A 144,179-nucleotide genomic window follows, 5' to 3' on the forward strand; every position below is an offset into this window, starting at 1 on the left:
TGTATTCCTATGTATTTTATTCTCTTTGTAGCAATTATGAGTGGCAGTTCATTCTTGATTTGGCTTTCTTTAAGTCTGTTATTGGTGTATAGGAATGCTTGTGATTTTCACACATTGATTTTGTATGAAGTTGCTTATCAGTTTCAGAAAATTTTGGGCAGAGATTATAGGGTCTTCTAAATATCCAATCATGTAGCCTGCAAATAGAGACAATTTGACTTCCTTCTTTCCTAATTCAATACCCTTTATTCCCTTTTCTTTCCTGATTGCTCTGGTTAGAACTTCTAATACTATATTGAACAGGAGTGGTGAGAGAGGGCATCCTTGTCTAGTGCCAGATTTCAAAGGGAATGCTTCTAGTTTTTGCCCATTCAGTATGACATTGGCTGTGGGTTTGTCATAAATAGCTTTTATTATTTTGAGATAACGTTCTGTCGATACCTAGTTTAATGAGAGTTTTTAGCATAAACGGCTGTTGAATTTTGTCAAAGAACTTCTCTGCATCTATGGAGATAATCATGTGGTTTTTGTCTTTGGTTCTTGTTTATGTAGTGAATTATGTTTATAGACTTGCTTATGTTCAACCAGCCTTGCATACCCAGGATGAAGCCTACTTGATTGTGATGGATAGTCTTTTGGGCATGCTGTTATAATCGGTTTACCAGTATTTTATTGAAGAGTTTGCTTCTATGTTCATCATGGATATTGGCCTGAAGTTTTCTTTTCTTGTTGAGTCTTTGCCAGGTTTTGGTATCAGGATGATGTTGGTCTCATACAATGATTTGAGGAGGATTCCCTCTTTTTGGATTGTTTGGAATAGTTTCAGAAGGAGTCATACCAGCTCCTCTTTGTATGTCTGGTAGAATTCGGCTGTGAACCCATCTGGACTTGGGCTTTTTTTTGGGTGGTAAGCTATTAATTGCTGCCTCAACTTCAGCCCTTGTTATTGGTCTATTCAGGGTTTCGACTTCTTGGTTTAGGCTTGGGAGGGTGTATGTGTCCAGGAATTTATCCATTTCTTCCAGGTTTATTGGTTTATGTGCATAGCGTTGTTTGTAGTAATTTCTGATGATGGTTTGTATTTCTGTGGAGTCTGTGGTGATATCCCCTTTATCATTTTTTATTGCATCTCTTTAATTCTTCTCTCTTTTCTTTTTTATTAATCTGGCTAGTGATCTCTTTTGTTGATCTTTTCAAAAAACCAGCTCCTGGATTTATTGATTTTTTCGAAGGGTTTTTTGTGTCTCTATCTCTTTCAGTTCTGCTGTGATCTTAGTTATTTCTTGTCTTTTGCTTGCTTTTGAGTTTTTTTGATCTTGCCTCTCTAGCTCTTTCCTTCCCTGGACAGAGCACCTGGGAAAAAAAGGCAGTTATGAGTTCCACTGCAGCAGACTTAAACGTACCTGCCCAGCAGCTCTGAACAGAACAACGGAGCTCACAGCTCAACACTTGAGCTCCTATAAGGGACAGACTGTCTCCTCAAGCAGCTCCCTGACCCCTGTATAACCAAAGAGACACCTCATAAGGAGAGCTCAGGCTGACATCTCGCGGGTATCCTTCTGGGACAAAGATAACAGAAGAAGAAACTGGCAGCAACCCTTACTGTTCTGCAGTTGCTGCAGGTGATCCTCAGGCAAGCAGAGTCTGGAGTGGACCTCCAGCAGTCCTACAGCAGGGGGACCTGACTGTTAGAAGGACAACTAAGAAAGAAATAACTTCATCAGCAATAAAAAGGACGTCCACTCAGAGACCCCATCTGGAAGTTACCAACCACAAAAACCACAGGTAGATAAATCCACAAAGACGGGAAGAAACCAGTGCAAAAAGGATGAAAATACCCAAAACCAGAATGCCTCTCCTCCTCCAAGGGATCACAACTCCTCACCAGCAAGGGAACAAGGCTGGATGTAGAATTAGTCTGATGTATTGACAGAGACAGGCTTCGGAAGGTGGGTAATAACAAATTCCTCTGAGCTAAAAGGTCATGTTCTAACCCAATGCAAAGAAACTAAGAACCTTGAAAAAAGGTTCAACGAAATGCTAATGAGAATAAACAGCTTAAAGAGGAATATAAATGAATTGATGTAGCTGAAAAACACAACATGAGAACTTCGCAAAGCATTCACAAGTTTCAACAGCCAAATCGACCAAGCAGAAGAAAGGATATCAGAGATTGAAGATAAGCTCGATGAAATAAAACGAGAAGGCAAGATTAGAGAAAAAAGAGTAAAAAGAAATGAACAAAGCCTCCAAGAAATATGGGATTATGTGAAAAGACCTAATCTACGTTTAGTAGGTGTACCTGAATGTGATGGAGAGAATCAATCCAAGCTGGAAAACACTCTTCAGGATATTATCCAGGAGAACTTCCCCAACCTAGCAAGGCAGACCAACATTCAAGTCCAGGAAATACAGAGAACACCACAAAGATATTCCTCAAGAAGAGCAACCCCAAGGCACATAATCGTCAGATTCACCAGGGTTGAAATGAAGGGAAAAATGCTAAGGGTAGCTAGAGAGAAAGGTTGGGTAACCCACAAAGGGAAGCCCATCAGACTCACAGCAGATCTCTCACCAGAAACCCTCCAAGCCAGAAGAGAGTGGAGGCCAATATTCAATATCCTTAAAGAACTTTCAACCTAGAGTTTCATATCCAGCCAAGCTAGGCTTCATAAGCAAAGGAGAAATAAAATCCTTTATGAACAAGCAATTGCTGAGAGATTTCATCACCACCAGGCCTGCTTTTCAGGAGCTCCTGAAAGAAGCACTAAACATAGAAAGGAACAACCAATACCAGCCACTCCAAGAACGTACCAAATGGTAAAGAGCATCGACACAGTGAAGAAACTGCGTCAACTAATGGGCAAAACAACCATCTAGCATCAAAATGGCAGGGTCAAATTCACACATAACAATATTAGCCCTAAATATAGATGGGCTAAATGCCCCAGTCAAAAGACACAGACTGACGTATTAGATAAAAAGTCAAAACCCATCAGTGTGCTGTATCCAGGAAACCCATCTCACATGCAGGGCTTACATATAGGCTCAAAATAAAGGAATGGAGGAAGATCTGCCACGCAAAGGAGAGCAAAAAAAAGCAGGAGTTGCAATCCTAATCTCTGATAAAATAGACTTTAAACCAACAAAGATCAAAAGAGACAAAGAACGGCATTACATAATGGTAAAAGGATCAATGTAACAAGCAGAGCTAACGATCTTAAATATATACACCCCCAATACAGGAGCACCTAGATACATAAAGCAAGTTCTTAATGACCTACAAAGAGACTTAGACTCCCACACAATAATAGTGGGAGACTTTAACATACCACTGTCAATATTAGACAGATCAACGAGACAGAAAATTAACAAGGATATCCAGGACTTGAACTCAGACCTGGACCAAGCAAACCTAATAGACATTTACGGAACTCTCCACCCCAAATCCACAGAATATACATTCTTCTTAGCACCACATCACACCTACTCTAAAACTGACCACATAATTGGGAGTAAATCACTCCTCAGCAAATGCAAAAGAATGGAAATCATAACAAACAGTCTTCCAGACCACAGTGCAATCAAATTAGAAACTAACTCAGAACCACACAACTTCATGGAAACTGAACGACTGGCTCTTGAATGTTGACTGGATAAACAGTGAAATCAAGGCAGAAATAAAGATGTTCTTCAAAACCAACGGACAAAGACACAACGTACCAGAATCTCTAGGACACATTTAAAGCAGTGTCTGGAGGGAAATTTATATCAGTAAATGCCAACATGTGAAGCAAGGAAATATCTAACATTAACACCCTATCAACAGAATTTTTGTATTTTTAGTAGAGATGGGATTTCATCATGTTGATCAGGCTGGTCTCGAATTCCTGACCTCATGATATGCCTGCCTCAGCCTCCCAACCAGATGTTATTTTTAATCATGCCCATTATCTGTTATGATCTTTTGCCTCCAGCCCTTTGGGTCTACATAACTGTTCCCTAAGTTGCATATAATAATTCATATCCATTTTCAAAATGATTTCACAGATTATATCTCATTAAAATCATACTTCCTAATAAATGCCACCCAAAGCCAATTCACAGATAGTTATTTTCCTGGACAGCAAAAAGAGTTTTGTAAGATGCCATATTCCCTTTTGCTGCTGCGTGTTAATTGTTGTCTGCTCCACATGTCAGGGACTAGGGGAAAGGAGGAAACATTGGTAGAAGTTCGTGGGAGTTCTTCTGCGAGGAGATCATTTCCAAAGGAATGGCTCAGGATGGAGCAATGGCTAATAATGGGAGAGGATAGAGAGAAATCCCAGGAATCCCAGTCTCAAGAATGGAATCATTAGCCCATTGTCCTGTACTCTCTCTTTGTAGTTTCCTGTTAAAAACCTCTCAGCTCTGTAAGCTAAAGGAGCAACAATATATTGCTCTTGCCTTCTTACTTTCTGATTACTCAATGTACTCTCTCACAGAAAGCCTTTTGTTAGTGGCTAATTCACAACAGCCTCTTCATCCTAATTCTATTCATACCCAGAACCTATGTTTTAGGCACAGTGCTGAGCACTAGTGATAAAGCCATGAACAAGAGAGAAATGGTCCCTGCCCTGGTGGAAATTCTAATACCTAATGTGACAGTGTTATGTATTTGCAACAGTACTGTTTTCTTCTTTTAAAAAATTGTGAAAGGAATTTTTACTGCATTATTGGTACTATGCCTACCCTCAAGTGACTTATAATGCTGTTGGGTAGAAAGACAGGAGAAATACTAGTAGGATAAGCTAAGAGTAAAGTTGCTTGATAGCTCTTAAGTGCAGGAGGTGTCTAATGAAAGCAAATAGAACTGTATGCTGGAATCATTACGAAGACAAGGTCACAAGATTTTGTTGTAGCCCCTCTGTTTATTCCAAAACAGCAGCCAATGAGCTTTTAATATGAGTCATGTCATTGTACTTCTCAGCTTAAATCTTTCGGTGGCCTCCCCCCGACTCCATGTAAAGTAATGCTTGTAACAGTATAAAAGGCCCACGCAGTCTACACTCATTCCACCTCACCGTCATCTCTCTTATCTTCTGTAGTATTCCCTTTTTTATTCTTCAGGTAGATTGATCTCCGTGCTGTTCCTCAAAACACCTGGCACTTAGCTGCTTCAAGGGCCTCTTATTTGGAAATCCCATCTTTCCAGAACACTCTCTCCCAGATGTTTACATGGTACCTTCCTCATAGTAAGACTAGTGATGTCTTCCTAAAAAACACTATTCTGAATTGTATTCACCCTCACTTCCTTAGCACTCCTTATTCCCCTTCACTGAATTATTTTTCTCCCTTGTACTTTTTACCATCTGTTATATATACTTTTTTGTTTATTGCCTGTCTGTCCCAAGTAGAAACTCTAGAAGGTCAACGAATTCAGTCTTTTTTTTTTTTTTTTCATTGCTGTATCCCTAGTACCCAGAATAGTATTATATCTGGTAATATTAGGTACATACAAAAAGTATTTTTGAAGGAATTAATGTAAAAAACGAAAACAAAAATGAGAATGGCACTCAAGTAAGAATAAGCAAAGGTATGTAAAGAGAAATAGAATCAGTATTGATACGGGAGGAGATAAAAGAGGCCAACCTAACTGTAACAGATAAATGGTTTCTTGTTTGAGGAGAGTTAAAGAAAAAGATCAGAAAGGTGGTACCTAAGACATAAAAGAACCTTAAGACAACCAGCAGAGGAGTTTTGGTTTTGTATCACCTAATCAGTAGATTTATTTCAGATTCCTAAGAAGAGTGATTTAACAAATGTTTCGAAACATCCTTTGAGAATTGGTATGGAAGATAATTGAAAGGGAGAGAAACTGGATGCAAAAAACTGTATTATTGCAGTAATCTAAGCAAGAGGCTGAGAAAAAGAGAAGTGGTAAAGAGAAAAAAAGATGAAGACAGGTCACATCTATGAGAAAGCTTACAAAAGAATCAATTGTATTAAATGAAGAATAATGGAAAAGGAAGAATCAAGATAGCTGTAACATTTTAAGACTGGGACAAGGGAGTATATTAAAATAGGGAGCTAGTTGTACAATTCTAGGGTATGCAAGGGTTGCTAAAGTAAAAATCTTCAGTATTTCATCAACTCTTTATCATTCCCTAAGGAAATAATGCTGAAAACCTAGTGTCTTTCACTTCTACCTTGTCTTTAAAAACAGCAACGGAAGGTAGATTGACATGGTCACACTTTTGTTCACATATTAATACTGTATCCTTTGATAGAGTTCTAAAAAACACTATCAGATCTGGCTAGTTTGATGAGCCAGAAGTGAGAAATTATTCCTACATAGTTCATGTTGATTTGAAACTTTCTGTAGCACCAGATGATTTATTCAGGAATATATATAATGCAATTTTTAAAATAAGTTCATTTAAAAATTATGAATATTAAATTCTTTCATAGTAATATGTGGTTATAATTTGAGAAGGGATTGTCTACTTGGACCTAAAGTATAATGAAGGCACAGAATTAAAATGTTTTATGTAACTTTTTTTTTTTTTTTTTTGAGACAAGAGTCTCGCTCTGTCGCCAGGCTGGAGTGCAATGGCGCAATCTTGGCTCACTGCAACCTCTGCCTCCCGGGTTCAAGCGATTCTCCTGCCTCAGCCTCCCAGGATTACAGACGCGTGTCACCACGCCCAGCTAATTTTTGTATTTTTAGTAACGATGGGATTTCACTGTGTTGGCCAGGCTGGTCTCTGTCTTCTGACCTCGTGATCTATCCACCTCAGCCTCCCAAAGTGCTGGGATTACAGGTGTGAGCCACCATGCCCGGCCTTTTATTTAATTCTTGCTGGTAAAGTTTAAAATTATTTTTCATTCATTTTTATCTCCTTTATCTTCAGACATATTTATTTATTTGCTTTTTGAGATGGAGTTTCACTCTGTCACCCAGACTAGAGTGCAGTGGTGTGCTCAGCTCACTGCAACCTCTGCTTCCTGGATTCAAGTGATTCTTCTGCCTCAGCCACCTGAATAGCTGGGATTATAGGCGTCCCATCACCACACCCAGCTAATTTTTGTATTTTTTTTTATTTTTACTAGAGACAGGATTTCACCATGTTGGTCAGGCTGGTCTTGAACTCCTGACCCTGTGATCTGCCCACCTTGGCCTCCCAAAGTGCTAAAATTACAAGCATGAGCCACTGTACCCGGCCCAGAAATAATTTTTTAATTAATATTTCTTGTTTATTGTGACAGGAATAATCAGTAATCATGAAATAGTTCCCAGTTTCCACATATACAAATAATTTAAATTAATTCATGTACTCCTTTCCTTATAGGACCAGTACCTCAGACTTATACATATAATTCCAGGGCACTCCTAAACAGATTGAAAATGTTTATCTCACCTTTGAAATTTTGTTTTATTTCAGATTTGGTGTGAAGAAGAAACCAATTTACATTAATGTCATAAGAGATCCTATTGAGAGGCTAGTGTCTTATTATTACTTTCTGAGATTTGGAGATGATTATAGACCAGGCTTACGGAGACGAAAACAAGGAGACAAAAAGGTAATTTTTTAGTTTTAAGATTTTTATAAAGATAATTGTTTATGAAATGCAGTGAGCAATGTGCTTTTAAAATTTGTGTTAATTATAAATTTATTACTTGCTTATTGTGGAAATTTTGAAAACAACCCAAAATATAAAGAAGCAAAATGAAGACTATATATAGTTGGTATATTGTAAGATACATATTTTTGGTGATTTTTAAAAATGTTTCTTTTCCAGGGTGGAATCTTGTTTTATTATGGTTCTGTTAACAATTTTCTGTCCAGTTATTGTAATTATTCACTAATATGATATATTTTTGTATTTTTTTGATTCTCTTAGTCTTGATGATGGCAATTTATATTTGTGATCATCAGTTTAAGGACACTGTTTTGCTGAAGCGGCTATTTTCGTTCTTTTCTGGCAAGAAAAGAATAATGACTAAGTTCTTAACCGGTTCACATGCGGGTTGTCTTTCATTTCATTGCATTCTCTAGAGTATCACCAGAGTTATTTTTCTAATAAGTCAAACTGATTTGTCACTTTTCTGGTGGAAGACTTTTACTGGGACCTCACTGGTTACAGATTATCTAACGTGCAGGAGACACAACTGGACATGATCTCAGACTTAGCTCTCCTGTCTGATTTTCCTTTAGGTGCCCAGTGCTTTAGCCACTTGAAATGTCAGCATCCTCTAAACTTACTAAGTTACTAATGCATTACACATGTATTATTCCCTATATTAAGAATGCCTTTTCCTTTACTCTGGAAAACTCTTTATCCACCTTTAAGATCTAGCTCAAACATGACCTCTTCCATAAAGTCTTTTTTGATGCCTCCAGGCAGTTAGTCATATCTCTTTCAGAGCTCCCAGGGCACTTCATTCAAATCTCTTTCTTTTAAGCATTTATTTTGTGGTATTTGGATTATCAGTTTACATGTTGTCTTCTCCAAAATTCAGTGAATTTCCTGAAGCATATATTTAATTCATCTTTGTTTCCTCAATATTTAGCAACATACCTAGGTTACCTGTAAGTGCTTAACAAATGGTTGAATTTGTGAATTCTGTACATTTTAAACCTAAAGTATCACACAGTAGTGATGCCAGATACTTGGTATGTTATGATAATTAACATCCAACAATATTTTTTTCAAAGTTAGATATACTCTCTGTGTCACATGACGGGGCAGTGGTTTTTTTGTTTTGTTTTCCTTTTTAATGATTTCTAGAAATTGCTGTTTCTTCAGCCTCAAAGCTGTAGGCAGAAGGTTACTGATCCAAACGCAGATAACTAACCAAATCTGTTTTCTTCTAGAAATGTTTATTATGGACATTCTGTAAAATTTTATAAATTCTATTAATACAACTCTTATGACTTACTACTTTAGAATTTATCAATATTTATTTCTAAATTCACTTGTGCACTTTCTTTTTTAAAAAAATTTTAGCCCTGTTTATACTATTGACTCAGTAAATATTATCTATCTCCCTCTTTTGACTAAAGTACTATTAGTGTTGGAAAAAAGGAAAAGATTGCAGTCATGTAGGTCTCTATTTCCATCATTTGTTATTATCAGTCCTGGATAGCATGATTTTGTGGTTTCTGTCCCGTGTAGTTGAGGGGATTGGGTAATAATAAATAATAATTAACAGTAATAATGGCTCACATTTACTGTTTATCATGTACCGAGCAGTGTTTTAAGTTATTTTATATGTATTTTTTCAGGTAGCTTGCACAACAATTCTATGGGGTGGTTGCTGTTACTATCCTCATTTTACAGAAAAGGAAACTGTAAGGCACAGAAAGGGCTAAGTATTTTGTACAGTGTCATTGAGCTAGTAAATGGTAGAGCTGGTATTTAAAACCAAGCACTCTACTTCCAGAGCCCATAGTCTTAACTTCTCTTCCATCCTTTGAAAACGAGAGAAGAGGCCGGGTGCAGTGGCTTATGGCTGTAATCCCAGCACTTTGCGAGGCTGAGGCAGGTGGATCACAAGGTCAGGAGTTCAAGACAAGCCTGGCCAAGATGGTGAAACCCCGTCTCTACTAAAAATACAAAAATTAGTCAGTTGCAGTGGCAGGTGCCTGTAATCCCAGCTACTCAGGAGGCTGAGGGAGGAGAATCGCTTGAACCCAGAACCCAGGGGGCAGAGGTTGCGATAAGCTGAGGTCCGCAACAGCACTCCAGCCTAGGCAACAGAGTGAGACTATGTCCCCCCACCAAAAAAAAAAAAAAGAGGAGAGGAGAAATGCAACATGTCACTCGACATTTTTCTGTGAAATGTGTTCCACAGTTGCATATTCAATATTCACAAAAAAATTCAGGCAGACATTTTAACACCATCTTCTTGTAAGTTTTAGGTAGATAGGCCATCCTGGAGCTTTAACTGTTCTTCACCCTGACTATAATAAGGCCTGGGTTTTTGTTGTTGTTATTGTTTAATGTCATTATAAAATACACTATTATGCCTGTTTATTTAATTATAGTGTTGGTAACATCAGCAAAATACTATTGCATTGTCTTACCTCTTATGATGACAGGGCTATCTATAAATAATTGATTTATAAAAATAAGAGATTACTTTGTTTTACGATAGAATGTACCTTTTCAGTCTTGAAACATATTAGTAATTAGACATTTCTGGTAATTTGGCTTGTTTCTCCTGACATACATGTTGGTAACCCTAATGAGTAAAGTGGTGTTTATTGCCAATAACTCCTTCACATCTTTAACTGGCAAGAATTTTCATTAAACTCATACCTGTAAAGTTGGTAAGACTGCATGCATATAACATTTCTAAAGCTGGAAGGGTTTTAGAAAGATAATGGGGATTGGCCGGGCCCAGTGGCTCAGGCCTGTAATCCCAGCACTTTAGGCCAAGGTGGGCAGATCACGAGTCAAGAGATCGAGACCATTCTGGCCAACATGGTGAAACCCCGTCTCTACTAAAAATACAAAAAACAGCCGGGCATGGTGGCACATGCATGTGGTCCCAGCTACTCGGGAGGCTGAGGCAGAAGAATCGCTTGAACCCAGGAGGTGGAGGTTGCAGTGAGCTGAGATTGTGCCACTGCACTCCAGCCTAGCGACAGAGCAAGACTCCGTCTCCAAAAAAAAATAAAAATAAAAAAATAAAGGTAATGGGAATTAAAGGGTGGCCATGATTATGTTGGAAATACCTTGCAAAGGCACTTATTCTCAAAAAAAGTTTAGATAGCTTTCTTTCTATAAAATTGAAGATTATTTGCACCTCAAGTGATACTCTGAGATGTATTTAACAGTATTCAGTTCAGCACTTATGGCATCTATTGTGTTTTAAACTGAAATATTCCAGTAATCTGAACTGCTTTATGGTTATGCTTCAAACACAGTTTGTGCACCTAGAATAGCTTTCACTTGATCTTGTAAAGAACAAAAGACTTTTGAGTTGGGAGATTTCAAATTTGCACATTTTAAAACTAGAGTTTTACTTAATTTAATCTCTGCCCAATACCTGGAAAATAGGGATATTAAGTAATCCAAAGATGAGCATTGAATATCAGTTAAATCAGTAGTTCTCAAACTTTTTGATATAAGAACTGCTTTTATACTCTTAAAAATTAAGGATTCCCTAAAGAGCTTTTGTTTATAGCTTTTGCTTTGTTTTAGGTTATATCTATTGATATTTACCAATATCAGTAAATTTACTGAAAAAATTTTTTCTGCCATTTACTGAAAAAAATTTTAAAGTATTATGTTTTAACAGTAGTAAAGCCATCTTATGTTAACATAAATTGTATTTTTGTGAAAGTAACTCTCCCTCGACAAAAAAAATGAAAAGAGTGGCATCAGTTTACATTTCTGCAAATCGTTTTAGCATCTGGCCTACTATAGACAACCAATTTTTTTTCTTTTTCTTTTTTGTTTCGTTTTGCTTTGAACCTTGAGAAGCTAGACAGCTGATTTTCATATCTGCTCCTGAATTCAGTTTGTTCAAAATGTTCTTTTGGTTGAATTATATAGAGGAAATCCAGCTTTACACAGATAGGCAATTGAAAAAGGGAGGATTTTAATAGACTTTTCAAAAAATTGTGGCTATTCTCTAATACTACATTAAAACTTGACAAGTGGTAGTTTCAAAAGTTAGTTGCGATGTAGAATCTGAAACCATAGTAGTGAACTTTTTATACTTTGCTACTTTAAAATCTGTTAATATGTTTTACACTTTGAATGAGTCTTTTAACCAAGCATAATTTTGAAACATCATACATGGGTCATTTGGAACATGCAGGTTCACTGAGTTATGCAGACCTTTCAAATGGAACATATTTTGTTATACAGTGTTAAAAACTCTCATTTATTAATATCACCACTGATTTCATCAGAAAAGTCTTTAATAATTGGGAGACTGTCAAGCTTACGGTGGCAGATAAAAGTTTTATAAAAATTTTTTTTTGCTTGAAAGCTTAATTTTTATCATTGGCCTATCACAGGATTTCTCAACCTCAACACTGTTGTTTTCGACCAGATTATTCTTTGTTGTGAGGGGCTTCCTATACATTGTGGGGTGTTTACCAGCATCTCTTACTTCTGCCTGGTCGCATTCCCCACACCTCAGCTGTGAGAACCAAAATTGTCTTCAAACATTGCCAAATATCACCTGAGGGTTAGAATAGCTCCCATCTGAGAACCCCTGAGGTATCAACACTGTCAGATGTTCTTTCAAGTGACAGGCACAATTTATTCATTTTGAGAAAATATCACCAAATACTCAAATTTGAATAGCCATAGTTTGGGATATGGTTGATATATATAAAGTTTTTGTTTCTCATTTCTTTTTATGAGCTACAAAATTTGGCACAAATAATAAAACTACTTTTTAGAAAATGGCCTAGGCTAGCAAATCTAAGTCAGACCATCTAAAAAATTTCAGAAATAAAGTCAAATGCCTCATGAAAATATTTTATTTCCTCTGCCTTCATCTCCATTACAGCTATGCCTTTAATATCCCTGTAAATCCACAAAGTGCAGTCTTTTCAGCAGTCATTTACAAGTCCAAGTGGTTTATATAGCACTATTCTATATGCTCTAGAAGACACAAATGCTACTGCATGATCCCTTCAGGAAGTTTTCACTGTAGTTGGAAAGACAGAACATAATACATAACACATTTAAAAAGCACATGAAGCAAATTATATAGATAAAGGTATAGACAGACAGACAGATCAACCTATCCTAAGATTCTAAACCATATCCTCAGAGCTGCCTGTTACAAGGTAGTATGTGATTAATTTATATGACTCCAAAGAAAATAAGAGTGTCTCATCCCACCTACTCTCATTCATTTATTTAATAATTTACCACATTAGATATTTGATAGGTGAGACTTGGATTTGTGGCTTACCTGTGCTGCTTTGTCTTTGTTCTAGACCTTTGATGAATGTGTAGCAGAGGGTGGCTCAGACTGTGCTCCAGAGAAGCTCTGGCTTCAAATCCCATTCTTCTGTGGCCATAGCTCCGAATGCTGGTAGGGAGATAAAGTTGACTCAAATTTGATTATCGTCCTTATTATCTCTATAATCTGTGTTTCATTTCACAAGGGCTAGATTTAGGGAAATCGGTCAAAGACTAGACTCAAAATAACGTGTTATTGAGTAATATCTACTTTTGCAGTAACTTTTAAATGCATTTAAAAGATTCCTCATGTAGAGTAATATCCTAATATCCTCGCATTGTTTTCTCAGATGCTGGCTTTTAATATTTCTTGTTTTTGGTGTTATGTTTTGCTGTATTCCAGTGAAGCTCTTAATTAGAGACCAGAGGCATCATAAATCTAATTTTGTTCCAAGCTTACTGTTTTAGCTATTCGTGTTAAATTAAGAAGAGGCTTAGTGGGTTAAAATTCACCTGGTTTTCCTGTTAAACTGATTTTGACTTTAAGAGAAGCCAAAGTTATGGTTGTGGTTTAGTTTGCTAGTAAATACCAAGTGGAAAATAATGATACTTTAATAAAAAAATTTATTTCCTCAGAATGTGCTGTTTTCGTTTTTAAAAATATTTTTACATATTTATTTGTTCCATTCAATCATTTTAATAGGAAAAATAGGAGAAAGAAGGAACATAGTCAAAGTTTCTTCCTTAAACCATATTGAGAAATACAAGGAATTTCTTCATTATTTGAGGTTTATCATCAAATTGCTGTGGAGTTTAAGGTCCTACTCAATAGATTGCAACAAAGCCTCATAATAGTACAAGAATTGGAAGCCTGTAAAGAGTGCCTTCTCAATTTTTATTCATTTCTTTAGAACAGGGATTGGCAAACTATGGGTTGTAACCTGCAGACCCAATTTGACCCATCACCTGTTTTATTTTGTATTTTTTGAGACAGAGTCTTGCTCTATTGGCTAGGCTGGAGTGCAGGGGCGCTATCTCGGCTCACTGCAACCTCTGGCCTCCTGGATTCAAACTATCCTCCTGCCTCAGCCTCCCGAGCAGCTGGGACTGTGGGTGCCCGCCACCACACCTGGCTAATTTTTGTATTTTTAGTAGAGATAGGCTTTCACCATGCTGGCCAGGCTGGTCTCAAACTCCTGACCTCAAGTGATCCACCTGCCTCGGCCTACCAAAGTGCTGGAATTACAGGCGTGAGTCACCGTGCCCAGCTGCATCACCTGTTCTATAAAGTTTTATTGGAACACAACCACATACATTTTTTACTTATTGCTTGTGGCCATTTTCACACATCAACAGCAGAGTTGCGTAATTGTAACCTAAACCCTGTGTATTAGCTGTGCTTACATTACTATAAAGGACTACTGGAGTCTGGGTAATTTATGAAGAAAAGAGGTTTAATTTGCTCACTGTTCTCCAGGATGTATAAGCATGGCACCACCAAGGGCCTCAGGAAGCTTATAATCATGGCAGAAGGTAAAGCAGGAGCAGGCATATCACATGGTGGGAGCAAGAGAGTGGGCAGTAGGAGCAGATTGGGGGTGTGGTTCCCAGACTTTCAAACAACCAGATCTTGTGTGAACTGAGCGAGAACTTAGTTATCACCAAGGGGTTGGCACTAAACCATTCATGACAGATCTGCTCCCATGATCCAATCAGGGATCTAATCCTACCAGGCCCTACCTCCAGCATTGGGAATCACGTTTCAACATGAGATTTGGAGGGAACAAACATCCAAACCATATTCTGCCTCTAGCTCACCAAATCTTATGTCTTCTCATATTTCAAAATACATTTATCCCTTCGCATTAGTCCCAAAGTCTTATTCCAGCATTAACTCAAAAGTCCCAAGTCCAAAATGTCATCTGGAAATGAGTTGCTTCAACCCATAAGCCTGTAAGCCTGTGAGTTTAAAAAAAAAAAAAAGTTATTTATTCTGAAGATACAATGGTGGTAGGCATTGGATAAATATTCCCATTCCAAAAGGGAGAGATTGGCCAAAAGAAAGGTGCAGTAGGCCCCACACAAGTCTGAAATCCAGCAGGGCAGTCATTAAATCTTAAAACTCCAACATAATCTTTGACTTCATCTCCTGCATCCTGGTGCAGGGCGTGGGCTCCCAAGGCCTTGAGCAGCCCTCGCCCATGGTTTTGTAGGGTACAGCCCACTTGGCTGCTCTCATGAGTTGGAATTCAGCCAAGTTCTTTGCTAAGGTATAACAGGAACAACCTTTACTCCAGTTCCCAATAACTTCATTTCCCTCTGAGACCTCATCAGCCTGGACTTTACTGTCCATATTTCTGTCAGCATTTTTGTCACAATCATTAAACTTGTCTCTAAGAAATTTCAAAGTTTCCCTCTTCTGAGTCCTCCAACTCTTCCAACCTCTGCCCATTACCCAGTTCCAAAGCCACTTTTCCATTTTCAGCTATCTTTATAGCAATACCCCACTCCCTAGTAACAATTTCCTCTATTAGGCCATTCTTACATTACTATGAAGGAATACCTGAGGAAGGTACACCTTGGCTGATGGTTCTGCAGGCTGTATAAGCATGGCATCAACATCCATTTGGCTTCTGATGCAGGCCTCAGGAAACTTACAGTCATGGCAGAAGGTGAAGTGGGAGCAGGCATATCACATGGCAGGAATGGGAGCAAGAGAATGAAAGGAGAGGTCCCAGTCTTTTAAATAAATAGATACCTCATGAACTAACTGAGTCAAGAACTCAGCTATCTCCAAGGGAATGGTGCTAAACCATTTACAAGGGACCCACTCCCATGATCCACTTACCTCTCACCAGGCCCAACCTCCCACACTGAGAATCACATTTCAGAATGAGAGTTAGAGGGAACAAATATCCAAACCATATCACTATGTAGTTTGCAAAACCTAAAATATTTATCCTCTGGCTTTTTAATAGAAAAAGTTTGCCAATTCCTGTCTTAGAACAATAAAGACTATTGCTCTATTGGGCATTTTTTGAGGAGATGTTAATTGAATTTCTTTAGTGTGTTTCATAGACCAACAGAACTGGGAGGGTCCTTAGAAACCAATTAATCACATCTTCCCTCCCCCTTTTTAAAAATAGTTGGGGAAAACAAAATTGAGAAAGGTAAAGCCACCAGCTCAAGATCATACTACCACTTAAAGGCAGAACTAGAGTTTGGATTAAGGAATATTCATGCTAAAAAGAACCCTAAAATACAGTTTATTTTGGCCAAATTTGTGTTAATAGCATTAGCTAACAATGTAAATGAAAATAAAAATAAAAGATTCTTAGCGGAATGATTTCTTATCAATTTTCTGTTCCTCAGAAATTTCAGAAAATAGCTCACAAAAACTCTGAACTCACAAAATAAGCAGTAAACAAATTATTTACACCTTAATAGAGAGCTCTTAAATGAACAGAATTTAGAGTAGTTTAAAAAAGTTAAATACACACTAAATCATATGGTAGGGATATATGTTTTATATCTATATACATTTTTAAAGTGCCCTTAAACTAAATTCTTCAGGTTAAGAGTCCTCTGGCAAACTCTGAATTAGCACTGCATAGTTGAGCAGAAACGAGATGGAAGCAAAGGAAATTAGAAACAGGTGTGCCTCCCACAGGATGTAATAAAAGGGCATTGAGGCTTTGGATATACATGTGTTTATTTTCTCTGTAATATATGGTGTCAAAGGCACCAAAAATACTCAGCAGATTTCACAAGCAGGCTTTTAATTCCTTTTCTTTGGTTTCAGGAATGTGGGAAGCAGGTGGGCTATGGATCAAGCCAAGTATAACCTAATTAATGAATATTTTCTGGTGGGAGTTACTGAAGAGCTTGAAGATTTTATCATGTTATTGGAGGCAGCATTGCCCCGGTTTTTCAGGGGTGCTACTGAACTCTATCGCACAGGTATATAAAGGAAGGGTTTATTTTTAAAGCTTTTTTTGGTTTCTTTTTTTATTTGCAACTTGTAAAATATATATGACTTGAAGTTTCTTCAGTGAAACACAACAGATCGCTCTAGAAAGGGAGGTATCTTGTCTGTTTCTGCTCAGTATTTTCAATTGAATAACTGTGAATTAGGTGAAAATTAGAAGGCACTGTTGAAATAGTGGAATGATATGAACTACAGAACCAGCCTTAGAAATGTATAGTATTCAGTAATGCCAGATGTCAAACATTAGGCCTGTGATTTGGTCCTGCCTACCACCAGTTTGAAGTAGAAGTGGGATAGTGCAACTGAATCACACTGATACAGTCATCATGTGCAACATCTATTATAGTATGCCTAAGCCATGCTTTAGCATCCTGAGCTGTATTACATATCTGAAAGTGATAAGCTAATTGTGTTTGTTTGTTTGTTTGTTTTTGCTGTTTGATAAGATGCAGTCATAGGAACTCTTTTCCTTGAGTATGCATATGCCCAAGCTTCTAACACATAACTTTAGAGAATACAGGTTATGAGAAAGTAGAATTCAGTTTGGCAATAGATATTTTGTCAAAAATCAACTAGTCTCAGAGAAACAAGCACTTGACGATATAGTGTGTGAGGTGACAGCCTACACTTTACTGTGTGCCAATCCTTACATTTGCTATTTGACGTTTCATTAAGTCTTTAATAGGTTGAGGATTTACATTCTAAAGGACTAAATCATGGCTCTAGTATGATCAAAGCTCCATTTTTACCTTAATTATATAAGACAGTTTGTTACCTGTTCTTCAGCGTGTCATATTAACTTAAGCACCTCTGCAAATAAGGAGGAATTGATCTTTTGTGTGTTCTCCAAGAATTATTTACCTTTCCTTTTTTTGTTTTCCCCTTTGTAAGTAGGAAAGAAATCTCATCTTAGGAAAACCACAGAGAAGAAACTCCCCACTAAACAAACCATTGCAAAACTACAGCAATCTGATATTTGGAAAATGGAGAATGAGTTCTATGAATTTGCACTAGAGCAGTTCCAATTCATCAGAGCCCATGCTGTTCGAGAAAAAGATGGAGACCTCTACATCCTCGCACAAAACTTTTTCTATGAAAAGATTTACCCGAAGTCGAACTGAGTATAAGGTGTGACTATTGGATTCTTGAACTAAAATTTGACCCTGTCTTCACCTTTCTTCTCAGCTCCACAGTCCGGATTGCTGACAGTAGGTGTATATGACAATTTGTATCGAGCCAAATTAGGAAAAAGTAACGTCAAGGAAGTAGATACTGGCTGGTATGTCAGTGTTCTAAGTTTCAGGCATTTTTATTTTTCCTGGCTAAACTTCAGTGAAAGTTATAACCTCCTGCCTGGGGGAATATATACATCACCTAAAATGAACTCATGGCAGGTCTAATCAAAAGGCTAAATACAATTTCAGAAAAGGTTCTGATACTGTTGTTTTTGATAAACCATTTTTTCAACTAACCATGAATGAAGATGAGTCCATTTGCCTCTTCTGCCTTCACTGAGGGTTTGGGTTATACTTCTCTACTGAATAGTGTTAATAACTGCTTGGCAGTATGTACTTTGTTTTTGTGAGTCATGTCTCATGAAATTTATTGGAATGTTTAATCATATTTGCTAAGAAATGTTTCTGCTGTAGTTGAATTTGGCCATATTTATGTAGGTGGTTTTAATTTTTTAAATGATGATTAGTGTTAAAAATCAATTTAAATCATGACTAATATGGTAAAAAGATAAAGGGTCAAAGCAGTATTTCTCATTCCTGTCTCCTCAATAGCTAATATTGAGAAGATACTTCAGAGAATACTAAGATTGTCTGAAGTTTTAGTTAAGATTTCCACACATTAATATCAAAAAAGTAAGTTTAGTATTTGTTTCTCCACGGGTTATTTGTAAAGCTGTAAACTGAGATATTGGTGACTCCGTATTATGACTCCGTTAGTGAGCTGTGGTATGGGTAGGATTTTCCTACTTCTTCTGTACTTTTACCTGTAGACTATTTTTACTAAGGTGCTTTATAATGTGTTTTAAAGCATTGCATTTACAAAAAAGGAAAATGCTGTAAATATTGCATATTTTATGTATTTGGACCAAAAGATTACAAGTAATTAGACAAAAGTGGTTTTGCACCAATTTTATGTCAAGTAAAACCATCAGACCTACTGTTCTTATATTTCTCATTTAACTTTACTGTTAAGACATCACTGAAATGAACTTCAATAAGCTTTCAGTTTTGATACACAGTTCATTATTCATAACTTGAGGCAGTAATTACCGTGGAAAGAGTACTGGACAAGGAGTCAAAAAACGATTTCAGGTTCTAGCTCTACCACTTACCAGCTGTGTGATCTTGGGCAAGTCACTTAACCTCTCTTTGCCTCAATTTCCTCATCTTGAAATGAGGATAATAATACCTGCTGTACCTACCTCACAGGGCTGTTGTGAGGATTAAATGAGATGGCATGTGAAAGCACTTTGAAAATTGTAAAGCGCTATATAAATGTAAGGTGTTACTATAGAAACATCTTTAACATATAGTTTCATACCATTCATTTTTTAACAAAGAAAGGGAAAAGTCTGCTTGTAAGCTGGTTGAAAAGTTAATCTTGATATAAATTTGTGTTTGATAAATATCTTCTCAGTGTTTTATCTTCCATGTTTCAACAACTCTTGAAATATGAAACACCTGTGAACTCTTAAAGCTTCATGAACAGCTGCTTAAGTTCAGGAATTTCCCTGTTAGAAATAGGCTTTGTTAGCTGACTAGGGTCTGGGAAACTTTGCTCTTCAAATTTGAAAGATGTTTCTATTTTTATTTAACATTACTATTCAGAAATGGTAGCTGTTTTATACCTACGGTTTAAGTAAATATTTCTGAACAAGGCTTCACCAGACTGTAAGCATTTTAGGTAGATTGCCTTAAAAGTTATTAATTGTGTAGGACGGCATGAGGGAACACTTCTTATGAGAAAACATTTATTTAAAAAAACTAAAGAAAAACTAAAAGAATGACAGAATCATCTTAGCATCCTTTCCTCACAATGATATAAAAATTTTAAGAACATAGCCAGGCTTTTTAAATTTGGCTTTTTTCTTTCTTTTTTCAAATTGACTTTTATAGGTATTTCCTGAAAATGTATGTAAATTATTTCCTTGCCCAAAAGTAAAGCACCACTTCAAGGTGGGATTTGACATTACTTGCTAATGAACAAACCCCAGTGTGTAAGTTATTCTTGCACCACATACTCAAATCTTCTTGAGGTGCATTAACTCTCTTAGGTAACTAGAGCAGTACTTGGTGAACTAGATCAGGATGTCAGTAAACTTTTTCTGTGGAAGAGCCAGAGAGTAAATATTTTAGGCTTTGCAGGCCATAGGGTCTCTGTCACAGGTAGTCAACCCTGCCGGTGTACTGCAATAGCAGCCATAGACAGTATGTAAACAAATGAGCACGGTTATGTTCCAATAAAACTTTATTTACAAAAAGAGATGACATGCCAGATACAGACCATGGGCTACCAACCATTGCACTGGCTAAATCATTACTTACATATGGAGAAATCATCTTTGTATCTGTACTCTAGAGGCCTAAAAGAGTTTATATACTTCTAAAAGCTCCTAACTTATATCCAAAGAATTGCTTTCTGATTCATGTAGTCTCTCCCACAGATTCATAAACTTTTATGATTATATTGTTTCCAGGTGGGCATGTTTTCTTTCCCAGTTCAACAGTTCAGAATAGGGGCATTTATTTTATCATATTTTAGGGTGGGTTAGGAGTATCCTTTCTGGAGACTGAGAAAGGGGTGAATTTAATTCCATCAGGTCCAGCACAGTACTAGGAGTCATAATACTTTATAATCAATTAAATAAATAGAACCACTGAGATAATAATGTATTTTTTTAACGTGGCAAATGTGGTTTTCTTTTTTCAGCCTTTGCGCTTTTTCAGTATTTTGACCATAGGGAGATAATTTTTTTATAATATAAAAGTAAATTAACCACTTGGAATTTTAAAGATAATGCTATGTGTGTATGTGAAAAAAATATATATGTTTATTTCCTAAAAGAGGAAAAGATGCCTTTCTGTTCAACTTGTATCAACTCCTGTTTTCTAATTGCTGTGAAATGGCAACTGTTGATAAATTATTGTGATTGTTTTAAAATACAATGGGAAGTAAAATATATTTTGATTTTACCCAGCTTTAATCTGTAAAGTAGCACTTAAATATATCTGATAGCAACACTTAAGGTACTGCATGAGGATTACTTTTCTATCATCCATATGCATTTGTGCAACTTCAAACATATTGGGTGCTTCTGAATTCCTGATGATTGGATTTAAACTGTTGAAAATTAGACAATTTAAACTTACTGATTTTTATAATTTTATTTCTAATCTTAAAATTTGGTTAATGCCTATAATTTGAAGCCTGTTCCTTTTTCTCAATATATGTCCTATTGGAAATTCCTAAAATTGTTGGTGCGATCAGTGATTTACAAACAGTATTTTGATATTGCAGATGATTTGCTTACTGTATTTGCATAGTTAGAAAGAAAATAGTTTGTGGACAATGATTCTCTCTTTTTTAATAAAATCAGATAATTCTAAAAGCACTGGAGAATTCAACTAAAGGCTGGTTCCCAAATGCATAGCTGGCATTTTAATTTAAATTCAAATCTACATAGAGAGCATCTGTGTAAATCATCTAACTGGATTTTCCCATTGGTCATTCCCAAACACACCTATGGTCCTAGAGTCATTATGAGAAGCACCCTTTAACCTTTTATGAAGTTCGCCTTGAAGAGGCCCAGGTGCGTCTCCTTTATGATTTGAGTTGGACTCTTCATAAATTAACATTGTTTACTTTCAGAGAAAGCAGGGAAGTGGCTGTTAGGTTTTCGCATTCGTTTATCCTATGCAAAGTTGCTGTATGATGCCAACTAAACTGCTCTTTTGGCAGCCTTCTGAGGAGAAAAGCAACCCTGTTTCAAATTCACTGCCAATTCAGCTCCTCTGGAGTGGAGCTTACTTTCTGATTTCTTGGAGCAGGAATTTTAGAGATCAAAATGAGTGATCATTTAGTCAGATTTATCCTATAATTTCATGCAGCTTTGTAGCCTTTGCACTACTGTTTATAAGATGGACCCTGATGGTGATAAACTCTTGAAAATGTATTACTGGTAAGCCTGTGTTGAGATGTATTGATGCTGTCTGTATCATTTTTTAGACAGTTTTTGTAGCTTTCTATTCAGAGTCAGGTATGTGAGCATCTCTGAAGCAGTGTTCGGTGTAATTTTGGGAAACATGGATTGCGTATTTTGGCTTTTATTTTATATATACACAGATAGCTCAACAGTGCCTTTTTTTTCCCCTCATAGTCCTGTTGGAAGATTCTCACTACTTTCTTTCTTCTCTTTTCCTGCCCTCCCCAACCCCATTCAGTTGATTCATTTATGCAGTACTGTTTCCAACTTGAAACCATTTTGTCACATCTGTTGGAGAGATAATCACTCCTTTTCCTTAACATTCTGCCAGCTTTCTGTTGTTGAAGTGTTTCAGTTGACTACCTGATGCAAAAGCTATAAAATAAACACTTAGTGGGAAGGGGGAAAATGGTTTGGTGTCCTGTTTTAATATTTTCTTTTGTAGCCTTGACACTGATGGACATTTTCCAAGCTGACTCAGTGTTCAGTATCAGCCCTCAGTGTTGCCATCAGAAAAGCAGGCATCATCATTGGTTTCTAATGATTTTATGGCTTATTTGTGACAATATTTTATATGAACTGACATGCTTCTGCTGCTTTGTACTTCATTACTGGCAATAAAATTTCAGATACAAAACTTACAAAGTATATACTTAATTAGAAGCAAAAAATAGAGAAAGGGCTATTAGAATAAAAAATATTTGAAAGTAACTTAATCTAATATTTATGGCACAGTTTGGACATGTCCATAGTGTTTCTTTAAGAACACACATTTCTAAATTTTTTTCTCTTAAAGAAGAAAGTCTCAATTTGATTGATTTTCAATTTCTAGCCACTGACTCATTGTTTTGAGCAATGCTTGATTGATTGTATTTATATGATATGATATTGGGTTGATAAAATGCCAGTTCAGTGATGAATTTTCTTAACAGTATTTGGTTTGCACTTGCAGTGACAGAACAAAGAGCATGGGTGTGAGAGATGTGCATTTAGCACTGTGATGTCAGTAAATGGAGATAACAGAATTGTTGTAAAGGTCGGGCATGATGTATGCAAAGTACTGGCCAGGGTAGACTAATAACTGATGGCATTTATATGCTATGCTGGAATATTGTTACCAAGCTGATGTGCCCTTCTCACCCTGCAAAATACTAGTTTTGTCACTTCATAAATGATGTTTTTATAAATATTTTTAAATGACTGTACTTTTTACTGATTATCTTAATATTGCCTCATTTATGTACCTGTAGCATAGATGCTCCTGGTTCTGATTCTTGCTGCCCTTTCCACATACAGTCACTCATTTCTACAGATTAAAGGGGGGAAATGCTGACTGTTCTAAAGAAGATAGGACTTGCTTATTCCAGAAGTGACTTGAGTTTATATCTTAGTATATTTGAACAGTAAAGACTGCTAAATAGCACACATAAAAAACTCAGCATCCCGGGAGTGAAATGATTTGCAATCCTTGAACAGAAAGGAAGCTATCCATACTCTGTGAGCAAAGAGGATACTTGCTTTAGAGATATTAATTAGGTGATCATCTTAGAATTCCAGGATTTCAGGATATCTGAAAAATGAACTTAGTGTGCAAAGATTGTTGCCTACACCTGCATATACTTTTATGATCACCAGCTATTTTTAAAGCAGGAGTTGAACTTTCTGAATTTTCTTCCAGTAGTAACAAGTACAAAATTGCTAGTCCCAAATCTCTGTCCAGCTGTTCCCTTTGTCTGAAGGAATGTCCCCAACCCCTTACCTTACCTTGGCTTCCTTACTTTCTTTTTCTCCTTTGTTACTACAGAGCATAGATGTGGCAAGTTGCAACAAAACAAAAAATAACAAACAGCATCATAACAAAACTGATTCAAAATGCAAGGTTACTCCCTTTCTACTTCAGGAATAACCAGTTGAGCAAACAAGTAGAGATTTTATAAAGTCACTATCCTGTGTGGTTTGCTCTGTTTCTTCTAGTAGCATGGGACTAAACAGATTAGAAAGTGTTAAGATATTTCAGGGGCCTCTTTAACCTGTAATGGACTTCTAGATAATATATAGCACTTATGACTTATGAGGATAAACAACAGGAAAAACGTAAAATGATTTTTCTGTTCGTTTTTGCCTTTTACCTGTTTCATTCTCTAAGAAAGAGTCCCAAGATTACATTTTTGGGGGGTTGAAAACAATGGGAGATTCATGGAAAGATAATTTCTCAGAGTGGTCTAGTTGTTCTTTTCCTCTCACCTTTTGGCCCTGTGTTTATTCAAAACCAGATGACCAAGTTAGTGAGGTCACCATACCCTTTTTAAAAAAACTTTGGATAACTTTACATTTTTACCTTGAAAACTTAAGATCTCCAGTTTCATTCGAGCGCTCATATTCCCATAACATTCTCTCCTTGCTTCCTTTCTTTCCCTACAGCCCTTCACCTTATCCATATGATTTCTGGATGTTCTCGTAGCTGAGCAACTGAAATTGACTTTTGAAAGGTACAATTAAATGGTGCAGAGAGATCTCTGATTAGCCCTGAAAAAGGGGCAGTTTCGTACAATAGTTAGAACATGGGCTTCAGAGCATCACCACTTGTTACTGTGAACAAATTAACTCCCCTAAGACTGAGTTTCCTCATCTGAAAAGGAGGAATAACAATAATATCAACAGTTAGTTTGAGAAGTAAATGAAGTAATGGATGTGTAAAACTTAGTATGTTTCTATCACAGTGTTTCTATCACAAAGTAAGTGCTAACTTTATGATAGATATGAATGAAAAAGGGAAGTATATATCCACTCATTCATTCATTGACTTGTGCCAGGCATGAGGAATAAGAAAGATGAATAAACAAAGTATGGCCTCTATTTTTTGGGAAGAAACGGGTAAAGAGGAAACACAAAGCGGCATGCAAAAAATAGTTCTTACCTTACTGATAAACCACTTCCCTTTTTTGTTGTTGTTAAGGATTCCTGACCCCTCCTGGACCTTATAATGCACTTCACTTCGTCTTTTAGTTTTAACCTGGCAATAGCATACACATCAGCCTATCCCACATGATCAAGTTCTAGACATCTAGTACCAATTTCCTCTAAAATGTGGATTTCCATATTCCTCTATATGATAGCTTCATTTTGTGATAAATCTGTTCTCTCATTTCTCTAGACACCTAATGGGTTAATAGGCTAAAAGGATAAGGTTTTATCCTGACAGGTATTATTGCCATTCACACGCAATTTTTAATTCTATTTCAATTCTAAAGTCATTTAAACAATACATACAAATGAAGCAAGGCATTTAGTCTCAATCTCAGAAATGGGTTGTGTTCTCAGAATTCATTATAAACTGGTTGTGTGGAGTTCATGTGGAATCAGTATTATATGCCAACCCAACAAGTCATTTTATTATGGGTTGGCCAGGCAAGGTGGCTCATGCCTATAATCCCAGCCCTTTGGGAGGCTGAGGCAGGAGGATCAATTGAGGCCAGGAGTTTGAAACCAGCCTGGGCAACAGAGCAAGACCCCTGTCTCTAATAATATTTATGGGGTAATCCCTTCACTAGAGCAGAGGAAACTGTGTCCTTCCTGAGGCTTACTTGTGTTTTTCTTCCTTTTACCAAAGGCGCTTTTTTCAGAGCTTTGAATCCCAAGCTAAGAAGTTTGGGGTTTTTTATGATGGGTGATGGAGGTTTTAAGCAGAAGATGAAGTGGTCGTATCTGAGTTTTTGAAAAATAGCAGCAGTGTAAAGAATAGGCTCTCAAGCTAAAAACTGAGAACATGAAAACCTCTGAGAAGACTGCAGTTACCAAAAAAGTAGAGATAAGGTTGGGGAGAGGCAGACAGATCTCAGAGCCAGAAACGCCAACATTTGGTCACAGGTGGGATATAATCAGTAAATGGGAAATAATCAATAGGAAATGAAGGTAGTAACTTGAGTTGTAGCACAATGCATCTGTGCAAATTTTCAGCACCCCTTGCTTTTGCCTCAATTAGGCAATGATGATTACTTCCTGTGTCAAAGCTTATAAAACAGACTAGTGTTTTCCCAAAGAACCTAGAATCACAGAGAAGGAATTCACTATCTCCCTATCAGATGTTTGGCTTCCTTGCCTCTTTTGCTCTTCCAGATTTTGTGAATTGGGTTATAGTTTAGAAAGAACCCCCTAGAAACTTTTCTACTGTCCTCTAGTTTGATGACAAAGGCTACTAATGAAACACACCAACTCTAAGCTTCTGCCTCTACTTCTGTAAACCTGAAGTTTAGAAATGAAAGTCATGCCCAGAAATGTTTCACATCATTAGCACTGAGAGCATTTACAGGGAAACAGAAAACGTATTTAGATTAATTTTCTTTTAGGTCAAGGGTGTGGGCAACTAGGTGTCTAGAGCCTTCAGCCTGTCTGTCAGTGATGCTGGAAAAGGAAGACAGTGAGCTGTAAGGGCAGTAACTGACCCTGTCCAGGTTTTGTTGCTAAATACGCCGTCCATGAAACAGGCAACATAAGTATTTTGAACTGTAAGAATGTTAAGAAATTTCTCCCTGAGCAGCAGATCCAAGAGTGATTATTCTGGGATTCTAGAATCAGCTTATTCGTTTCTTTCTCCCTCTCCCTCCGTTCTCTTTTCTTTCCAATTTAAAATCACTCAGTCTCTTAGTAGAAACTTAACATCAAAGAACTGTCAGTTAAACTTGCTAATTTGTGATTTTTTTAAGCATGTGCCTTCTTAAAGTATCAAAGCTTTAACCTGTATCTAATTAAATATTAAAATCTGGCAAAGAGTAGACCTGTAGTCCCCAGGTGATCTGGCTTCCGAACTTTGTTTTGCTTTCACAAATGTGAACCAATTAGACCTAAATCTGGGTATTTCATGTAGCAGCTTGAGAGATGTATTTAAACTGCTTGTGGCAATAACATTTCATTTGTATCCATTTTATTGATTCTGGGTGCCCTCTTGATAAGAGGGCTGTTTAAACCTCTACATTGTTGTGCTGTTAAACAATGTAGAGGTGTCAGTCTTAAGTATTGGAAACTGTTGAATGTTCTTAAGCATCTCTCAAAATTGATTAGCTGAAATATACCTTTTCTGGGTAACTGAACTCACCAGTAATTCCGTTTGAAGTGGGCAGAGCCTTCCTGAAAATGGCTGACCAGAAATTAGTGACATTTTATTCAATCAAGAGTTACCAGAGACATATTTTTTCCCCTTAAAAGTAATTTAAAATTCACCAGAGGATTACTAATTAGGTCTCTTGGCATAGCATGGTTATCTGATCAGACTGTCACGCCCATAAACAGTGAAAATGCAGCATGTTGATCCATTCATGTCTGTTTTTAAAGGAGGCTATGGACTTTAAACTCCCTTCTCTTTCGCAGGCTCACTCTGTTTCACTGCCTTTGTTTCATGTGGGGGCTCTTTGAATAACACCTTATATGACAACAGTGTTTAAGAAGTAGGCCAGTTATATTTTGCTTTTCTATTTCTCCCATGCTAATGGCTCCCTACTTGATCGTTTAATCACTGATCCAAATCCAGATGGAATTAGATGCCCCTGCCTGCTGTGGTCCTGCAGTCAGACAGTCTGTAATGTTTGATACGGATCTTCTGAGTGGACAAGATGAGATTAGATTAGTCTCTCTGGGAGCCAGCCCTATTCATTTTCCAAGAAAGTTATACTGGAGGCCTGAGTACTGCCAAGAGCAAAGTGGAAACAGAGCCCAGTCTTTTCCTCTTATCAAGATCCACAGTGGTTCCACATTAAGTAGTGGAGATTTGAATAATAAATTGGATCAGAAGCCAGGAAGGAGGTCCTTGCCACCCACAACTGGAATACGAACTTCATGTGTTATAACTTTATTACCTTTTCTTATCTTAATATATGACAAAGACTGAAATCTCTGGCATGGAGTCAGTGGGAAATTTTAATTTTATGGTTTTTTCTTTTTACATTTAATATTTATTGAGCCCCCACTGTTTTCCAGGCACTGCACTACAGGTTCTCTCTGTACCATGAGCTTTCACTTTTCAATAATCCTCATATTATGCTTTACAATTGTTTAGAACTTCATACTTTACAAGGCGCTTTCATTTTACATTTATCCTCATTAGATTCTCACATGGAAGAGTAGATACTATTATCCTCATTTTACAGTTGAAACTGACAAAGCTAGTAGGTGGAAGATGGGCTCCCCAGCCCCCAAGATTCCTAGTCCGTCAAACCCGGATGGCCTTCCTGCTGTGTGCCTGTCTCAAAGTGAGCAAGGGCTCTAATACAGATTAAACGATTGCAGTGGTTCTTAGTTTATAATCCCATCTCTGGACCAATAGTGTCGGCATCCCCTAGGAACTTGTGGAAAGCCAAATTCTTAGGCCCCAGCCTTCTGAGTAGGACCTAGCAATATGTTTTCTAACAAGCTGTCCAGGTGGTTCTGATCCAAGCTAAAGTTAAGAACCATTGGACTAGAGCACAAGTTTACAGATAAGACAACTGAAGCTCTAGCTTCAGCATAGGCTCTGACAGCTGTGACAGGTAGTAGTTGGGGTTGTTTGAAAGTCTTGTCATACTAAACATACAAAAATTAGCCAGGCATGGTGGCACATGCCTGTAATTCCAGCTACTCGGGAGGCTGAGGCAGCAGAATCGCTTGAACCCAGGAGGTGGAGGCTACTGTGAGCCAAGATCATGCCACTGCACTCCAGCCTGGGTGACAGAGTGAGATTCCATCTTTAAAAAAAAAAGTCTTGCCATATGTCTTTTCTACCTCTTTCACACAGCCCCACGGGGCTTGGCAACAGGAAAAGCGTGACCTAGGGCTGTGGCAGTCACCCATGTGGGCTCCAGCTATGGCTGCAACTCAGTGTGGTCTCCAAGGAGGAGAACTGGGAGTTGGGGGGACAAATTTAGGCCATTTTGTTTTCTTGAAATGCTTCCTCTTAGTCCCTAAATTCATTCCCAGGTCAATAAATGGCAATTAGTGATTCATGATGGTGTTGATGTCTAAAGACTAACAGGATTCCCAAATTCAATGTTGGGAAAATCACCTTGAGTCCACTTTCCAATGTGCTGGGGGAGTGAGTACAGACCAAGTTCAAGTCATCAGTTCCCAGCGGTTCCGTCAGACTGTCTTGTGAATTCTGCCAGGGCTCTCCGGTTTTAGCAGGGTCTCCATGTGCGAACCTTGCCTTTTCACAGGCAGGAGGCTGCCCAAGCTGTTCTGGGGAGGTGAAAGGTGCCAAGCAGTTGATGCTTCCTCCTAAGTGCTGTATAGAGCAGCTTTGGCCCAGATGCAACATGGGCACCCAGCAAAAGCTGGTTGTCTCCCAGTGTCCCTGCAGCCCTCTCAGCCATCCCCTAACTTCCCTCTGTCGCATGCTGTTTGCAGCTTTCTCCCTCCACATGCCCAGGGGCCTTTCTGGAAAGCGGGGTTCAGAGATATCCATGACCAGCCAATCTAACCTTTTCAGAGTGGGAGGGCAGAACTGAAGTTTTACAGTAGACACAAGGCCTGAAGCCAAAGGAATAAAACCTCTGCCTCATGGGAGTCCAGGCATGCTCAGGCAGGAGGGGTGGCAGGTGAGTAGGAGAGCTTCCTGACCCCAGAAATCTTGCTTCATAAGTGGCACCTGCTCTGAGCTTTCCAGAGAACGCTGAATTTGGTTTTACCCTCTGTTCTTGCTTCTTCCTGTCTCCTCCTCAGTCCCTCACCACAACATTCCTTTTGTGTTTAGGGAAATTTCCTAGCCCCTCCCTGGCTAACAGATCAGATCCATCTGAGTCACACTCAGCCTCCCATTTAGTCACTTAGGACTCTGGAGTCCGGGTGGCCCAGGCTTCATGCCAAACCCACTACTGCTAATAGTAATGCTATTATAATGGCTTTTATACTTAAATCTTTCTTCTAGGAGCCCCAAGATCTTAACAAATGCAAGAATTACGCCATAGTCCAAAAAATAGAAACTGAAGAAAAATACATTCCTTATTCCAAGTCTACTCCTTCATGGCTTTACATAGTTGCTTTGAAGGATGGATCTCTAAAGATTCATAAACTTTGGTGGGTGAGTGGGATGGATAAAGGAAACAGGCTTTCTTGTTGCCTAAGGCCCCACCAGCTTTTACCATCTTACCTTTCATTGGTTTTGCAGCTCAAAGACCCTGAAACTGCATCTGGATGAGTCTAATAAACTTACGTCTTAGAAGAAGAGGTAAGGTTCAATATGAAGATATTTGGCTCTCATACCCCCAGAGATTATGGATCTAACAGGTGCTCACTGAGCTCAGCTGCTTGTGTGGCTTAGGACAGAACAAGGATGACCTACAACAGACACCTTGAAGGATGGAGTCCGCTTAAAAGGCAATCGTGAGGTTTGGCTGCACACCCCTGTCCTTAGCACCTGTGAAGATCTATGCAAAGAGAAATACAGAGCATGGCCTACTCCTCTGCACCTGGCACTGTTGGGTGCAGAGGAAGGAAAGAAGCACGAGAGGTGGGCTTGGCCACGACCTGCCCTCCTTTCAAGGGTCCAGCCACCTTGTTTAATGTAAGGGAAAGAGAATTCATCCTGAAGCCAGGCAACATAGCTTCCCGTTTGGACTGCACCTTTTCACACCTGGCATTCCCTCAGTGTCCACCAGGTTGCTTTCTTTCTGTTTGAGAAGAAAGTGCTGTCTAACTTTTAAGTTTTAAGATCCGATCTCCTGGCTCAAACTCATTCTTCACACTGGTGACAGAAAGAAGGTTTCTGTCTTCCAGAGAGAATGTTCGTGTTGCTTCTTCCCTCAGAAAGTCTCAGTGGCTTCCCATCCACTGTGGGAAGGGGTGTGGCTCCTTTAAGTTCGTATTCAAAACCTTCTATGCTGTGTCCCTAACTTTTCTTTCAGCCTTGTTTACCACCACAGCTCTCTGGTAGCCTGGACCAACCAGGTCACTTATGTGTACTTTCATACCTTTCTCCCTGTTCTCCCAGTTCTCTATGGAAATCTTCCTCACCATTCAAGACCTAGCTCAAACAGTGTCTCTCTGGGACAGGTTCTTTGATCCTGAAAGTCAGAATCTGTTCCTGTTACTACACTCACAAAGCCCATTGTTTGTGCCTATGTTCAATAATAGTGACTTGAGAAGCATATGCTTTTTGAATAAGACTGACTCTCTCACTTACCTGTCATGCACCTTTGGAAAATCACTAATCTCTAAGTTTCCTTGTTCTATCAAAAGTAAAATCAAAGCCAACTTCACCTTATATGCTGTAAGAATTGAATGAGGTAGCTCTAAAATCCTTGGGCGAGAACACTGTGGGTGAACTGAAGGCATCTGTGTTCCCTAATGCTGTGTTCTTGGTATTGTCCACCTGGCCTTCTTCCCTATAGGTGGTGAACTCCAAGTGAGGGCCTGTTCTGTCTCTTGACATTGTCCCCGCCCAACTCCAACACCATGTCTTGTGTATAGAGACATTCACTAAACATTTACAACACCGAAAGCCCTTAATTTCTCAGTTCCTCAGTTTCTCTATCTGGACAGTAGTGAAAAAGAATAACAGAAAAGAACATTCTGGGCTCTAAAGAAAAACTCTCAAAATGCCCCTCCCAGGACAGAGTCTATTGTTAATTGGAAAATAAATAGTTCTCAGCTAAGCATGTCTTTTCCTTTCATGGGGCCCCCTGCAATGCCGTTTGGGAGACAGTTACAGCTACTTTTGAGGATAATAATGACTGTCCCAAACTTCTTTGGAAGAAAATTGGGAAGATAAATGAGATAATCCACCTGACAGCTCTTTGAGCTCTTATGAAAAAGATACCCTTGAAATATAGGATACAGGTGTGCCTTGCTTTGGTATGTGAATTTTGGAGATTTTATGAAAATCTGAACCTACAAAACAGGCAAATTAAGGGGTGAAAATTAGCATCGCAAACAGCCTCTTGGCTTGACAAAAAGATTCACAGCAGGATCCCTTTAAATAGCCAGCTCCCCTGGTGCATCAGAAATATGACTCAATCTATAAAGAATCTGATTTACATATACCTAGTCAGGAACACTTCTACTACAGAGGACGAAGCACATATGTTTTTTATAATAAAAATTGATAACTTTGGGGTTTTAAAAATATAAAATATTTCTTTCTTCTCATCATCTTTAATCCTGCAGTTAACACCTCCAATGCTAGGAAGCAGCTCTGAAAAACAACTGCATGTTCTGCGGAGGCTGGGTCCTCACGAGCATAGCTCCAGGAGTGTGCGGATAGAAAATGGCTGTTCAGCTGATGATGCCCATCACTTCTAAATGCAACATGCTGTTCCTAATTGCGCTAAAGCTTTTTTTTTTTTTTTTTTTTGAGATGGACTCTTGCTCTATCACCCAGGCTGGAGTGCAGTGGTGCAAGCTGAGCTCACTGCAACCTCTGCCTCCTGGGTTCAAGCAATTCTGCCTCAGCCTCCCGACTAACTAGCCACCATGCCCAGCTAATTTTTTTGTATTTTTAGTAGAGACAGGGTTTTGCCATGTTGGCCAGGCTGGTCTCAAACTCCTGACCTCAGGTGATCCGCCTGCCTCGGCCTCCCAAAGTGGCTCACTGTGCCCTACTGGCTAAAGCGTTTCTGACTTAATATAAGATTGAAAGCAAGTTGTGGACCTCTGACGTCTGAAAAAGTAAAGGCCAGCCTTATTTAGAAGCAGAACCATATATGGCAGATGCAGGAGCCTCTAGAAATGAGTGAGCTCATTGTTCAACTTTCCTCTTTGGGAGTCTCTCGTGTGTGTGTGTGTGTGTGTGTGTGTGTGTGTGTGTGCGTGTGTACACGCATGCATGCATACCAGTGCTTGGAATGATCTCCCAAAGATGTCCACATCCTAATTCCCAAACCTTCACATATGCTATGTTACGTGGTAAGGGGAAATTAAGGTTGCAGATGGAATTGTTTGCTAATCAGCTGACTTTAAAATAGGAAGATTATCCTGGATTATCCAGGTGGGCCTGGATTATCTAGTGTAATCACAAAGGTACTTAAAAGAAGGAAGAGGAAGAAAAATCAGTATCAAGTAATGCCATGTGAAAGAGACTGCCTGTTCGGTGCTAGCTTTGAAGATGGAAATGAAACCAGCCTAGTGAGACCCATTTTGGACTTTTGATCTCAAGAACTGTAAGATTACACATTTGTTTTGCTGTGAGGCAATAAATTTCCAGTAGATTGTTATAGCAGCCACAGAAAACAAATCTGGTAGTGGGGAGGCGGGTGGTAGCAGTGGTTATTGCAGCTTCCCTACATATTTCATGCTGAGGAGGCCCGTGTAAAATCTCTGGTTGTTTTTGTAAACGTGGATGAAAACTCATATTCAATTGCTATAGGCCCCATGCGCCTAGAACCACATTCTAACCAACAGGCGAGATGCAGGGGAAAACAGAAACACTGTGGGCTGGGCCTTGAACCATCCTGTGTCCCACACAGGAGGAGACCTAGAATTTCCTCAAATGACAATGACTTCCTTCTTCTGATTAACTTCCCACTGCAGGTTAGCCCCACAGAGCCAATGGTACAGGTACGAACAATTTCAAGTTCCTCCCTTCCTCAAAGTGACTATGTCTGTAGGCCCCTCCTCTGGCCTCAGCAGCTCCATCTCCATGCGGAGCCCCAGTTCTAGCCATCTTGGAGCTCCTCTGTGACTCCCAGCCCTTCCCTTAGTCCCTCCAGAGCAAGAGGGTGTGGTGAGCTGGCTGGCCTGCCTGAACATATCCTAGAACACGGTTTCTGTTGGAGGAGCAATGGAACACTGCTCTGCCTTTGACATCTGCCTGACCCCTGAGGGTTCGGCACGCATGTCTCCCTCACCTGCCCCTGGAGGGTGGCCCTCCTGCCACTTCCATTGATGACTCCTTTGCTCCTCGAGCTGAAGTCTGCACCCCTTCTTCCTTCCTCCTCTCACAGCCTCAGCTCATCCCCTCATGGCCCAGATCAAGTTTCCTTAGGATGAAATGAGGTAGGGGCGAAGTTTTGTCTGCCTCTTAAGAGTTCAGGGAATATCCAAAACAATCTAAAAGTCATACTACCCTGATCAATTTTGTGATCTCATCCACATGAGGAGAAGGCAAGAATCCCAACAGCTGAAGTGTGCCAGAAACATTATGTTTTGTTTTAGTGAATCAGTGTAATTTCCATTTCGAGTCCCCGTTTTGCTTGCTGATTGACAATTTCAGTTACCGCTGGATAGTCTTTTTCTTGCTGGGGGTTGTCTCTCCATTAAAGGTGGCTTGTTACTATCACAGTAGTGTGTGTGTGTGTCCCTGCATGCACAGAGAGGCCCTCTTACCCAGGTTGTCTGTCCACACCAGCCTCCCAGGTCTGTATCACCCCATCCCACCCTTGATCACTGATATCCACAGGTTTGTGGCTGCACTGTCTCACCGCCCCCATTACAAGGTCTGTACAGATTTGACTCTGTCTTAACTACTTCTGTGCCCCCTTTTGAGGGCCTATAGGGAATTCTGCTATGCCTCTACCCCATACCCTACACAACCACTGCAGGGCTGTGGTAACTCTATGGGGCTCTCGATCTGGGCACACCAGGAATCGTTTTCTACTCTGCTGCTCCTATCCTTGCTGGGCACCCAGGAAAGAGACAGTGGTGTCTTTGCTCTTCCATCCCAGAGCCTCTTTTGTCCTTCTGTTATTCCCCTCTATCCTCTAGGGGACAGCAGTAATGCAGCTCTTTCTCAGGGACCCCACTGTTTCCTTCTGCTCTCCTTTGGAGATGCCATCTCATCTCAGGTGGGGAGTGGGGTGGATACACCAAATCTTTTATATCTTTGACAGACTTCACTTTTGAATCTCAAAACCCAAACAGTTGGATCTTGGGTGCTTTAGTTCCACTGGGACAACATTTTTTTGACATAGAAATGCCACATGTGGGAGGGTCATGACACAACAGTGACACTAGTGAATATGTGTCCCCATATTCACGTGTTGTCCCCATACACAGCAAATGGGTGCAAGATGCTGCCTGCCACTCATTGTGCAAAGACTCCCCACACCAGGGAAACACAGAGCCTATGCTCCATGAATCTGCAATCATGGGTGTCTAAGCTCAGAATATCCCACTCTGTTGCAAGTGAAAACATGTAGGTGTACCCAACTCAAAAGGTAGATGTTTTCTCCCTTTTGTTAATATGGTCACTTGGCAGTTTCAGCTCTCTATGAACATTCTTCTGGAAAGGAATGTCAGCTTGTTGTGTAGTTAAGTTTATTCAGCATATAAATATCTTAAAATTCATGCCCTTAAATGTTGATTGTCATGCGGGATATTGTCAGTGTCAGAGATAGGCAGGGTTGAAGGCATTTGGGGTCAGACTACTTTCTTTTAATCTTCTCCAAACGTTTTAGGTTTGGCAAAACCTAAATTGCATTTGCCAAGCCTCCGTGCCTGTAATTTGCAAACCCCTGTGTATTTTCAGGGAAATGTAGTCCATATGTTTCTGACTGATTTACACTTAACTCATCTAAACATTGTTTTGTTAGTGTTATTTGTCCAAAGGGCCTTAGAGCCTGTTTACGTCTGTCTAAGCTGCTTTTTTTCCTCCCTGAGACTCAGGAAGATCTGTTTTGCCAAGAGTAAACTAAGTCAAATACTACACCACCCCTCCCCACATCCAGCCCCCAGGATTGGATCAGACTTGGGTTGAATCTGACAAAGATCTGAAGAGGTTGCACTGGGCTTTGAAGTTGACCAAACACTCTACCCCACACTTCACCAAGAGGAATTAGAGCGCAAAGCCTCCCTCTTGGGGACTGTGACCAATAACACGAATACAGAGACGAGCTCATAGGCCAGGCCAGCTTCCCTGCCTGGCCCTTTTCCTTATGGCACTGACATTCAGCTGCAACTAGCCACCACCGACCTCAATAATCCCTTCCCTTACGACTGTTTCATCCAAACTTCAGTGGGAAGGGCGGAATAAATTTTATACAGTGAATGAAAGCTATTGGGCCTCTTCCTAGATCTGTGATGATAATCTCATAGAGTAAGAGTGTGGTTTTAAAATGAAACAAAAGAAATCCTTAGCTAGTGCCCCATTTCACTGAACCTTAATTTTCTATAGCTTGCATTTGCCTTGCAAATGAGTCCACAAATTACCAAGCCACAAGCATTTAAAACCATCCTGCCCACTGCCAGAAGGAGTATGCCTGGCAGAACCAACGAGGCTGGCCCCCTACTGCTCCACCAACCACAGTGAAAGTGAGTTACAGGAGTGATGCTTGAACTGAGATGGCGTCCCACAATTTTGGAAACATGATAACTAGGGATAGAGGCAAACTTACTGCAACTTTATAATACGTTATTGAGGGAAATGGCACTTTGTTTTGAAAGAAGCACTTTAATGGGAATTTGGTTGTGTTCAAGCAAACTCCATTTGGAATGGAGGTATTTGAGACAAAGAGGAGCCCAGTAACTGTGAAGTAACATGACGGGTTGTCTTCACTATATGCAGAGTTGCATCTTGGAGATAATTATTACATTGGACTTGGAGGACACTCTGGGAGATTTCTCTCTTTTTTGGACCCCAAAATGTATCAGGGAAGCCAGATTCTAGGTAGAAGGAACATGGTCAAAGCATTTGGGGGAAAGCCGGCTGGCCCCTGAAATGTGGGACAAGTTAGGGGTTAAGGACAAAGATGGTTGGGACTTCTTATCTCCAAGGTTTAAGCTTTCTGTTTCTGTAATTTTGTAATTCCTTTCTGCTATCTTGGAGCGTTCAGAAAATTTCGATCAATATTACAGTTTGGTTTTATGTTCTGGAATACTAAAGGAGGAGTCTGGGTCTATGTAATGGGGGAGCCAGCAACCTGGAGAAGCCAGGGGGGACTTAGAGGCGGTAGAAAACTTGTCCATCGAGGGCAACGTGAAGTGGCAAACAGACCTGATCTTTAGAATGTGGATGCATTTCTGGAGGATTCTCAGAAACACCTGGGATGGGAGAAGCTCACTAAAGACCAGCTTTCCTGCAATCTCCTGGGATAGGAGCTAAGGTTGTAGTTATTTGCATTAAGGGAAGAATTGAGCCTTGAAGGCTGGAGAGCTTGGGGACATGAGTGTCACATCAGTGTTAACTCTGGTGGGTGGCCAAGTAACCATATTTGCATGTCTCACTTTCAAACTGGGCAGCAGTGGTGCTATCACAAGGTCCCTCATGCTGGAGCCTCTGCAGAAGGCTAGGCAGGCTGCTTCCCGCAGTCATGTGAGCAGATGTCCTCTCCTGCCTCCACGAGCCATCCCGTGTGGTTACCTGGATGGCATTATATCCCCCTGCCCCACCGGAGTGCTTTCTCTGAACTGCATTTTACTGTGAAGGCATCAGCCGCCACTGAGGACTGAGAAATGCGTCTCCTGTAAGCATGTCGCTGAGGCTGTCCTTTATTACAACCTTAAAAGTCTCCTTTTGGTGGAACACTAAGAAGAAACTTCTTCCTCATCTTCGTATCAGAAGCAGAAAGGTCAGCTCCTCAGGGCCTGGCTTTTTTTTTTTCTTTTCATTTTTAAGTTGTAACATTTTAGAATTGTGGTAAAGTGCACACAACATAAAATTCACCATCGTAACCATTTTTATGTGCATAGTTCAGTGGCATTCAGTGCCTATACTGTTGTGTTACCGTCACCACCATCTATCTTCTGAACTCTTTTCATCTTTCCAAATGGAAACCTTGTACCCGTTATACAATAACTCCCGGAGCCAGCGTTCTGCTTTCCGTCTCTATGAATTTGATTCCTCCCGGTACCTCCTCTAAGAGGAATAAGACAGTATTTGTCTTTTTGTGACTGGCTTGCTTCATGGGTCTGGTTTGTTAAGATCACTGACTTTTCTAGCAAATCAGAGGTCTCTCCTCCCCCATCTTTTTGCTTTGCCATGGCAGCTAGAAGACAAACCCAAATCTCTGCCTGATCCCAAATAAGCATATGAGCTAGAAAATTTTGTTGTAGCCTCATCCTTGATTCTACTTTTTATTCACAGTCTTGTTTTTTTTTAAATTACTAACCCACCTGTGATTTATCGAATAGTTCTTTATAGAAGGCATCTTTAACCAACTCTTTGTAACAAGGTTCTTCCTTGTATATTCTTATACATTTAAAAATACAGGCTGAGTAGCCCTTATCCAAAATGCTTGGGACCAGGAGTATTTCAGCTTTAGAAAACTGTTGGGGATTTTGGAATGTTTGCATTATAAAATCTGTCTCTGCAATGCTCCAGCATTTTGATGGCACTCAAAAAGTTTTGAACTTTGGAGCAGTTTGGATTTGGGATACTCGAATGTCTGTATTAACAAGTAGCTCATGGAGGGATTTAGGGGATTGGGCCAAGCACGTAGTGAAGTGGGTTCTCATAGCCAGAATGAGGCTCATCCACCCGACTCCGCCCACCCTTGCCCCTGAACGGCATCTCCCGCTGCAGGCGCAGGCAGTGGAGCTGCCCTCACTAATATCTTCTTCCATGCTGACCCCCTCGGCTCCAAAGTCACTGCACTCAGATTACGGTTTAGAAGCCCAGGAACTCTTCTTATAACTAAATGTACTGGTCTAAACTAGTGGTTCCTAAAAGTGTTCTGTGCCTTGCTGCCAACACCTTGGTCTTTTAGGGACCCCACTAAACACTTTCTCTTCAAAGTTCCTGGCAACCAGGTATGGGCTACCCACTCTGCCCAGTGGGCTTTTGTGGGTCAGACTGGGGCTGAGGCTGGGCTTGGGGGTGAGGAGTCTGGCTTGAATGAGGAGGAAAGCCAATTCTGCCAAGCCAGGATCTGAGTGACTTCCCCTGGAGTTATTTTTCCACGCTGGAAAATTGTTGGTGACCATTAAGCCCCGAGGAGTCTGTTTCTTTTTGCTCATCATGGAGTGGCTGCTTAAGCCTGAATCAGTGCTGGGTGGGGTCCGCCACTGGGCCTTCCAGGGGCTTCTGCAAACCCCGTTGTTTATACTTAGCTCACTTTAAAGCAGACTGGTTCATGCAGACCATTAGGGTTGAGTCCAGTGTTTGCAGTCAGGAGACCTCGAAGCCTGTCCCTGCCATTCACTAGCAGCATGGCTTTGGACAAACTGATTCACCTCTCTGAAACTCCATTTCCTGCTCTAAAAGAGGGATGATAATACCCTTCTTTCAGGGTTGTTGTCAGATTAAGGGGAGTAACCACAAATTTAATAACAGGTTATTGTTACAGTAATTATTGTGGAGAACAACTGATTATTAGACATTATTCCCTGAATCCAGCTCTTTGCAGCAACTTTGTGCTTCCTCTCTTGACTTAATTTTTACAAATCTCAGAGAATTAATGCTGAAGGACTTTCAAAGGTTGTCAGGACCATGGTTCCCAAAGCTGGCTGACATCAAAGTCACTTGCAGAGTTTAAAAGGCATTTAAAGTGGGGGCCGAGGACTCTATTTTTAGGGGGCTCTCCTAAAATACAGAGGACTCTATATTTTTAGGGGGCTTTGTCTGCGGATGGACATTTGAGTTACCCCTGGTCTAGAGCTCTCTCTGCTATTTGGCAAGAACTCTTTTCTTGGCAGGTGAAGACCCATCCCATGTTTACAGATTTCACCAAACAGGACTCCATACCCTGTTGCAGAGTTCGCATAGTGTCTGAAATCCTTTCACGGCTCCACTCTTCCCGTTGCATTCTCTTCTTATATCTCCAAAGATCTTGAATGGCTTGTAATGACTGTCCCACCAGTTTCTTTGTTTCCCGGTCTGGTTCCTATCATCATTATCTCCTTTGGGAGATGGGTTCTGCCATTTATCTCTTCTGAGGCTGGAGTTTTGCTAGACTCTAACTTCAACTCTTCATTCCTTCCCCACACTTTCTCCCGTCTGGAGTTTGGGTTTATTTTTCTTCCTGCCTAACTACTTCTAATATACTAAGTCAATAAACAGATTCTCTGCGGTTACATATGGCAAACAGCTGAAATTTACAGTTGAGAGTAAAATTTCCTCATTTGGGAAAAAACCCATCATTTCACAGATTTAGAAAGTGGTCATTCTGATCTCCAGGGCAAATAAAAGTGTTTTATAACCTTCCACAAAAGCTTATGCCTTGATTAAATTTTTATTATGAATTATTAATTAAACCAAGGAAATGCAGAGACCTAAACCTTTGCTTAAATTTGCTCCAGATTGAGACACAAACCAAAGGCAGCAAGAAACCCTGAAGGGGGGATTTAATGATGAGCAACACATATAAAACTATCCGCACACTTTCATCTGCCAAAAGCTCCAAACCAGCTATGTAAATGAGCCCACGTGCCCAGACCCGGACAGAGGCTGGCAATGTGCCTGGAAGAAACGGGACCTCCTTGGCTTCTCTCTTCTGGATTCTGTGTTTGGGTTGCATGGAGCACTGTGCTGTTATAGACACACAGGCTTATCTACTTCATGAGCAGCTGTGGTTAGAGGGAGTCGGTAGTGGAGCAAAAAAGCAGCCTGGTGTCTTGGAAGCTGAGCCAGAGGTCCAGAGAAGTGGGTCACTGCTCTCTGGCTAGAGTGATTGATCTGACCAGAGCCAACCAATATAGCTGTGCAGGTTGCCTGGAGGCCGGCCCAGTGGGTGTGGACATCCAGCTCATGTCCTACTCACCGAGACGTGCTCCTTGCTGCGGGGCTGCACCCACTATGAGGAGAGAGCACCTTTTTCTGACTTGAACAAGGGAGTCACATGGCCTTGCTGGAGGCTGATAGTGTGCATATGGGGTGAGTGAGAGGGATGGGGCTGCATTCTTCTTTTCCTCAGAACACAGAGGTGTTTTGGGCAAGAGGTAGCCTAGAACTGCACCAGTAGATACTGGGGATGCAAAGTTGAACCAGACTCTCATTCAAAGAGCTCACAGTACATTGAGGAAGCAGTCAGATACGCAGAGTATTACAACACAGTGGGGACAAGCGCTGTACAGGACATCTCTATGGGTGCCCACACAGATGGGATCGGGCAGTGAGGAATCAGAAGCTTTCTTGGGGATGATGTCTAAATGAGTCTTGAAAAGTGGAAGGGGTTGGGATGAGGGTGAGAAGAGCGAGAAAGCACTGAAGGTAAACAGAGCTGCAAGATCAAAGTCATGGAGGATGAAGGAGCACTATCCAAGAGCTCTCAGGGAAGATGCAGAGCTCCTGTGGGGGGCTCCCCACTTCCTGTAGTTGCAACTTGTAGTTCAAGACATTTTCAAGTATGAGCAGTTATTCATATATGAACTAAGTGGGTGGGTGATGCCTATCCCTTCCCCAGTGACCATGACTGGGGGGCTTGAGTTCCCAGCACGATGCTTGGCGTTTGAGGGCTAGTTTCTTCCCCTCCTCACTTCCTCCTGCCCATTCACTTTTAATATGAAAACAGACATAAAATACATACATCTGTGTATCTTCATAACATTCAGAAAAGAAGGAAAAATGTGAAGTGAAGGGTAATAGCATGACCCTGTGGCCATGGTCGGCTCCCCATGATTTTGTGTCCCTGCTTCTGGGCTGGCTTCTAGGAGTGGATGGCAGTTGTGGCCCAGCAAGAAGCTTGCCTCTCCAGATCAATCACTCCAGAAGAGGAGAGGAAAAGGGAGCCGTCTGACTGCCTTGGTAAGTAAAAGTTACCATTATCTGATTATCTTTAGGGATTCCCGACTCTCTGGATAGCTAGTCATGACTAGAGAGGATTCTGCATGGAGGCAATGTAACATTTATTTGGCTTTTATTTTTACTGAATTCAGTGCTCATGGAAAGTGGCACATTGACAATACTGCTTCCTAGCATGACATCACATAAATAAGTTTGAAGATACTGCTTAATAAGAACCCTTTAAAGATAAGGGAAATGGTAGAAAGAACTGAAGGATGCTGTTTCCTTTTTAATATCTGCCATGAATCATAGTCCAGAGAGAAGACAGAAAGCTGAGGCACACAGGGACAAAGCACTGGCACAGGGGTCAGGGGACGGGCATTCACCGGGGATATAGCTCAGATCCCTGCCTTTGCTTCAGATTGAAGCTGGTAGATAGGGACATGGGAAGCTATGGGACTGGTCTGAAGGGAAGGGTGGGGTGCTTAAGCCTTTGCTGGCATGTGGCTTTGCAATCTCATACACTGAATAAATCCATCAGGGCGCTGCATCCACTCACCCAATTAGCCTGCACCTCATGAACACCTATTGTGAGGCCAGCACCATGGGGAAACTCTGAAAGAACCAGACAGCCCACCACCAGTGAGGACTGACCTCACCCTGGGTGGTAATGCTTTCCTTCTGCTCACTTACCCAAAGGGAAAAGAAAGTGCAAGATGCCTAGTGTACACTGACTTTCTTGAGGGAGAAAAGGCTCTTGGTAAAACAATGCCTTATTCCTTTCCTTTGGAAGTTCTTTCTGCAGAATACAGCTCAGTTGTGGGTCCCCCAAAAGCCCCTGAAGAATTAAATAAAAAAAAGAGGTGGTGTCAAGTGAGGGCTTTAGGGCATTGAAAGTAACTTTTGGTTGCTGTCCTGTTGAGCCAACTGCTTTACTAACTGGAGCCATCGCTCAAACTGGAGGGTGAGGGAGTTGGTGGGGCTGCAGCTGGGGCTTGCTCAGTGGTTGACCCCAAGTGATCCTGTTTGAGGAAAACTCCTGTGATCCCCTATCAGAATATTTTGAAGGTGGAAGAGTCCGCTGATGGGAAGGGAGAAGAGTGGGAGGAGGAAATAAGCATTAGGCAGCTTCCTTCCTTGACGGATGGAAAATAAAGGGCCTGTCTGCAGCTCGGCAAACTGCTCTGTAGACCACCCAGCGGGGCTGCTTTCCGAGGTGATGGTCTTCTCGCTCCTTAGCGAGCCTGGTGGAGCCAGCCACTGACATTGGAAAGGAGTTGGAGGTTGGAGGTTTGTGGCCAGGAAATGAGAGTTATTGGGGAGGAGGAAAAGAAACGCAAGTGGGCTAAGGAAAAATGTAAGGCAGGGAGATGGTTCTTCAATGAAACCTCTGGCATCTTTTAAACCATAAAGATGTTTTGGCTGGTTTGATTCCAGTCCATAAAATAGCTCAGTAAGATCTTAGGGATTATTTAGCTCAAACCCCTGAGAAGTGAGGAAACTGAGGCCCAGAGGTCCAACTTGCTTTGGTCGTGGGGTGCATATGTAGCCCAGCAGGGTCCCAGCTCCTCTGAGCTGCGGCTCATGGTCTTATCCTTGCTGGGGAGGCCTCAAGTTCCTTCAGCTGGTCCTTCTGAAGCAGAGGAGGAGCCCACGAGGAAAACATTCATCTCAGAGTTAGGTGACCTTGGCTTTAGGGTCTAGTTGCCAATTTCTTCCACCTTCCTTGCTAACATCTTTCCCAAGCCTTCCAGACTAGGGCACGGTACCACCCCCTTGCCGTCAGGCAGGCGGCCTGTCGGGAGAGCAGGAAGGGGAATTCAAGGCAAGCGAGGCACACTGTGAGCCCCCTGCTAGAAGTGCTCTCCCCTTCCTTCTTTTGGAGGTGGCAGTTACTGGGCAGCATGACCCTGAGGAGCAGATAAGCCGTCTCAGATAGGAAGGTTTTATCTTTGAGGTTATTGCAAATGTGCCTGACTTCTTCATCTGGTTCTGTCTGGATCTGAACTGGTAGCCAGATAAACTGTTGGTGGCCCCATTTCATGTATTTATCAAGTCTAAACAATTGTCAGGAGGTAATTATCCCCCAGGAAGCAATGGCACATAAGCAGTGCCCTGCAGTCTGGTTATAGCCGCAGAATCTGTAAGCTGTCCCTCCTCGGCCTGTGCAGATTTTCTCCTCTGTCCCTGCTGCCCTGAATTTTAAAGGTAGTTTGATGTTCCAACAAGTTTGTTTTGGTGTTCTTTGCCCATAGCCCAAAATAAAATCTAATGGTTTTTATAGGTGGATAAATCCTTTTTAAAGGCTCTTTTGTTATCACCACGGGGTTTGTGAGCACTAAAACTGGGTTTTAAGGGATCAGTGAAACCTTAGAATCACAGTTTGCTGTATCTGGAAGGAATCCTGACCACTTGGTACAGTCCCCTTATGCTGTAGATGAAAAGGCCAAAGCACGAAGGGATTTAGTGGCTGGTGAAGGGAACGTGCTCTTCAGAGTTGGTCAGATGTGGAGCTGAAGCTTGGTCTGGCCACTGATTTGCTGCCTGGCCTTGGGTAAACTTCTGGAACCTCTGTTTCCTTATCTACCACATGTAGATATCAATCTAGACTCCACATCATTGCCAGAGGTAAAACTGTTTCTCTCTGGTCAAGGTCACACAGACAACTGAGGGGCAGAGCCAATGCCAGAACCTTAGTATCCTGGTTCCCAGGTATTGATCCTTTCCATTATTCTGCAGGAGGTCTTCAGGCTACTGTTAAAATAAAAAGTAAAGATTTTACTTTATTCCACCCAAAATTCTAGTTCAGCTTTTCCCAGACACAGCACCTCCAGCGGGTCCGAGGCTCAGTTCTATGTGGGAACTCATGTTTATACGATGACCGCATCTATATTTTTTCTGAATGAACTAATAATCGACTTGCCATTGTATTTAAGAAAAATCAGACATCACCTCATGGAAGACGTCTCATTGAAAGGGACCGTCAGTTATTCCACTCGTTCTGGCAAATTTTCTTTTTAGCTCTGGTTGCAGCAGGAAGAGAGAGACGTCTGGGGGGCTTTTTGCCTGGTGGAAGGGCATCACTGGTCCACAGCGGGGGGCCCCTGGGATGACCCATCCCAATGTCCCAGCCTGAGTCTATGGTCTCAGGGCTGGTCGCAGGCCGTCCTTGCAGCCCTCGCTCGCCAGGGCGTTCTCTGCACCTCGGACACTAGGTGGCGCCACAGGAACATCCTCCCAGCCCGAGGCACGGTCGCAGCCAGGGAGGACTAGCTGCGGTGCCTTGGAATTCTCTTTTTTTTTCACGCAGGGTCAGCCGTCCTGCTGGCCTCCTCTCGCCACCCTGCCCTCTGGTCAGAAGCCCGGCTCCTCGCCGGGGAAGGGCCTGTGCTGGCACGCCTGGAGCTGGGACTTGTGCCCCATGGGGTGTCAGGAGTCTCTGGTGCCCCGCGTTCAACCCCACAGGGCCGGGCTGTTTGCTCCCCATCGGTCGCTGTTCTCGCTTCCTGGATTATTAAGGACTCATTTGCTTGGAGCGGCATCATTACAAGTGTTTGGGGTACTAAATATACTCCCTATTTTTCTGTTTTCGAAAGGCTGCAGGCGCGATGCACAGTGCGCTTGCACGGTGGGGCCTCGTGCTTGCCATAGGAGCAGGCGGAGGCCGGGCAGGGGCGGTGGGCGCCGGCCACGTCTCGGTGGGACTCAGCCAGGCGGTCCCCGCGTGGCGGCCTCGGCGGGCCCTGCAGCCCTTCATTCCCGGAGGAGGGCTGGGGGCCGGGCGCGGGGCGCTTCCCCTCCTCAGAGCCTTCAAACCGCAAGGGGGATTCGGCTTCCCAGTCGATGGTCGTCCTCTCCTATACCCGGCTGCATCTCCATTTACCGTCGCCCATTTCCTCTGGCCGCCCAGGCTCCTTGGCTCCACTGGGGTCTCCGTTCCCTGCTCCCGGTCCCCCAGGCAGGTCGCGGCTGCTTTGTCCAGGATTCCACAGGGGCTTGACCCAAGGGCGTTGGTTTAGGCCGGATCCGGGTCCCTCGTCACTCCCCGGCTTCTTCCACTTCCGGATCCTGGAGAACCGGGAATCCAGCCCTGCGTGTGCCTCTCCTTCCTCCTCCGTGCTGAAAGCACACTCCAGGCACGCTTCCTGTCTGCGGGGCATCAGTTCTGAAAGTGAGCTGAGAACAAGGAGTTTCTTTTTCTTCCCCGGAAGTTGCCTTTTGTAAGGACTGTGTCTGCGCCGAGGCTTGATGCCTGTTGCTGCTCCTGGGAGTGCGGGCCTGGGAAGTTGATGAAAATGTCAACATTAGCTTTAGTGGTGAGGCCAAAGGGAAGACGGACCCAGCATCAAGCCTGGGTAGAGGAGAACGGGAGAGGGAGGACCCGAAAGGCGTGTTACCAGAACCAGGGCACGCTGTTCACTGCTTTGGGATGTCTGAATCCTGCCTTTGCTGTTTGAGAGCTCTAGGACTGTGGGTAAGTTGGTTGACTTTTTGAGCCTCAGTTTCCTGTTCTGTCAAATGGGTATACAACTCGCTAGCTCACAGAGTTGTGGTAAGGATTATGAACTATTATGCATCTACAGTGTCCTCCTGGCAAATGAAAAGGCTCAGTAAATGGTAACTGTTATCATGGTCCAATATAAACTTCCGTTCCAGCCTTTCATCAGATTGATCTTACAGAAATCAAAAGGTTCCTGCTTTTACCGCCTTGTCTGGAATTAGGAAAAACCTTCCCCCACCGTGTTTTATAGCCCTGCCCTTTCCAAGGCAGAAAGGAAGAGAGGGTAACGGGGCTTATTTTCTTCTCCCAGAACTCTTGAAGAAGGATTCAGGAGGCGGCTGCGCTGCTGGGGATGAACGGTGTAACACTGGGGCATGTCAGCTTCCTCCTTGGTACAGTGGGAATCTTATACAGCCCTCTTTCTTTCCAGCACCAGATACTGCTACACCATCTCATTGACATGGACCTTCACGTGGCAGCAAGTCGATCTCATTGCTTTTGGTGAAAGTCAGTCCCGTTTGTAAAGATTCTCATTGTGAGAATGGGTAAACCATCCATTTGACTAAAAACCAAACCAGGTATGCCTTTACCTCCTCCTAAAAAGCAGCAGGAGGTATTGATAAGGGAAGTCCTATCTAAATTCCTGGTTTAGAGAATGACTACCCTTATTTTAAGAGTTAAACATGACTCCCATCAATACCTCTGAAAAACCTTCCCAACATGTTTATCTCATTAATATCATGGGGTTGGCAGGTCACTGTAGACAGCAACTGGGACGCCAAAAGGGGAAAGTCTGGCCACGCTTGTACCCTGTTCCCAAACCTGGTCCAGCACCAGTCACAGGTACCAAGAAGCTCTGGAGACTTGACCAGCCCCTGCAATTGGTCACCTTACTTTTCCATGGACAGAGCAATGGACTTAGATTCCTGCTGGCATCCTTTGAGGGCAAGCAGACCCTTTTTCCAGCTTGCACTGTGAACTCTGCTGCAGCCGTGAGGGCTGTCTGTGACAGTGAGCCCGAGATGACTGGGCTCTGTGCTCCCTCCCAGCCCTCCAGTCCTTGGCCCGCCACAGAGAACTGAGCTCTTTTATTAGCACCATGAATGTGACTGATACAGCTAGCCGTTCCCTCGTGCGAATGACTCAGTTTATTAATGCTCTGCTAAAGATGGCTTCTTTGCTTGCCAGCAGCCTTAAACAGTATTTCATTAAAACTGGCTTAATTATTTTGAGAAGACGGCCCAATTAAAAGCTATACTCCCTCTATGTGAGTGTTTATACATAGAGCTGTATATATAATACATATTTGTAAGTGTGTGTATGTATATGTGTATGTATGTGTCTATAAATATATAGGCTTAGCAATTTAATTACATGGGATAAATTGTTGGAAAAAATACCCAGGAGCTGGTCCCCTTTCTGTTGCTAGATTCAGGGTAGAGGCCACCCCTCCACTCTGGGAGAGGCTGGTGTTGGTGGTCTCTCAATGACTCTGCAGTTGAAGTCCCAGCTGCACAGAGCTCTGCCCCAGTTTCAGGAGCCAGCAGCCTTGGGAGAGGCGGATCCTGACCTCTGCTCTGCTCTTGGGATAGCCTTTCCCTTCCCAGCAGGGTTGAGATACTTGGGCCAGGAAATGTTGTGGCAAAGTGTTTGCCAAAGCTCAGGAGAGACACAGACTTGGGGCTTTTGTTTCTGGAGCTGGCTGTCTAGCTTTCCTAATGAGCAAATATGTTCTCTTTAAGGAAACAAACAAAGCAAAAACACCAATTCATCTGGATTTTATTCATTTGTTTTAAACACAAACAAACAAAAGGAGAGGGGTTATTTCTGCACCAACTATTTCAAATGCAAGTTACTCCATCACTCGGGGTGGTTGGATGGTGCTTGTCACCATAGGACCCACAGGGCTAGTTCCAACTGTTATTCGGTAAGGCTTTTTTCTTTCCAAAATTCCCAGTGTTCCTTTAAGGCCCATTTAGCTGCGGGTTTTGTTTATTCTCCCGGCAATCAGCATTTAAAATAAGACAAACAAGCATTTTTCCTGGGCTGTGAATCCCCCCCGGCCAGCCTCCACCTGCACACCTGAAGCCAGCATGTCCAATCGAATTTCTCTGTAACCCATATCCCCTTTAGAGACTTGTCCCCTTCGTACACCAGGCTGGAAATAGAGAACTTAAGCAGGGCAAATGTAATTTTAAGAATTGCTAATGATGCTAGAAATCTGCAATGCAATTAGTATCATTGGATTTGGCGCTCCTCCGAAGGCACAAAACTCCTTGTCATACCGCAGTGGCAGCAGCGGCGAGTGCCTCCGCATGTGCCGGGCTGTCCGGGTATGCTGGCAGCCGCTCTGCACTGAGATGTGAGCAGTTGGTTAGGCTTCCTCTCTTTCTTTCTCACACTACTGACTTCTTTGTCTCTTTTCTGGGTTGCAGAGGGATGGGTATTTTCCATTGATTATAACTTTAGCATTTGACCTTCTTGTGGAGTCACTTTGTTTTTTAGAAAACGAGACTCCTGCTTTGTGAACTCTTTGTGCTCTCTGGGATTTCAGTGCTGTAGTTCAACCACTGATCCCCCTATCCTGAATTCCAGTACTTCGGGCGCTATTATTGGTACCTCAACAGTTGTGGGGGCCTTTCCATCATTGCCCACCATAGGATACACTTTTTTCTCTCTCTCATTTTTCTAATTTCCTTGTCTTCTTCACTCTCCACAGAGCCAGAGGTGGTATAAAGAGTCAAAAATAGGAATATAAAGAAAGCCAGAGGGAGAGAGGGAGTGAGAAAGAAAAATTTTTAAAAGAGAGGAAACAATTTATTGGATTAAAAATAAACCTTTACTTTTTCACAGAAAATTTATTTTTGTTCTCTGGAAAAATAACATGGGCCAGGCATGAAAAGCATGTCAGCTGGCTAAAAGATTGCAAAATCCAGAAGATGAGCTTGAGGGATCCGGTCAGTTTAGCAAAGGTATCTTCTCTGGGGATCCTCTTTTAAATATGGACGCCCAAATCAGAAGCTTGTAGAGGGGAGCTCTTCTTCCAAGATTCCAGATGTGTCTGTGAGACAACACATTATGGGGCAAATTGATTTCACCCTTGGGAAACCAGGGAGATTTTCAAAGTTATGTCTGCAAAGCTGGCTAATGCAATTCCCCATTAGTGCATTAAAGTGTGCCCTTATTAATTCAAACATAAAGGCAACAAAATAAGCTGTTAAATTTAAAATATAATACATATATAATGAGAATGTGTGAAAGCCTTATTCAAATGAAAATACAGGAGTGTTTGAACTACTGAGGTATCTTTTGTATTGAATTATGAGCATATGTAATAGATTTAATTATTAATTTCCCCATTGTTCTATGCACACAGACAGGGTTCAAGGCACAGTCATTCTCTGGCTTTCATAGATCTAATTTGTATAATTATTGCCTGAATAAAAAATTGCTCCAATTCCTAGCTCTCTTTCTTTTTTCCCCCCTTCTAAATACTATTTCAATGCTGCATTCCAAAAGGGGAACACCTGCCACTTCTTCAAAGTCAGCTGATCATTTGGAATGATGGACGGCGCTGCTGCCGATGACGTCCCCTTTCAAGTCTCTTTGTCTAAGTGAATTATCGTGCATCCTTTTAATTTTATTGAACAAATTACATTTGTCAAGGTCTATCTTTGTAAATAAATGATAACTAGAGACACATGGATGCGTATTTCTGCTGTTCAAGGGCTCTTGTTCCATTTCTGGAAGCCAGATGAACATGGAACAAAGGAGAAACTTTCCTCTAAAAGCAATTATCTTTCTGCATTCCCATCAGTATAATTATATTGCAGGGAATTTTAAGAAGCTGTAGAAGTAGAATTGAATGCTTAAAACTGTGTTTGCTGAATTGCTATGCAAAAGTTGAACAGGCTGTATTGCATCACACAAAATAGTCTAACTCTCTCCTGGCCACATTTCTATAAGTTTAGAGTGTGCCTGAAGGATTGAGATGGTGTGGGGGAAGCGGTGGGGCTGGGGATGAGTCAGATCGCGTTTAGGATTTCCTGTGTTTCTTAAATGGAATATTTAATGACATTTCTGAAACCTGAGGACTGTTAGCAAGGTGACTAGGAATGTGTATAATAAAGCCACCCATTCCAGTCTAGCTGGAAAGCTTCTGATTTGCAGATTGCTCTCTGTCTGAAACAGTCCTCCTAGTTTATTAACCATGAATGGTGCTGGGATGAGGAGGGGACCGTTCATGAAATGATGGCAGCAGCAATTACACAGCCCCCAAAACAAGCCAGCAGCTGGCTTACGGAGATATTGAATGTGGTTTGTGTGGCTACTGTGTCAATACTGTGCATCAACCAGGATTATTTCTTTATCATTGGTTCTCCCACAATTTAGTGAAATAAACAGTTTCTATGAGGTAAGTTGTATTGTCTGATCACTCATAGCTCAATAACCTCATTCCTGCCCCTTTCCAATTTTTAACAAACTCCCTGATGAACATTCAGGTGGAAAGCAAAGCACTGGTGAGAAGTGGCAACAGAGGATGCCAGAATCATGTGTTAGTTTAGTATGGCTGGTAGGTTTTCAGTTACTGGACAATTGATGGGATAATATTGTAGTCTAGAGATCTTGAGGAAAGGAAACCTAGAAGCAAGGATGACCTTGTATGCTCTCAAGAGAAGTGAGTGAAAGGGTGAATCAGGAGCCTGGCGATAACTTCCAGGCTGCATGGAACAGTGGGATGAGCACAGGCTTGGGTCGGGATGGAGACAGCCCCTGGCCCCCTGCACTCAAGTGTCCGCAATGGTGAGATGAGGGATCTGGACCAAATGATTGAATAGACAGATGTTTAGATTCCGGGTCCAAGGTCAAGAAACCCATTATATGGGACGCTGATTTCCATAGGGAAGTAGTGGAGGGAAGGCCCATGTTCTAGGATCGCAATGTTAGAGCTTTGTGAATGTGTTGAAGGGGAAAAATGATTTTTTCTCTTAGGAAAAATGAGTCCAGTGCTTTCAATCTCCAATTTCTGTGGCTGAGGTTTGGTAATAAGAACTGAAACCCAAGGGATCATTGCAGGTGACATGATCAGAAAGTGCTAGGCCTATAAAATAGTTTTAAAATGGTGTATTAGCCATCTTGGTGATTGAAAAGGCTACTTGCTCAGGAGAAAGTTGCCAGTAGGACTGATTTGTTTGATTCAGATCATCTCACTAAGCAGGCAATGAAGGGAATGTGCAGAAAGAACCAGCATGTCCAGCTTAGTGTTGAATTCAGTGCTCCTCAAAAGTGTCAGACCCTCTGCTGGAGCTAGGAATAGAAGGTCATATGGTCCCTGTCATCAGGATCATGTTGTATACGTATGACAATGAAACCAGGTAGGAATATCTGTGATACCAGGATACAGTGATTGGGGCCATGACACAGGTTTCCTGGGAGGGATCCTGGGAGTGCTGTGGTAGTCAGGGAAGGCCATAGAAGGAAGTGAGGCTTGATTAGACACAGTCAGATAAAGGTTGGGGTAGACAATGGTAACAGAGGGAAGAATACTTGACGAGCAGTGACATAAAGCAGCAAGATATGTTCAAAAAGCTGCTGATGCTTCAAGATGGCCAAGGCAGAGGGTGAGTGTGGGTAAGCAGAAGGGGATGGGGCTGAGGAAATCAGCCCGTGCCAGACAAGGAGGGTCTGGGGGCCTCACCAGGAGGCTTGAACTTTCTGCTCTGAGTTACAGGAAAGAGGAAATCACTGAAGGAGTGTCACAGGTAAGCAGTGTGTCAGGGTCAGAATTTAGAAGGGTCATGTTGACAGCCAGGACTAGATCCTGGAGTGCTTGTGCAAAATGAAAATGTAGGGCCTTCTGTTCAAAAACCAAAAAAAAGTGATGTTAAAGGCATTAAAATACAGAGCGTTTCCCTTCATTCTGCAGTCTCTCAGTCTGTCATGGCATTTTTTAATCCTCTTTAATGTCACGACCCTCCAGTCCTCATGGCAGGACACTTGTGTGGCAAGTACAGACCTTTGAGGGAGCTGGAGATCTCCCTGAGACTTGGGACACGTGGTCCACCGGCAGCTGGTTCCTCCTCTCAGTAGCTGTAGGACTGATGTGCCATGCCGCAGGTAGGGGCAGGAAGATGCAGCCAAGTGTCTCTCCTTCCTGGAGGCCTGGTGCTCCCACCCTTGGTGAGCAGGTAACCCCTGAGGGTATTGCAACTTCCCTATCAAGATGCACTGGGTATCTTGGTTAAGGTTGGGCCTGAGGCTTCCTGTTCCAAGTCACCTGCTAAATGCACGGTAGCACTGATAGCTTGGGGTGAGAATGACCACTGACACACCCCCTTGTAAGATACTGTGAAGCACACTCACCAACCCCGCCCCTCTCCACCCTGTGCCCAAGCCTCCACTGAAGTGGAGTTGACAGAATCACTGGGACAGGTTGTGAGGGAGGTTGGGCAGGGTCCAGGGTGCCAGGGACAGAGAGATATCCAGGGTGCCAGGGATAGGTAGCTGAGAACCTGTCCTGGGAGGCAAGAGATGCTGCACATGAGACCAAGACCCTAAGCCCCTGGCCCGTGGTTATGTGCCATGGACTTCACTTCCAAAACAGTAAATCATTAGGAATTTCACGATGGCAACCAGAGAGCATTTGCCCTCAAGCTTGGGCCCTACTGAGCATGGATCCCTGGGCTTTGTGACTACAGCGATCACTCACTCTTCATGAAGCCCATTGGCAGCAAGGCAACTGTAGCAGAGCTAGGCTTGAGGCAGGGAACCCACCAGGAAGGGGCTGGAGTTATCAGGTGGTGAGTCCTGAGAACCACAGTGAAGATACTGGTCAGAATGGAGAGGAAGCAATGAAGGGAGATATTAGGAGGTAGAAGTTGTAGGACTAAGAGGCAAATAGGGTGTGGGGGGTGAGTGAAGCTGTAGGATATAGGGTTACTTACAGGTTTCTCATATGGGTAACTGATACTTTATGAAATACTTTTACATAAATTTTATCACTTAATCTGCAATATATATTATTTTTACTTCCATCTTATGGTGAGGAAATAAAGAAGTGAGGTAATTCACTCAAACTCATCTGGTCAGAAGACTTGGGATTAGCCCAAGGCCTTTGATTTTGATGGCACATTCAATCTACCATGACTCCTCTGCTGCTCTGGATGAGTCTGCCCTTTTCGTTCATTCGTTCATTCATTTATTCATTGCTTCATTCAACAAATACTTATGAGGTGAGCACGAGGTGCTGGGCATTCGTCTAGGTGCTGGAGATCACTGGTGAACACGCCAGGCAAGGCCTCTGCTCTCATGGAGTGCACGTTCTAGCAGGGCCCAGGTGCCAGATGTAATCAGAAGTTTCACTAGAGCTTTAAGGGCCAGTGGAAGCCATTATTTATTTATATTTTCTGTTTCTTGTCCCAGTTTCTAATGAATTAGAGTTTGATTAGCTTCAACAGAGCACTATGACTACAGGGAGAATAATAAAGTGTCCTTTCATCCACCCCTATCCAAAAGCTGTGTGTAATTAGAGGAATCAAACCCTGTGCGCTTCATCTCCACCTGGGTTGGCAGAGGTCGGTTTATTCTGTAGATATGTAATTATGTTGTTTTGCTCTTTCATTTAAAAAATATATTATCTCTTTCAATGAATCTTATAAATCTCAGGCTAGGAGACTGGATACCCCTGATAAAGAATAAATTTCGAGGTGTTACACTGTTGTCGAGCCAACAGCAATGGTTCTGAATACTGATCAGATGACTCAACCGTACAGGTCAGAAAGGTACTTAACTGGCTGACAACTCAGCCCTTCCCAGGCTTGCACCATAGAAGACCATCAGTAATGCATGTGTTAAATGGTGTTAGGATGAACCAGTTTTCCCCCTTGGTGCACAGCTCCAAGGAACTCGAATGGCTGCCAGATGGCTCTGGGTGCTAGGACGTGAGCATTCATTGTGTGAAGGAAGTTTGGAGACTGAAATCCTTTTAAAGGCAATGTTTCACTTGATAGGAAACAACATTGTTATAAGACTAATCAAGACCACTGAGTTGGTAGTCATGGAGAACTAAAGTATTGTTCTTGCCACACAAATTCCTGGACCTAATAATACCTCTGTGTCCTGTCATGTGTCGGAGAGTTGAGGAATGTAACATGAAAACCTGTAATACCAGAGACGTAGAGCACACTCCAGTCTACTCACGTTAGAATGTCTGGGGATGGCCCTTGGCTTCTGAGCTGATGGCCAAGAGTGGGCGGAAGAATAAGTGGTGGAGTTGGTCTTAGAAGGTCTGCTCTACAGTAGGCCTGGGGAGAATGGTGGATCAAGAGGAAGATTCAAACCAAGTGGCAATGAGACATCTGAAGACCGTCCCTATACCAACTGGTACTCCCCTGGCCCAGTGTCGTCATCCTGGGCCCCATGTGGCTGCCCATCGCATATGGGAGGCCTTATTGTATGTCTGCTGTGTGTGGCATGACTCCTTCTAATGGCATTCCTTTTCCCTCATAGCATTGCTCTGCTCTCACAGTCTCTCTCCATAGTAACAGAAGCTTCCCCTGAGTTAACACCTCAACCCATTAAGCTTAAGTGCTTTTCAAAACATTTTATTATTGGCTGAGTGTTTGTGAAGCCGCTTACCTTGGACTCTGACTGGCTTCAAGAGGTTTGAGCCTGTCTTGTGTTCCAGGGACGTGGCCTTGCAAATCCAGTACATCCCAGCACCCAGCTTTCCACCCTTTCTTTACCTCTCTCACCAAATGGCATGAGGTCATTCATGGGAAGGCCACAACGAATTCTGATTTCAGTTTTTGTATCATTACTTAGCTAATTTAAAAATGGATATCATCCCTTAAAATTAAAAATTGTATGTTACCTGGATGGAGTCCACCCACCCAGGGTCAGGCAATGAGCATATGATTAGACATATGAGGGAGTGGCGCTTTCCATGTTACTCTGTTGAGTGAGGATCACAGTGGACCATGTCCTGGGTCCTTTCTGGGACACTCCCTGGTGTCAAGTTCTCTAACTTCTGTTGGCTGCCAGGCACCAATGTCAGCATTCATGTTGCAATCCTGAGGCCACAGGGTGGCTATCTCAAGGAAATAGTATTCATAATATTAACATCTTCTTAATATTACTTAAATAGGCACCCCAGTGTTTCAGGTAAGAGCCATGAATCTTGAGCAAACTTGACTCATGAGGTACCTTCAGAGAATTACTTTTGTTTGTGTGTGTTTATAAGGTGAGTCAGGGGTAGGGTTGGGTATTAAGCATCAAAAGGTCATGCTATGCAATACATGCAATATATGAAGTACTGATTCAATAGAACCATGGCAGGTGCTGTTGTAATTCTTTCTTTCTGCATATAACATAGAATTTGCAATATAAAAATTAATACATGTTATAATCTTAAGGTAGCTTAAGCAAATAATAGGATAAAGAACTCCATGATAACAAACCACAGTGCATATTCATTGCTGGTGAGATAAATTTCATTCATGAGGAGATTTTGATTTCCACCCCTTATAAGGGAATTGTAAGATAGTGGCAGCATCTAATCTTGAGGTAGGTAGATAGCAGTGAGATGGCTACTCATGAATAATTTTAAAATCAATCATCTGTGGCTAAATGTAGTGGCTTCAAATCACTTCACAGCTTTGAGTTGTGGAGGGGAAAAGCCCTTGTGGTGAAATAGAGTAAGAAACGGGAGATGCAAAGCTTTTCTCATTTCTTGTTTCAGTTCGATTCCTGTTCTTTAATTGCTCTGGGACTTAAGATTCCTTTTCCCGAAGCTACAGAGCGTTCTACATCTTCTCAGAGCTGGGTCCTGCGGCCCTCTTCACACAGGGGGGAAGCTCCTCCCCTGCTTCCTGTCGAAGGTGGCTCAGCAACTTGGGGAGGGCCCAGTTTGCCACCTTTCTGGACATCTGAAGGGACCTGCAGGCCAGCCACAGCAAGGCCCAGGGAGGGGGTAGCTCGTGTCCTAGGCTTCTCCACTGCCCATGACTTGGAAGACACAGCAGCAAAGAACAGAACGGTGCCCTAGGTTTCTGGAGGGTCCTTGAACTAAAATGTGATAAGAAAATCTGTGTCAGGAGGAGATGGCAAGGAGTGGAGAATGGTCTTCTGGCCACAGCAGGACTCAGGGGTGGTGATGGGCCACAAATATGTGCCCACCTCATTGGAGTGCAGGGCTTGTGGTGGGAGCTGGTGGGCACAGCAGTGTTTACACTGTACAAAGTAGACACTCTTCTGCAAACCTTCCTCCCATAACTCCCGGCCCTCCGTATGGCCTAAACTGCATGAACCTAAAACATTTCAACAGTATAAATATGACAGCTAAATTGTCATGACACAACAACATGGTTAAATTGAACACTGCCTTTTAGCCATCCATGGTGTCTCTGTATTGGTGACAAAATGTTTTCTTACAACCACACATCTGTTTTCACTCTCAGGTCTTTGTGTCATATATCCTTATTCACAATTAATGATGATGATGATGATAGTGATGGAGATGATAGCGACAGTAGCTAACACTATGTAGTGTTAGACACTAAGCTCATTTCATATGTTAATTCATTTAATCTCCGTAAGACCCATCTGAGGTAGGTACTATTATTTATTGCATTCACATAAAGTCACATTTTGGTAAGTGATAGAAGCAGGTTTCAAATTGAGGCACTCTGGCTTTGCGGTCTGTGCTCTTAACCACTTTGGAATGGTGCCTTTCATTTCCTCTATTCTTAAACAACAGAAGAGTGCAAGTCAGAACAATTACCTACGGTATTTAAAAGTTATAAGATTTCCTGTTAGTTATAAAGTATCAGCAACCAATCCACATAGTCCAGGGAATTATACCACTCCTTTACATTTTTGCATTCTTGCATGGATGCATTCAGACATTTATTGATTACCTACCACCTGTCAGACCACCATGCTGGGGGTAAGACCAAGGCAGACATGGTCCCTGACCTCATAGAGCTTCCACTCATTCTGAAAAGTTAGCAAATTAAACAGAAATCACAGTGATGTGTGATGAAGATTATGCTAGATGAAAGTATAGAGTAACAACAGTTAATATTTACTGAGCATTTTGCTATGTAATGTGTGGTGGTTAATATTAGGTGTCAACTTGACTGGATTGAGGGATGCTGGTAAAGTCTTTTTTCTGGGTGTGTCTGTGAGGGTGTTGCCAGAGGAGATTGACAGTTGAGTCGGTAGACTGGGAGAGGAAGACCCACCCTCAGCGTGAATGGGCACCATGCAATCAGCTGCCAGTCCATCTGGAACAAAGCAGGTGGAAGAATGAGGAGATAAGCTGGCTTGCTGAGGCTTCTGGCATTCTTCTTTCTCTCATGCTAGATGCTTCTGTCTGTTCCTACTGCCCTTGGACATCAGACTCCAGGTTCTTCAGCCTTTGGACTCTTGGACTTATACCAGTGGTTTGCTGGGGGCTCTCGGGCCTTTGACCATAGACTGAAGGCTGCCTTGTGAGCTTGCCTACTTTTGAGGCTTTTGGACTCAGAGTGAGCCATTACTTGCTTCTTTCTTCCTCAGCTTGCAGATGGCCTATTGTGGGACTTTGCCTTGTGACCATGTAAGCTAGTTCTCCTCAATAATCTTCCTTACATATATACATTTATCCTATTAGTTCTGTCCATCTGGAGATCTCTGACACACATTGCTAGGCACTATTCTCAGTGCTTTTAATGGATTCATTCATTTAATTCTGATTGCTACCCCATGAGGTAGGTACTATTTTATCCCCATTTTATAGATGAGGAAGTGGAGGCACATCAGGGTTACAGAGAAGCTGAGTGACACAGTTATTTAACGGTGGAGCCAGCAGAAGACATCTGGGAGGGTTAACTTTGCCTGGGAGTTTGGGAGTCCAGTTTCAATCAATTGGTGAGCAGTACTCATTGAGATAACGAAAAAAAGGAGGTCCTTTGTTCAGTCAGTGCCTTTGTTCATTCAAAAGCATTTATTAGTAAGTATCTTTGATGTGCAAAGATCAAGGGAGCGGGTGATGGTTGGTAGTAGATGGATATAGAGATGGATAACAGGGTGTTTACATTTGAGACATAATTCAGTAGGCAATACTCTATTAGTATTTAAGGGCATAAAAATAAAGAATTGCTTCTTAGTCACAAATTGATATGTTTTAAATATATTTATAATTAAAAATATACAATTATGCTAATATATTAATCACCTCACATACTTATCATTTCTTTGTGGTAAGAACATTTAAAATTCAAACTTTTAGAAATTTAGAAATATACAATACATTCTTATTAACTATAGTCACCTAGCTGTGCAATGGAACACCGGAACTTGTTTCTCTCGTCTAACTAAAACTGTACTCTTTGGTCAACATCTCTCCATTACCCCTTCTCTCCTCCCCAGCCTCTGATAACCACCATTCTACTCTCTACTTCTAGTACTTCAGATTCTACATATAAATGAAATCATGTAGTATTTGTCTCTCTGTGCCTGGCTTATTTTACTGCTTAATTTAATATTCTCCAAATTTATCTACTTTGTCACAAATGACAGCATTTCATTCTTTTTTAAGGCTGAATAGTATTCCATGTGTATATATACCACATTAAAAAAATCAGTGCATTCCTTGATAGACATTTAGGTTAATTCCGTGTTTCGGCTATTATGGATAGTGCTGCAATTAATGTGGCAGTGCAGATGTCTCTCCAACATACTGATTTTAATTCCTTTGGATATACCCAGAAGTGAGATTGCTGGATCACATGGTAGTTCCATTGTTAGTTTTGGTACATATTTAACAGAGGAGTGCAGGCAGATGAGATGGCTTGTGTGGAGAGTGTGGCCTTCAGAAGGGAGCAGCCTCCACTTCCAGCCTGCATTGTCAAACCTCTAGCTGTATGACCTTGACCAAGCCTTGGACTTCTAGAACCTTAGAATGAAGACCCTGTACCCTCATTTTACAGACAAAAAAACTGAAGCTTAGAAAGTTGTCATATGCTAGAGGAATATTTGAAAATGGACTGATTCTGATTCAAAAGTCCTTTTCAGCCCCTGAGACCTATTAGGAATCTTAACTTGTAAATGATTGTTGAATTTTCTGATACTCAATGTACATGTTAGAGGCTTTGACAAGCTGCAGATGTGGGGATTCAGTACCTTCCTAGAGTCAGTGAAAGGAACTTCCAAGGAAGAGAGGAAAGCAGCACAGGAAACAAGAAGGAAATGCTCCCAGCATTTGGGGTATCTTGGGTGGGAGCTTGGAGGTAACATGAAGGAGAATGGTGGCGCTGCACCAGACTTGGCAGGAATGAAGGAGGGCTGCAAGAAATGTGGTAGGACCAGTGGTAGTATTGGGGAGGTTTGGGAAAGCAGAGGAGATAAGGACAGGAAGAATGTTTCCGTAGGTTTAAACGTTTATCTTATTCATCAACATACAATTCATGCCTCATGTCAATTACTTGCATAAGTGTGCCTTGGGTTTCTGTGCTGGTTTGGGTTCCTTGGGTAAATGGAAGTGTCTAATTACAAGTTCAGGTGGTAGAGGATGAGGCCTTTAAAACCTCCCACATGAGAGCAGGATAACTCTTCCCCTTCCTCCTTCTCCTTCTCCTCCTTCTTCCTCTTCCTTTTCTTCCTCCTCTTCCCCTTAGAGACAAGGTCTTGCTCTGTCACCCAGGCTGGAGTGTGGTGACCTAATTGTAGCTCACTGCAACAATGAACTCCTGGGCTCAAGCAATCCTTCTGCCTCAGCTTCCCTAATAGCTGAGACTATAGGCACATGCCACCACACTTGGCTAATTAAAGAAAATTTTTTTTTTGTAGAGATAGGGTTTGCTATGTTGCCCAGGCTGGTCTCAAACTCCAGGCCTCAAGCGATCTTCCTGCCACTGCCTCCCAAAGTGCTAGAATTACAAGCATGAGCCACTGGGTTCAGCCCAGAATTTTAAAAATCTGTTTGCACAACCAGCCTTTCACATTCACCTGAAGCCTCTATATCTTCAACAGGAACACTCTTTAGTTTGGCCCCATTTACCTGCTAGAGTTGGCAGAGGAAGAATGTAGAAATAAGAGAGAGTTTCCTATTTCCTATTAGACAGTGACTATATTTTGGGCATCGTCTAGTAGTGGAGATAGAAAAAGAGGAGGAAATTGGAGAAAGAGAGAGAACGGTTGCGGGGAAGAGGAAGGGGAAGGTACACAGCGCTTGGTAGCCCCAGTTCCTTTGGGCTAGTTGCTTTCCTGGCTGATGTTGCTTCGAAAGCCATGTTAATATCACTTAAGTTTATATGTGATTTCTTTCCTCATTTTCTTCTTTTGCCAAAAAGACAACTATGGCTCTTATTCTAAGCACAGTCAATGAGCAGCTACCAAGAGGGTCCTAGAAAACATGTTTCTGAAGAACGTAATCTTGGCAACACTGTTCCATCTGCACCAGCCAGGGGGAAATGGAGGCAGAAAGTCTGCCACACACACCAGATCTGGAGATATATTAAGGTATGTTAGGGAAAGATGGTCTCTGCTGGAGTACTTTGCCTTAATCCCTGAGTACATTACCCCAAGAGTACAACATGGATATTCCCTCAGACTGCCAGAGCATTTTAAAGTATAATTTGACTAGTATATAAAAAATATTTGCTGTAATAAAAGTTACACTGGGCTTGGAACCTGAAGACGTTGGTCTGTGATCTGGCCACATTTATTTCCTAGCTACGGATAAGTTGCCTTCTTCACAGCCTGGTAATGAAGGGCAAATGAGAAGAATGATGACAACACTTTGTAAACTGTAAAGTTGTGCAAATATTACTTGTTATTGTTACCTAGCAATACTCGGGGATTTTCCTTGTCTAGGTTCCAGTGTAAGTAACCAGGGCCTGTGTTAGGCTTGGAAGCTTCAATTACAACTGAAGGGTGAAATGAGGTGATAAAGGCTTTAATATAGGTTTTGTTTTGAGGACCTAAGACAACACTGAGGGTGAACCGTGTATGAGTTTACAATCCTGAACTGTTGCTTTGGGTGGTAGCTAGCAATTCCTTCTCACCAGGGATTGGTCTTGTATTTAATGGCAGGCCCTCCCTTCCCCTCTCTTCCCCACTTCCCCACATTTTCCTTGGGTGGTCCTGAGGGCCTGGTATCCTTCACAGTGCCTTCTCCTCCCATGGGCTCAGACACAGGTACTTCTTGCGAGTCTCACACCCTCAGGTGACTTTTCCAGTCTGCTTCCCAGCTGATCCCACTGCCTTGCCTGGGCTCAACCGCTGACACTCTGCTCCATTTCAGTTTCCATTTTCCTTCTCTTCCCTTGGACTTGATACTTCCTACTCCCCCTTGCTTCCCAGGGTCCTTCCCTCTCCCATGTTGATCACTTGAGAGGACAGCTAGGGGACTGGGTCCCACTGCCCCACCTTGGGGTAGGTTGGAGTTGGAGGTCCTTCTGTTGGAGGATCTATTTGGAAGTGTTCTAACCAGGGAGTCTTCTCATGCTCTCGGCATTTCCTAGAGTGCACTTTCTGACACCTGGGAACTCCACTCTCACTGTGGCTGCTATGCTACTGCTGAGACGCTTCCCTATTTCACTGGACAGTCTCTGAAGCTTCCATAGTTGCCCATTACATTATGCTAGGAACAGGGAGCCACTTCTCTCTGGCTGGGAGACCTCTGGGTCTTGTCAGCCTCCCTGGTCCTGGATCGGCAGCCTAACTCTTCCTACAGCACACTCACTGCCTCTGCTAACCCGCACCACCTCCTTAGACTGCTGTTAGCATCTTCCTAAGACAGAGCTTTTCTTGTGGCCACTTGTGCCCAAGGAAGAGTCTTAAGCCTCCAAGTCTTCCCAAGAAACGGACCTTAACCTCAAGGACCACCTTCTTACATACTGGGTGACCTCAACCCTCTGGCCTTGTTTCCATTATTGATCCCTTTGGTCTCTGCTGAGTGTTGAGGCTTATGATCCCGTTTCAGGGCTTCAGTGATCCCCTTGCTCCCTGCTCTGGGACAGGTCTGCTTATCCTGTCTCCAGTCCCCATGGTTGGGGCTGTGAAGCAAGAGCTTCTGGGCAAGATGCCACCAGAAAGCCTGTCTCCCTAAGAACAACAGACCGCTTTTCTCTCTAGTCGTTCTGAAACTTACCCCTTCTCTCTCGCAGCTGTGTGAAAAGAAGCCAAATGCCCATTCTTGATGTGTGACAACTGAGGCTCACATGCAAACTGCTGTTATCTCAGCAGGAGAGCAATTTGCAACCATTTAAAACCCTTTCACTCTCCCCTTCTCCTCAGTGTATACACACACCAGTCCATACTTATTAGTGCAGATGGTGAGAAACTCGTCACTGAAAGGGCTTAGAGCACAGAGGAAAATGGATTTTTGGCCTCACTCTGGCCTTATAAACAAGAAGGCTTAAATGATTTTAGGTTCCTGATTCTTGCCTCAAAAGAGCACAGTTTGCTTCTCTCCAAACACAAGAGGTTGTAAATTGGTAATTCATCTCAACCAAAGGCCACATGATGAGCAATTGTAGAAGTATTTTTTTTCTTGTTGTGCAAAGGAGGAACCAGACATCTGAGTATAGGTTCCAGCTGGAACTTGCCTTTCACGACGTGTAGCCTGAAGGCACTGTCTTGGCCAGCCCTGGGCTTTGTGCAGCTTTTCCTCTTCACCTGCATCACTAACAGGCCTATCACTATTGCAAGGGTAGAAATCAGCTCAGCATTTCCATGGGACTTCTTTTTTTTTTTCCCAACTAAAAAATAAATCTGTTCTAATAAAAACATTTATACTATATTCTTTATTGTCAGCTAATCCTGCCCGAACTCATTAAATGGCAGTGTGTGGGTTATTTGCTGTCAGTGAAATTATCAAAGGCATTTTTCAGCTGGGGCACCAGGAAAACATATGCTTCAATGCCAACTAAAACAATAATGAGGAAATGTTATGATCAGTCCTGACCAGATGACCCTGCCCATTTTAGATTAGTTCTTAATTTCAGCACAAGGGTCATCCTGTGAATTCTTACAATAAGTCACTGCTCACCACTCACATGAAAAAGATGTGACTTATTAGAAAACTCACTGTACTCATTGCAGTTAATGAGATGTGGAAAGCTTTGTAATTTGATTTGCTGGGCCATATGCTGTAAAGGGATACTGCTGATTTCATTCCTCCGTATTTAATTTAAGCTGTATGCAATACCTTCTTCATATGGCTACTTATATAATAAAAATTAACTTGGGGTATAAAAAATACACCATTGTGGGGTTTATGACTTGGTGTGGTTCAGTTTCAAGTGTTTTGCATGGAAACATCTGTAAGTAATGTGTGTGGGTCTAATTTTAAATCCCGCCAAATATTTTCCATTTAACATTTGGTTTAACTGACAAGCTTGCAGGGGTGGTTTTCAGAATTGTCGGTAACAGATATGTACAGTATTCCCAAGGCCGTAGCTTTTCTTTCTTTCTTTCTTTTTTTTTTTTTTAAAGGAAGATAGTAATTCAAACTTGGTTTTATTTTTATTTTTTACATTTCAGTAGATACAAATAGCAGTTCAGAATATGGCTACTGCTATCCCTTGAAGACTCAGCTGCACTTTAATCTATTACCCGCTAAAAAGAGTTACCTTGGTTTTGACTTTTGCTTCAACATCTGCGAACTAGGACACCTGAGGCAGATTGGGAAGACATCGTGGGAACGGGACCCTTCAGGACAGGGGCCTGGCTCCACAGTGGAGAAACAGGGAGGGAGAGAAGAGGGTAGGACTGAGAAGGCGGCCAGTGTCCAGGGAGGTCTGAGCCTCCACAGAGGCTCCGAGAATCCACATTCGGACCATTTTCCTACCGTTTAAAAATAATTCTCACCTAACTCTTAGGAGAGGCCCAGGCCCCCAGACCTATCCAGGGATCTGCTCAGAAGCTGAGCCGTAAAGCCATAAAACAGAACCTCTCCTTTCTCTACTGGGTAGGATTGCCAGATAAAATAGAAGGCCCCGAGAGAAATGTGAATTTCAGATAGACCACAAATATGTTTTAGTACAAACATATCCCTTGCAATATTTGGGACATACTTATACTAAAAACGTATTTGTAGTTTATCTGAATTCAATCTTAACTGGGCATCTTGTATTTTTACTTTCTAAATCCGGCGACTCAAACGCCAGGGTCGTACGTGTTTGCTGACTGCGTTCTATTCGTGGCCGCGGAGGCCTTATTTCAGGTTGTTTGATTCCGGTGGCTGACAATACGAAACAGCTTGAACAGGCAGGCCGGTGGGCAGAAGCCATAAATAGCCACCTCGGGGGGCCCCCCTGGTCGCTGGGAGCGCCACGCTGCTCTGTTAATAAACATGCGCTCGCTGGAGTTCTCATCCTGGGGCTCGTGGAAGCGCTGACTCAGCACCGGGGCAGGGAGGATGCGGGGACCCCCAGAAACATAATTAAACAGTTTCCATGACTGATTCGAAAATAAAATTGTGTGTGGGAAGAGAAACTTGAGGGGGAAGTTAAACAACAAATGGAGAGGTGTGGAGTGAAACCTCAGGGAAACTGTTGGTTTTGCTTCAAGGGAATTGAATTGTGAAATTTGCAGTTGTGAAATTTCACTCGGTTGATTCTTCTGAGAACCGAAGTTTGTTTTAATTGTCAATTAAAGCGAATAGTGCTTGGGTCCCTGGGATCCAGGGACCCTCAGGGCGGTGCTCACTTCTGCCCCGCTGCAAGAGAGGGACCCGGTGCGGGCCGTGTGACAGGGTCGGCCACTGGGGGTCAGGATAAGCTTGCAGAGTGGCCCTGCCGCCGGCCTGAACTTTCTCGGGAGGGGAAGGGGAAGGCGGGTGTGCACGGAACAGCACGCCCTGGGAAGCAGAGGCCTGTCGGAGAAGTTGATGAAAGATGCACCTTAGGTGTCCCCGAGCAGGGCCTCTGGCCTCTCCGGAGGTTCCCGCGGCAGCCCTTATTTGTAAGGCAAATGCAGCCCGCGCACACGTTGCTCCAATGTCAGGTACTAAATTGCTTTTATGAGAGTCACGCAGGCTTGCCGATGACAACACTCTGATAACAAAAGAAGTGTGGCCTCGTTGAAGATTTTATGTAAAAGGAAATGATTCATTTGAATTCAGAAGGAGCCTTAAAACAGGGCAGAGAGAGCCAAAACCTAGATTTTCTGCCTTATGACTTGTTCCTTAGAACTTGTTTAAGAAAAAAAGGGGAGAAAATTTAAACAAGAAAAGCTACCCCAAATCGCCAACCAAAGTTTAGATTTTCGTGGGTTGCTATTTTCTTCAGATCAACGTTGCCTTCTTGTTAACCCTAGACTGCAGCCGCAGAAAATTAGATTCCCCCCGCTGAGGGATTAACCACATAGAAGAGTTGGGGAATGTGGAGGTCTGGAGAGACTTTAGATCAACCAGTTTGAAACGTTTGAAAGAAAGAAATCTTCAGTGGTTTGAGAGCTTCACTAAGATACTTAAAAGAAATCAAAATTGCCCTTATTTAAGAGCTTTGGAGATCCAAATATAAGTCCCTTTTCTTTTGCCAAGAAGGCCACTTATTCATTTTGTGTGTCTTTAACGCTCAAAGGAGATGCTGGGATTCCTATTCAATCCCTAAACAGAAATCTTACAACCAACTGTATGATTTTTTTGCAAATCTTTTTTTTTTTTTTTTTAAAGTCTCAAATTTCTATTCCTTTCAATGACGATATGTTGAAGAGGGAATCAGTGCCTTTCTCAGCGAGTGAATGAGAGAAAGGTCTCGCGTCTTTTGAGTGGGCCTGCGTTTGGGTGGCAAGGCTGCTTGGATGGGGAGCGACGTGACAGGGCTCTTTGACACACTGCTCCTTGGCTTAGAGATGGTCTATTTGGAACACTCATTTATTCACTTATCCAACCAGTGTTTATTAAGCATTCACTGCCTCTGTGCACGGCTGGGCGTGAGGGATACAAGGTCTAATAACACAGAGTCGTAGTCTCGCCCTCCAGGAATTTGTAGTCTGCTGGGGAAGTCAACAACGTAAGAAGACAAAGGTTATTCTGCTCTACTGGAAAAGACACTGATCTTCTTCTCTCTTTTTCTTCCAGAAGCTTTTTCTCCCAGATTAGTCAACATGGTTTTATAAACAAGTGGTACTTTAACAACAGCAACCAAAGTCCTATTTAACTCCCCAGTGGAAGGTATCCATCTCTGATGGCCAACTGTTTCCTTTTTCCAAGGGGGTGGTCCTCTCCTTTGGTGACCCAAAATGCCTTTTACTTTGAGCCACACCCTCTGCCTGCAATCCTACAGGATAAAATGGGGATGGGGGCAGAAAGCAGGAAAGGAAGTGGATCACCTGGTACTGTCTGACTTGATAACCAGCTGTTGAATGCCCTGACATGGCTTCACTGCGAGAATGGGGAAACTGTTCTTTTTCTTCTGGAAGAAGGAGAAGCCAGAAGTTTATTTAATCTTTTCTAGGCAACTTATTTTATTGCATTTTTAATTTCCTCTCTTGCATTAACATGACCCTTTTCACTGGCTTCCCACGCCTGGTGCTTAATTACTTATCATTAGCAATGTACATGGGGGCCTTGCTGCATATTTATAAATGTGATCATTAGTACATGGAAAGACAAAGGCTTCTTTAAGACTGTCATTAGTTATTCTGTTTTCATGGAAATGTTCATTAGGAGAAACTACCCACCTGGTTAAATAATTATAATTAAGAATTGGTAATCTCCTTTGCATTTTTAACTTGATCTTCTGTCTGTTTGTATGAAGCTAAACAAGCCTTATTTGGCAAGTATTCTATCTTTCATTTTCACAAGAATTGTCAACAAATATATACTCGTTGTTTTTAACCTATAGGTGCTGACTGATTTGCAGCATGATAAACATAATTTTTGTAATTCAGCAGTTAATCTCCAAGCATGTTAACCAGCTGTGGAATGGTGAGTCAGTGAATGGAGTTAAAGGATCTCTGGTTGATTTTATTTTATGGACTTTAGTCAGTGGTACAAATTGAACTCCAGGCTCTCAACCAAACTTTGCAAAGTGTCCCCTTTAACTTCTCAACCACAGAGACAGCAGGCTGGGTGGCCGCTGGCCACTGCTCCTTTGGGCGTGCCAGGCAAGACAAGTGGCAGTTGGATGGCCCAGGTCTTTGTGTGTCAGCATCCGAGTCGTTGTATGTTTGTGACCAGGGGTAACCACAGCAGTGTCATAGCTGTGGCCCTGCCACTGCCTAGGCAATAGAGTCCACGGGCATTCTTCACATTGCTAGCAAATGGTCATGCGGCTCATACGTGGTTACGTGTCAGCTGAGCTGAAACAAACGAGGTGACAGAAACACAATAAAGGAAGCTCGGTTATGCTGCCGCCCACTCCACTCTGCCCAGACTGGTTCAAGCCGCCGCCCTGGACTGATGAGAATATGCCAGGGATAAACCACAACTGTGGGAAACGCTGGGTTGGGGGCATAAATATCATCTGTAAACAATTAGGCAGCCACTGCTCATTCAGTGCCGTTTTGAGAAGCTAAGGAAGTCTGCAATCAGTTATATCTCCAATTACCATAAAAATATATTAGCCATTCATTCATTTATTAATGATTCATCAGTTAACCACACATAATGAGCAAATAATTAGCAGTGCTGTACGGTTGCCAAAATTGAAGAAGTGTTGGCATTTTAAAGATGAAAGGTTGAATTTATGCAAAAGTCTGGTGATGATAAAGTTAATATGGAAGATAATTATAAAAGTGGCTGTCCTCTATTACAGGCTGAGGTACCACAAAACTTGCCTAATTGAACAGAAATTAATATTCTTCCAATGTCTGCGTGTTGCCACACACAAACTGCTGAATTTCTCTTGAAGATCTCCCTTCAGTAAGGTGCACCGCACAATACAAGTTAATAAAATGCCAGACAGCTAGACTGTGTTCTTTGTTTGCTTGGTTCAGGGCCTCGTGGAAAACAATAAATTGCATTCATGTCAGCTGAGGCCCATCCCTTTGCTAATTACCGTTTGGTGCTGAAATGACTTCTGTGAAATTGGGAGCATGAGGAAACATACAGCCATACAAGGGAGGCTTTTCAGAGTTTTGCAGTAAATGTGAGATAGGCCTCAGGCACACAGATGTTAAAACAGCGAATTCCCCCACAGATTACACTAATGGAAACCCTGTCAGGGTAAGTCAAATCCGGGTCTGTGGTCAAAATCTAATTAAGGTTTCTGTACTTAAAAAGAATATGAATGCCTGGGGCTGGCGATGAATGTATAAGAAACTCACTTGTTTGTAAAATTGTTAGCATGAATAGTAAGTACCATGGGGCTGTTACCTGCGAGGTAACACCTGTTTTCCGAGGCTTTGCTGAATGTCTCAGGATGGGTTATTTCAGAGGTCAGCGAACTAGGCTCAGGCCGTGGCAGCCTCCCATCTTTGGGGCCTGGTGCAAGACATGGTTTGAGGTCACAGATGCAGATGGATCCCTTAGAAGTCGCCCTGGAATCCCAAAGGATGCTTTACTTTGCCACATGAAAACCACCCCAGATGATCCTGCCCAACTGCCTGGCGCCACTAAGGAAATAGTTCTTGCCGAGGGTATGGGGCTGGCCAAATCTCCCCTATTGGGGAAACAAAGGGTCGTCTGCTCCCGGCTGCCCTCCAGCCTGTCGGGACTGCCTCCTGGAACAGCTGCAGCGTGCAGGCGCGGCCCTGCTTCTAATAGAGGAAATGAATTTATAATGCTGCAGTCTCTTCATTTTCACCCAGCACAAATTTCCCCTTAAATACTTAAAAACAACACCCAGAGCTGGATATACCTTAAATTTCCAATAAATGAAAACTTAATCCAGTCTGTTGCTGAGTCTGAGCTGTTATTAAAGAAATAAATTTGAAACAGCAAGTGGTTTGAGAATTTTTGAATTTAATTATTTAAATCTACTTAGGGTAACTCTCATGCGCTATTTCAGTTTCCCATGGAGAACATGAATTCTGGGAAAGGTATCCCACGCAGGGCCCTGGAAATACTAACTTTCATGTACAACTGTGGGCTCAGCCGTAGACAGACTGTGCCACCCTCCTCCCCGGAAGAGCAGAAGAAAGAAACTCAGATTTCTTTTTCTGTGTAATTCAGCCAAAGGATACAGGATATATTTTTCAAAGAATGAGGGAAGTCAAGTCCTCTTCTTTCAAGTTCTGCGGGCCTCTTCAGATGCACTGTTTACATGGAGCTCGTTTGAAGCTCTTTGGAGAGCGGCGGTTCATACAGTCAATCACTGAGCAACGTTAGGGAGAAAAAGGTAAAGAGAAAGTGTAACCTGTGTGATTTAAGTGGCCAGCAGCTAATTTAGGCCTCGTGAGTGTCTGGAGCCTAATTTTTGACATTTGTGAAAATGAACCATCCCCTGTGACTGTCCCAAGGATAATAGCTCCGGGCTTGGGCTGGAGCACCTGAGACTTTTGGTGCCACTTCCGTATTCAGGCTTGGAGAGAGTCTGCTTTCATGATTAGGGACAGATGACACCCTGGCCTTAGTTCTGAGAACACAGGATACCTTCCAGATATTAACAATTGAGCTTTTTAATGGCATCCACTTTGGGATGTAGGAGGAGGGGAGGAGTAGGTGAAAAATTTGGGCACACACTCATAACTGTCTCTTTCTCCAGTTCACCAGGACTTTGGGTGGCACTTGATGGCTTTGTTTTGGACCCTGTACAAGTTGGTTAAATTACCAGATACCTGTGAAACATCTCGATAGAGCGTAATCTCACCAACACAGTGAGACCCCAAGACCTGAGTCAGAGAGATGCTCAATGTCAAATTTATTTCTCTTTTGTGCTGGCCGTTTGATAGTATTTGGGACCTCAGGGCTGCCAAATGGAACTTTCCCACACCCAACTCAGGCTACCAAGAGGATATTGACTTGGAGGGATTTCTAGATCCAGAGTTCTATTTTTCCTTCCAATATAAAAATCTGCAATGAAGCCAAAAGTCTTTAAGGAAAGGGCAGCTCTTAGTGTGGGGCCCATTCTCAGCCTCTACTTCATCCACAGTAAATGCAAAGGGCCATGGAATATACATACAATTCACAGTGTTCAGAGGATGAGTGAATGTTTTATCATCTCAAAGAGCAGATGCGGGGGGTGTTCCACAAGAAGTAAGGTCCAGTGTCCAGCAATGCCTCAGAAGTCAAGAGTTTTGGGGTTTATGTTTTTTAATAATGATGGCAGAGACTTATATCTAAGGCTGGGTATTTAATTTAAAAAATCTATGCATATTTATGTAATAAAGCTTCTTTCCAGGTACAGTTCTGGGCTCAAGGACTTCAGAGAGAAAAAGTTGTGGTTCCTGCTCTTGGGAGGCTCTCTTTGTGGCTGGGAGAGCAGGCAGGTACCCAACAGCCTGAATCAAACTCTATGTAGCCAAATTTCTACATCATTACAATGCTTAGCATGTAGGAACCCAATAAATGTTTGTTGAATGAATGGATCTGTTAAAAAGGGAGTGTCATGCTTTCTCTCTTTCTAAGGAGTTATTTTGTGAATTAGAGGGTTAACATTTATAACACCTTTTATGCCCCTACATGCTGTATAAGTACAAGTTATTAAATATAATAAACTAGGGTCCTAGGCAGTCAATTATATATTCTTCTGAAGTTAGTGACATTTAGATTCTTTTGTTAGGCAGATGGTGTAATATTGCACCTGTTGGAAAAGTAGGCATTTTGGGAAGGGACATTAATTCAGAACTATTTATAATATAGCAAAATGCTGACTTTTTTTTTTTTTTTTATATTTTTCCTTTGAGATGGAGTTTCGCTCTTGTTGCCCAGGCTGGAGTGCAATGGCGCGATCTTGGCTCACCGCAACCTCCGCCTCCTGGGTTCAGGCAATTCTCCTGCCTCAGCCTCCTGAGTAGCTGGGATTACAGGCACACGCCACCATGCCCAGCTAATGTTTTGTATTTTTAGTAGAGACGGGGTTTCACCATGTTGACCAGGATGGTCTCGATCTCTTGACCTTGTGATCCACCCACCTCGGCCTCCCAAAGTGCTGGGATTACAGGCGTGAGCCACCGCGCCCGGCCTAATGCTGACTTCTTAATAAGTGTACTTGTATTGTTTCTCAAGGAAGTAACATAGCCGAACAGTCTGAGTCTTTGAATTGGAACTTCAGAAATTGGAAGACCATTATTTCTTAAAACTCTATTTACTCTACATTTTCTCTTCACTTCTGATTTTCTTTTGCACTCTCTGGATTGGCTTTTAGTCCCCAGTTTGTTCACAGCCTTCTCTTTCCTCCACATGTCTCTCTGCTACTCATTCCTCTCTCTTCACTGTCTCCCTCCATCTTCCTCCTTTCCCTCTCCTGCCAAGATATTCCATTTCTCTGGAATGCCCTGCAAGCCACTTTTGAGTCCAACTAAACCATGGTCTGCTGGGAAGTCCAGAGCTGCTGTTTCTGCTTGGATGTCCAGCTTTCTATAATCCACCCACCTTCTAGTCCACTTCTAGGCAAGAAACACTGCAGCAGCCAGGCTGACTCCGTCATTGCTCTGCAAATGCCATGTTTGTCGGGCCTTTGCTCTTGTTAATATCTCACCTGGAAGCTGTCTTCTTCTGTTACACCTTTCTAAAGTCGGTGTATCAGTTGACTGTCTCCTCTTTGACATTGCTCTTATTTACTTCCTTGATCTTTACCTCTTCTAAGCTCCCAAAGCCCACAGTTTAGCAACCGCTTTTGTTCCATCTCCTCATTTAGTAGCTTCTCATATAAGCTCCAAGCTGCTTCTGTTTAGAAGCTACAGTGCTCCTTATTATGTGCCAGGCTCTGTATTCAGGTGCTTTGCATTATTATTTCATTTAATCTCCATGACAACCCCATGAGGTAGACATTTAGTCATTTCCATTTTACAGATCAGGAAACTAAGGCCCAGAGAGCATGACTGACTTGCCCAAGGTCATAAAGTTAGTAAGAGCTGGAGCTGGGTTCTGTGGAAGTCACTATTTGCTGCTACCCAGATCCCCCTTCAGGATTGAAGCTTTACTCCTCCAGCTGCTGAGTGTGCCATTGGCTGACAGCCCTTTTCTGTGACCCTCTCTGCTCAACGCCCTCTATGTAAGTAAGCCTCTTCACTCAAGGTAACAACCCCTCTCCTGGGTTAGCCAGTATCCAGAACCTTATATTGTAGGGCTATAAAGGTCTCTCCACCTCACCACAGGTTCAGACAACTAAGTACAAATGAACTTCTGAGCTCTCCGTGAGGTTAGCTGATGCCTTCGTTGTGACTGTATCACAGCCCAGCTTCTCCCTTGGCCCAGTCCTGTTTCCTTCCCTGTGCTTTCACTTCTGTGAATGGTGATTTCCAAGAGCAGGTACTGATAACCTTCCTACACAAACCCCTTATTCAAATTCTGCTTCTCGGGGAACCCAGCCTAAACAGTTGGTACCAGAAGTGGTCTGAGAAAGGCAATGCTAAGATGGGATTCGGGAGCTAGATCACCTGCCGGCTACTGATGGTGAGGACCTCATCTCTGGGTCCTCAGTGTCTGGGAGTGGGAGTGGGTGGAGCAGAGTATATCCTGGCACAGGGTCGCAGTGGCAACATGGAATGGTACGCTGGTGAAAGTATTCACTAGCAGGTGAATGTACCAGGCATTTGAGAAATACGGGGAAATAGTAATGATAAGAACAATGACAATGGGTGGGTATTACTGGGGGCAATTCATGCTTTGAATGAGAAGGTGATTCATAAGAAATTCATAGGTAAACCAGAGGGCCTCACTATTGGATATCGAGTAAGCCCCATGTCCTGTAATAAGAAGGCAGAAAAAATTGATATCAGGGCTAGGACTTAATCATAAGATTGAGAGAATTCCTGGGAAGGTTGAATGCTCAACCTAGATATGTGAGCTACGCCAGGCCAGGTTCTGACTGGGAAAGAACAGGCCCTTGAGATATTAGATGGTGACATCTGATGTGATGCACTTAAATATCTTGAGTCTCCAGATTCCCCTAAATTCTCTGGGCCTACAGAAATGGCCCGCTCCTGTCTGTTAAAGGCTAGCATTACTCCTCTCTTGCTTGAAGAAGATGCAGAGGCCTCTGCCTTGCAAGACAAATGTGTCCTTCTCACTTTAAGATCTGCCCCCACAGTCCCTTTCCTGGCAGCCAGACTAATAAATGGGATTAAATCACAACATTACCTGGCTGGGGAAGTGCAGGGCCTGCTAGGAAAGGAAAGGTACTATACCTTGGAGGAACTGCAGGACATAGCCAACAGGCACTGGCAGGATATCAAACATTATTTAAAGGACTGGGTTCTGAGAGTACTGGATCAAGGTAGGCGGAATGTAAAATTATATAAGGGGAAATTTATCAATATGGGATCACTCTCTTGGGCTACAGGATTTAGCATCTGGCAAAGATCCTGGGATCCTGCGAATGTACTGCCAGGATGGCTCTCAGAAACTTGGAGTAAGTAAGAGCTCACATAAAAGGAAGTAGAAATGAATTACAATGATAGTTGGTGGGAGAAGGGACAAAAAAGCTCAGAGAAATGGGCATGGCAGAATAGAAATAGTATATAATGCCAGAAAACCCACCAAATGACTGTGTTGAGTGAGAGGGTTCGGAGCAGAGGTTACACACATTTTGAAAAGCAGCTCCCGGTATGCTTTGGGACTCTGCCTGTTAGTCATCCAGTGGTTGTGAAGCCAGAACTGCCCATCATGAACTTCTTTCTGTCAGACCCAATAAGTTATAAGGTCGGTGGATGACCAGAGGTAATCCTTCTAAGATGAAAGAGTACATTTGGGACTGGACACGAGCAGGGACAGAGGTCAGCAGTAAGTTGCATGATCTAGTGGCTTGGACCGCCAAATTGTCATCCACCACCATCACATTACCTCTGCCTCAGTGCACACCTGTGGCCGCGTGGGGGTTCCTTATGGCCAGTTGATGGAACATATGAAAGGTTGAGCTTGGTTCATGAGAAGGTTGGCTTGGTACGTGGGTGCAAGCTGATCATGAACTGCCACTGCACTTTAGCCCTACTCAGGGTGACCTTGAAGTCACTAATTAGTAGAAATCATCCCAATGGACATAGCTTCAAGTGGTGCACCTGCTCATCCACTTTGTGTGGAAAGAGAATATGTCTAAGCTCATAGGCAGTGGCAAATGGCTTAGTCAAATGGTCAAGGCCTGGAAGGATAAAGACAAGGGCATTTAGGGAACGGGCACAACTACGGGAGTGGGCATGAAGTGTGAAGAGCTTTGTATCACATGTTAACTAACACCCATCAGAAAGCATTCAACACAAAGATAGAATGACTACGCCAGCTGACATAAGCCAGCTTCTGCCATGGGTCACAGCAGTGCTGGCACAAAGGCTGCATCAGTGGAACAGCCAGAGTGTTAGGGTTGGAGGTGATATGCAGGTCTACGGCATGGCTCCTACTCACCAAATTAATATAGCTCTTGCTGCTGCTCAATGTCTGATTGTCAGCAGCAGAGAACAATTACCAACATGATGCTATCCTTTGAGGTCAACGAGAAGCCACTTGGTGGCAAGTTAGCTACATGGCTAGAAGGAGCACCAATTTATTTTAATTTGAAAAAACGGTATTTTAGAATGGGATTGCCTTTCCTTGCTGCAGAGCCTCAGCCTGCACCACCATCTGAAAGCTTAAAGTATTTTATCTGTCAACAGGGATCCAGCATCACATTTGCGTCACAGCATGAGATCCACTTTATGGCAAGGGAGGTGCACCAGACAATGAATTCAATGGCCCCGTCTCATACAGTACCACATAGAAGAATCTGGTCTGCTAGAGTGACTGGCCTATTGAAGGCACATAGATGGCCTATTGAAGGCTTGAAGATGGTATCTGTGAGGATCAGACACTGTTCTCCAGGACACAGTGTACACTTTAAATCAGTAACCATTACTTGGAGCTGTTTCCTCATAGGCAGAACGCATGGGTTCAGGAACCAAGGAATGAAAGTCACTGTGACTCTGTTTACCATCACTCCTGGTAACCCACTTGGGGAATTTGTACTTTTCTTGCCTACAGTTCTGGGTTCTGCAGGCTTAGAAGTCTTGGCTTCCAAAGGAAGAAAGCTTCCACCAGGGGATGCAGCAGGGTACCATGGAACTCTAAGCTATGGCTGCTGGTGGGGCACTTCAGAGTCCACGTGCTGAGGAAACACCCTCTTAGCAGCACCATTTGATCCTGATCAAGAAAAGGAGGGCTGCTCTTACAGAATGGAAGCAGAAAGACCTATTTTTACCACCCAGTGAGCCAGTTGGATGTTCTCTTTAGATGATCTCTTGCCTAATTTTGACGGGTAAATGGATAAGTGCTGCAACGATGGCCTCAGAAGAGGCTGAGGGGCTCAGACCCCTCAAGAATAAGGGTCTGGGTCACTCCACCAATTAAGGCACACAGACAAAAGAGATGCTAGCTAAAGATAAAGAGAATCTTTATTAGAAGAGAGAGACAATGATGTCTATTGCAATATTGAGACCAGCAGCCACAGTAGTAGGAGCTGTGTCTGCAGAGCTGGAGCTGAGAGGGATACATATTGCTACTCTTAACGACTTAAGCTCCTTACCTTCCAGGCTGCCCAACCATTTGGTTCAAAATTAGTCCTTCCATTTCTGATATGCCACAGTAGATATGTTGGATGGTATTTACCGTTTTCCCACAGCCTTTTCATATTGGTTGAAGACTATTATTCATCCAGTGAACATTTATTAGCATCTACTGTGTGACAGGCTTTGTGCTTGGTACAGGGAATATGAAAATGACAAAGAGAAATAAGAAGTAGCCCTGGTCCTTAAGGACCTTGCAGTCAAGTGGAGCAAAAGATAATTAACTATTGCAAACATCATGGTGACTGCAGTGGTAGAGATGAGGATAGAGGAATGATACCTTATGTAGTTGGAGAAGGATGGTAAAGGCAAGTTTCCAGGAGGAGTTGATGCTTGAGCTTAGCCTTGTGTAATAAAAAAAAGAGCTCAGGATATGGCAGAAGACTCTTGTAAGGCAGACCAAAAGTACAAGATGAAAAATGGCATGGATGAATGTTTCTGTAGCATAGGGGACAAGGTCAGAGACACTGAAGGGTCAGATAAGGAAGGCTCTTACAGCCCATGCTAATGAGCATAAACTTCACTGTGTGGGTGATGTGGAACCATTGGCAGGTGTTCAGTGGGGAGCGTGGTTCTCAAGTGTCCTTCAGTCTATTTTCTTCAGCCTCCTGCTTACAGTTGCTTCTGCTTGAGTGCCTTTTAGTCATTGTCTGTGGCATCTTACAAAAGCCTTACCTGAAGCACGCAGGGATGACGCATTTATACTAACAGCAAATCTCAGTTCTGGCAAATACCAAGCAAATCTGTCTTTTGAAAAGACATCCTTAAGGTCACTACCTATCCGTAGGGTCTTCGGCATTGGAGTTCTTGATGCCTTTTCAGCTTTTGTATATCACTGAAAATTGCCCATTTCCCCCCAAATTATTTAAAATGGCAGTGCTGAAAGGCACAGCAGGGGAAGTCAGTGATTGATTATGGGCCTAGATATCACAAAGAACACTGGTGTTTTGACATCACCATCCAGAAGCTCCTGCAGTTTGATAGTATTCTGAAAGGCCTCATGTTGGCATGAGCTACTTTGCTAAATCATTCAAATTCATTGATGATAGTTCTGAAGACAGACTCCACACAAGATCACCACACATCCTAGCTACAAAATCCGAGATTTCAGCATCCCAAGGGAGCTTAAAGCAGGCAATGAACTCTGATGATCAGACAGTATGTTATCTAGTGATGACCTGAGGGGCATGGAAGGAACAACAGTCAGACCATTATGTATTAGGAGACAAGGAGACTCGGTAGCTATTTGGGCACCAAGCTCCTGACCAAGTTAAAGGTTAACACTGAATCTCAGGGTAAATCCATTATTCCCTGTAGATGAACTTAAATGTGAGGTAGAGGCCATCTTTGGTTTCTTGGTTGTTTTCTTTGCTAATAACCATACAGAACACATATTGGTGGATTAGAATAATCAACAATGTATTTGAGAACTGCAGCCAGTCTACCGGGATAGAAACCATGCTTGTTTGCAGAAATGTGGCATTATTGAAAAATTATAATGTCAGCAGGATGTCCCACTTGGGCAACTGTTCTAAATTAAGGATCCACAAAAATTTCTAAAAACAGAACCATTTGTATCCTGGGTTAGTACTTGGCCTTCCCTCACTTCCCATCTAGTCCACATAGACTTAATGCCAGATGTTGTTCCAGCATAGCCCAAGGTGTCAACCTACATACTGCACACAGAGACTCAGAGTAAGGCTCTGCTACTCAAAATCAAGTCTGAAACCAGACATCGTAATTGATGATACAGAGTGCCCTTTAGAAATTCGATAAAAGCTTAATGTAGCAAAGATTGTATAAGACAACAACAAAAGGTGAATGCTACAACCAAAATTGTGGGCTAGCCTTTTGTGAGTGGGCTTTTTGTGAGCAAAACACCTGTATAGATTGAATGTGGGAAAAGCTTTTAAAAGTGTTGGTTTTGAAAAAAACCTATTAAAACAACGGTTAAATTTAATTTAAATGTTTTAGATCTGCGTAAAAATGGTGACGTTTCCAAATGGATGGAAGAACTGAGAACTGAACTCCAGTCCTCTGGGAGTTTCTAGTTTTCTAACCATGTCTCTGTCTCCCCCTTCAATCAATTGCTCCTCCCCTTCCTTCTCCCATCTCTAAAGCTCCTTTTAGTCCCTAATAAGTTAAATTATTTAAGCCCAGTATAGTTTTCATCATTAGAAGTCCAGCGGTTCCCACAGTGTTTTACTTGGTTGCTCTGCCCAGAAGAGACTACACATCAACTACCATTGATTCTTGTTGAACTGGGCTGAAAGATTGACTGAAAGGGGAAGTGAGTGAGTGATGCTTGGTTCCCAAAAGACAATACAGAGAGTAAAAGAAGCAAGCTTTCTTGGTGGAGAGAAGGACTGTTTCAAGGAAGTGATAACATTGGATCCAAGTGGACTTTCTGGCCCCGAATTTGATGTATCAGTTTCATCCATTTTTGAGTCATAGAAACTGAGGTAAAGATGTGAAGTTTCCAGACCCAGTTGTTATTAACTTTAGAACCTGGGTTTCCTTGCCTGAAGCATGGGGAGATGATGCAATGATCTCTAAGTTTTCTTTCAACTTGAAAATTTTATGAAAAAGAATCACATATGGATCCCTGGCTGGTTATATTGCTACTGTATGTTTTCTTTAAACCAAGTCTCAAATCCATCCAATATGGATGGTAGATTAGTAATGGGAACCAGAAACTCGGGAGGCCACCCTCATATACAGGGAATTTACTGTCTTGCCCTGTGTGTTTGTGTTTATTTTTGTTGACTCCTTGGTGAGGGTCGATTCTAGGGAAGTAACATTGCTATAAATCCAAGTGGAGGGAGAAGTTTTCTCTTTCATGTCCCCTTCCCAAACAACCTAGCTTAGTTCATCAGCTTGTGTTGACATTATTTATGAATGCTAATGAACTCATAAGTGTTAATAACTCCATGTGCTGCTATTTGCTAGCAAATATAGGAATCCAGGTGCAGTATAGACCTGTCACCAAATACAGTACATTTCTTCACCTCTGAGCCAAGGAGCATGGCTGGGATTACTCTATTGCAATACTGCCAAAGTCAGAGCCATACACACTTACAAAATATACTCAGGAGCTGTACTTAAACTCACACAAAAGTATCATCTTCTTATTATCCACTGAGATAAGAAACCAGGGTCAAGTCCAGCTGTCTTAGTCAGGGTTCTCCAGAGAAACAGAACCAATAGGATATATATATATAGCTGTATAGATTGGGATTTGTTATGAGGCTGAGAAGTCCCACAATCTGCCATCTGCAAAGTGGAGGCACAAGAAAGCTGGTGGTGGAGTTCCATTCCAAACCCAAAAGCCTGACAACAGGGGGAGCCAATGATGTCAGTCCTGGTTCAAATCTAAAGGCCTAAACACCAGGAGTTCCAATGTCCAAGCTCAGGAGAATATGGGTGTCACAGCTCAAGCAGAACAAGGGAATTCACCATTCTTCACTTTCATTCAATCTGAGCCCCCAACAGATTGATATGTTCACCAGTGTTAGTAAGGTGGTGAGGGAATGAGGGAGGTTGTTTTTTTTTCCAGTCAGGGTCTGGCTCTGTTGCCCAGGCTGGAGTACAGTGGTGCAATCACAGCTCACTGCAGCCCCAAACCCCTGGGCTCAAGCCATCCTCCACCAAAGCTTCCCAAGTAGTTGAGACTACAGAAGTCTGCCACTATGCCCAAGCAAATTCATTTTGTTTTTTGTAGAAATGGGGTCTTACTATATTGCTGAGGCTGATCTTAAACTTCTGGCCTCAAGTGATCTTCCCCCCTCGGCCTCCCAAAGTGCTGGGATTACAGGCATGAGCCACTACCCTCAACCTGGAAGCTCTTCCTTACTCAGCCTACCAATTTAACAGCTATGCTCTTCCGGAAACACTCACACAGATACACCCAGGAATAATGTTTTACCAGCTATCTGGTCATCTCTTAGGCCAACCAAGTTGACACATTCAATTCACCACCACACCAGCAAATGGCAAGATTAGGTTGGACTCCTGATCTTGGGAATGGAATGCTGCAAACCAGGGGACCCAGTCCAGCACGATCTGGAGCACATCAAGGCACTGCCTCCTTGCCACAAAGAGGGACAGGAATCCCAAGGGGGGCACAATGGAATGCTCTGCAAGATTGGACTGACGAAGGTCCATGGGGCTTTGAGGAGCACAGGATGCCAGTGCTTTTGCTCTCCTATGGGTGTAGCTGCCTCTGTCTCCTCCGCTGGCTGGTGATCTCTGGAAATTCAGGAGCTCAGTCTGCCAGGAGCCAAGCCTCCCTATGTATGTGCCATGTTAATATTGCTGATTAAGGTGTGGACTTGTGGTCTTCTTTGGGAGACCTTGAACTTTCTTCAGCAAACAAAGAGATGAGGCCAGACCTTGGTTCTAGTGATGGAGTTCATCAAACACTTACGATGTACCACTTACTGTGTACCAATTTAGCATCAAATTCCCCAAACAGTGGTATTTTGTAGTTACTATTTCTCTCATTGCCCCATTTGAGCATTTTGTAAATTGAGGCAGAAAGATTATGTAACTTGGTCAAGGTCATACAGCTGGTAAATAGCAAAGCCGGGGTTTGAATTGCCCTGTCACCCTGAATGAAGCCCACGTCTAGACCACCGCCTTGGGTGCAGCTCCAGGTGTGACTGCAGACTGCTGCACTGGGGCCTGTGCCCTGCACAGGTGACTCTGTGCTGTTGGCAGCCCTGCTCCCTGGAAGTCCCCCTTCCTCTCTCTTTCTGGGACCTGTTTGCTCTCCAGACTGAGGAACTGGATCCAGCTGCAATTTGCCTCTGAGCCCCCAGAACCCCTCCTGAATTGGAATCACTCTTTCCTCCAGCAGCGCTCTCCAGCCCTCTCCTGTCCTCTCAGGGCCCAGCTTCATCCCTTAAAATCACTGTCTGGGATATGGTTTTAAAATCACTGTTAAATAAACTTAGGGCCGACCCCTGCGGAGAGAGAGCCATGATTACAGGGGAGCAGAGCTGAAGGTGAACACTTGTATCCTGTGTCAGACCCAGGCTGGGGAGCAGCACAAGATATTTCTTTTGTATGTGCCTACCAGGAGCGGAGGAATTTTTCTTTGTAAGAAAGAGAGGATCTTTAGAAACCTTGTACTTTTTTCAAGGAGGCTTTATGGGTGGCAAGGATAAAGCTATAGAGGCAGGAAAAAGAGTTGCTAACTATATGCCAGTAGAGCATGCTTTTTAAGGGTGGGGTGTGGGAGGAGGAGGGGAGCTTCCCCTCAGCCGCTCTTGCCCTGGATGCGATGAACACATGATCCTTTGACACCTCTGCCGCCGCTCTGCTCCCTCCCTGGGACTGCCTGACCCCCTCCATCTCTGCTCCTCATGCTGGGTGGTGCTACAGGAAGAAGGGGCCCGTGGCTGTGTCTGCCAGTCCCAAATGCCAGCAGCTGCACAATCCTGCTATAATTGCTAATATCTGTTTCTTCTCTTTTCCAGGCCTCGGAAAGCCTTCCAGGAATGGACTTTCTGCAGTATGATGACCTGCAAAAGCAGCCCTTCCATTTACATTTCAAACTCCAAGTCAGCCGTGTCAAAGTTTGAACCAGGACTGTGGAGGATAATGGGTCAGATGCAATTAGCAGCCCAGAGAGCTGCATGTTGCAGTCTGATTTATTTTTTTGCCCATCAGATTCCAAGAATCCTAGTGCTTAAAAGCAACTAAACAATCGCTCTATTGTACTGAAATAAAGCCCAGTTAATTCAGAAATCAATTGCACCACCAGGTGGGGCACACTCTGGCCCCAAACAGATGGGGTTGAAAACTCCCCCCAAAATGCAGTCTTGTTAAATTAAAAACTTGATCCAGGAGTGGAACAAATAGGGAGCCATGAATAGAATGGAGTCAGGTCCACTCAGGCGGATTCTTTCTTCTCCCACTCCTTTTCCTTTAAAAAAGAAAAACTCCCCATTTCACTTTCATCAGTGTTAGCATCTATGCAGAAATGCAGCCACCTACCCTTTCAGTTCAATGTGTTACTTTAATTAGTCTGAAAATTAAAGGGCAACTCTGGGCCAATGTGAATGATTATGAAAATACATGTGCATCCCATGCAATCTTCTCATTTAATTAATAGTCTTGTAAACTATATGGCTCACTTTAAGTCAGTCAAGAGGTATAACAACTCCATTTTAAATATCGACTTAATACTTAACAGGATGTGAGGAACACACTATAGCATACGGTCCCTTCTCAAGTTTCACTGTCTGAAATTTTTCAAAGCTGACCCAAGTCAACCCGAAAAATGTTTAACACCCTGGGCTTGAACACAAGAAACTCTGTGATGAACAGACATTCAATTACATTTTTTAAAAGTGAGAAGCATTTTTGTAAAATAGTGACTCTGGAAACTAATTGGCAGCCGCAAAACTTGTGAGCGAAGGCCAAATCTTGTGGGGAACTTTTACTACAGTAACACGACTCAAAGAAAATGTGAATAAAAGGCATCTTTGTTTCCCAGTCAAATTAGCTGATTAAGAAATAAAACATCTTAACATGTTTTTAAATGTAGAATTGATTATTTATATGAGAAAAATTAATGCTGGGTTATGTGAATTCTACTCTGTGTGTGAATTGAATGGGGCAGAAAGAGTAATCCGTGCAGATCCATGTCTTAGGTCATTAAACAAAACTAAATATTAAGAGCTCCGGTTATGGAAAAAAAATCACATTCAGGTCACATGTTGTGCTCCCCATTTTGATTTCCAAAGTCCAGATTAGTTATGGTCCACATTAAAAACGTGATTCGGAACAAGGAAACTGCTTTGTATTGGCTGAGTACTGACAGTTGAGTGGAAGAAGAAAACACACAGCTATACAAAGAGCACAGCCAACTCCTGGGAGGGAACACAGGCCTTTTGCTCCTGAGGAACCTGAGAAAGATTCACAGAAGGAATTTGAACAGGCCATCCTTTATTTCCTGATGGGTGAGTTTGGAACTCATGAAAACAAGACAACCTAAGTTATGCGTTAGTCTCAGAAAAGAAGTGGGCAGGTGACCTTTGACATCTCAGGCCCCCATGTCTCAACCCAAGCCCTTCGTCCCTGACCTCTTAACATTCCAATATCCTGAAGGCAGTCTCTACCCAAACCAGGGCTGCAAATTATCTCTGCCATGTGGATAAACATTCACTGGGTCAGTGTTTTTCAAGGTGTGGTCCTGGGACCACCTGCATCAGAATTGCTTGCTGAGTTTTCAAAATGTAAGTTTCTGGGCCCCAGGAATTACTGTATCAGATAGTAATGGGGCCCAGGAGTGTGCGTTTTCAACAAATTCTGTAGGATTCTGTAAGGATATGAATATTAGAATCACTGCCCCGTGTCTACTTGGAGATCACAAGAGTAACTTTCACTAAGTTTCTTCAATGGGTTTCCTGTATTGAAAGGCATTTACAAAAATGTTATAAATCCTTCATTAAACAAAAAAAGATTCTTCAGCCATTTTCATTTCTCGTGGTATCTCTTAAGAGAGGGAGTATAGAAATGCTTTGTCCTTTAAAATAAGTTCAGTGAGTACTTGAAAAGTCATTTGGCAAGAGATGAGGGATGAGACAAAGGGGGAAGATTAATGACGAACAGAATCAGAGTCCTTGCTAAAATAAAAATGGATTCACACCCAACTTCTTCTGAAGGGTAAGACATATGGCAGCTCGTGTGGGAAGCGAGCGTGTTTAGTAGAGAGAGGTCCTGCTGCAGAGCTGTGTGATGCAGGGTGCAGCTTCCTCAGCCAAAAACAGAACATCACATGCTATGGGAAGACGTACCATCCCTCCTATGTGATGAGAGGCTGACTTTCTAAAGAAATTTGAGCAAACGTTTGCCCGAATGGCTTTAACAAGTTTCTCAGAGTCAAGATGATCAGGTTTGGGCATTTATACCTTAGTTTTGCTCTGATTTTTGGGTTTGGCCTGACAGCCCAACATTTTCTGCTGCTGATAGCTTAAATTTCCCCATTTATAAAATGGAAGAGATGAAAGGAGGAAAGTGCTGGCTGCTAGAAATTGTGGGTCAGAGCTTCAGCTACAAACTCTGGGCTTACTGTTCCACATTCTCTTTTGAGATGATTTTTTTGAGTCTGACCAGGAAAAAGCCAAGACATACCTGCTAAGTTTTTTTTTTTTTTGAATAGAGAAGAAGGGCAATTCATTTGCACTTTGTCATCTGTCATGTACCAGCGTTAAAGTAGCAAGTGCCCAATAATAGACTTCAGGATTCCATTTCTAGGTTTCATTAAAAACTATAAACAGGTATACAAAGGCCATTTACAAATGTGGCTCTGATTATGCTTATAGTAGCAGTGATGAGAATTCAGTTTTTGTCCATGGAAAATCGCTGCTTAATAAGAACTTTCCCAAATGCATGTCTCCTTTGAGATAAAAATTTCCACACTAAATTTCATCGCCCTACTAGAATTTCCTTTGGAATGTTTGTGTTAAATTCCTTTCTCCCTGATTGAAGTATACAACACAAAAATCTAGCTTAAAGACTTAAAAACAAATGCACTGAAAGGCACAAATTTATAGAATAACTTGGGAGGAGACTGGGCAGGGGAAAGGCAGAGGAGATTTGGGAAAATGAATTAAGACCTCCCAATAATTAAGAAGTGATTTACTCAGCACATTCAGTATTTGGAATGCTTGTATAGGAGGGCAGGGTATGACTTCCTTATATGCCATGGGCAACCTCAGCAACTCAGTTTTGCTGCAAGAAGTTTTGGCTTTTTTGTTGTTATTTCCTGACTTGCTGTGTGCTGTTGTGAACTTAATTAACACACTAGTGATTCTGCACCCTCAGGGAAAAATGGTAAATTTTCTGAAATGTAACTACTGAAACAAAAGGGAAGTTCTTTCCTTCCTGATCATAGCTGTCTTTTATTCCCTCTCTTGTATTATGCATCAGAAAAACATGAAAGCCCCATGAACCTTTAGAGAGTCCAACCCTCAGACCCATATGGCACAATACCCTGGTATTCCTCACTGTTCTGTCTTGTAGACTATCCTAACTGCTGTTGTGTGAGAGAAAGCAGGGTTAATAGGTAGCAAAAGTTAGCCCTTTGGATAACAGTGCATCGTATGTGCTTTTTAAAAAATTATATTGCTCTCATTTGGAAGTATCTTGAACCATTCCCTTTTGAATCAAGCCCTATACATTTGATCAATAGCATTATTTTCATGAGGCAAGTTTAAGCTGATAAAGTTGTCTTGCTTTGTCCCTCTTCCCTCCCACCCACCCTCTAAAAAAAAAAACAACTAAGGAGAGTCACAACTTTGAAGCTTGAGTGTGAAGCGCGGGTATAGAAAAGTTTATGAAAGATGACATTTATAGATGGGTACATATATGTTTAATTTCTCGTATGTGAGTGTGTGTGTGTATATATATTTTTACTTCTGTTCATGGAGGATACAACATCATAATTAAGGAAATTTTACTTTATCCAATGAAGAGTTTTTTTCAGTTCTCTCTAATTGGTAATTTAATTACAGAGCTAATTAGGAACATGGTGGGTGTCGGGACTACAACGATTGTCTTTAACTGGAAAGTCTTACCACTTACAAAGCAAGGAAGTTTTTAAATTATGGAACACTTAAACAATGGATTAATAAGTTAGTAAGTACAACCGTATAAAGGTAAATCATTCACACGCTCGTCAATTGGCAAAATTTTTAATTCAAGGCTGATCCATTCCACTAAGTAATTATCACTCTGCTTTTCCAGCATACTGGGGGGTCTATGCTGAGGCCCCAGGGAATTTATGTGCTAAACTCTGGGGCTGGAATTCCTGGACCAGAGCTGGGGCAGAAGGTGGAGCAGCTGAAAGTTGTTTGGGAGGAAATACAGTCCAATATTAGAGCAAAGAGGAATTCTCTTATTAGCCTCTGCCGCTCACTTTTCATGGAGAACTGCCAGCTCAGTCCTCTTTCTGCCTCAGTTTCTCTTTATCTTGCCCACTTCAGCAGACACCTATATGCCAGGACAACAGAGAAACATTTGGAGGTGGTTGAAGATGGACTCGGTCAGGGGTCGCTTTGGCACATGCTGGGTGGCCCTTTGGGCCTTGGGTCCTCTGCATGAGAGGCCTGGAGCTGTGTAAGCAAATCCATCCCCTGCAAATGGGGGTCCTGCAAGATGAGGGCCCTCTGGGTGCTGAGCTTAGCCTGGGAGCAGTGGTGAAATCAATAATCCATAGAACATAGCCTTTGTAATTTGGGAAGACTTGTGATTTTAGGAGGGCAATCATTTGTTCTTTCATCAAACATTTCTCAGTATTCATGTGAAGGGCTTCTACATACAAGATGTGCATTAAAGCACAAAAACACTGAATGTAAAATTGTCTCTGAGCAGAAAATACAAGGAATTACCTAGAGGGCCGATTTCCACAAGTGCCTGGAAAAAAGCTAGATCAGAACCCCATCACCTGGGCCTCTTTCTGGGAAGATCTCATCTGAAAAACGGGGGCCCCAGAAAGGCCAGCAGTTTGTAACGGAAAATGCCCAAGGTAATCAGATTCAACGGATACATTTGGTAATCTAAAATTTCTCACTTCACAATGACTGCAGGGGGATGGTGTGAGGGAGACAAAAAGGGAAGAAGAGAGATAACTGGGCTAATTGAAATCCACAGAAAATCCCGAAACTTGATTTCAGCCAATAGGTTCACTCAAACCCATTCTCCCCCAAAACTTGGACCATAATTACCACCTGTGAACTGAATGGAGTTGAGATTTGCTATTTTCTTTCTGCTGCATAGCATGGCCAAGAAAGGCTTCAGTGGGCCTGGCTGAGAAGATACACAAAGCTAAGGCTGGTGCACAGACCAGCTGTTAGCAGCCTGGCTCCCCCTGCCAATAGAGCTACTTGAGAATGGACAAATGCTTGAAAGAAATTATTTTTTAAAAGTTCCACCCTTAAATATTTTTTTTCATTAAATTATTGAATTTATAATTCATCAGAACTTTCATTTATTAAGAAATTTACAAATTTCTATCCAGGGTTTATGATGAGTGAGGGTCATATAATTTTAATCCTGACTGTCCTCTGTGAGTTTCTAGTTAAATTGGAAAGCTGCTATGTGCACAAATTATTCTACTACATGAAAGAATATAATACATGCCACGTGTGAGCAACCGATAATATAAGGCTTTTGAGCAGTCAGGAGAGAGGAAGCTCTCTTTCAGCTGGAGTGATCTGGGAAGTCTTCATGGAAGGGGAGGATAGGGTTTAAGTTGGAACTTGGAGAAATCTTATAGGCAGTATTGAGGGTAGGGCATTTCAGACGGGAAAGAGCTTACATTTGTTGAACGCTTACTTTTAGCCAAGAACTATGCTAAGTACTTTATATGCATCTAGCTCATTTAGTTTTCACCAGGATCCAACAAGGAAGGAATGAATATTTTTCCCTAAAAGCAAATCATAACTTTATTAAGGATTTATTGTGTATCAGGCACTGTTCTGAGTGCTTTAATGGATTAAATATTTTAATTGTCACAACTTGATGAAGAGGATACTACTCCTACTATTGCTATTATTCCCATTTTGCAGATGAAGAAACCAAGGCACAGGGAGGCATGTAGCTTGCCCAAGTTTACCCATCCAGTGTGGGGCAGAGCTGGGATTCGAACCCAGGACTCTTGCTTCTGAGTCCCCTTTCACTTTTAATTTTAGTCTACTGCTGCCCATGGGAAATGACACAGAAGCAGGAAAAGCCAGTGAAAATGTCTAGGAACTCAGTGCTTAAGTTTCTTTGGAGTGGGTTTGCAAAACTCACACAAATCAAAACATGTTTAATGGTGACCAACCTTGGAAAATATTTAAATTGCTACAGGTATTGCTCTGGGGGTGAAAAGATCATTTTCAACTCATGACTACTTGTCTCTGTTGACTTAACAGAGCTGCGGAGGGTGGGTGGGGCGCTCTGGAGAAGAGGGTGGAGGGAGAAGGAGGGGAGGAGGAAGAAGTCTCTGTGGAGGAGGTGTAGTGGGGCACCTTTCTAGCAATGGTGAAGTAATTTTCTTTCTCCACAGTGGAAACCTCTTGCAGGCACGGAGGGTGGGAGTGAATTATTTAGGCAAGTCATTTTGTGGAATTTGTTGGTGCAGAAGGGGTAGACCTGGATGTATAGCTGAGTGTGTTTGGGCATGTCTTCTCCAGGATGCAGCTTGGGACGTCTGCAGTGATTTGGATGAATGGTGGTAGCCAGTGTGGTTCATGAGAGTGCCAGGTTCTGGTCACGAGGGACTGCACTCCGCTGCTTGGTGTTCAATCATAGAAGCATGATCTTGATAATCATTTGCTCTAAGAGTCACTTGAGTAGTAAAGGATTCAAATAGCATTCTTAAAGGGCAAGTACAATTTTGTCTTCAAACCTTTTGGAGTATTCTGTAATTTTCAATGCAGTCTCCCATGTACTCTATCACTAGATCTGTAGATTAAGTAGGGAGATCAGGGCATTTTACAGACAAGGAAACTGAAGTTGGCGAGTTTAAATCAGTGGTCTAAGGTGTCACCGTTGGGTTCAGGTCTGGCACTCCGCCTCCTGGTGCCTGCCCTTGCAGAGACATTGCACCTTGCCCTGGAGGTGGGTAAACGGGGAGTTCCAACCTGACAAGGACTGAAGCTCCAGAGGATACAGACGACCAGCCTTTACTGAGTGGACCTAGGGAGGGAGAATAGGACAAATCAGGAAAGAATTCAAAACAGAGAGGTGGTAATTTCATTTTTTTATTGGAAAAGACACTATGTAGAAAGCCCTGGATATAAAATCCTCAAGACAGATTCCCTAAAGCCAAGATCTTAACCACCTGCAAAGCAAGGAATCTAAGTGGGAAAGGAAATGAACATTCCCACATTCATTCAACAAACCTTTAATAAACAACCACTGTGCCCCTGGCAACAGGGACACTGAGATGAATTAGATGCATCTTGTCCTTAATGAATTTCTGGTGAGAGTGGGTGAGTAGACAGACATGTAAATAAATTCTAATAAAGAGTAATGAGGGCTCAGCTAGAGAAACACTCTGGGAGTGCTGTGGGGGCCCAAGGGAGGCGCACCAAATTCCTATGTGGCCAATGCTTAGCCAGAACTTTCTAGATACCATTGTCTATGTTACTACACAGGAGTCTCACATCATCATGCAATTTTTCAAAAGAGAAAATGAGGCCCAGCAAGGTTGAGAAACTTGCTCAAGGTGACATGGTTTAAGGGATAGAGGAAAGATTCAAACACACATTTGACTGACATCGAAGCTCACATTGTTTGAGATGTCCACATTCTGAGTGACCAAAGGGCTGTGTCATTTTCATTTGTTCTACCTATGAATACTTACAGTTTGGAAGTGGTTTGTTTCTACCAAAACTCAGGTTAAAATTTAATTGCCCATATAATGGTGTTGGGATGTGGGACCTTTAAGAGGTGATTAGGTTAAGATAGATTAACGTCTTTCTCACTATACTGGGTTAGTTTTCTGGGGATTGGATTAGTTCCCAAGAAAGTGTGTTATTACAAAGTGAGGCTGCGTCTCCTACTTCCCCCTTTCACATGCGCCTGCTTCCCCTTCTGCTCCTCCACCATGAAGGATGCAGCACGAGGCCCTTATCAGAAACTGAGTAGATGTCATCCCATGCTTTTTGGACTTCCCAGCCTCCAGAATTGTGAGCCAAATAAACTTTCATTATTAATTACCTAGTCTCTGGTATTCTGTTATAGCTACACCAAATGGACTAAGACCAATACTATGCCTTATTTTCTCCCTTGTCCATGCAAAGGTGTTGGTGGGTGTGGGGAGCAAAAAGGGGAGAATAGGAGTGAGCTTCAGGCAAATGCTGAGCAGATACCTTGCAGAATGGAGTTCATCTTGAACTCTGACGACTAACTAGTAAACTCTGTAGTTCCTTGAGCCCAAATCTCTGAGGGGCAGGCAGAGTCCTAGAAAACAGAGCTAACTGCATGGTGGGTGCTGGGTTGTGTTAAACAATCTCATGGTGATTTCCATGCATTTCCTGTGACGTTAGGTTTAGGAAGCAGCAGAGAATAAGGCATGGATTCTCAAGGTCATTTAATCTGTCCCCCTGTCCTTGTTCAACTTCTTAAATACTCCTTTAAGAGATCTGTTGGCCTGAGTATATTAAGAAAAAAAAAGGCTCATTGGTTCAACGACCTTCATGGATAAGACACGACCAATTGTAGCCCACTTATCTTCTGGAAAGGGGGCCTGTGTTGGTTAGGCTTCCCATTTCATTGATTTACCGCTGCCACATGCATTGTGGGGCCCATGTGCAGAGAAACAGCTAACAGCCATCATGCCACCTGAGCATGAGCACTCTGGGGGTTACCTCCAAAACAGTTTCCCACCTTTGGATAATTATTTTGTTGGAAATGAAACCTCTGCTGTTCCCAGGGCTCATTTAGATACCTGCCATCCCTCCTTTCCCTCTTTGGAGTCCTATAGTAATGTCATTAAAGCCTCTGGAAAATGTCAGCTGAAACCAAGGTTTCTGTCGGTTATAAGCTATGAAAAATGTATTGGATTTAATATGTTTGGTTTGGGAAATCAGTTTTTGTCCACTATAACCAATTGTCCATAATAACCATGTCTGTTGTAAGTGGCGTGTACTGTAATAACCCTCATATAAAGGGTAAAATGAAAGACAAACCATTTCAGATGGTAGCTGGAGCCATATCAATATAGATCACTGCCTACGTATATCAAATGATTGATGGCCATTTTTAAGGCTTTTTCAATTCAATGCCAGTGCCGTCTCATGGCAGTAAAGCACACAGTATTTGCTGATACCCTTCCTGATAAACCGTCTGGTTGCAAGTGAGAACAGCTTAAGGAATGAAAAGGCACCAGGAGCCGTTTCTTTCAAATGATCCATTTGCAGTGTCCTGGCGGGAGGACAGTCCTCACTGCAGAAGACAGGCCCATGTGGGAAAGCCAGAAGCAGATCTGTGGCAGGACATGCCTCTGGCTGGGAAAAGGCTCTGTTCTAAACTCTACTTAGGTATGGGCTGGACAAGGCTGAGCACTGCTGGGAAGGAGTGGCGTGAGAGGCAGCATGAAGGGCCAGAACGATCCTGGCTCCCAACAGGAACAGAGTGTATTTGACCTTCATGAGGATAGCAAACACTCACATGCACAGTTGTAAGCACCTTATGCTTGTTAATTCATTTAATCCACAGATAAACCCCATGAGGTCAGTATTCCTGTTAGTCCTACTTTACAGGTGAGAAAATGGAGACACACAGAGGCAAAGTAACTCGCCAAAAATTGCACAGTGAGTGATCGAGCTAAGGGTGGATCTGAAGTCTGAGCTTACAGCTGGTAAGCTGGTCTACCTTGGGAGGGACAGAAGCACATGGGCACTTAACTATGTTTTCTCGGAGGAAATGTTGGCAGCTCATAAGGCAGCTCGTTGCTGACATCCATACCCACAAACATCTGCTGACACCCTTTTCTTGAGGATGCCTTTAGTTTGTTTCCATCCCTGTCTTACCCCTATGGTGCCAGGTGACAACTCCGCCTTTCCCCCAGGAGCAAGCACCAAAACAAGACTGTGCCAACCCGGCTGGTTTTCCTGGCACACATGCACACAGGAAGCTGCACAGTGTTACCTTAAACAATCATTTGCATAATTTTTAAAAAATAGGAGTCCTTCAAAATAGACTATAAACTCTTGGGGACAGAGATCATTTATCTTATTCATGGCTATCCCCCCAGTGACAGCCCAGTAATGAGCCTGGCACACAGTAGGATTCAAGAATTGTTAAAGAAAAGTAAAATGAATGAAATTCTTCCATACTGAAAGGAAAAGAAGGTATTTTATCTGTCTTTCCTGCCCTTTATCCAGGATGAGAAACGAGATAAATCTTCTTCAAAAGGATTACTTTCCTTAAAATATCCATGTCTCAGTTAAGAAAATGAAATTCCACAAGAGCCAGGACCTTCCAATATGAAACCAGTGCAACTTTCAGAAGTCTTGCTTCCAGACACACACGCATGCACACCCCTGTGTGTGCCCCATTAAACCCACCAAGCCCACACTGCTGCTCTTGCGTCCTCCCGCGAGGCTTCCTTCCTCCCGGGGAGCATGCATCAAAGGGGTTATTGCACTATCTCGGCGGAATCCTCCTGATGTTCACTTGCTTTGGGAACACATGCAGATACTCACAGTTTAGCACATGGGCCCTGTCTTTTCAGCTGTCTTTTAATCTTTGGTAAATTGAACAAGCATGGAGAACTTGCAGGTGACAACCAGCTCGGCTGAGACTGCAGGGATGAAAACCTTGTCAGTACAGTCCCTAAAAGTCCTCCAATGTGCTTGAAGCATATAAAGAGAACCCTTGATCCTGGCTATCAAAGGGTGCAGAAAGATCAAGAAGAATTAAAACTGATGGTGTGCCAGAAACCACCTGCAACAGAAGGTCATTACTTCCCCTCGTTAAAACAGCCTCAGTTCTGGGGCCTGATCTGAAGCTTAATTGAAATGTTTCTAACAGTGGATTATAAGGAAGATGAGACATCCCCTGCCCATTTCATGACCTTTGCTAAGAAAGGCAGATTGGTAATAAGGTAAAAATAAAAAAAAAAAAAAAATCTGAGCGATTGCCTAAAGACAGCCAAGGCCTCTTAATGATATGAACCAGGACACCTTTCTTGGTAAAGGGAAGCTCTCCAGGATGCTGAAGGGATCGGGGCAATCAATGTGAAGGCAGCAAGAAGACCCAGGCCTCACGATCCCAGCCTGAAATCTGTTTCTATGTCATCATTACTGTGACTTTTGCTTCCCTAAGCAGGAGTGGAGGGACCTCAGATGCAGCACTGCCTCTGGGATAACTGTCCGTTGTTCCAAACGTTATTTTTGTGGTGCAAAGAGTGCATTCCCTGTCATGCTTCTTTTGCAATCTTTCTGTCTAACTTGGGTAACCACACATGACCCCCTTGATAGACGAAGATGAGGAAGGCCCTCCAGGTCTGCAGAGAATGGGACGGCATCGGGAGGGGGAACTGGCAGGAGATAGCTCAGCTCCGATGCTATCAAATATCCTGAAAAAAAAATCACAATGCTTCTGCCACTTAGGCTTTTCACATGATAATAAATTGCAAGTCATATTTGCCCAGAGATTTGAATGCCTTCTGGCTCTCTTCCCCTTTTTGGTATGATTATCTGCCCTGGCAATATAGTCCATGTCTGAAGTCCTGTGATTATCTCAACCTCCAGCTGGCATGTTGTGAAAGTCACTGTTTTGGGGATGCTGTTGGAGCAGCTGATATGAAAGCTTTACAGAAGTTCATGCATCTTATGGCTATTTCTGCTTTGGACTCACCTGTGCTAACCAGATGCATATTTGAAGTCTCTTAAATGAGTGCTCAGATGCTCATCCTTGAGAACCCTCTAAGACTTCACTATGCAAAGCCTGGTCCACAGCACCAAGATCCCAGTAGCGCTTGTTAGAAATGTGGAGTCTCAGGCCCCATCCAGGCATGATCTCCAGGTTATTAACATGCACAGTAAAGTTCAAGAACAACTTTGGGAGGAGGAAACTGCATTGGCCCATGGGTTTCAGGAATCAAATTGAGTGTTCCTGGGTACAGAACACCTAGGATTGGATTTAGTTGATCCAGTTACTGAGCGGGCCCAGAGGAACCCTTTGCTTCTCTTGCACAGTTCTAATGGAACACAGTTAATAAGTCCTTCAACAGCTGGAGCTATTTTGCAATCAAGGACCAACATAAAAAGACAGCAGGCCAGGCACCAAGGCCAGCCTGCCAGAGCCGTTGGATTAGAGCTCCTAAGACTGCCTAAGAGAAAGTACTAGTTGTTCCTTCTGACTTTATTAAACTTTTGTGTGGTGGCAAAGTTTGTTTGAACTTCACTAAATCCTCCAAATAAAAGACTAGCTTAGACCATCTGGTTCACTAGGATGAAATAATTTAATTCAGGGCAAGCAATTGTCAATCACTGTTTCAGAATAGTTAAGAATGGAAACTCTTAGTCCCACCTGCTCTGGGTTTCCCTCCTGAAAGTATTTTTTTCCCTACAACTTTGAGTGGAGAATTAAACTAGGGAAATTGGTTTGATTTCTACATCTTGCTTTGGGTACCTGATTCTATCTTATTTCATCCTAATGTAGTGCTTCCTTCGAAATTCACTACTTTCTTCCCCTGAACTTTGTTTTCACTATTTTGTCTACATTTCTCCTGTCTCTGAATTTCTCCTTTCTTTCTTCCTGTTTCAGTCTGTGATGCTTTGGGGTTCTCTTCATCATATTTAATACTCCTCCCAAAATTGTTCCGTTTTTCTTCCCCATTAATCTCCAACCACAGTTGTATCTGAAAAGCATTTATCGAAATGTCCAAAAAGGCACTTCTATTGAGATATATAGCCTGATATGATTTTTATAATTTTGGACCTATATCCAAAAAAACCCAATTTGTAATTTCTATCCTGTTACTTCCCCAGACTTTACAGCTTTGGAGCTACTTTCTCAGGTTATATTCTCGTTTGACTCTTTCTGTGACTGAGCAAGAATCAACATAGTTTGCTGTACTTTGGAGCTCTTGGTCCAGAGTTCCCAGATGATCACAGGAATAAGTCCCACTAGTCTGTCAAGTGAATCATTTTTCTTGCCTGAAAAGGGAGGTATGTGCCACCTCCATATCCTCATGGAAATGAGAGGGCTAAGGACAGGTCAACAAATGTTCTAAGCTTTTTCTCCATGGTGATGAGTGTCCTGAGCCTAACATCACGTGGAATGCCACACAGCCCTTCCATCCCCCCTACTCCCGCCTCATCTCCTTGTGCCCTTGCTGAACCAGATGCTCCAGCACATGGAGTCTTTATAGCTCCCTAAGCACACCAGGTTGTTCCATTCCACTCATGTCTGTGTGTGCTTGCCCTTCCATGGGATAAGCTTCCCCGCTGTCTGCACTAGTCATTTTCTGAGATCTCCTTTGAGCAGCCTTCCTTGATTTCCCCAGGTGAAGCTCATCATTCTTGCTTTGTAACCCTACTGTTCACCACACATTCCTTCGTCATTGCGTCTGCTACCTACTTGGTGTATTAACCTATGTTGTGTGTGTTTTTCAAATGTATTTCTGTCTGTCCCACTAAACATGAGGCTTTTGGGGTTAAAGATTGTGACTAAGTCACGTCTGTGTTTTTAGTGCCTGGTTTGGCAAATGACTGTGGAGTAAATGAACACATGGCCTTCGAGACCAAGCTACATTTCTAAAAAAGTATTTTGGATAAGGCTCTTGGGTTGCAAGCAACAGAAACAAACTTGATTATGCAAAAAGGAGAAAATTTGTTATAAAAATTCCAGGACATCTCATGGAGCCCAAGGTAAGGGATTTAGCCAGAATGTAGGACGAGAATGGACCTGAGAACTCCCAAAAGCAGGGATCTAATTTCTCATTTCTGCTCTTATTTATTCATCTGCCTTTTCCTCCTCCTCCTTTTTATTTTTTCTTTCTTTTCTTCCCTCTCCTCTCTCTCCTTGTGGGTTCTCAGATAACAGGAAGAGACTGTGTGTTATATGTCCTGGCACTTACAGAGTCTAATAAATGCTCCCTTGATTCCCACTCTAAATACGGAGTAGAGAATTTGGTTGGCCCAGCTGGGGTCAAGTGTCCACCTCTGGATTTATCACCTGTAGCTGGGGGAGTAACAGAAATTCCCAGAGAACAGGACAAGAGCAAGCACCTCCCAAATGTGGCTGGGATGATTGCCTAACTGGAGAATAATGTAAATGACAAATTCGAGATAAGTTCAAATGGTTAAGCTATACATATTAAACAATGATTTTGTAACTACATATAACAATAAATTTTATTAAAACATATGCCTGTAAAGTTAATTTCACAGGCTTTTTGGGGTCCTTATAATTTTTAATGTGGTTCTTTGTGCTGATCTTTAAGTCCTTGATAATCACTTTTTAACATTTTTCTAGAAAAATATGAAGTAATACGCCACCTATGGCCTATATTACTTAGTTATTTTATATGAAGTGTGGTAACTGTGGGTGTCTGGTATTCTTAGAGCTGTTTGTTAAAGCTCTTACTTGAAAATTCATGAAAAACCTTCAAGTTTTTTGACCTCACTGGGCAATACTGGCTGTGATAGAACACAATGCAAAAACTTTATTGACACACTGACTTTCAGGTAATTTTTAAAGGAAAACAATATGTCTTTGTCCACAAATTACGTTTTCATTTTCTTTCCAAATCTGTTATTCTGTGGATTTCCACAAAGCGTAATCTGTCTAAAAGATGGCAGTTTTAATTTTTGTTCTCTGGAGGTTGGGGAACTGAGGGCAGATTACCAACTGCAGATAGGATATCACAAAGCTTTCTGAGTCTGTGGCATCGAATCGCAGTGTGCTTGGAGCTGGTTGGACAATCTCCCAACTAGCGAAAATGACGTTTTCACAGATGGAAGGGCTGTAATGTAAGGTGAGATGGGACCATCTACTGGGAGATTTACTTTTGGAACTTAGCCTTGCTGTATATAGCTGAATGGAGTAGTAAAAAAAGAATGATATACCTTCAATCTCTGTTATTTTTGAATACTATCAGTGGATGTGCATTGTTCTTCAATAATGGACAATGCATTTTCCAAGTAATATTATCTTACATGTAATTCTCCATTATAAGAATAATTATTATTTACAACTCACCAGAAACAGGACTGGGAATAGATTTAGTGCTTTAGCATTGTTGTTGCTGTTATTACTGTTATTGGTTCACAATACTAAAAATAGTAATAACAACAATATTAACATTCACAATGGCAACAATGCATTTCCAATCGTGCTTTATACTTTGGAGAGCGTCCTAATGAGATAATGAATGTGAAAGCACTTAGTAATTCTACAAATCGTAGTCTTCTGTATTACCATCAATGATATTTTCACTTCATTTAAGTTGTTTGTATGTTACAGATGATGACGTAGGAGATTCGGAAGACAACACAAACATTGGACTTTGCTTTCAAGGAGGTTCAGTTTTATCTGAGGATGTAGGAAAAATAAAAAAAAATACAAAAACATCACGACTTGTGAGATATAGTATACATTTGGCATGTGTTCAGAAGAGATGAGGGATCAGAGAGATCTAGAACGTAAGTTCCATGAGGTCAGGGAATTTTTTTACTCACTCCCATATCCCTATCACCTAAAACAATTTGTGGAATATAATAGGTGCTTAATAAACATTTGATGATTGTTCAATGAATGAGGAAAGACTTAAGCATTGAAAGATGGATATACTTTGTATATGTGGAGAAGAGAGGGGAGAGAATCTAAGTAGTAAGAGAAAACCATATACAGAAAAATAATAATCCCAGTACTTTGGGAGGCTGAGGTGGGTGGATCACTAGAGCGTAGGAGTTCAAGACCAGCCTGGGCAACATGGTGAAACCCCATATCTTAAAAAAAAAAAAAAAAAAAAGAAAAGAAAAAAAAAGCCAGATGTGGTGGCACACACACGTATGGTTCCAGCTACTTGGGAAGCTGAGATGGGAGGATCACTTGAGCCTTGGAGGCAGAGGTTGCAGTGAGCAGAGATGGTGCCACTGCACTCCAGCCTGGGTAATAGAGTAAGACTATTTCAAAAAAGGAAAAATGGGCAATGAATATTACTTGGAGGGAAATCGGTATTGAAAGAACAATTGTTTTGTAGTGATGCATAAAATGGCTCATAGACTGGAAAGAGTAAACAGTGGAAGAACAGTTGGGAGCCTGTCAAAATAATCCCACATCAACTCCACTACTATAACCTATTGGTTTATCCTCTCATTAGCTCCAGGCTGCACCAATGTCTCTCCATCACTACTCCCAACCTAGCTTTGTTAGTCTTCCCTCCCCCGCAAACTGCAATCATTCCCTAACCAGGCCATCGGCATCCACCCTTGCCCTACCCCCAGCCGTCTTTCAGACACTGCAGTTGGAATGACCTTTGCAAAATTAACATCTGATCATGTCACCCTTCTGCTTCTCATTGTTCTTAAGATAAAAACAAAACAGTTTGATGTGGCCTGTCCTGTGTCCGCCTCTCCAGCATAATCTGAATCACATTATCCCTTGCTCTTGTAGTTTCAATTGTAATGACCTTCTCTGAGTCTTCTAAATGTGCCACACTTCTTCCCACCTCAGGGCCTTTGCACACACTGTTTGTGCTGTCTGGCAGACTCTCCCTTCACTTCCTCCCTTGAAACTTTCTTAATAGTCACTTCCTCAGGGAAACATTCACTGACTTCTCTAGCCCGATTTCTCTTGTGTGCATCTTATTACCATGCATCTTATTACCATGCTTTAAATCTAATATTTATTTCCATGGCTACCAAATTAACATCTGCCTCCTCTACTGGACTGTAAACTCTATGAGGAAAGAAATAAATCTTTTTTTTTTTTTGCTCACCGTTGTATTCTCAGTATATGTATCCTCATGGCACTCAATACATATCCTTTTTTTTTCTTTCTTTCTTTTTTTTTTTTTTGGTGAAGTCTTGCTGTGTCGCCTAGGCTAGAGTGCAGTAATATGCAACTCGGCTTACTGCAACTTCTGCCTCCCAGGTTCAAGTGCTTCTCCTGTCTTCAGCCTCCAGAGTAGCTGGGACTACAGTCATGCACCACCACGCTCAGCTAATTTTTATATTTTTAGTAGAGATGCGGTTTCACCATGTTGGTCAGGGCGGTCTCAAACTCTTGACCTCAAGTGATCCACTTGCCTTGGCCTCCCAATCAATACATATCTGTTGAATGAGCAAATGAATGGATGGCTGAATGAGGGTCTGATCAGTGACAGTGGATATGGCAGTTGTTTCACAGCAGAAAGTGTTCTTGAAGGTTAGTAGCCCGGGAGTTCATTCACCCAACAAGTATTTACTGAACTCAAATATTTTGTACAGTGATTAAAAAGGAAAGCAAAGCACAAGGTAAATGAAGGAGGTGAGGGCAGATGAAGGGGTAGAATGAGAAATGGATGATAACCTTTCCTGCCCTGCAAACTACCACTATACAGCGCAGTGCCAGAAGCCCTGCTCTCTTGTTTTCTAATAGTAACCTCTAAAATAATAGCTGAATCTTAGTCCCATGGGCCAGGCATTGTAGAGGTGCATTTTAATTATCATAACGACTTTATATCATGGGTCTGATTTACTACTATGATGTGTCAAATGAACACATGAGAAAACGGAGGCACAGAGAGATTAAGCACTTTATCTGAGCTGGCTCAGCTAACACGTGTTGCTGGGAGAGATTTGAACCCAGGTAATCTGACACCTGAGCCCATGCTTGTAACCCTGCTCCATGCTGCCCTGGGTACAAACTACATCCCTGGGCATCAAGAATATACAGGTCCTGGCCAGACATGGTGGCTCACGCCTGTAATCCCAACACTTTGGGAGGTCCAGGTGGGCGGATCGCTTGAGGTCAGGAATTTGAGACCAGCCTGGCCAAAGTGGCAAAGCCCCGTATATACTAAAAATACAAAAAATTAGCTGGTTGCCTTGGCGCATGCCTGTAATCCCAGCTACTTGGGAGGCCGAGGTAGGAGAATCGCTTGACCACAGGAAGTGGAGGTTGCAGAACCCGGGAGCTGAGATCGTGTCACTGCACTCTAGCCTCGGGGACAGAGTGAGACTCTCAAAAAACAAAAAAAAAAAAAATATATATATATATATATATATATATATATATATATATGAGAGAGAGAGAGAGAGAGAGTCATCCTTTTCCAAAGAGTCCAGGAAAAGCAGGAGAAGTTAGGAGGCCAAATCCTGCCTGAATAAAACTGCTAACCCAGCCTATCTTCTGAAATGACTGTCACCTTAGCAGCCCTCCCTTCTCAGGATTTGAGATGGTCTGTCAGGATCCACCTGTACTTTCGACCTGGAAATGGGTGTGTTCATTATTCACCCAACCTTTGATTTGAGAGAGTGATGTGTAGAGGGGGCTGTTGGGTAGCTTCCTCCTGCCAGATTCTCTGGCTATATTTAAAGCCATGTTTGTGCATTAATATTTTATACTTAGCTAAATTGCGTGCATTGCATTTAAGGCCAGGTTTGCCTTGTTTAAAAACATCCAAATTGGGATTAAGTATTCAAGCTGTAATCTCTTTAGTGGGCGTCTGTCTACTGGATTTGTATGACATAAAGAGGGTTATTGAAATACCACAACTTTAATATTTTTTATCCTGTAGATAGAAATGACTTCTAAATGAATTTAGAAACTAGAAAATACATTGGACAGATACCAAGGAACACAGCAGCCTGCATTGTTTTTCAGAATAGTTGTAGTAGAGCCCACATCTGTGTAAGCTTCTCCATCCAGAGTCTTCCTTTCAAGCAGTCTTACAGCATGCTCCTTGGTGCAGGACGGTAACTGCCCTTGGGGTCTCCGATGTCTCCCTTCTCCCTCTCGAAATGGTGTTGTTAGAAGCTGACAAAGTTTCCCTTACTCTTTACCCCTAGGCTGCCAGAGAATTTGATTCATCCAAATTCAGACTGTTTCGAGGAATGAGGCAGGGGTAGATGGAGTGGGGGTTAGGATGAGTGTCATGAAATTTACATATTTGTATCTAATTAAAGAGTGTGAAGCTCTAGTTAGTATTCTGCAAATATTGAATATGAATAATCAGAAAAGACACGTACTAGTATAAAGAAACCAGTAAATTTTATTTTTGTGGTACATTAAAATAAAATTCAGATAAAAAATTTAAATCATAGCATATCCAGAATAACCATTTGATAGCTACACATAAATCTATTTTAGAGACGTGCAAGCACAAATTATGGAATGCCAGAGCAAGTTGATTTAGGCTGCTTTTTCTCTAATATAAATAATGCAGAGTGCTGCAAATATTCAAGTACACTTAACTGAACATAATTAAAATATTGGAATATATTTTAAAAATAAATAATTAAGTAGTTAGAAGTATCTGCAATACTAATTCAAAGTGATAGTCATATGGTGATTATATTATGCAGTTTACCCAGCACTTTTGCTTTAAAGTGCAATAATAAAATTTGCATTTAATAAAAATTATGAGTCTGTAATATTTGAGGATATGGGCAGATTATATTTCAAGTACAAAACACCACCCTTGTCTCTCTGATCCATCAACAGATGGACTGAGAACAATTTTCAGCTAAGCTGAGCAGCTTGCTTGCTGAGACATTGCTTTCACCCATTATCACGTTTTTTAACGCCACGGGGGAGTTTTTGTTTGCCTGTCTCCCTTTCTAAACAGTCAGCTCCTTGAGGGTAGAGACCTATGTGTCTTTGTATACCCACTGCTGAGTACAGTGCTGGTGAGTAGTAGGTGCTTAATAAATATTGCTGAAGTAACGAATCCAAGGGTGAATGTTTGTGCCCTTCCACTTCAGGTATTTGCCCCTGCTCTTCCCTCTGTCTGGAAAGCTCTTTTCCTTTACCTTCTCCAGTCTTTGTTCAAATGCCACCTTCTCCATGAGGCCTCCTCTGACTACTCTATTTTAATTAAATTGATCCCCACCCCCCACCATACACTCTCAAACTCCACTGGAATCACTACAGAAAATACTTGTTATTTATTTGCTGGTTTTGTTTGTTACCTATCAGTCTCACTAAAAAATGTTAAGTTCCATGGAGATGAAGGGGAGGGGAGCTGGGATGTGAGAGGAGAGGTTTTGGGGAAAGAATGTGTCTTCTTGTAGCCCCATCGTTATGTTAGACTTAGGAAGACATAGCCCAGTTGAAGACTCCATTCTCAAGCCAAGGAAGAGCTTATCTTTCCTTCTGCCCAGCAACCACGTCAATTTACTATCAGTCATCTCAACTGCTCTTGCTCTTTCCACAGCTCTAAACCTCCGCAGTCTGTTCCCTGCTGTATCCCCAGCCCTCCCCACAGTGTTTGATTTAGTAGATGCTCAACAGTAATTCGTTGCAGGAACAAATAAATAAATGAGTGTGCTGATGGTGGGAAAAGGGCATTGCCTTGAAGGTATAAGTTGAATAAATGTGACTGTATCTTATGTTTAGTAATTTGGGGTTCACAGAATAGATGAGGCACACTTGCATAGCTTTTTGCCTCACCTGTCAAATGGCTCCTCAAGTAGAGCTGGAAACTGGGCATTTTTATTACTCAAAATGTTTGTGCAATGTTCCATCAACTCTATGATCTCCTCTGGAGATCTGAGTCTGCACTGAAGCCTTGGCACAGGTGAGTGACACTTAATTCATCTATTCAGGACAGTATGGAGCCTTCCGGGGGACTCATTCACTAGCCTCCTCCTCTAGCTGCTTATTGTCCCTGCCCTTGTCTTGCGTCTCTCCCACACCCATAACTCCCTTATAGCCTCGAGTCCTCATTGCAGCATTATCCTTGTCCCACACCTGCAGATCTGGAAGCACTAAGTCCTGTAAAAAATTCTGTCTGTTGCCCTTGTGTGACCTTAAGCAAGAGGGTAGATTAGAGATGGTTGCAAGTTTCTAGTTACTCTCTTTTTTTGTGAAGTGCTCTTGCATTTAGGCTGGTTTTGTAACCGGCTTTGACCAGTAGAATATGGTGGACGTGCCGTCATGCTAGTTCCAGGACTAGGCTTTAAGATGACTGACAGCTTCTGCTTCCTTCTCTTCACAGCCCTGAGCCATCATGTAAGAAGTCTGGCTTTTCTGCTGGAAAGGGAGGGGCCTTAAAACTACATGAAAGGAGAGTTATGTCCCAGCCCCAGCATCCCAGCTGCACCCAGCCTAGTGGCTGTCCCCTGCACCAGTCACATGAGTGACATCTAAGAGACTCAAGTGAGACCATTGGGAAGAACTATCTAGCTGAGCCCCAGTCAATCCACAACATTGTAAGAAATAATCAATTATTGTTTTAAGCCACTAAGTTCTGGGGTAGTTTGTTATACAGATAACTGAAATAGGCAAGTCATACAACTTGTTTAAGGCTTTATTTTCTTATCTAGAAAATGAAAATAGTAATCTTGACTTCAAGGGGCTGCTATGAGGCTGTAGGTAAGGCACCTAAGACAGCACCTGGAAAACATAATCATTAGTAAATATCAGTTTCCTTCCTTTTCCCTTCCCTGTGCAGGGTTGTAAGCTCCAGGCTTATCCTTCCAATCTTACTACTCACCAAAAACCTCCCTCTCCCTGCCCAGCCCATTTACTCTTACAATTTATTTTGGGGAAGACAACTTGAAAAACTCATCCCAGAGGATACAGACAACAGCTTCATTTGTTAGTGCTTCAGGGCAATCTGCACTTAGGAGGAAGTCTGGTAAAGCACTGATCTTTTTCTGAAGGATTCAAACTTTTTCAGCAGATTCCAGGCACAGCGACGCGAAGGAGAGCTGGGATGTGGGAGGAGAGGTTTTGGGGAAATAATGTGCCTTTATGTAGCCCCTCATTAGCCTTAGGAAGACATAGTGCCCAGTTGAAGGCTCAAGCTAAGGAAAGCTTATCCTTTCTACCCAGTAACCACATCAATTTACTATTAGTCATCTCAGCTGCTCTTGCGCTTTCCTTAGCTCTAAACCCTCCACAATCTGTGCATTTTTGCAGTGTTGCAGAACCAGAAAGGAAGACAAACTTCATTTTGCTGCTACCCCTCAAGTCTTCAGTTGTGAAGCCAACAATTTTTTTTCCCTAGGGTGAAAGGGAAGAAGAAATGGAAGAGGCTTGGGGTTGAAAATGACCCACCAAGCCACAACTGATGTGTTTATTTTTTTTCCCCAGGCAGATTTTCTCTGATGTATGGCTGAGGATGACTTTGGGAGAGCATGCACAGGGACATGTCTTGTCTACTTGGTAACACTGACTTTTTTTTTTTTTTTTTTTTTTTTTTTTTTTTGTGGTTCAGGGATACTGTTTCTGCTTTGGAGAATATACATAATATTTTTTTCAATTCCCACCCCCGTTTTTATAAAACTGATAGAACAATATTAAAGAAAACTTTCCCATACCCCCAAAAGAAAAATAATTCCCTTGATAAAGATCAAAATTTATTTTCAAGTTAAGTCAGTGCTATTCAAATCTGATATGAAACAGATTGTTTCCAACATTGACTCTTTCTCCGCTGGTGGGAGGGATGCATAACATGGAGAGATGAAATTCCCAGCAAATACCACCAACTTAGTGAACTTATTTTTTTCAGTCAAAACTCTTAACAAGGCATATAGTAATGATGATTGAGGAAATTGGGAATAGTAAAAGGGTAGAAAACAAAAGGAAACATTTAAAATCATTATGTAAAAGAACAGATTGCAAAAGGTCTGGATAATGTACCAACTACATAATTGGTCACTAAATAATTGTAAACTGGTTATTTCTAAAAGCATGTTTTTATCACTGTTCATAGCAGAGAAAAGAGTACAAAAGATAATTGTTTAAGATCACTTCAGATTACAGAAGAGTGTTTTAGTTTTTGAACTCATGTTTCACATCAAGCTATCAGGCTAAAAAAAAAAAGGGGATATTTTACTGGTTTCTTCCAAATTTTGATTAATGGAATGTATAGCTGTTTGGGGATATGTACATGGTGAAGGTTGATGGCTTTCTTATTAACCTTATGATCATTAAGTAAATAGAAGCTGCAGCCTTTTCATTTCCTTGCCTTCAGCAATGTAAAAATCCTGTCCTCTTATCTGAGCAGTGGTAAGGGAGTTAGGGTATCTGGGTTTAAGTCCTGGGACTTTTCCGCTTAATTTCTTGGAACGCCCATTTAATCATCTATAATGTAGAAGTAATAATAATTCTGTCCACACCTACCCCAGTGAGAAAATGCCTGCATAAAAACATAACACACTTGAAAGGGGTGAGTCTCGCCATAAGAACCATCCTGTGGCTGGTAGCTGTTCCTGTCACCAATTAATATGGAAAGATGCTAGGTGGAAGCTGGTCACATAAAGTAGCCTTTCTACTTTCAACTGGGCATTCTAAGAGCTTTCATTCTGCCACATGGCCTAGTTAAAGCAGCCTGCCCAGTCAGCGATGAGCTTTCCTTAGAACTGGAGTGATTAATTCTAATTGAGTGGATGGCCCAATTTTTGTCTAAAACAGATATTTCAAAATAAATAATTTCTTTTGGTCTTTGTAGATTGTGAAGGCGCATAATCCAAAGCTTTAAAAATGCTCATTTTAAATTAGAAAAATAATACAAATGCATGTAAAGAATGGTAAAATGGGGAGTGCTATAAGATAACAAGCCACTCATAGGTAATCACTATTAAAAGTGATTAGCTCTTGAACTCTAGTCATAGCTACTATTATAACTTCATATAGTGTACTTCTACCTCCTAATTTATCAACTTTAGATCATTTGACTCCTTGCTATGAAACATGAAGTTAGAGTAATTTACTTACATTTTCTTGTAATTCTTCTCTTTTTCTCCCAATCTTGATTAATTATGTCATTTTCACAGTGTTAAAGTTTATATTTACATTTCTGGTGATTATATGTTTACTGAGTTCATAGTTTGACTTAAAAAACAAAAAAACCGGCCGGGCACAGTGGCTCAAGTCTGTAATCCCAGCACTTTGGGAGGCCGAGGTGGGCGGATCATGTGGTGAAGAGATCGAGACCATCCTGGCCAACACAGTGAAACCCCGTCTCTACTAAAAATACAAAAAAAATTAGCTGGGCGTGGTGGTGTGTGCCTGTAGTCCCAGCTATCTGGGAGGCTGAGGCAGGTGAATTGCTTGAACCTGGGAGGCAGAGGTTGCAGTGAGCCGAGATCGCCACCGTACTCCAGCCTGGTGCCTGGTGACAGAGTGAGACTCTGCCTCAAAAAAAAAAAAAAAAAAAAAAAAAAAACCACACACACAAAAAAAAAACACAAATAAAAACCAATGCTGTAATTATGCACATATTATTCACTACAATCCGTCAGTCTGTGTTTAGGTCTAAATAATATGAAACTAATCCTGGGTCACCATCCTATTTCCCTCAAGTGAGAATGTTCTGAGTATTAAGGTCAAAGGGATTCTTTTAAAATGCCTTTTTAGTTGTATTCATTTCTTCTGGCTAAACTGTACTCTTTTAAAAAAAATCTCTCATGTTGTCTATCTTTGATTCTTTGCTCGTTTGCTTTTCTGAGTAATTATTCATGTAGAATTCATGGTGGCAAACATTTTAGCCTTTGCATTTCTGCAAATATATTTTATCCCATTCTCTCTCTCTCTCTCTCTCTCTCTCACACACACACACACACACACACATCATTTAGTTGTGTCAGAACTCTGAACACAATATCCCAAAATATTGCATCTTGACATGCTGAGTACTTTCAACTGAAGGAGAATGGAGAACTTCAGAAGCAAGGGCTTCCTGACCTCCCCACTCCTTTTTTCTCCTTCTCCCATTCTCCCCAGAGACAGATCATAGAAACTAGAATTCCTCTTTCTCAAAGCAAGCCATAAAACCTAGAATGATCACTTTCCAAAGCACCTCTTCTGAAAGTAGATCATAAGGCCTTCATGTGACACATGTCCTACTCCATACATGGAGGTAAGAAATGCTACACAGGCAAGCCAAGAAGAATCTGAACAAACAGGCCTTGTGGGTTCCTCCCTCAGTTTATTACCATTTGATCCTTTTGTTACCATTTGTTACCTTTTTGTCCAATCATGTTTCTCTACAACTGGCTGCTTCTTTCATCAGGCTCAGCATAAAAACATACAGTTTTTCCTAAAGTTTTGGGGAACATTCAGGGAAAATCTGGAGGCTCCTATACCACATAAAACTTTGTTGAATAAATTTGTTATGTTTTCCTCCTGCTAACCTGTCTTTTGTTATAGGAATGTCTACTGTGACCCTTGTGAAGAAAAATATTACCTTTCCACTCTACAATTGGATATAGAATTCTAACTTTGAAATAATTTTTCTTAGGACTTTGAATGCACTACTCTATTTACTTTTTAGCATCAAATGTTGTTGATAAGGAATCTGTCAATCTACCCTTTATTGTGAATAGTCTATTTTTTCTCTATGGTAGTGTTAAGATTTTCTCTTTATCCTTGGCTTTCTGAAGTTTCATCAGCATATATCTTGAAATGGATCTGTGTTTTCTTTTTTTTTTTTTAATTCACAGTGCTCATCATCTGGTGGGGCTTTTAAATCTGAAGACGTGTCTTCCACCAGAACAGAAAACTTTTCTTGTATTATGTCTTTGGTTTTTCTTCACTTCTATAGTTTTTGTCCTGTTTCTAGAATCCTGATTAGCCAATTACTGACCCATAATCTCTATTTTTTTATCACATTTGCTATCTTGTCAGTTTGTGCAATATTTTGACAGATTTCTTGGCATTTTCCAGATTTCCATTTGTCGTCCATAGTGTATTCAATTATTCAGATTATCCATTGAATTTCTTATTTAAATATTATGTTTTTCTATTTCCAATAATTCCTTTTTGTTTTCTGAACAATTTAAGAAAAATAGCACCTTGTTTTTGATTATTGCATATGTTGTTCTCTTGAAACTTTCTTGAAACTAATTGAATTTTTAAACAAAATTATTTTGTTTTTTGAATAATCTTTGTTTCCTATAAGATAAATTGTTCCCCCTTCTTTGTTTTCATCATTTCCTTAAATATTTAGTAATTCTTAGAACGTGTCTCCACTATGTATTCTTAGGAGTTGATAAGTCCTAAAATTTAAGAGAGTTTAAAAATTTGGTTTTTATTTTAGTGACAATCTTTTAAAATATCAATTGCAGATTCTAAAGCACCTAATATGGCAAACATGTCAGAACCCACATTTGCATTTGTGTTTACTATGGCATTCAAGTCCTGTGTTGGACAAATGACATGAAAGCCCAATATATGGATGACGATTTGAACAGACAGACAAGTCTGAGGAGGATTAAATCCTTATACAGTGCCTGGGCTTGGGTTTGAAAAATGTGGCTTCATTGTTTTTCGCTCATGGATAAAGTGACTACATAACTTATTACTCAAGCTAGGATATTTTTGAGAGTGAAAGGAAAAGTGTTAATAATTGTATGGAGATTATAACATAAACTGAACAGTCTGAGCCACCCAGGATAACTGGTCATCCTATTTAAGGCTGAGCTGCCTTACTTTTTACAGTTTTCTCCTTGGCAGCTGTTGCAGAAGTCCAGAATTGTCTCTAGCTCTGCTCTGCTTCTACCTCAATAAAGGACCCCCCCTCTAGGCAGAATACTCCCCTTCTTCAGGGAGAAATTCTTCTGGCTTTAACAGGAAGGCAAAAGCCACTAAATTGTTAGCTGATCTGCAGGCATGGGTGAGGGGTGTGGGGAACATTTGCCTCATTGGTTCAGCTGTTCCAAATGCAGTTCTTTTAATTAATTGCTCCATGGTTTCGCACTCCCCACCCTGCCACCTCTGCCTACCTCTCCAGCTTTGCGTTTGTTGAGCTTGGAACTTGTCCAGGACTTCCTTGAAGCTTCCTTAGTTCTTATTTCACTGTCATTCTAGTCTCATGTAATTTGTGTCATCCAGGAATTCCTCCATGTCTAGGCTATGTTGCATTCTACATTTCTTGAACAGTTTTGGTTTTATTATTTTAAAACACATCTTTTCTATAATTTCTATAGGATCTTTGTAGGAAAGGAAGGGAGAGATCTGTGCTCAGAACATCATAATGAACCAGAACTCCTTGTTCTGTAATTTTGAATTTGTCTCAGAATATGGATGTATCTGCTCTCCTGGGTGCATACATTACCTCGAAGTAAACAGTGGGAAAAACCCATGCAGGAGACAGCTGCCTTATAATATGTCCTCTCCTTTCCTAAATATACCCTACACTCCATGAAGAAATCGATTCTCAGGAGAGAATTTTCTTAATTAGAACTCCACTCACTCTTTAGTTAACTGTCTTTTTAACTTATACTTATCCTGTATTACAGAAAGAATAGTTAAGTGGTTCAAAATAGAAGACTTTTTTCTCCTAATGTTCTTTGGATATATCAGAAAACAGCCAGAATTTTTTTTTTTTAAATTAAACATTTGTTGAGAAGCTATTAAAATGGTGGGCTAAGTAACACAGGAAAGTATAGCAAACTAATTTCTGTGCTCATTATGTTAATTACCCACTGGAGTTGCAAATATATGCAAGGAAAATTAGGGGAAAAAGAGGAAAACAGAGCTAAGGTAGATGTCAGTACCTAAATGCCAAGGCAGAGGCTGGGCCTTCAGAGTCATGAATTCACAGGTTGAGAACTCTCTGTGGGATTAGGAGCTCAGGGAAGCCTTTTTATGTCTGCAGGACATACTTTGACCTTTGAAGAAAATGTAGAATTTGGACTGGTGAACAAGAGAGGCAAAATAATTGAGGTGAAGAGTATGTTATAGCCAAGAGGCAGAGCCTGCTGTACTCAGTATTTGGTGGGTGAGTCAGAAAACTGAGTACGGAGTGACAATATGGTAACAGTGCAGGAAGTAGTCAGTTAGTAAGAGAGCTGGGAACTTACGAAGCAGCTAAGATAGTTGAATTATAGACTTGCCAGGAGATTTTGAGAATAAATACATGATTAGAGTTCTCCATAAGAAGTCTACAATGTGTTTAAAAAGTGTTTATAAATCCAATTTGTGAAGGACGAAGAGAGAATGATGGTGCAAAGACCAGATAGAAGATAATTAGTTAATTATATCTTTGGTGTTTATTAAAAAGTTACTATTTTTTTGTTATAAAGTTAACAGAAGTCTTTGGAAGTAAAGTAGTTGACAATATCACCAATTGTTTTACACCAACATGTACTTAGTAATTGATAGGGTTTAGCTCTGTGTCCCCTCCTAAATCTCATCTTGTAGCTCCTATAATTCCCACCTATTGTTGGAGGGACCCAGTGGGAGATAACTGAATCATAGGGTGGGCCTTTCCCATGTTGTTCTCATGATAGTGAATAAGTCTCATCAGATCTGATGGTTTTAAAAATAGGAGTTTCCATGCATAAGCTCTCTCTCTCTTTGCCTGCCACCATCCTGGTAAACTGTGACTGCTCCTCCTTGCCTTCTGCCATGATTGTGAGGCCTCCCCAGCCATGTGGAAATATAAGTCCATTAAACCTCTTTCTTTTGTAAATTTCTTTTGGGCATGTCTTTATCAGCAGTGTAAAAACAAACTAATATGGTAATAAACCAAAATTTTAATGAACTTAAGCTTTAAAATCAGCCTTCTTAAAGTTTGTTCCAAAATTTTTTGTAATGCCTGGGCATCCTGAGACTAAGGAATATAGTTTTCTCATATCATGCCCCATAGAAATTCTAAAGAAACTTATTCTTTAAAGATGAGTGTGTGTGTGTGTGTGTGTGTGTGCGCGCGCGCGCATGCACGCACATGCATGCGTGCATGCACATGCGCATATGGCCAAAATTATGTAAAGATGCACCGGTGGGCATAAGCACCACACTTATTGTATGCTGTGGTGCCTAATTCATTAGAAAGACTACAGACATTTGGCAGATGACAAGAAAATGGGTAAGACCCACATTTTAAAATAGATTTTAAAAGCATTTTTATTTATGTTAATGATGGAACCTAAGAAGAAATAGAAGAACTCCATCATCATAACTAAAGTTCTTCTGGAAGCAATGAGTCAATCAAGATGATGGCACTGTCTCTGAAAGTCAATATCATATCAGATTTGGGTTTGCAGAATTAAATTTATAAAAACTCCAGATAGAGTGAAGTACTGTAGTTCCAGCCTCTCTGTGCATCTTTGTTGTGCCAATCACTGTGGGAATTACAGAGTAGTTAAAGATAGGGTTCTTGTGCTCTAAGAGCTTGCCATTGAGTAGGGGCATAGGAGCCAAATTTTATTATAATCTCAGAGTTGAAGATTTTTATGTTGTCAGCATATACTAACAGAATGGTCAAATAAAGCAACACACTTACCACATTTCTTTACTTCCATCTGGTGAGAAACACAGGCATCTTGTTGATTTTCTGAAGCATCTCTCCTGTTGTCTTCTGCCTTGATAAAGTGCTGCTTTGGATTTTTTTGTAATCACAGCATTGGATGGACCCAGGACTAAGGAGGTAGGTGAGTGATCACATCTTGCCAGATCTAAGGTAAATTTGGGGTCCTTCTTTGGACACTTTTTGGGTTTGTTGAGCAGTCAAGGTGGGTTCTCCAAAAACCCACTGGTATCCACTATTGCATTGTCTGGGAAAGCAAAAGAGCAGTGGCCAGTGGTTACTGTATAAACACTTAGGCTTTTAAAAACAGGACATTATGTTTCCTTGTCTAGAACTCAGGGTGTTTGATTGGCACTCAGAGAATCCATTCATTTATATATTTAACAAATATTAGTTGGGCATTCCCATGTGCCAGGTACCAAGGACAGATAATAACCAAGACACAATAATATCCACCAGTAGCTTTCGGCAGATGTAAGAGGCAGACGGAGGTTGTGTAGTGAAGATATATTGTTTCTGTTTATCTAGTATCCTTTTTTTGTTGTTGTTTTTTCTGTTTTGCTTTTGGTAATAAGATTCTCTTTCCTATAAGGAAGTTCTCTTTTGCAATTCCAAGTGGTTTTGGGAAGGGTGGCAATCATAGTAGTTCACCTCTACTTCCCATGATACTGTGGTGGGGAGTGGGTAACAGACTTCATCTCCATGCCTGTGGCCACAGTGATTAGCCCAGGAATAAACCTGCAAACCAAAGCAAGCTCAATGAGAGTAGTTCCCTGGGGTTTGCTGTGTGGCTGCTGGGAGGTATCAGCTCTGTTTCCTTGGAGGCCGTTGTGATGATGTAAACTCAGTACCCTCAAAGCCAGGCTCTCCCCAGCACTCTCTTCCCTCTTCTAGTTTCTGCTGCATAGAGGATAAGACCCACAGAGAGTGAAGCAGAGCCAGTAGGTAGAGAAAAGGTGAAAGAGAATGAGGAGAAACCAAGAGAGAATGTAAACTGGCCACATACTTTGAATCCAGTTTTACCCTGGCCATTGCGGATACCTGAGCCAATATATTACCTACTTTTCTTAGCTTGAGTTGCCTCTCCGTCACACATAATCAAAAGAGTCTTAGAGAACACATAATATAACAATCGCTGATTGTAGTTAACATAGCTGCTGGGTGATCCAACCCTCATCTGGTCTCGTGGGGGTAAGGGAGGACTCTCTGAAAGCGGTGTTATCTAAGCTGAGGCCCAGTAGCTTTCCAAGAAAACTGGAGCTGGAGGAGCGGGGAATGTGAAAGTTGAAGAGTTCCAGGCAAAAGGAACATCTCATGCAAATACCTGGAAAAAAAGAGATAAAATGGCACATTTTGGGAACTACAGGGACTCCGGGATGCCTAGAATGGAGCGTGCATAGTCTAGCTAAATGGCATTGAACAACACTAAAAGACTGCGTGTTCTAGGTCTTCATGGGGCAGAGATAGGTGAGACAGTCGTCTCCACCCACAGGGAACCTGTGATTTCCCCAGGAATATTGTATATAAATATCTACAAAGTTAACAACATACATTCACATAAGATGATATATCAGATATCTGACTGTAAGGTGGACAAGAGCTGTGAGAATCCAAAGAAGACAGCTGAGATTGGTGATTGCAGAAAGGAGCAAGCAATGGGCTGGCCTGAGCACAGGGTAAGGTGTGTATGGGTGTGGGGTTCAGTGCAGAGCAGAGCTGGTTTGGGGACCAGTGAGGACAATGGCTAAAAGTTCAGCAGGATTAAGTTGGAGAATAGTAGAAAGTAAGCTTGGAATGGTTGTGTGTGGAGGGCCTGGGCATCAAGAGACTGTAAGCTTCATGCTGAAGGCAATGAGGAGCCATTACTAGCTTTTGAAGATCAGGAGGGATGAGGCATTCAGTGAGTCAGGTTAGGATTGACATGGCAATGGCATGCAGAGTGATCTGGGCCAACTGGGGTCAGGAGGCCAGTGGCAACTTGTTTATGGCCTGCACCAGGGCAGTAGCAGGGACAATGAGAAAGGATGGAAAAGAAACCCTTATAAGACAAAAGAAGGGATGGACTTGAGTTCCTGGATGTGGAGAAGAAAGGAGAAGGATGAGCAGGGCTGCCCATGGGTCAGACAGCACAGCCTCTTGTTATCCCGCCGAGATGGGCTGTGTCACCTTGATCCCTGCCTGCCACGTGGGGTGCTCCACCACACTCATTCTCTGGGGAAATCTGCAGCTGCTGCCACAGTGGTGGCAGCAGCCTTGCCACAGGACAGGGATGGATGACAGAAGTGATTATGCAGCGATGCATAACAATTGAATTGCTATAGGTTACACCTCCTGTGTCAATATGCAGAACCGGTTTGACTGAATTCAGTGAAAAGAACACCTGAATTCAGGAAGACAACACATTTTCTGAAGTGTCAGCATGACACCAAGGACCCTGCCTGAAATGCTTCAACTTTCTTAAAAAAAAAAAAAAAAACAGCTCTATTGTTACTCAGACAAATCAGAATAGTCAACTGGTAGCACGCCAGGCTCCCAAGGCCAGCTCACTCACTATCCTGTTATGGGCCAGTTAGCTCCCCACAGACTTCCCCCAGTAGTGTCAGGGCAACCAGTGTACACTTGAGGGCCTATAAGTGCCTTGAAGGTACCAGCGCTGGGGCTACTGAAACGGATGGAATAGGATTCCAACCTCAGGGTGCTGAAATTACTGGGAGCAAGCGTGGGTTGGTGGGGGGGCAGAAAGTCCTACTTTCAAATTCCAACTCTGTCATTTAACTAGTTGCAGGAGTTCAATCTTGTTGACCTTCAATTTCCCCACCTGTAAAATGGGGATAATAGTACCTTGGGTGAAAACAGATATTTATGTGTAAAGTGCTTAGTATAGTGAGTGACACATGTGTTTTCAACAAATGATGCCTATTTATCATACAAGGTGGGTGATGCAGTTCCTGAGGTGTGTGCATAATGCTATGGGAACACAGAGGGGGCACAGTTAGCCCAACTTTAAGGAGTTCTAGAAAGGCTGTCTGGAGGAGATGACACGTGAGTGGAGTATTGATGGTGGATAAAGATGGAAATAGGTGAGAGGAATTCCAGGCAGAGGACAAGCAGCACCTCCTGACAGAGGCAGGTTGCCACCCGAGGATTAGCTAAGGATGGGTAGCTAGCCCCGTGCCCACTGCTGCCCGGCTGGAACGGCAACTTCTAACTTGTGCCTTGCTGAGTGTGAGTCCGACTTTCACCCTGGGATCCAGGACCTGCAGAACAATAGCTGGTGACGCTGGTTATGTTTCCTACAGTTGTTTATACTCAGCCAGGGAAGCAGCTCTGTGCTTCCTCAAACAGCAAAGTAGCCCGAGTCTGTCTTTGCTACTCGCAGTCATCCCACTGGACTCCTGAGAGCAAGGGGAAGCATGTGGAAATTGTCTAGGGAATGTCCCCTAGTTGTCTGACGTAGATTTAAAAACCGGAAATAGGGCAATTAGTAAAATGTCCTGGTGCTCACAGATCATGGCTCTCTCTAGGCCAGGAAAGCAGCTCCCTTCTTTTATGTATGTCTTGCTATTGATGCCCTTTAGATGGTTTCTTCGGGACCACATTGTTATGCCCAAGTTCTAGATGGGGCAATTAAATACAGACAGTCAGACTGTTATTTTAGTTGCCTGTGGAAACAGAATTTACAGTGCTCACTTGTCCTTTTCAGTTTTCCCCTAATGGAGCCGTTTCCTCCTTTCACCTTGGAGGAAGCAGCGCCTTGGTGGTGGAGGGAGCCTCTCACTGGGCTGGCTTTTGCAGGGGCCATGGCGTCCCTCTGGATGAAAGGCTCAGCGGAACTCTAAGTCATTATCGTGATCAAGGACGAAGGAACCGTTTCAGCGTGTAAATGCAGATGCTCTCTTGGTTTCTGTGATAGATGTGTTCCCAGTGCCAGTGCAGCAGTGTGTTGAATTCTTTTTAAAATCTGAAAGACCTGCAGGCTCTTCTCTCCTTTTCGTAAATCCATTTCCCCGTTGAGATGAAAAATGTAATACTTTTCAGCTTACTTTAGACTTTCTTCAAAAGTATTTCTGGAAAAGGATCCTTCATGTGGAGCATATGAAAACTGTCAGAGCATAGGAGAAAGGGAGGTTTTAAAAACACACTAATGGACAGCCATTATGCCGTGGGGAGTTCCCCTGGAGGGCAGAAAAATACAAGCTGGGGAAGTCGGGGTGGGAGTGAGTGGGGAGCGGAGCATAGAGCCTATGGGTTAACAGACGAACACAGTCCAGAGATAGAAAAAACTGGGTGTGTACGTTAGTCCCCTTATCTGTGGTTTCACTTTTCACAGTTTCAGTTACACGTGGTCAACCAAGTCTGAAAATAGGTGAGTACAGTATAATAAGATATTTTGGTGGGGGGGAGAGAGAGAGAGAGAGAGAGAAAGAAAGAGAGAGCAAGACTACATTCACATAACTTTTATTACAGCATATTGTTATGGTTGTTCTATTTTATTAGTTGTTGTTGTTCATTGCTTACTGTGCCTAATTTATAAATCACAATTTCTCATAGGTGTGTAGTAGTCAGCATGGGGTTCAGTACTATCCTCACCTTCAGGTTTCCACTGGGGGTCTTGGAGTGCATCCCCTGCAGATAAGAGGCGACTATTGTAATAAGATGTGAAAACAAGAATGGCCAAAATAAAGGACACTGTCAAGGTTTCCCTTTCTGAGTGCCAGAGAACATCAGTTTTGTAGTCTGACAGGCGGAGTTCAAATGCTGACTTATGCATTTGCTAGCCATGACATTAGACAAATTAGGTTTTGTGTGATTCAGTTTCCTTGCCCAGAAAATTGTCATAAAAATGACTTCTTCGTAGGGTTTCGAGCTAATTAAATGAAGTCATGTATGTAGAGTGTTCATCTTGTTCTCTAGTATACAGTAAATATTCAGTAAGTGCTAGCTTTTCTTATTATTATTATTATAGTAATTATTGCTGGCATGAGGAGATAGGTGGCATCATGGATGGCTTTCGAGGAGGTGGCCAGTCGCAGTTTCCATCCAAGTTTAAGTATGTGCATGCCTTTCATCTAGCTGACTGGCACCCTTCTCTCTGGTAGGCAGCAGGTTAGCACACCAAATCCCATCACCAAGGTGTCCTGGCATACATCCTGGGCTCCTCTGTGAAGTATTTGCCATGGCCTCGAGCCCCTCAGGTTGAGTGCACTTGTCTGCAAAGGGCTGTGTTCTACAGCAACGGGGGACACATGAAGGAAGTCTTGTGATTCATTTTTCATTTCATCATTACTTGCCTTGCCTCTATGCCAAGACTGGGAAGCAATGGGCCAGAGGTTTGGGCTATGAGCAATTCTGAATCATGTGGAGACTATGAAGGAAAACGAGAAGTTTAAAAATACTTCATAGGAAAGAAATGGTAAACAACATGGTTTCTTTTGAACTTTCCCAATTCAACTTCTGGTGTCATAAACCTCTGTAGGGGTGGCTAAGGGCTGGGACAAAGGCATGTCTGTTGCAGACGTCCCCATAACTCCCCGAGCAAATCTCTTTCTTCCCCTCCTAAATAATTCCAGAACATTACATGGCATTAACAAGTTTCCCAGGACAGGAACTTCTAGTTTATTACTTGCTCACATTGTCATCAGAAATTAATTTTGTCCCTGAAAGACAAATTGGCCGGTAGCTTACGAAGTTAAATGGAAAGAACAAGTGCGCATCTGTTTCTTCTGCATTTTGTCTCCTTGGTGTCTTACATATAAATGAATCAGAGTGTTCAAACTTAAATTAAGATCTTTGGCTAGATAAACAGTTAAAACTGGTTCCCATAGCTACCTCTCACACATAGCTGTGATTGCATTATAATCCCCTAGTAATCAGCTCTAAATGAAAGAAAGATGATAAGGGTGCTCTTTTCAGTTTTCAGTACTGATTTTTATTAGCTCTCAATCAGTCCGGGACTACTCTGTCTTTCATCACATTGTGGTAGTGTTTGTAGAATCATTAGAGTAATAAAGTGTAAATCTTACTGAGGTGCATTTTTCTTGAGGTGTTTTATATAACGAAAACTCTGAAGATTACACTGGTTGGTACAAGGAAGATTTGTTTCTGCGACGAAAGTAAGAATGTAATGTATGCTATATTCATTTAATCTTTACCAGAGTCAAAACCTAATGAATTATCCGGCCTAGGTAAAGCAACCGCCATAAAAAGCTCTTGGACTTAACGCGGCCAAGTATTGCCCTAATATAGATTTGCATGTATTTAGCTGGTTTCTAATTTGCCTTGTTATCCTTCCTCAATACTCTTCCAGTGTAAAGCCCTCACATCTACAAGTGCATTACCCACAAAACCACAAGCTTTGCTAGTCCCAGGGTGATTTCTTTAGCAAACGACTGTAATCCAATAAAACATCATGTCCCACCAACATTGAAGTATTTATTGCAGAATAAATTTCAGTTTTAAAAAGTGTGCTTGCCCCTCTTCATTCTCATATAGAGTGACCAGTCCTCTTAGCTTCCTTTGGGCTGGGGATCACTAAGTGGGGAAAAGCAGCAACTGGAGATAACGGCTCTCTGATGCCTCTCTGCATTTGTTCTGGATTTTTCTAGGCCTGTCCAAGAGATGGTAGTATGGAAAAGAACTGTGAATTTTCCAAAATGTGGGATTTTTCAGATTTTGCAGGTGTGCTACACATTTGCAATTAACAGAATACTTAATCCTGACGTGCCTTTCCCTTCCCGTAGGCTTTATTATAGCTGGAATATGTGACAATGCATCATACCTATAAAAATGCCTGCTTGTTTTAAATGTTGGATTTTATGCATTTTATATTTATATTAGGACGAGCGTGTCCTTATATTTTAGTGACAGACATTTACACTTGTCCACAGGGTAAGAAACAATATAATGTAGCAGTATGTAGTCTCCGCAAGAGTTTATAGAAATGCGGTGGTTTTATATTTAATTTTAAATTACTATTTTTTAAAGAAAGATTTTGCCTGAGATAATTATTACAGTTCCCATGCTCACATGGTGATAATGTGCATCTTTGCAATAAGCAGAGTGTCTGAAAGATTCAGGTAGTCAGAGAGTCAGCTGGTGGCACTGTGAAGATTTTTGCCAGGTATCTTTTTGGTTTATACCATTATATGTAAAAATATGTGTAGGATTTGACCTGCAGATAGAATTTTTAGAGAGCAAGAGGAAGAAATCACTTGATTAGAATGCATCAAAATGATAAAGGAAATTTTGTTTTCAGGGTTTTTTTTTTAACCCTTATATACCCTTGAAAGAGACTTCACATGTTATTTACTACTTATATTTTAAAATGTAAAAGCCTGAATACACACATTGGTTATCTCTCTCTTTTTTTTAAAGAAAGCAAATAAAATATTTTGCTGATGATGGCACTTTTTGTATGTGTTTGCATGTTGGTACTTAAATGCAATATGTCTGGAAGATGTTGCTATTTCACACTACACGCACAAGAAAGAGTAAATTGTAGGTCCTGATTATCAACAGATAACAAGACATACTGTATATAAATAAGTGCTCAGCATCAAAACCCATTATTGGATTAGCTATATAATCATGTCTCAGGCTGTAAGTCTGTGCTGACAAATGAACACTTTTCATTTGGCTCAAGGTCCTCATCAGCAACGGAACTAATTTTACATTCTCACCCATTAAGTGAATAAGATGTGGAAAAAGCTGTCTGCTTTTTGAAGTGTAAATTTGCTGCTACAGGCTGTGCAGACCAAAGCGCTTTTGAAGCAGGCAAATGAGATCATCTCTAGGGACATGTGAACCTCACAAAGTTTAGGTCATTTCTGTTGAAGGGATGGGGCGTGCGTATGTGTGTTCACCAACGTTCATGCGGTGTAGGTCGCTATGTACCTTGGGCTGCATGGGTGTTCTTGGACATAAGATGATGAACGATTTGTATAAACCTGGGAGAGAATTGCGAGCACTGTCTTCCTGTTCTCTAGAAACCAAGGACCCAGAGAATCTCTGTGAAGCCTGAGACGGAACCATCAGGGGTTAGCTTGTTAGACAGTCAGGGTCTCAGCCCTCTGAGAAGAATAACCAACCCTGCGAAGGAGCAACAGTGGCTCTGCACCTTAGTTGTTCTTGGTGACTTTAATTCATCTCTACACTCATGACTCCACGTTTAAATCTCTAGAGCAGACCTCTCCTTAGAGCTCCAGATCCTTAGATGCAACTGTCTACTTGGTATATCTATCTGGATGGTTCACACATATCTCAAACTTAACATTGCCCAGATAAAACCATGGGAGTCTTCCCAAAAACATGTCTCTAACTCCCACTTCCTCTTCCTCTCCTAAACTACATCAACATCTTCCTCCTTGCTCAAGCCAGAAACTGAAGCGTCATCCTTGTGTCACCCATTTTCCTCGCCAGTGAAATACAATCTATCAGCAGTCATGCTGGTTTTATCAACACAATCTCTCCTGGGACACCTAGCCCAGGCCCACATCAACTATCACCTTGGCAGCAGTGACCCTAGTCTCCCAGATCTTGCCTCTGCACCTTCATGCCAATCACCCCTTCTTCCCATCCATACTTAGCAGAAACTAATCTTAAAATGTGGGTGTTATGGGTTGAATTATGTCCCCACCCCAAAATTATATGAAGTTGTAACCGCTAGTACCTTAGAATGTATCCATATTTGGAAATAGGGTTGTTGCAGACGTAATTAGCTAAGATGAAGTCATGCGGAATTAGAGTGGGCTCCTATCCAATATGACTGCTGTCCTTATAAAAAGAATGCCACTTGGAAAGAAAGAGGCTTGTACAGAGAAAAGATGATGTGAAGGAACAGTTAAGCACCGTCTGCAAGTAGTGCCAAAGATTGCCAGCCAACCACCAGCAGCTAGGAGAGGGGCCTGAAACTGATCTTCCCTTGGAGGCCGCAGGAGGAAATGACACTGCCAACACCTGGATCTTGACTTCTAGCCTCCAGAGCGATGAGACAGTAAATTTCTCCTGTTTAAGTCACTCAGCCTTGGTATTTTGTTACGGCAGCCCTAGCTAACTAATACAGTTGGAATCATGTCCCTTCACTTTACTTAAAAGCCTGATGGCTTCTCATTTCATTCAGAATCAAACTCAAATGCCTCCTATCATGACCTATAAAACTCTTCGTGATCTGGCTCTGGCCAGCTTCTCCAGTTTCACCTCCCACTCATGCTTCCCTCCTTATCTTCGGCCACACTGGCAACTCTCTGTTCCTTGGTCACGCCGATTGCTGTCTTTCCCAGACCCTGCACACACTGTGTTCTCTACTTGGAGTGCCCACCACCTCCTCCGCTCCCTTTGTGTGGCTAACATCTCATCCTTAGGGTCTTAATTTACATATCACCATTCCCCACTCCTGCTGTTATGCTCTGCCTTAGCCCTATTTTTCTTTTATAATTATCATTAAATGTGTTTCTTTTATATTCTTGCATACTTTCTTTCTTTGATCTAGTCTCTGAGGTCCACGAGACACATCGTTCTGATTCATCAGTGTATCTCTTGTGCCTAATACAGTGCCTGGCACCCCCTGGATGTTCCATAAACATGTGTTCAGTGGGTGAATGAATGGAAGGTGTCTAGGAAGCCCCTCTCCTCAAGTCTCATGGCTGCTGAATTTATTGTCACATAAGCCTTATCTTTTTGGTGACTGTTTGGAAAAGGATGAATTTTACATGGGAAGAGTCCTTTGATTTCTCCTTAGGTTGGAAATGTCCAGATCACTTCACATCCTTAAGGTTTTATGTCTAGAATTGGGGGACCTGACCAAGAATCTAGGTGTAGCAATACCACAGGAGAAATGGGTGGTGGGTCAGGTCTTTGCCCATTAATTGCACCAAGGTACTTGTGAATCTTCTCCCATAAAAAAATGTGGCCTCTTGGTAGGCCAAAGAGTACATTGCTGTATAGAAATACTCCCTGGTCTCAGCTTTGCCAAGTTGAAAAATAGGAAATTGTGTGGGTGAGTATGGGGGAGACTGCTAGCTATCCACCAAAATCTGTTTTTCTTTCTTCCTGGGCACACAATTAAATTATATATCCCAGCACCCCAGCAGTTAGGTGTGGTCACACGACTGAGTTCTCTCCAGAGGTTTGTGGGCAGAAGTGCTTGGTACTATTTTCAGGCCCAGCCCACTGAAAACCTCCCACATGCACTGCCCATGATCTTTTCCCTCTGGTTGGTGGGGCTGTCAATGCCTAGGGCAACCCTAGAAACCGTGGTTGAAAATGGAAAACCACCATCAGCCTGGATCTCTGAAGACTGTATGGAGAAAACCCTCCCTTCAGCCCTGAACTGATCAGGTGATCCTGGTGAGCACTTTGTATGAAGCCACTGCAATTTCAGGGACTGTCTGTAACTGCAGGCTAGTCAATCCTAACAGCATCATGACCTCTTCTTTAGGAAGCTGACATTCATGAGAGGGGTGAAACCAGCAGACACCGAGTTGCTGACAAGGCCGGCTAAAGGAGACGAGCTTGAGGAGGGAGGGGAGTGGATTGTTAGAACTGACTCAGGCAGGAACCTCTTCTCTCTCATGCACTGCACAAAAAGGGTTTTGGAAAGAAATCAGGTAATAACTCATTCTTTTAACACTCTGTGAGACAAGAGAGATCAAGGAAAAGATGACATCTGTGAGTGTCTCACCGTGTTCTACTACAATCCCTGGATGCTGTGCCACTCCCAATTAGCCCTGTGTCCTTTCTGGCCATGACCCCTCTTGAAACCATGGCAAAAGCTTTTAAGCCAACAATAGGGAGATAAAATTTGTGAGGTGAGCACTCAGGGCCTAGAAGGGGAAGAAAGGACAAGTAAACTTTGAATGATATTCTGATATGTTTGGTATCTTCTGAATGGTTATATCTGCCAGGAGAGTGGTGACTGTGTCTTATTGATCCTTGTATCTATCCCAGTCCAGGGCTTGGTAGATCTTATGTGCTTAATAAATGTTTGAAAAATGAATTAATACATTATCTCATTTGAATGTCACAAAAACCTTGTGAGGAGATAAGACTTTATTGCAGACATTGCTGTTTGCCTAATGGGGTCTGAACAATTCCTGTTTCATTTTCCTCTTTCTAGTACATGGGAGACTACACTTTCAGTTGGGAAGGGCCACTCACTGGTTCTGTCCAAAGAAGTGTGAGGGAAAGTGACCTCTCCAGCTTCTCCCTCTGCTTCGGGAGTAAACCTGAGGCCTTGTGCTGATGAAGTGGAGCCTCTGTCAGTCTGATCCTGAGTCACTCTGTGGAAAAAGAAAGAGCCCTTCATTGACTTGTGCTGGGCATGTAGTGTGAGCAAGAGATAAGTTTCTATTGGGTTAAGCCATCATGCATGTTACACTCCAGCATGGCCTAGCCTGTGCAAACTAACACACTTACCCAATGGCAACTTTCCCATCTTCATTTTACATGCACAGAACTTCAAATTTTATCAGTTCTTCTCTGGATGGCCATCTGCTCCACAGGAGGCCAGGCCTCTCCCAGTCTCAGGGGTGAAATGTGGTTGGTCTCAGACGATCATGGTGACCTTGATTCACTCAGCCAGTGATGATTTTAGGGGTAGGTGTGTAAGCTGGGTCTGGCCAAGATGACATCTGGGGAACTCTGTTAGGGAAACTTTTGGGGAAATTTTTTCTTACACATAGACCAGGAGACAAGAATACTTCCTTTTTGTGCCCAAGGGCATTATTTTGGGAGGACATGAGGCTTGGAGCTGCTGCAACTGTCCTGTGGCTGTAAGGGGAGATGCCAACACATAGAAGGTGGCAGACTGGGAAAAGACACAATTCTCTTTAGATTTTTTTTTAAGTTGAGAATTCTGTTTCTTGTACCTCAGAGCAACCAAGCAGTTATCTCCAATTTATCAAGGAGAAAAATGAAGTTCAGAGAGTATAAATGACCTGCCCAAAGCGTCTTGGCTTGTAAGTAGGAATCAGGTCTTCTAACTTGGAGTTTTCCTCTCTTTGCATTATTCCAGGGACAGCAATAGTTTTTTCTCATCTCCAAACAACAGGCTGGATGTACCTGCCTGGAGAGTTGTGTTGGGAAGGGTTTTAAGACCACATCCAAAAAGAAAGAGGGTTTGGGTTGATTAGTGAGTTTATGGGCATAAGGTAGGACTGTGCTTTTCCTCATGACTGTAGTATCCCACGGTATTTCTGGATTATCTTGACTGTGGGAGGGATGGTGTAATAGTTATCTACTACTGAGTAACAAATTTAGCAGCTTTAAAAAAAAAACAACAGGCATTTACCATCTCACAGTCTCTGTGGGATGTGGAAATACAGACGTGGATTAACTGAGAGCTTCTGTCTCAACATTGGCTATGTGGTGGTGATCAATGTGGAGCTGGAACCGCGTCCTTGTCTGTATCCTCAGCTAGGGGAAGTATCTACTTCCATGCCCACTGTGCGGTTATTGGTGGGATTGTGTTTCTCATGGGCTCTGGGACAAAGGGCCTTGGTTTTTCATTGGCTGTTCCTTAGGTTCTTGCCACCTGGAGCTCATCACGGGACAGCTTGCCCTGTGGCAGCTGCTTTCCTTAGTGTGAGCCAGCAGGTGAGAGAGGGCTTCCAGGAGAGAAGACATAGCCTTTCTGCAGCCCAACCTCAGAAGGGCCATCCCATCGCTTGTACAGTGTTGCGACAGCTGGAAAACACATGTGGTGACCTCTTCTGTTACCATTTCTGTCATTGTCATGGTTGGCTATTTTGCCTCAAAAATTGTGATTTCTCTTCTCGAAGCTCATTCTCTTTCTGTGCATTTGAGCAATAGTACGAGGGCCTGCCTCATGTCCTCTTTCCATGTCAAGGGCTTAAGCTTATTATAATTAGGAATTTTCATTCATAATAACAGATAATCTTACAAAAGAGTACCCCAGGCAGTGACTGCCGGTGGCATTGGCGTGCTCCCTCTCACTCCTGTCCAATCCCGGTCATATCACACATGTGCCTGTTTTGAAATCGAACGTGACCAAGGCTCCCTTCACTGACTCTCTGGCCTCCTTCCCATGCAGGACATGGCTGGAGGCTGAACTTAAATCCTTTCTGCCTCTGGGAATTTGCCTGTTGAGGGAGGGCACAAGAATGGAAAGGAGAAAGAAAGCTACCTGTGAGGGCAATTTCCATCCTTTAATGTCCAGTGCTTCCTTAGGTACCAGACACACAGTTTGGGGAGAAAAAGAAACTCTTTCAGAGACTCCAGATAAGAAAAAGATTGAAGTTGAATGGGTTAATGTTAATCAAGGGGGCTGAACAGTATGGGACTTCTACTAGCCTATCAGGGTGGATAAGACGAGGGGAAGAAAACTGGACTTTCAATAAAGGGAGGCAGATTAAATTAATCATGACAGGAAAATGAGCAAGAAATGCTTTCACATTGTTATTTAATAAGAAAAATGTGTAATTAACTGATAAAAATAGTTTTTGCAAGAAGCAGGCAGTTAAATAGTTTATAAAGCCAGCCAGGCCCAATCCTCAGCATCCCTGACTGTTAGCAATCAGAATGCTTTTTATATGGTGTCTTTCTTTGGAAACGCAAAACCATCTCACCACAGACATTACCTCATTTGCTTCACAGCCTAATGAATGCTTTATGGCTGAGAAATGGTGGAGGAGGCGACTGAGACGGAAGAGATGAAGAAACTGAGGCACACGGAGACACGGACGTGGCGTTCCCAGCAGTGCTCAGGTTTTCTCCTTCCTAACCTCCTGCCCTCTTGTTGTGTTTTAGGCATTGGCTAATGAATTTAAATGAAACAATTGCTGGTGTCTGCCAAAAGCTGCATAGAGGAACCTGGGCTGTGTATTATGGCTGATATGATACTAGTCTTCCGAATGGAAGGTGGGGGTGGGAAGAGATCCTGGCATTTGCCATCTGGTAAGCCTGTCTTTAATCCTCAGTAAAGTAATGGAATGGAGATGAGGAAAAAAATGTGTAAGAATCAAGAGCATAATGCCACCATGAGCAAGCAGCTGTCTGGATTTTTAAAGAGCAAATTCCATGAGACAAATTTAATTGCATTTTTTAATAGAATTAAAAAAAAAGTCCACAACATTAGTGGGTGAAGGAAATGAAATGGATGCATCCAGAAATCTCACTTGAAAGATGAATTCAGCGGGGCTGGTTCTGAGCTGTCTCCTGTATTGAAACCCGGCTGGAAGGCCACGTGAGCAGCAGTGGGCGGCCGTGGAGTGACTGGGAGATGGTGGCCAGCGGCGTGCTTCTGGCAGGCTCTGAGATGGGCCGGCGCCTACAGAGCATCATTATTAATGACTTGCAGGAGGTGATGAGCAGAACATTAATTAAACGTGCACATGTGGCCAAGTGGGAAATTGGCGGCGAAAACACCAGAGAGGCAGGCACGTAATACCCAGGTACTTGTTTTTCAGCCTTTGTGATCTGGCCTGTGAGGCTTGACTTTGCCTCCCCTGCTCTTTCCCTGCTGTCTTGGGCTTGAACTAGATTTTTGCATGGTGCCACAGGGGAAGTGGCAGAGGAGCTGCCCTTTAGAGCAGGCTCACAAATCCCCTTGCCAAACACTAGGATGCGTACAAGTTGCACCTCTAGCCTGATGTGCTGAGAAAGGAAGCCTGCAAAAATTAATATTGATATTAGTAGAGTAACGAAGCAGCTGCAGAGCTGGTTTGCAAACGTCTCACCCTGTTTTGTGGCATGTTTACTTCTGCAAAAGGGAGAAGCAGCAAGAGATGTAGGGATGCGGAGGCATCTCCTCTGAATCGTCTTTAGGGGAGTCTGTCGGTCTAGCTCATCTTTGTCAGAGAAACCTGGATGATTTGACTTCTGAATACATCCAGGCATTTGGAAATTAGGTGGCTGGCCCCAAATCCTAAAAAATGCCATACTATTGAAGTGAAGGCTGAGCATTACATAGTTTTCACATTCAATCAACATTTAGTTCTCTATTTAAGAGAACATCTCTAATAACTCCATTAGTTTGGCTGGTCGCTTTGTCACGACTGGGTCTTGGCACTGTTCTTATTGGAACTTATATTTATTTGAAAATTACTCTGCTGCCAAAGTAAAAAGACTAGCTCCAGGAGAATGCAAGCTCCTTGCTCTGCAATATCAAGTGCTGTGTGTTCCGAGATGGTAGATTATCTTCTGTATTTTATTTAATTTGAGAGCCTTTCCCCAAACCCTGTATCAACAAGGAGAAGTCTGTAATGGGGAAGGTGACACCGGCCAAACCTATGGCATTTGGAAATTGTACTGTGGCCAAGCAAGTGCTTAGGAAGTAGGATAAAAATGCCACCCCCACCATGACACCAACAACAACAACAACAAGAATGTGATTCCCAGCTTTCACTGGTTGCTTCAGGCATTATCTCAACTGTTTATATAACAATGCTATGGAGGTAAATATTGTTATTGTTCCTGTTTAACAAATCAAAAAATTTATCAGAATTGAGACAAGAGCTTCCAGAGGGCAGTGTAAATGTCAGAGAGTGAAGCCTGAGTCTCAAGCCTATTGCTCCAGCATTGTGCCCATCACTCAACCTTGAACCATGGTTACTTGGATGGGAGATTTCATGCCTAGGATAATGGTTCTAGAGTCTGGGGCCTGACAGTGAAATGCTACTCTTTAGTTATTTGTTTAGTATTTTTTTAGAGAAGTTGAGGTTGGCTTGAGGGATGTGCAGTGATGAAGGAATGGTGGTAGCATTCTGCCTGCTTTCTATGCTTACAAACAATTCATCTCTGGTCCCAGACTTGCATATCTATCCAGGAAGGCAAAAGTTCTGAGTTGTCTGGATCTACTCTCCTGAGAATGTATGTCGGTGACTCTCTGCTGTTACTTAAGCATGCTCCCTTTGAGTCTCACTTCCCACCTCTGGGAGTCTATCAAGGCATTTGTTCCAATGATACATTGCATGCAGCCTTAGAGGACTTCTGATGTATTCAATTTTCTCCATATTATTTCACTTCCAGTAATTTTATTTTAGGTCTAAGTGTTAATTTATCACTCTTTATAGATTGATGCCCCAAGTCACTACCTTGCTGGCCCTGGCAGACCCACATCCACTAAGTCTTTGACTGGGATGGCAGGAAGTAGGTATTATAAGATTGCACTGTGTGAACAAACAACTTCAGGTCAGGACAAAGAATCTCTCAATGATGGCAAAGCCACTTTTGGCCTTAAAGCTGATATTGGATATTTTAGACACCATGCCATGGGAAGGCAATCAGAGATTTTTGTCCCCAGTTCCCAGTTACAGATTGTATTTTGCAATAATGTCCTCATCCCACACATCTTCTAAAGTGTAACTTTATACTTTGCTATTTGAGAAGAGCCTAATATCCTCCTTTGAATCTGGGTTGACCTTATGACTTGCTTAGACTCAATAGAATGAAGGGGAAGTGACATTATGTGACCTCCGAGATTAGGTTAGAGAAGGCGGTAAAGCTCCCCGTAGAGTCTCTCGAGACACTTTTTCTAGGAGAAGTCAACGTCATACAACTAATCCAGCTGCCCTGAGACCAACATGCAAGAGAGGCCAGGCGTAGTTGTGCTCATCAGCAACCACAATGGAGCCGAGCCTTCTAGCTGTCCTTAAGGTACCAGACATGTGAGTGAAGCCATCTTGAAACTACATACCCTTATGCCAACTAAGTGCCACCCAATAACCTCAGTTGACTTCACTAGGAGCAGATGAATCATCCAGCTGAGCCCTGCTTGATTCCTGACCTGACAATTCATGAAACACAATAAAATGGTCATTAAGTCAGTAAGTTCTAGGGTCGTTTGTTACATAGGACGGAGACTAGAGCATCTCTTACCACTTGTGTTTAATTCCATTCAAATCCTCTACATCATATAAAACAAAAGAAAAAGACATTTGATCCTGTATTGGGAAATAAGCTGACTTTGGCTTGCATCACCATTGCCCCCTTATTAATATGTCCCTTAATAAAAAATTGTGTTCATTTCATCTATGATTTCCTATCTTGCTTTCTAGTCAGTAGAAATGGCTTGGTGTGGAACCAGTATTTTTACATGATCTGTGAAAACACTCATGAAAATTCTTTATGCCCCATAGTACAGTCTATACAAATTAATCAGATTTTTTGAATGGCATAGATAAAAATACCAGGCTCAGAGCCATAAAGATTCAATTGCTAGAAAAACAGTTGGATTAGAGAATTATTTTCTGAGTTCAGGACTGTTTGGAGTTTCACCAAATTTGGAAGACCACTGAAGGACACCAGGCTTTGCAAATAAGGTTGCCAACTATGAGAGAGCCCATATGGAAACGACTCCCTCAGAATGTGGGGCCTTTTAGTAGAACTATTTTTGTGAGTGGATTAGCATTCATTTTTCTAATGGGGAAATCTGTGGGGGATGATAGATCTTTTCTGACTGAGAAGAAGGCCTTTTTACCTTCTCACTCTGTGCCAAAGCTGCCTTCTCCGAAACTGGGATTAACATCGCCTAAGAAAGGCTCTTAGACAGAGTCCCAGTAGCTCTTAAACACCAGTCTCTTCCTTTCCTGTTCTTTGGGTCCCATGGCTTAGTCATTGTTTTTCCATTCTCTCTCCCTTTCTCCCCCCACCACACCTTTCCTTTTGCATCCATCCCCTTCTCCTGTGCATCCCCCTAAATTTTCTTTTTCCTGTCAACTCCCCTTCCATCTCTTGAGTAGGGTAGACACCGGACAGGGGGCTCATGTGTGCAAGCCAATTGTCCTGGGGTGCTGTGCTAGAAGCTTTATACATGTGATTAGGTTTTAGCTCCTGACAAGCCTTTGAGCTAAGTGGTATTATTCCTGTTTTTTCAGATGAGGAAACTGAGTCCCAGAGGAGTGGAGTACCTTGCTGAAGTTCACCCGGCACCTCCTGGAGCTGAGTATGTTTCTAGAACTGTCTATTTAAAAAACCACCCTCTTTTCATTGGAGGTTTGGAGGAGAACTTCATTTATGGCACATAGTTATATTTAAATGAACAGTTTAGTAAACTATAGAGTGTTCTTTCACACTAAGGGTTTGATCATTTCACTAAATCCTTTGTTGTCTTTATAAAGTCTAGAGTTAAACAAACAACACAGAGCACAATATCCAGGTTTTGTCAAATTTCTGGTGGATATAATGGGCAAATCTACAAGCTTTCTTTAACAAGGTTTATTTCCATCTGAGAGAGCTGGAGAGCTGTGTATTACACTAATGATACAGGAGCTTAAGGAAACAAGTATCTATCACAAGCTTAAAAATGTGTAGTATAGGCTGAGTGTGGTGGCTCACGCCTATAATCCCAGCACTTTGGGAGGCCCAGGCAGGTGGATCACAAGGCCAGGAGTTCAAGACCAGCCTGGACAGCATGGTGAAAGCCCATCTTTACTAAAAATACAAAAATTAGCCAGGCATGGTGACAGACACCTGTAATCCCAGCTACTTGGGAGGCTGAAGCAGGATAATTGCTTGAACCTGGGGGACAGAGGTTGCAGTGAGCAGAGATCATGCCACTGCACTCCAGCCTGGGCGACAGAGTGAGACTCCATCTCAAATATATATATATATATATATGTAGTATCAAAATGGCAGTACCCAGGGTATAATAAGTGTCCAGTAAATACATGTATATATTACACACACACGTATACACACACACACACATATATATATATATATAGAGAGAGAGAGGGAGTGTGTGTCTCACTCTGTCACCCACAATGGAGTACAGGGGTGCGATCTTGGCTCACTGCAGCCTCAACCTCCCAGGTTCAAGCGATTCTCCCACCTCAGCCTCCCAAGTAGCAGATACTACAGGCACATTCTACCATACTCGGCTAATTTTTGTATTTCTAGTAGAGATGAGGTTTTGCCATGTTGACCAGGCTGGTCTCGAACTCCTGGCCTCAAGCGATCCACCCACCTCAGCCTCCCAAAGTGCTGGGATTACAGGCGTGAGCCACCACGCCTGACCCAATAAGTATTTATTAAAGAAATAAATGATTATTATTACAATTTTTACTTTTTTGTTTTTGGGTGGGGCATAGCTGATGTTTTAGTTTCTGCTGAATTTTGTGACTCTACACCCCACTGTGAGTGTGTAGTGGGGTGGGGTGGAAGCATGGAGGGCAGCAGTGGCTGTGGCTGCCTGGAGAATTGTAAAAGGCCAGATCTCCACATGATCAAACCGTGGTATCATTCTGGACCTTGATTCTCTTATTTGAAAAGTAACAGTTGGAGTGAGATGATCTGGGTCCCTCCGGTTCTGTATGTGACCATCGAAAGTCGTACATGGAGACAGATATATTATTCAATGTGGAATCTGGGAAACTGGTAGCAAGAATGCCGAGTACAATCATACAGTAGGATTTTTAATACAAACATTATTTATCCAGCACTAATCAAAAATGCAATGAAAGGATTAAAAAAATAAAGAGCAAACTGAGAAACTGCCAGACTATAAAACAAGCGCTTTTCCTTTCTAGCTCTTAACAGACTCATTCTACCAGCTGGGGGATTTACAGGTGTTAAAATTGCCCCTGAAAGGAGACTTTTTATTTCCTGGGGTGATGGAAATATATTGATAATTACAGGGGGAAATGAGGTTTTTAAATAAAACAATTAAAAGGGCTTAGTGTTTAAATGAAGGAGAGTATAATTTTCCTTTATTTTATCTATCGTTAAATTGATGTTACAAGCTATTATAAGAGTTTAGTGAAGACTGATTTTCAAATATAATCCATACTTATGTGGATAGTCAGAGACGAGGTGGGAAAATCTCAGTTTGCACGTGTGTGTGCGGGCACACCCACACCCACACACACACACACCCCTCAGGGGTTTGCTAATTTAAAAATTATTAATACTCAAATGGTGACCAAGGAGTGGCAGAATATGGAGTTAGGGGCATATGGAGAACTAAAGGAGCAATCTCTTTTTCCTGTGAAGAGCCTATTCTTGATTTAGTGAGAGTGCTGTACAATATTTCTTCTTTTTTTTTTTTTATTTGTAAGTGCATGACTTAATTTGCAAGCACCAATATGTGACATCTGAACAGATTTGAGACTATTGTCAGAATTGTCAGAGGCGTCCTGGCCGGTCACATGCCTCTTGATGCACCATTCTCTTCCCAGCTCTGTGCCCAGGGGCATCACATTTCAAACTGAAATCGTTCAGGGTGGTAGAACTGACATCATGGAAATCAGCAAATGATACAAATCAGGGGTCTGGTTGTGATTTAACTATAATTGTTAATATATATTTATCAACATATCACTGATCACAGTGAAATAAAACTCACAATAAAGTTAATGGGACATATTACATTTGTTATTGTTTGCGATGATAATTAAACCTAAATGATTCATATCCACTTGTATGCAGAGCCAGCTTCAGTTGCCCTTTACTGAGCCGCTCCTATGTGTCAGACCCTGTGCCTATTATAGATTGTCTCTGGTCCTTGTAAGTGTCCTATGAGACCAGTGTTATTGTCTACATTTGATAGGTAAAGAAACGGAGACTCAAACAGAGTCAAAAAATTGCCCTTTGTCCACACAGTTAGCTATTTGTTCAATCAGAACTAGAACCCAACACTCCCCACCTGCATTCCCCAACACTCCCCACCTGAGTGAACACATTGTTGCTGAGATCAGCTCATGAGGTTGCAGGAAGGGGATGATGCTGAGCCAAATTAAAAACCATCAACACCTGTTGCAAGCCTCAAGGCTCTCAAAGTTCGGAGGCTGAGCTTCACCTCACTTCTGCAGCAGGCTCTGCCTGTGAAGAGTGTCAGATAAGATGCCAGCATCCTAGAAGGCCTAGATTCGTAGCTGCATTAGTGGTGAGTGCTTGTGAGTTTCCACAGCGTTGAGAAATAGTTCTGCTGGCTTAGCTCCGGAGAAAGATTTTCTTGCTGCCCTTGCCTTGATGTCTTTTTCAGAGGGGTTTACTTACAGACACCCAGTGACTGGTGTTTCTTCTCCTTGAACTCTCTCTCCCTTCCTCTTACTTTCCTTATTTGGCCATCTGTGCAGCCCATGTCTTAATCTACCTGCTCAGTCCCTGCTTGCCCTCCCACTCTCTTACCTAACTCCATCTTTGTACCCAGCGGCACCTCAGCAGAACACTCCCTCTTCCCATATTCTCAACAGTCCCAGGGTTTTCCAGGGTAACAGGACAGGGAACATTTTCTTATTCTAATAATTGACAACAGAGTTTCTTTAAGGGAGAGGAGTCTTTGGTTTCAAGAGATGCCTCTTGGGGAGAGGAGCCTGGACTGGCCCTCAGGGCACAGGCAGCTGCTAGGCATGCTAAGTGGGTGAATAGAATCTAGAAGTGAAGAGGGAAAGTGGAGGGAGAGAGCAGAAACCTGCCTGGGATGGTTCAGTAAAGTTTATAAAACTGCGCAAGAGTTAAGTGAAGGATTTTTACATTTGATCGCAGAAAATTTAGAAAGTGCCAGATTCCACACTGGGATTGCTATGTGTGGGACAGAGGTAGCTGGTTCAGAAATTGGAGGTAAAAACCTTGATCAGAGAACCCTTGGAATTAGCAGCAATCTGGAGGAGAGCTTTGGGTTTCCAAAGGCCACAGAATGGGTGGGAGGTGGGTTCTGGTCAATTTTCTTCATACCTACAAAGAGCTGGGAGCCCCTGGCTGGCATCTGTGTTACCATCAACTGCTACAGCTTCTCCAAACTAACCCAGCCTGCTGTGGTCTTGACTGGCTCAAACCTTGTCTCGCGCCCTCTCCCCACATGTCTCCTTGGGCCGTGTGTAGGCGTAGAAGAACCAGCTGATAGAATGGGGATGCTGGTTTGGAAAGATGGTGCCCCAGACAGTGGAAGAGAGACAGGGCCTAAGAAAAGGGGGAATCAGTAAAGAAAACAGAAGCCCCATTTCATAGCCCTCCCTCTGCCATATGAAACAAAGCAAAACAAATGCATATCCCAAGCCACAACTGACCTCCCCACAAAAAAGCATAGAAAACCCACTTTCCAGTGTTAAGCTAAAGGGAGAACAGGCAACGACAGCAAAGTGTGGGTGACCTCGTTGCACATGGCACAAACAGTGAGCTAAGATGGAGTGTTAGACCAAGACAGCAGAAGGTGGACACAGGGATATTTCATGCGTTTTTCACTGTTCACAGGTGTACACTAGTGAGAACTCGTGTCTTAAATTCTGTCCCTGAGTGTGAAGTTGAAACAGCAGGCCCATTAAAAAGGGCCTTTAAGAGTGCTGTGGTGAGTTGATAAAGGTGTGAGAATCCTGCTGTGGCTGACATCACAAAGAGAGAACTTGAGATCCCCTTTCAAGTCATGGCTGAGAATTTTGAACTGGAATAGCTGGTTTTAAACACTGACATTATGAATGTTTGGGATGTGAGTAAAACACCTCAAATTCTTCAACCAGCCAATTGTGAATAGAGGAATAATCCCATTTTTTAACGACTTGCCTTAGTCACTGAAGGTGATTTCCTAAACCCCAGAAAATTGTTACAAACTGTCAGACTGTGAGTGCCAGAGTCCTTGGTCAGTAAAATAGCCCCACATGGTAAGAGAGCATTCCAATCTCTCCAAAATGGGAATAAAGGCATTCAGCAAAATTACTCAGACTTTAAAAACACAATACCATTTCTCACTTTGTGTTAATGTGGTAACAAATTCTAACAGAGGCAATTCTCAAATATACAATTGTATAAACTTGCCTCCTGAATGGAAAGGTTGGAATTTAGGCAGCTGACCCCTGGGGTAGTGTTTCTGATCAAATCCAAGAGAGGGCTGTTTGCCTGTCATGTCCCAGTCAGTACCACTCTGCCCAGCATCTATGTTTGCTCAGGGCATACATATACAGTAAGATCTGAATCAATGAAAACATATCCCATGTCTTTACAGAGTGACCCAGAAAGAACAGTGTTGACACTGACTGAGAATATGAGTCAGAAAAATTCAAGGAGATTTACTGGGCTGCCATTTACTAGCTGTGAAATCAGGGTTGTGATAGTCTCTACCTCATAGAATTGTTGGGAGAATCAAATATGATCACTGTCATAAAACTTTAGGCTAGAGCCTGGCACTCAGCAAGTATACAGTATACATGTAGGAAATGGTACTAGAACTTTTGTTAATACGTGATGGAAAGTTTCCGTGGTGTGGAAAATTTTTAACTGAAGTGAACACAGTCATTTCTTTAAGAATCTCACTGGAAAGGGAGTAGAAGACAGGTCAGTGGATAATTATGATATACAGCCCATAGTAAATGCAATGTATAATAATAGGAATAACTATTGGGCATTGCTTTAGGAGACGTGTCAGTGCTCCGAGACGAGGAATCATTAAGAGTGAAAGGGCCATCTACTTGCATGAAGCTGTGAATGTGAAAGACTAGGTCCTAGCAAGGCCAGGCTTGCCATTCTGCTGTCTTAATGATGGATGGGGATTCGTGAGCAATTGAATTGAGCCACTGCCATTACTATTGATTGTTGGTATAGACTTCTCCAGCAGAGCCAGTAGGCCACAGTCTGGGTCGGTGGCCAGACTGACATAGGTTTATGACCTTTTATAGGTTTCTCATGTATCTCACCACACACCCATCTGCCCGGGGCCTAGGAACAAGCTGGCAGTAAAGGACTTGAGAAAATGAGGCTTGAATTAAGTGACCTCAGATCTAAACCAAATATAGCTGGAGCCTCTTCCTTCTTTTGAGAAGGAATTTTTGTTGTCGTTGTTGTTACCAGAGCTTTGGAAGCAGTTTCATTAAGGGTGTAGATGTGGAAATGAGATGCAGGTAGGGTTCTATGGTAGCTCCTATTGATTTGCTCTTTGACCCTAAGAAAGTTCCTTATTCACTCTGAACCTCAGTTTGTTGTCTACCAAACAGGGAAAATGAGACCTACCTTATTAGGATTTGGGATTTTGTTGTTCATAACAGTTTTTAAGATATAATTTACATACCATAACATTTACCCTATCAAAGGGATTTCAGTCAGTGATTTTTTAAAGTATGTTTACAGAGTCATGCAACCATCACCACTATCTAATTCCAGAATATTTTCATCACCCTCGAAAGAAACCCATACCCATGAATATTCCATTCCTCCTTTCCCCATCCCTCCTAGCAACCACTTATTTCAGTTTCTATGGATTTGTCTATGATAGACATTTCATGGTAAAAGAAACCACACAGTATGTGGTCTTTTGTGGCTGGCTTCTTTTACTTAACATGTTTTTAAGATTCACCCAATCTTTTGCATGTATCAGTACTTCATTACTTTTTATTGCTGAATAATATTTCATTGTACAAATATACCATATTTTGTTTATCTATTCATCAGTGGATGGAACATTTGGGTTCTTTTTTGGTAATTATGGATAATGCTGCCATGAACATTTGTATACAAGCTTTTGTATTGAATATATGTCTTTATATCTCTTGGGTATATGCCTAAAAGGGGAATTGCTGGGACTTATGGTAACTCTTTGTTTAACTTTTTGAAGACCTATCTAATTATTTTCCAAAGCAGGTTCACCATTTACAATCCCACCAACAATAAGTAAGAGTTCCAATTTCTTCACATCCTTGACAACATTTGTTATTTTCTGTCCTTTTGATTTTAGCCATCTTGGTATGAAGTGGTATCACATTATGGTTTTTATTTGCATTTCTCTAACAACCAATGATATTGAAGATCTTTCACATGCTTATTGGCCCTTTGTATATTGTCTTTGAAGAATGTGTATTAAAATTATTTGCTGATTTTTAATTGGGTTGTTTATTGTTGAGTTGTAAGAATTATTTATATTCTGGATACAATTTCCTTATCAAATATATGTTTTGCAAATATTTATTCCTATTTTATGGGTTCTCTTCACTTTCTTAATGGTGTCCTCTCTTGCACAAAATTTTAAAATTTTCACGAAGTTCAATTTCTCTATTTTTTTTCTTTTGTAGCTTGTGCTTTTTGTGCCCAGTATAAGAAACCATTGCTTTAACCCAAGATTATAAAAAGTCAGTCCTATGTTTTGTTCTAAGAGTTTTATAGTTTGGCTCTTACATTGAGGTCTATAATCCATTTTGAATTTTTGTGTATGGTGTGAAGAAGGAGTCTACCTTTATTATTTTGTATGTATATGAATATGTTGTTGTCCCGGCATCATTTGTTAAAAAGACTATTCTTTGCCTGTTTAGTTATCTTTGTATTCTTCATTAGGTTTGTAGCAATACATGACATGATCTATGTAAATTTCCTAGTATATGATAAGTTTCAATACATGGTAGCGATAATTTTATTACAGTCAGCTTAAGATTTATGTAAGGTTTGCAAATAATAATAGTAATAGCAGGAGCTAACATTTTATTGAGCACTGCCTATGCACCTGGTACTTCACTTCAACAAACTCAATCATGAGATCAGTACTATTTTAATTTCTTTTATTCAGATGAGGAAATTTGAACTTAGAGTGGCCAAGGAACTTGTTCAAAGTCACGCAAGTAACAAGCCACATAGTGGACAATTTAATTCAGACAATCCTTGGTTATGGTTGTGATGGAAATGAATCTCATGAGATATAAGTAAAAGGCTTATTAGAATAAGAGAAACAGAATGACATGACTACTGCTAACAAGCAGTAGAAGGTAGCTAATAGAACTAGATCATGTGGGTTTGAATCTTGGCTCAGCCACTTATAAGCTGTATGACCTTGGGCATTTCAATTTCTTCAATTTATAATGGGTATATTTGGACTTCTTTTTGCATGGGCTTGCTGTGAAGCATTGATGAATTAACATGGTAAAGCACTTAGAACAGTACCTGGTACATAGGAAGTGCTTAAAAATTGTCAGTTGTGACATTGGTGGAGAGCTCTAAATCTGAGCCCAAGCTTGCATTCCAGAATTTTTCCTACTCTCAGGGCTGGCTCCATGGGTGTACAACCTATACAATTGCATAGCACTCTGTGCTCAGAAGGGCCTTGGATTTGATTTAATGTTTTGTTGACATCTTGAACTTCTTAATTATTTTTGAACAAGGGGGTATTTTCATTTTGCACTGGGGCCTCAAATTATGCAGCCAGTCCCGGGCAGGGCATGGGGCTGGCCGGAAGAGTTCCCTCCGCCTAGCGATGCCCAGCACAGCCCACGCAGGGGGTCTCTTCACACACACTGAAGAACCTCTGTGGCTGCCCTGCACTCCAGTGGATCTCAACATGGAAGATACTGCCCTTCAGCTTAAGTATCACATCATCGAAGCCCACGTACATCCACTTGACATTCCTGATTTATTACCTAAAAGTAAATGCAATGCATCGTGGGCCCGGAATTCTGCCTCTATTATTGGACTGAAAACCTCCATTGACTTCTGCTGGCAGCCGCCACCACTAATTGAGGACAGAGTTTGGCCCCACGGGTTTTATATAGAACATTTTTCTTTATTTCTTGTTTTCATGGTTGTGTGTTGTGGGCTGGGGATTATTTTTATGTTTTTCCACTTCCTGATTAGTTTTAGGACTTGTTTATTTGGAGACTGCTTTAATAAATTTGCACAGCAGGGTGAGTTAGTAACAGGGTTGGTGTATTTAACCAGGAACTGCCTTCATTTCAGTTTGGTGTTTGGTGTTTAACTTCAGGGCATAGTCACTTTGTTTCAGTACCAAACCTCTGCCAGAGATCACCTATCCTTGATCTACACATACCTTGGTGGTTTAACGTGGGGGCGGAGCTCTGCTCCCCCGAGGCCCTCTGCAGCTCACCACCATAGTGCATCCCCGTTGCACTTTTAAAGTGTACTTGAGTTCAGATGATATTTTCTTATCTGCTTATTCTTCTAGGCTGCGGAGCCCACAGGGCAGGGTGTTGGTCATTGGTGGAGTTTCTGCTCTTCGTGTAGCTCCTGTTACAAAACCCTTTCTGCTCTTTGTGTAGCTCCTGTTACAAAATATTGATGTGGCACAAGCAAGGCGAGGTCTCTGCTCGCAAGGGGCTTACATCCTACAAGTGAAGCACAGGTACAGACAGGCAAAGGATGGTAGCAGTAACTGTAGAGTAAGTGTTATTAAAAATAAAAGTAAATAAAATAATACAGGGATACAATGGTTTGTGGCGTATGTGTGCCCATGTGTATGTGGTGGTGGTGGTGAAGGAAGGGCTCCCAGAGATGACTGCTGAGTGGAGACATGAGGCTAGAGGGAACCTGACGTATGCAAATTGGCACCGCAGGCCCAGGGCACCGCTGATGCAAAGGCCCCAGAGTGATGCCGGCTTCGCTTTGGGGAGCAGAAGGGAGGCAGGAACACAGTGAGCATGAGGACAGTGTTCAGAGATGAGCCTGGCCCTGGTAAGGAATTCGGTTTATTCTAAGGGCAGTGAAAACCTTAGGGAGAAATGCTACATTTTTCAGAGAGTATTACGGCTGCTTTGTGGAAAAGGAGCTGTAGATGGGGTGGGCAAGTTTGGGAGCAGGAAGACCGGGTAGGGCCTTTTATGGTAAGCTGTTGAACTGACTGAATTATTTCCAGAAAGAAACTGGGGCTTTTCTTACTGAGGCTGGTAGTGGAAAGCAGAAGTGGAGTAGCGGATCAGGGTTCACAGTGTGTGTCTGAGAGCAGAGGTGACATTCCTCTGCATGTTCTTCTGGACTGAGTCCTTGCATCATCTACATTTAAAATGAGCCTCAGAAGCCCTCGGCCTGTGATGCTGATGCTATTCAGGCTAAATTCTCAGGAAGCAAATAAAGGGCCTGGCTGAGAAGGAGAGGGAGGAGTCCCACATCAAGGGATGACTTCACTAAGGAGGGAAACTGGAGAGAGGTGGGTACTTCCAGGCAGAACAACAGCGTGGCGGAGAGTGAGGGAGCTGATGGTCAGAGTGATAGCTGGTTTAATAGAGGGTGCATTGCGGTGCTATCAGCAGTGTGGAGTGGGCCTGCGAGGTTGCATGCTGGAACTTATTTAAAGAGGCTATTGTAAAAGTCTCTGAGCCAGTTAATTACCAGTTTTTGTTATGTCAGGAACTCCTTGAGTTAAAGCAGAAAGAAACCATTCACAAGCATGTTCCAGTTCTGTAGTTTAATGGGACATGTAAAAAAAAATTTAAAAACTGATAAAATGATTTAGTTCATGAAAACTGAAACCTCACAAGAAAAGCTGAAATTACATATTGTGCTCCATCTCGTCCTATAGAAGCCATTGAAATGGCTGCAGACTTAATTGGACTAATGACCCATTGCTGTTATGCATAAAACTCTGATGTTCACAGAGAATTGACAAAGCTGTGGAAACAGTCCACAAATATGAACCCAGGTGAGCACAAAGACCCAGACAGGCTTTCTGAAGCACATGCCCAAAGGTGAAAAGGAAAAAAAAAAAAACTAAACAAAACGATAGAAGCAACATGTACACACAGCTGGGAAACCTTCTATGATCAGATTCCAATCTAACTTGTGGCCCAAGACCTAAATGGAAAAAAAAAGAAATCCATATTTTCAATCTAAGACAAATATTTGAAGGATTGGGGAGTGCATGTTCAGGATGAAGAGGAAAAGGAGGATTTTTAAAAGATTTATAACCTAAATTTATCAGGTAACAAATGTCATCATATAAAATGAACACTTGAGATAAGAAGAGGCATACTGTGAATATCTTTTTCAGGTCTAGTTTTATTTCTTGCTCACCTATTCTGATTGACTCATCTCTGTTGGGAATTCATCAAATCCCAAAAGTAGATCTCTGGAGTGGTGGTTGGAGAAGACACATGCTCATGGAATTTGCCTCCAGATTTTACTCACTGACGGCACTGGAGTTAAATGGATTTAGCTTCTGGCCCTGATTCTGGCACTTACAGGGGTGTGATAGTGGGCCATTTCTACCACTTTCTCATCTATCCAATAGAGACACTATCCCCTCCCCATGGGTGGGCCACCTAGGTGATGGGTGGCCCTGGAAGGATATGGAGGGTGCTGAGGTTGTCTTTTCAGAGGAGTCTTATGGGACCAGCTTGGCAGTCTGAGGCCACTCCTGCCAGCTGTGTCACGAGAGTGCAGAGCTCCTGGAGCAGCCCCTTTCAGCCAGCAGGCATGTCCTTCCTGTTCCTGAGCTGGATTTTCTTAGCAAAATATCCTTTATATTTTAATCTTTGTGGTTACATGAAAGAAAAACTGATAGGGGCTAAAGAGAAATGAGTAGATTTTAAATTAGCTTCCCAAAGAAGAGTTGAGTTTTTGGTCTTGCCTTATTTTGTGGTTGTGAAGCAGAGCATCTTCTCTGAGGGGCCATCTTGGGGCCTGGGGAAGGTCTTTGCAATTTGCAATGAAAGTGTGAAAATGCCATTAATAACTAGGCCTTCTAGGGAGTAAACAGAATGCCAATGAAAACTGCAGATGATACTAAATGTGTCAGCCCTGGTGAAATGGAGAAGCAGTGCACAGGGTCCAGTTGAGGAGGATTGGGGGACAGAAGAAGGCACGGGACTCAATGAGAGAAAAGACAAAAGAGAAAGATGTGCCTGGGCAGAGGGGGGTGAAGGTTAAGATGTGGCACTGTGCAGCCTATGGGACCACGTCAGGGTGAGGCCAGTGACTGTGATGCTCACTTGTCCTCATGATTTGGTGTTTTGACTACAGAAGCGTGCTTGGAGGGGCCACTGGCTCAGCCCTTGACCAGGAACTTAACTGAAAAAGAAGCAACTCTGTGATGACTGCAAATTCCAAAGACAAAGAAAATGAGTGGAAATGCTTTACCAGGAAATGTAGAACACTTGCTACAAATTTGACGCATGTGGTAGGCTGAATAATGGTCTCCAGAAATATTAACAATAATCTCTGGAATTTTATAGGCTAAAAGAGGCTTTGCAAATGTGTTTAAGTAAGGGATCTTGAGATCGGGGAGATTATCTTGAGTGATCAGGTAGGTTCTAAATGAAATCACGAGTGTGGCAGAGAGAGATTTGACTACAGAAGAGGAAGAAGGTCATGTGATAATGATAGAGGAGAAAAAAGGTAACCCGTCCCTATACAAGAATAAATATGTGTTTTACCACCAAGTTGGTGGTAATTTGTTATAACAGCCAGGGAACCTAGTATGAAATAATGTGTGACTTTGGCCTCACTAAGCCGTGGTCTCCCCAACTGTAGAATGGGGGTGTTACTACTAATCCTTTCCCTCTCTCTCATGGGTTTGCTCTGAGGCTTAAATGAAACACTTTATGGGAGGGCTTGTTATTCATTATAAAGGACTACATACATGTGAGTTAACAATGTTCTTGAAGGATACTCACCATGGTAGCTCTTTTTAACAATATGAATCCTGAGCAATGCAGGGACTGGTGAAAGTCAGAGATGCTCCAGGATAGGGCAGATGACAGTGATGGTGGAGGGAGAAAAGAAAGAGATGGGAAGAGGGTAGACGTTGGGGCTGAGGTGCCTTGTCACAGGATGCCCAGGGCCTAAGCCTGGCCAAGGGGAAGGCTTGTCAAGGTTTCAAGGAGACATCCTCCGGATGTCTCCAGAGGAGTTCACCAGTCTCCAGGAGCCCAAGATTCTGTGTTGCTTGGAGAAAAAGGTAAAAAGGAATCAGTGTTCAGGGGGATATTTTCTTAATTGGGGGCAGGGACAGGCAAGGCTTCCTTGATTAAAAGAGGCATCTTGAACTTCTGGCCCCCAGAAGTTCATTAGCTGAATTGTCAGATAATGACTTTGTTCTCTAAAACAAAAAGAAATTGCTGCTAGAGTGCATTTGAAAACATTGCAGAGCTGACCTGGGGTACTGAGGTTGTTTCTTTTTTGTTTTTAATTTAAGTTCCAGGATACATGTGCAGGACATGCAGGTTTGTTACAAAGGTAAATGGGTGCCATGGTGGTTTGCTGTGTCTATCAACCCATCACTTAGGTATTAAGCCCAGCATGCATTGGCTATTCACCCTGATGCTCTCCCTCCCTGGCTCCTGACAGGCCCTGGTGTGTGTTGTCCATGTGTTCTCATCGTTCAGCTCCCACTTATGAGTGAGAGCATCTGGTGTTTGGTTTTCTGTTCCTGTGTTGTTTTTAACTACTTCAGTTTTTTAGGGATCCTTGTCTATCTAAGACTTAGGCCTAACGTTAAAGAATGTGTTTATTATAACATAAACTCAGAGGGTAATTCCACTGGATATCTTGCTTGAAGTCACCCTATAACTATATGCCTTTGTCAGTAACTTAGGTGAAATATGATGTTTTCTTTATTTATAGTTTAAACCCAGCCAATACCCAGGAAGTTTTCATAACAAACAGCTAGAATAACTAAAATATCATTTGTAAGGCCTTGATTTCCCTTAGGATACTTTGTAGCTCTTAACAATATATTCTCCAACAAACCTGTGAAGTAGGTAGCTCATACTTTCACTCCCATTTTCTCTAATAAGCAAGTAGCAGGCCTTTATATGATGCTTGCATTAACAAATGGCTGATTTCTTCAGGTCCTCTGTGTCCCAGCTAGAACTGTGACTTGGCTATCTGACATGTAGGGTCATTGTCATCCCTGCATTTCGTGCATGATCACGGGTCCTCTTCAGTAACTACTTTCATAAATGGGCAATAATCCCATCCAAAAATGGTCATAGTTTCACTGTATCATAAATGAGCAGGTCCTCATCTAAATTAAGGTTATCTATGGCGACAGGGAAAAAGGCAGGCACCACAGGCACAGAACAAGGTGATGGATGAATGAAGTGAGGGATTGGTTTTCCAGGGTTTGTCAGTTGTCTTGACAGCAGTGTTTTACAGATGTGTGCATACTGATCTGCATGATTTAAAGCAATAGAGCCATTTTTGTATTTTTTCTTTTCATTTTGCATTTCCAGGAAAGGTTCTGTCAATAGGCTCAGCTTATAGCCATGGGGAACTAGCTATCAGATGTACTTTCACTACTGTCTGGACTTGCTTCTGAGCTGCTTCAGAGAGAATGAGGGCCACACTTGCTGGCTCCATTTCTTCACCTCTCCTTCACGCCTCACTCCACCAGCTGCTCCTGAATCCACTAATGACGTGTTAATTGCCAAATATGATAGACGCTGTTTGGTCCTTACCTGATTTGACCCTTCTGAGGACTGACTCTGCCCCCATGCATTCTCTTCTTCAGACTTTCTCTGTTGACTACTAGGACAACAGTGTGCACTTTTGGCAATTCACCTCCTCCCTTCTGGGCCTCCCCTCTGTCCAAAATTGTCTTCCCAGGGCTCTGAACTCAGCCCTTCTCTCTCCTCTCTCTGTACTCTCTCTCTCTCTCTGCAACTCACAAGCACAGCAAGGTCTCAAACATCCAGGGCCCGTGAATCTTTACCTGCAGCGTGTCTTGCCTTGATGGGTTTCTCAGCTGTCTGATCCCACCTCAGCCACTTACACCTGTGCCTTGTCATTATCAACCCTGGCAGCTCTTCTATACTCTCAAATTACTGCCCCTCTCTTGGCCCCCAGCTCCTATCTTTCCAGCTCATTCTCTTTAGTACCTGCGCTGAGTGATACCCTTGGCCACCAGGACCACATTTGATTGGTATTTGCACTTTTTCCCTGTCCCTCACCCCTTTGGTGTCCCCTTTCTTCTTACCGAGCTTATATCCCATGCTCAAACCTCAATCCTGTTATGTCTTGTTGACCGCCCCCCCACCCCCCGCCCCTCTCTCATTTCCTCAAACTTATTTAGTGAAACCATAATCCTGGTTAAATCCAACTTGCTTCCTCCTGCATCTGTGCAGCTGAATATGACTGGAGAAAAACACAGCCGCACTGACTGGTCTCACTTTAAATTCATGACCATGAACTGTAAGTGGGTCCTTAACACTGCCGGGCAATCATTCTGTTGGTTCCTGGTCCTTTCATTCTCCCAGTTAACTAATTTCCTCCCCACCATACCCACTCTCAGCTAATGACCCTGCTTCCTACTTCACTGAGAAAATTAAAGCAAACAGAAGAGAAAGTCCACAGACTTCTGCCCTACTTCCCCGCACCTACTACCATCTGCACCCATAGACTCTACCTTGCTGCCTGTTTCTACAGATGCTCTGTCCTTGCTCCCTTCTAAAGCCAGTCAGTCTATCTGTGCAGTATGCCATGTCTCCCTCTTCTACTCAAGGATATTACTACAGCACTGTATTAGTCAGGGTCCTCTAGAGGGACAGAACTAATAGCATATATATGTGTACATATATATATGTATACACACACACACACATATATATCTATGGAAGTTTATTAAGTATTAACTTACACAATCACAAAGTCCCGCAATAGGTTTTCTGCAAGCTGAGGAGCTAGGAGAGCCAGCCTGAGTCCCCAAACTGAAGAACTTGGAGTCCAATGTTCGAGGGCAGGAAGCATCCAGCACGGGAGAAAGATGTAGCCTGGAAGTCTAGGCCAGTCTCATCTTTTCAGGTTTTCCTGCCTGCTTTATATTCACTGGCAGCTGATTAGATGGTGCCTACCAGATTAAGG

General features: G+C 42.1%; 1 protein-coding gene and 1 pseudogene across 3 annotated transcripts in view; both read left to right on the forward strand.

Annotated features, from left to right (window-relative positions):
* The window catches only part of HS2ST1 (heparan sulfate 2-O-sulfotransferase 1), a 188,576-nt gene extending 165,788 nt beyond the window's left edge, over window positions 1-22,788 (forward strand). Inside the window, exons 4-7 of one of the 2 annotated variants that reach the window (XM_032247787.1) lie at window positions 7,425-7,563; window positions 12,954-13,051; window positions 16,721-16,878; window positions 17,801-22,788. In XM_032247787.1, coding sequence (XP_032103678.1) covers window positions 7,425-7,563; window positions 12,954-13,051; window positions 16,721-16,878; window positions 17,801-18,027 — 622 coding nt within the window. In that variant the 3' untranslated portion in view covers window positions 18,028-22,788. Of the gene's footprint in view, window positions 1-7,424; window positions 7,564-12,953; window positions 13,052-16,720; window positions 16,879-17,797 lie in introns of both variants that reach the window. The other variant, XM_032247786.1, reaches the window with a different exon arrangement.
* Window positions 22,789-41,612: 18,824 nt separating this feature from the next.
* Window positions 41,613-82,356, forward strand: LOC116530019 (annotated as a pseudogene). The gene is made up of 4 exons (XR_004259790.1): window positions 41,613-41,700; window positions 42,473-42,552; window positions 44,953-46,153; window positions 81,289-82,356. The product of XR_004259790.1 is annotated as an uncharacterized LOC116530019 (transcript).
* The last annotated feature ends 61,823 nt before the right edge of the window (window positions 82,357-144,179 follow it).

Source organism: Sapajus apella, unplaced genomic scaffold (assembly GCF_009761245.1).
Source record: "Sapajus apella isolate SASKATOON/1434 unplaced genomic scaffold, GSC_monkey_1.0 scaffold64, whole genome shotgun sequence".
Classification (NCBI taxonomy): Eukaryota; Metazoa; Chordata; class Mammalia; order Primates; family Cebidae; genus Sapajus; species Sapajus apella.